Source organism: Agelaius tricolor, unplaced genomic scaffold (genome assembly GCF_023055355.1).
Source record: "Agelaius tricolor isolate 1412-34295 unplaced genomic scaffold, bAgeTri1.0.p SCAF_6, whole genome shotgun sequence".
Classification (NCBI taxonomy): domain Eukaryota; kingdom Metazoa; phylum Chordata; class Aves; order Passeriformes; family Icteridae; genus Agelaius; species Agelaius tricolor.
The window spans coordinates 16,237,959-16,359,854 of record NW_027269266.1 but is presented as its reverse complement, the minus strand read 5'-3'; the positions used below and the strand labels follow the sequence as shown (position 1 = coordinate 16,359,854).

The 121,896-nt window shown below is 37.2% G+C and overlaps 1 protein-coding gene and 1 long non-coding RNA gene across 2 annotated transcripts; both read right to left on the bottom strand.

Annotated features, from left to right (window-relative positions):
- Nucleotides 1-230: 230 nt before the first annotated feature.
- DNAJC1 (DnaJ heat shock protein family (Hsp40) member C1) lies at nucleotides 231-107,522 on the bottom strand. The gene is made up of 12 exons (XM_071428841.1): nucleotides 107,195-107,522; nucleotides 69,503-69,604; nucleotides 68,719-68,765; nucleotides 62,415-62,580; nucleotides 61,453-61,550; nucleotides 60,297-60,390; nucleotides 50,809-50,899; nucleotides 40,840-41,006; nucleotides 15,273-15,392; nucleotides 2,511-2,559; nucleotides 1,579-2,054; nucleotides 231-447 (listed from the first exon to the last, which is right to left on the bottom strand). The coding sequence occupies exons 1-12, from the start codon at nucleotides 107,357-107,359 to the stop codon at nucleotides 379-381; spliced, it is 1,644 nt and encodes a 547-aa protein (XP_071284942.1). The 5' UTR covers nucleotides 107,360-107,522; the 3' UTR covers nucleotides 231-378.
- Nucleotides 107,523-110,699: 3,177 nt separating this feature from the next.
- Nucleotides 110,700-111,401, bottom strand: LOC139591374 (uncharacterized). Its single transcript, XR_011679626.1, has 2 exons — nucleotides 111,313-111,401; nucleotides 110,700-111,190 (listed from the first exon to the last, which is right to left on the bottom strand). It is a non-coding gene; the product is annotated as an uncharacterized lncRNA (long non-coding RNA).
- Between the last annotated feature and the right edge of the window lie 10,495 nt (nucleotides 111,402-121,896).

Sequence of the window (121,896 nt, the reverse complement as noted above, 5' to 3'; positions counted from 1 at the left end):
CAGTGTTTCATTACTCTTGTGCTTGCTTAACAGTTTCAGGTCAATTCTATCTTTCAAAACAAATGCAAGTTATTTGTACATCCACTGGATGCAAACCTACCAGATTCAGTATGTGATTATCAGAGGGGGTTTTCCTGCAGCTCTGCTCACTTTTAGACACTGTGATCACACATCTGCATAAGCAGCTCTTCAATACAAATGCACCTTCATTCTTCAACACACAAACCAGGTAAGATGGTATAAGATTTATTAATATTTTCTTTTACTAAGGCACATGACATATAGAAATACTGAGGTACAAAAATGCGGTTTCCTGCATATGAGATTTAAAACCCCATTTTGACAAAGATGAACTACATCTCTTCTTGCTCTCAACATTCAGCTTTTAGCCATTTTTTTCTTTTGTACCAGTTCAACAAGCAACTTGTATCTTGCTATACACTCCTCCTGAAAGGAAACACAAAAGTGTTATTCAAAGGTTGGTATTTTAGTACTCTTTTAACTCTATACATGCTACTTCATTCTAGAAGAAGAGCTGTGTTCTGGGGGTTGTCTAGGGTTTTTTTTTGCTTGGGTCTGGTTTTGTTTGTGGTTTGTTTTTTTTTTGTTGTGGGGTTTTTGTTGGGTTTTTTCTTGGTTGGTTGGTTGTTTTCTTCTTGTTTTAAAGTTGCATACTGAATTTGAGAAGGGATTAGAAAAATGAACTTGCAATTTACATTTCTTAGTGGCTCATTTATTTGTTTGAAGAGCACACAAACCCAGTACTTCTTGACAGTGACTGCAAGAGCAGTTATGGATCAGCCATATTGCAGTGTCTGCTTTGAACAGTTACTCTGGTGTGAGCCACACTGCAGGCAGGTTAAGCTGAGCCTCCAAGGTCACTAACTCAGCACCTGCTGACAGCAGAAACTGCAGAACAGCTCCCAACCCAGAGACACCCAAATCCTTCCCCAGGCACTGGGGAAGCTCCCTCACTGTGCTTGCCACAAATGCTACAGGGCTCTTCTGCAGCTACAATGGCTAAGCAAGCAAACTAAGCTATCACAACTATTAGGAAATCTAGTACACACCATCTATATCAATGACAATTAATGCTATTTTTAAAAATTATACTTACAAAAAGAATATTAGATAGATTATTGAGCATTTAACACTTGCAGATGGATTACTTATTTTGTTTGTTCATTAAGATGGGTTGAGAAAGGCGTTGTGAACATGTAAGCAAAGCAGTTTATCAATGTTTGGTTACTAACTTTGAATCAAAATTAGTTTTAAAATCTAATTTTGTCCTGCAATTCAAGATCTGAAAGGCAGAGGAGAGGTAGGTATTTTAAATGAAACAGGAGTTATTTCAACATTTTCTGTGTTAGACCAAACAAGCTGACATAAATGAAAAAAACATTTTAAATAAAGCAACAAACGTGACAGTGACACTCTTTAGGTCACCTGAGTCTGGACTGAGACCACATAAAGACCACTGAGACCACATATGGACCCTCATTCTTAAGATAATTATAAATTGGTAGCAAATGTGTTTCCCCTTAGTTTATACTATAGTTCTGTCAAAACAAGTCATACCTTGCTTTTTCCAGGAACGCATTTTGCTATTTTATCCCAGCGATCTGAGGTTCCCTTTGAATACTGCTGCAAGGCCATTTCAAGAAGTTTCTGTTGATTTTGAGTCCACGGTTCTTCTGGTGCACGGCTTTTCTCCCTTCTTCTGCTTTCATCATCACTCTCTCCCTCTTGCTCAGTGTTATCAAAATCTTTCTGGCGTCTCCCTCTGCCCTTCTCTTCCTGTACCTCTTTTGTTGCCAGCAGAGCCATTTCAGGTGCTTTGACAATTTTCCGTCTTCGGTGTCTAGTTTCAATTGCTAGGGTCTCCTTTGGATCTGCCTGGATATCCATTTGCTCTGATGTAAGATTGTAGTTCCCCTCCTCCACCTCCTCCTCCCTCTCTCTCTGGGTGATTATGTGATCTGGCAGATTCATGTTGACTTTGTAATTTTTGGAATTGTGTGCCAGCATTTTAAGCTCCGAGAGCCGAATGATACCTGTTAGAAGCACTGCTGTTACAACTCTGAAAAAGCAAACCAACCCACAAACAAGAAGGAGCTGCCCACAAATTAAAGGTTCTCAGAATAGTGCAGAATGGACAAAAAGCTCTTCTGGACTGACAGCTTAAGGAAAAACTGAGAAATCAAGGCATTCACTTGATCATCAAGGTGATGAACTTTGCCAATTAGGGCTTATCTGATCTACAGGAAGTGCTACTAAATTCCCACACTGATAGAAACAAAGAGAGCAAGCTGAACAAATGACCAAACCCCACAATAAATGGAGTAAGAAAGGAATACATCCAGGAGGATGCAGCTAAAGGGAAATGTTCCCTCAGAATCCCAGCAGTTCATTTTTCTCAAAGCAAGGCAAGGTTGCAAAAATCTCTCTGCAGAGCAGACTCTGAAAGGCACAGCTATCACCCAAACCCAGCCATTTTCAGCAGCACACACCTGGTGTATATGTAACAGAATCCTTCACCTGTTTGGCTTTCAGGGTAACCTGCATGAAAACAACAAAAATGAAGGACTATTAAAAATTTAATATTTGGGCTATTGAAGAATTCATTTTTAGCTTACCACAAAACACCTACATTGAAGACACAATAAATATGGTGAGGCTGTTGCTCTTTAGCTGCCTTTGCTCATATGTGGAGTTCAAACTGGCTTAAAGTAACCTTCCAGATTTTGTTCTAAATCATTCCTGGCTCATTAAAATAAAATAAATAATGCTATACATTTCTATTACTATCACCATAAAACACCACAGTTGATACTTAAATTTTATTTTCTTTCCTTGTTAAACCCTAATTTTCTGGCCTAAAAATACCACAAGGATAGGAGGAAAAGAACCAAATGAGTTATCTTCTATACGTTAGTTTTGCAATACTCAACAGAAGAACAGAATGACCCACACAGGTCCAGACGGTGGAGCACACAAGTGGACAGGCATTCAGTCCCCCAATGAAAGGTAACAGTTTGACTGCCAAAGATCAGCAAAGACACCTCCTAAGTCCTGGTACTGCAGCAAAAGTTATTACTGATAGTCCAGAGGATAGAGAGCTGCTTGATTCAACTTCTCCGTGTATAATGAAATCTCTGTCCTGGGAGAAAAATAACACTCATTTTAGCATTTTTGGATATTTTAGAGTAAAAAGTGATTGTTTCAAATTCTGTTCTGTTTGTAAGCAAACCAACAGCCTTTCTCCCAATCCAGAACAAGGAGCTTCCTCATCCCAAATTTCTAGACTTCAGGTAACAAGCCAGGCATCATTTAAGATTAAGAAAGATTCTTTAATTATTATCTTTGTTATAAAATGACCACAGAATTATAGAATGGCTTGGGTTGAAAGGGACCTTAAGGATCATGTGGTTCCAACTCTCCTGCAATGAAGACACCTTCCACTGGACCAACCAAACCTTGAATACTTCCAGGCATCCATGACTTCTCTGGGGAACCTTTTCCAGTGCCCCACCATGTCACAGAAAAAAATCTCTTCCTAATATCTCATCTAAACCTACTTCCTGTCAGTTTAAAGCCATTGCCCCTTGTCCTATCACTACAGGCACTTGCAAAAAATCCCTCTCCAGCCCTCTTGTAGCTCCTTTTAGGTGGCAGCCTACAGCCCCAAATTCAGGTATCACAAAAAAAAAAAAATCTTAAAATGTAGTACTCAAAGAATTATACAATCTTTTCAATTGCTGAAAATGATTTATAAATACTATATATAAATTCCTTATTTTTCTTTTTGATCGTGGGGACTTTATTAAAAAGCCAGAAATTGAAATCCAGTAGTCTGAGCCACTCAAATGAAACTTAAAATGAGAACAGGCAAGGCAGTGAATCAAACTTGCTACTACATGGGATGGGTTCCCTGTGCTCCCTGCTCTCTGAACCTGGGACCTCAGATGTTAACATCCCTTTAGTATAAGGTGTGTGGCAGTGTGCTGCTCAGACCAAAAATAAAAAATACATAACTTACAAAGTCAGGAATTCCTCTGTGTGGGATTTGTGGGATTTAGCCACAATAGGAATCATTTAGCCACAGCACAGACTTCTGCTGTTTTAGCTACCTAATGTTAACAATAACAATTATTCCCTACTCAGAGCAGCACTAGAGAGCAAACCTGCCAGAGGGTTGTAAAGCCATTTCCTGTGAGAAGAATTAAACATTAAGATTCAGGATTTTTGTTCTATGACAAGATTTATAAGTGAGCACCCCAATAGTTAAAATACCTTGGTACCATCTGCTTCTAGTCTGGTCTGTTTGGTTCCTCCCACCCACCTTTCTGCCCACGAAATTGCAGCAGTTTGCTGTAAAAATAGGCTGGTGCTGGATCTCCTTAAGGAAATGACAGCAAGACTTAACAAGGCAAAGTGGTCTATTTTCCCTACAAATTAAGCCTCATTTTCTGGGATGATTAAGTTCAAATGAAAACTCTGAACAATGAAATCCCAACTCTAATTAACCAAAACCTTTATCCAGAGGCAGACATCTGGCACAGAAAACTCCAGTTTCTACTCTTGCAGTACGATAAAGTTTTAATTGTTCAAAGAAAAATGTCAGAATACTGTAATATGAACAGATAATTTTAAGTGGCACTAACAGTTCTGGGACCTCTGTGATCCCAATTTTGAAAGAATAGAAGGGATCTTGCTTGAAAAATATGATCCATTAACAGAAATTGCCTTCCTTAAAAACATTTGTATTCTAAAAATATCTAAAATAATAAAATTAAAATGTTTGTGTTCCATCTTTAGCAGTGTCTCTACAGTACTAATAATTTAAAAGGCTGAGAGGAGCAGAAACCATTCTTGACTGCTGAACAGAATGGATCCCTAGTGGTGTCCTGCTATGCATCTCTTAAATAGAAACCATGTTATATAAACTGGATTATAATAGATTATTTTCAAAAGAGGGAGAAGAATTTGCCATGCAAACAAGTAGCTTTTAGAGCTTCCTGCAATGATGCAGTAGATTCATTGTAAATATGACAAGGCCCTATCTCTGTGGATTGCAGAAAACTGTCTCTAAACCATTTTGCTATCTTTAAAGTAGGAAAAAGAGAGCAGAAAAGATTTCCTGAATAAAACAGAGCAGAATGAATTGCCAGCAAAGACAAGTACCATGAGCTGCTGCCTCAGTGCCAACTGAGCTCAGTTTTCTCTCTGCTGAACCTCTGATGTTTTCAGAGGTCAGCAATTATCATTTTATCTTTCAAGCTGAGACTACACAAGCAACACAAACTTTGCTTTGGAAGAGGTGCAAATCAACTGAATTTCAGTTTCATTTACAAGACAGGTGTCCCCAGATTCAGTTAGTATATGTATCCCATCACAGATATAAATTTTGCTGCATATTACATCTATTTGGACTGAAATCTAAACCATACCTCTCCATTTGACCAGTGAAGGATTTTGGCTTATTCCCAGATCCCAATTGCATTTAATATTTCCCCTTACATGCAGAAAATTCTGGAGTAAGAGTCTTCCCACAGGTTATCTTATGTTGGCCAACTTCACTCATTACAGCTTGGGGCAACCAAGCATTAAGTTACTCCATTCATCACATCTAATATTTCCAAGACTTTATCTTTTGAAGGCTTTAGAATATTTGTTCATGTTTTGATGGACTTTCAATTTGAACATTCACCAGGTAAGCTGGAAATAACAACTGTGTGCATGCTTTAGATACTGAAAATCTACCATTTCAAACATTGAACAAGCACTTTGAGTTGATGTAAGTTTGACAACTCATCAAGCTTCCCACAGCTTTACTATCATCATTTACAGGTTACAGGGGAAGATTATTTGTCTATTATTATTTTTGTCAGCTTTCTTCTTCACACAGCAGTCCTTTTCCAGGTGCTATGTACAGTTCAGGTTTACTCCATCTCTTTTCACTGAGAGTTCAGGTATCACTTATTTAGCCTTCAGATTTGTGTCCATCAGCCAAAGCTGTCATTGGCATTCCAGATGCTGACACAGGGCAAGAATCGTTAACATGTCAGTATTAAACTGCTGAGGATTATTAGGAATCCAGCCTATGGAACATCTGAAATTGTATTGCAATTTGATCTGTTGGAGTTTAATCATTGTTCTTGCCACTCAAATCTGCAGACTCTTCTGTTGCTCATTCCTCCATGCTTTTTGACATCCTTAATATCAATTTAAATTTCCTCTCCAGGGGTGAATAGTGTTATTTACTAGCTAGTTCCTAGCTGATTCATAAAAACTCACTAAGTTATGCAACATAAGTTGCTCCATTCTTTCTCTGTTTAATTACTTATCATAGCTTGCTTATATGATATTATTGCTTTTTCATTAGTTAACAGATAACACACTTGGAAAAACTCATTCAAAGTATGAAGCAGTTGCAGAATACTCTTGTAGTTATTACTGCTATTTGTTCCTACATAATGCTTTAAAATTACAGTTTTCATGTATAATAAATTATGAGTTTTATCCTGACTGTGAGAAGGTGTGCTTTTAGCCTGCTGTTACTGACAACAGCTTTCACCAGAGTATTAGCCAACCCCCTTAAGAAATCCTGGATCTGGGGACACCTTAAATAATAAGGATCAAGACTGTGAAATTGATTTAAAACAGAAGACAGAAGATCTCATATTCCTGTAAGTATTTGTACTGCTGAACAGACACACTGCATTATTTTATAGGAATCAACTTTAAATGTTGTAGTCCACCAGGGATAACAGAAGTCACAAATAAAGTCAGGTAATATCATGCACAGTGAAACAGATTTCCTTAGACAGATAAAGATGACAAAAAAACTGGATGCAAGCAATCAAATTGCTGGAGTAGAAATCAAACTATCTTACTATGGGACGTACAGAAAGAAACCACAGGAACAATTTGCTTCTGAGAACTCCCTTCTGAACTCAGTTTCAATAGCTCTTCAGCTATAAAAAGATTCTATCAAAAGCAAGTGGGATTAGTGCGACGATTTTACGTGATGAAAGCCAGACAGAGCTGGTTTCCTCCTGTACTGCTAACAATTAGTCCAGATCACAAAGACTAGTTGCTACTTAACAAGACACCTAGCAGTAAAAGCATTCCTCATCATGACCATCCAGATGTTAACTCTCTTATTACCCTGGACACCTGCCACCTCTTTCAGATGGCACAATTGATACTTCAGAGATATATAGGGAAAAAAATCAGAATCAGCTTAAAAAACTCTCAGATGCATAGGCAAAAGCAAATTTTGCTATCACATGAATGAGAGGGTACTTTTCGCCCTGCAGGGAAGGCAGACATAAAAAAAGCACAGAACTATGACACACTTAGAGGGAAAACCATGTAAAGTCAGGTACAGTGATCCTACTGGTGCTAAACAGACACACAGAACCCTTTGGCAGAAGATGAAGAGCAATTCCCCATTCCCACAGCAGCAGCCACTGGCCTACCAGCTCAGCTGAGCCCTCCAGCACCACCCCCAGCCCGGCTCTGCAGGGCACACACCAATGTGCCACTGAACCTTCATCATTCTCTGTCTCCTGGGGATCTCCTGGGCAACAACCTACCTTCTATCCTCCTCTAGGAGAGTATTTTGATTAGGATTGCAGCAGAGACTCACAGAAGTACAAACCTCTTGTGTTCTAATGAGATTTTAAGAAAGTAATGTGGGATTTGTAGAGGGAGAAAATCTACATCACTTGGCTTTCCAAACATATATAAACTTCTTGCAAAGAAGGATGGTGTTATGGTGCTGCTGAACACCAGAGAGGCTGGTAACATTTTTGTTACTCCCAGCATCCTCCTGAGCAGAAGTTCTCTAAGTATTTAGTAAAGATGCAATGGTTTCTTAGCATTAACTAACCAATCTGCACTCCCAGTAGCAGTCTTCTGCACCCAGTTATCTTCCTGCATGCTCCCCATCTAGTTATGTCATGAAAAAAATGCCAAGATTTGTGTAATTATGGAAAAAATTATTGTGGAGACAGCCTGTGAGTACTTGAGGTTAAAGTAGAGCTATAAAGCAGTAAGAAATTTCTTGAATCTTTAAGGCTAATTTGAGTTGTAATCACATTTTTTCTTAACAAGGGAAAGCCAGATACAGAAGGATTTTAATGCCTTCGTGGCTTTGACAAAGTAGTAGGTATTTACAGATCTTCCAGAACCACACAGAGTAACTTGCCAAATTTAAAGTTCTCCTCTTATAACCAAAATACTACCTGCTGTGTGAATTTTCTTCCAGCCTAGACCTAAACAGCTTTTCTCGTACTAGTCACAACTGTATCAAGTACTGTTTGACACAAGTCAGACAACAATAATGACTCATTCTTTTATTTCCATGTGACTCAAAATTTGTTGCTTTATACACTGACTTCCCTTTTAGACACTAAAAGAGCTTCTAAAATGGTCTTTCAGTTTTACCAGATTGTGGAAACTTCAAATCCTGAGACATTGAGCCAAATCATTCTCCATTTTCCAAGTATCCTCATTTGCTACTTATAAGACCACTTGAAATAAGTATTTCAAATCAGATGTACCTTTTTTTTGGCACTGCTTGAGACAGCTTAGTAGGGCGTTCCAAACTTTCCCAAAAGTTGGTAATGCAACTAATCTCTAGCCACTGTGTAGGTTAAATTTCATACTAACACAGCAAATGAGTATTTTAAGGATAACATTCTTGAAAGAACTACAAAACATGCTATGAACTTAAATGAATTTGCTTAGAACCAAGAGTTGCTGCCAGCAACAATGCAATTTTATTATGCTTATGGACTTTGAAGCCATGTGTGATTCTGAACTTTGCCACAGCAACAGAAATACCCAAAACAACCATAAGTTTTATTATGAGGCAGTTAAATATGTGGCCCATGAAAAAGGCAAATTTGACCTAAATCAGCAGATGTAGAACTTTCTCCAGTTTAAGTCCCCAGTTAATTTAAAGCAGCAAAAGAATTGTTCCTTTTTTCAGAACACAAGAGGAAGAACTTTGGAATTAGACTTGTGATAATGCTGGAGACTTTATACTGTGCTTGTTTTTTGTCAGTTAAAATCCATGAGAGAGTCTTTAGCTCAACCCTATGGGCACTCATGCAGGAGAGAAGTTTGACTCAAATTCCCACTGCAACAAGTACTTGGACATCTTATTTTGTTACTGATGATGCAAAATGCATTACCTTTCTTGACTGTCAGAAACTTGAATTCTGCAAAGAAATTCAAACCCAGCTCACTGTGAGCTTTGTGAGACATTACATTAATTTACACCACTCTATAAAAAGCTGCAGCATCACTGGCTTAACCCCTTCACAAACCATCTATTTGGACCAAAATTGCTGTCCCACTGCCTTCTGTAAAAAAACTTTTTCCTTTAAGTGAAAGAATGCTCTGGTCATGCTTTATGAGATGAAAATCCATTTTGTTTATAAGGGACATTGCTCTGCCCAATCTTGTAAAAATGGCAGGGACAACTGTAGGCGTGCACAGAATAAAACTACAGTGAGAATTCTGTGAACAGCAACCACCTTTTCCTGCCTCCAAGTATCAAGAGAATCACTCTGGTGTGTCTGTGGGATTAGCCAGGTGTTTTGAAGACTTCACTCTCAGACTGAGGGGTCTGCATGGCCTATGTATTATCTAAACCCCATCTCAGATATTCATAACCTCTCTTGGACCTCGATCTAGGTCTTTATACTTCAATAAGCAACTGGGAGAACTATTGATTACATAAATATATGCAAACTGCTAAGGGTGAGTGTTTCAGAATATCCACAACTGGATTGCGCTGTAACTGAGTTAACACAGACACAGTACACAAAATGAAATATAAAACAGTCTTAGGAAAACAGTTAATCTCCAGAAGCAAAAGACCTAATAAATTCATGAGCTTTTACATATGGACCACTTCTCATATAGATGTTTTCTTGTTAGCAAAGTAATGAGCTTGCCTTTGTCACAAATAAGAAATCTACTTTACAATGGCATATGAAGTGTAATGAGTATGAACTCTCACAGTCAGACTTACAGGCTGAAACTGTTGCTTGGGCATACAAGAGATATCACAAAATATGCACCCACCCCCCCAAACCTTATGCTTTCAGGTCTCATGGTAATTCAGAATGTCTGCCACCTGGCTATTGTTTTGCTGTCTACCTCAGTGTTCTTCTATACAAGCAGCAAATCCCAATCAGTCTGTTTTTGCAACACAAATGCATGAGATTAGTGACTGCAGGAGCAAACAGAATCAGTTTAAATCCTGTAAGACAACTGAATGATATTACTTCACAAGTATGAAATCTGAGATCTCTTTGCCTTTAATTCAAAAAACCTGTACCTAATAATCACATTAAAGTCTGTTTGGCATGCCAGACAGCTTTTACTTCCTCTATTATTTTTACAATTTGAACGTCCTTTGTAGTTACTGAAATTAATTTATGCCTTTCAGCAAATATTTTTTTTTTAACTTTTTATCTATAAAGGTTGGTATTGTCAAGTACAATATACTTCTATAATTTCACATCTAAGTGCTTTTCCTCAATTTTTAAATTCAGCAAAAGCTGACAATCATTACTACAAATCTTCATAAGGCTTAGCATTTGTCAAATTAAACAATATCATTTTTGCAGAAATAATAGTATTGCAACTCCACTCCATTCATTATTTATACTATGTTGTAGAGTGTTCACAGTGCTTAGGAAATTCAAACATAACTTTTTTATTTTGTTTTAAAAGGTCAATTATTTCCTTAAGTATTGGCAGACAGGAATGAGAACTAACCCTGGGGCAACAAATTCAGCAAGGAAAATGGGTCAAAGAACAGATGTTTGGAGGATGACAGAGAGCAGTGGTACAGGTAACCAGGTCAGCAGGCAGGAATCCTGATTAGAGTTAACTGAACTCCATTTCCCTTTCATAATCAAAATACTTGAAAACCTAATTTACAAGAACAGTCAATTGCAATAAAAATGACTTAAAAAGCTGCAGAAGCTTTCAGTTGTGAAAGCAATAAGATTTCATTATACTAAGCCAGCTGAAAACCATCTTCATAGGAAAAGATTGCTAAATTCCCTATATGCACATACTGAAGTGACAATTAGCAATTTAAATCATTAAACATACTGATAAAGTGAGCACAACTTAACCTCATCTATTTTGGGATGATCATTCACTGGCTGTTAAAAGATGTCTTCCCAAAGAGAGACAAGATAAACATTCACCATGCCAGAAGTGAAGTAGAAACCCTTCCTCCAGTATGTCAGTACCACAGCCTCAAGCCTGCCCTTGCTCTGAGGTGAAAAGCACAGGAATATGCTGCAAAGACATTTATTCTGGTATCACATGAGGCAGCATAAACAGAAACAGGGGAGCTGAATGAGCTCAGGGGCACTACAGCATGGCTGTAGCTGTTTATTGCTGGAGTTTGGCTGGCACTTTCCCAGCAGCCTGCATCACTTGTAGGGTGGATGTACTTGTTTGCACAGGGAATCTGCTAGACATACCCATATAATGGGCCTTACAGTAATCCTTATTTGGGCTGTGCTTTGGGAAATAACAATTAACAAACTAAATGTCTACAAAACACTAACCTGAATAGCAGTAGACAAGAAAAACATTGAAGGAACACTATTAGGAATTCCTGAATTAAGTAAGTCAAGCTAAGGTATATGCAGTGATTACTGGCCAACCTTGGTGACTATCTGGCTTTAATTCTACATTTTTAAAAGCAAATTCACACATGCTTCCAATTGTAGGGAAGGTTTTTTTACTCCCTTTTCCTCCCAGATAGCTTGCACTTGCTAGTGTAATCACAGACCATAGGAAGAGAAGGACCTAACCTCAGGCAGAACCACTGCATTGATGTTGTTTCTTGCAGATGTTTCTGTAACCCACTCTTAAAAGGCCCACAAATATGGAGACTCAACAAATATGGAGCAGCTTATTCCACTGTTTTATCACCTCCATTGTAATTCTTTGTCCTTCAGTGTCTAACTGCAGCCTCTGATTAAATTTGAGGCAAAAACTTGCCCTGTAAGACTACTACAGTGGACAAGACCCTTCCTCATTATGGTTTTCTTTTTATGCAGTTGAATACTTACATTCTCAGTTAATTTTTTTTTTTTTAAGTTCAACAACATGAATTCCTTCACAATCTTCCCTTGTAGATAACATTTTAGGAACATATTATTCTCATCTGGACTCTTGCTATCAAACCACATGTTTAAGTGCAATACTGAAAACTAGACACAAACTAAGGATGCAGTAAGTTAAAGCAACACCATGAAGCTGTAAAGTTCAAAAAAGTCAAGAACACTCTCCTCAAGTCACTGCTTTCCACTGCCTAAAAATTGCTAGTGGAAACACAGTAGGACGTAGTAGGAATTTATTTCTTAAAAAAAAAGGAATAAATTTAAGACAGAATTTATTTGGGGTGATTAGAGGGACTGAATTTCACTGATGCTCTTCCAATATACATGAATGGTTTCAGTTTATTCTTTAAAAAGTTTTGAGATTTTTTTGTAACTTTTTTTTTTCTGAGGAAGAAAGCTTTGAGACAGAAGCAACAATGGAGACAGCATTTTGGACTGGATTACTCTGAGCTATCTTTAGGAATACCTATTTAGCTAATCTACTATTAAATAAGGTCTGAATGCATAAAATCACTCAGAAGCAAGCACACTGTACCTTATCAATCCTTTCTATCATAATTCTCTAACTGTGAAAGGAAAATTGAGCCTTACTGCTCTTGATGCTTTGCAGGAGAAGAAAGAAGCAGACACTAATCTCAAATTCTTACAAAGTATTTCCTGTACTAGAAAATGTTAGAAAACCAAATTCAAATTCATCCTTGAATGTTTTTCAGGACATAGTACTTTTGCTAGCTAATACATACTTCAAACCCTCTCTGGTTGGCTCCTGTTAAACCAGCTGTAAGCAAGGCATCCCCAACCTCTGCTACACAAGCTGTTTCAAAGCAGCACCTTGTACACCAGAACTTATCCCCTTGCCCTGCTCCCAGCAGACACAGGGAGCAGCTGTTTGGGCAGCAGATGCTGCCTGCACGTGCAAGCACCTTTTTACTGCGCACAAAGTTAACAACCCAGAAGTTTCTCCTGCAGCTTTACCATAACATTTTTTATCTAATTATGGTGATGCCCAAACAAAATATGAGTCTTTGCTGTGAATTTAGATTCTATGTAATCTTCAAGAAATATAAAGGATAAGTTCTACTTCTTATTGAATATTGAAATCTTACTGAATAGATATATCTGAAGTAGTTTCCAGTTTCACCATTTCTAGTACTGATGCAGTAACAATCTGAGGCCCAAAGAAGTTCCCATGAAGCTTTTGTTTAAAACATTCATTTTGTAAAATACTCGTTTCTGTTTCCTCATAATACCTAATTGCTGCAATTCTGTGTAATGCAGTGATAAAAGTAGCAGAAACTCTAATAATTAGTTTGTGTCAGGAAAGTGACGTAGCACTAGCAGCAGTTGAAAATTTTTAGAGAAGTAAAAACTTGTGTGGATAATAATTACATTAACCATATAGTTGGAGGTTACTAGAAGTAAAAAGGATTACACTCAGACCTTCCTCCACACATAAAAATCCTGGAAATTCCTTTTTTCATACAAGAAAATGACAGCTCTTAGAACAATCACATGTCCTTCATTTCTCTTTCCTACTCACTGAAACAAAACAGCAAGTTGCTGACGACCTCTCATTTAATGGAAGAAACAAGTTTGATTTTTTCTTTCCAGTACTGGATGTGTCCAAGTACAACGGCCAAATATATTATGCAAAGGATTCTTAATACACCCAAGTCAAGGAATAAAGCAGGCAGTGGATGCAAAAGGCAATCTGAGGATAGTGTTAGTTTTGTGATGGATGTATGAAGAATCATTCCACATGTCTGTACTATCTGTATCAAGATAATCAAATTTTCCAAACCCATCTCAAAAGCTCTTTGCCATGAACACTGTATACTACCAACATATGTGAAATATTTTTGCTGTTAAGATCAGTAACATGTAGCATCTTTTTAATAAATTTCAGTATTAGTAGTATTATGATAAAGTTTATTATTATTATTATTAAAATTTAGTATTATTCAGTTTAGTCAGTTCAGTAGCATGAATACTTCAAGTATGAACACAATAAACCTTAAAGACCCTAATTTAATTTGATTAGCAAGTTGGTTACTTCTTGTTTATGTACACTATTTTGCAAATAATGTATTGTTCTAAAATTAGAATAGTGCAAAAGACTTATTTTTTTAGTATATGTATCAGAACAGTATAGGTGCATTAAAACTTGAAAACTAAGTTCTCAAAATATCTTTTTGTGATTATATTAACAATGAAAAAAAATTAAGAAGTACACAAATTTCCCAGAGGGATATAATATTTCACTGTAGTCAGTGGCTTTGTTTTCCATTATTTAAGATAATTCCTGAAGCATGATAAATAAAGAACATCTAATCTCAAAATGTACATGAACAGATTTAAATGTTATTCTCATTAACCCCTACAGAGCCTATAAAACAGGGTCAGCTGAAAGGGCTTTCAAATGGTCCTAAGTAGACACTACAACATGTTCTAGTGATCTATTGCTTGAAAAGGCAAAGTCTTTTACAGCCTACCCCTAAGGGTTTTAAGATCATAACACTTAAAAAACGTAAGTACAAGCTTTGGTATCTGGTATATACTATAAAATATGGATTAACAAAGACATTATTTTACATAATATAATTTTAAAGCATGCTATAATACTGAAAAAGGCACTGAAATTGTATCATGCATATTACATAGTTTTAAAATTTGTAAAGATATTTCTGCTTAATTAATGGAAACCACCTGTCAAAACACCATTAGCTAATATGCATTTTTTAAGGACTGGCTTGAAACAGAGATGTAATCTTTAACCAAGTCACACAAACATTCACTTGCAGTGAAAGAAGGTTACTACAAAACCTGCAGTTCATTGTTTTTCTGTTATTGGGTTACAGTAGCTGAAGTTTGTAAGCACCAGAATCCCCCATCCAGCTGATCAGTTACAGCTGTTAATTGTGGAGGGTGATACTGGCTGACATCTGCTTCTTGCAAGGTTAGTTAATGGTTCACTTCCAGGTCCTAAAAGGATTGTAGCTTCTCTCAAAAGACAATGTCAGCCCCCATATCTGCCTTCTACACTGCCTGTCTTGTTCTGGTTTGTCATCCTCTACACAATGCAAATCTGAGTGCACTCACATCTGCCACTGATCGACCCAATTCGTGAGCAATCTTTTCCCATCGACCGGGGGTCCCCCCTGGGAACTTAACCATACTTCTTGTCAGCTGGCTCAGGTCCTCCTCTGTCCATTCAGGTGCCTGTAAAACATTTGTAAAACATTCATTACACTGGAATATTGGACATTTATTTGCAAGGTAATATATGGACAAAAAAAAAATCTTTAAACAAATTAATCTAATAAGGTAAAGAAAAAATAAATCTGGGTATCTTCTCTGTGTCTTGTTGCTGAAAATAGATAAAAACAAAAGTAAGTACTGACCAACAGTAAGACACTAAAAATTCTGAACACTCAAAAATTGCACTTTGTCTATTATGTAGAATAACACATTTAATTTCTATTATTTAATACAACATACATAACACTACAAAATGCAGTAAAGATAATACTCAACAATACTTTTATTAGATTATGAGGTTATGCAAAAATTAGATGAGCCCAAGTCCAATAAGAACTTAATCTCACTACTGCCATAAAAGCCAAAAACTGTTTCTGCAAATCCATGAGCAACAAAAGGAGAGCTAAGGAGAATCACCATCTTTTACTAGACATAGGCAGAAACAATGACACAGGATGAGGAAAAGGTTGAGGTACTTCATACTTCCCCTTTGCCTCAGCCTTTAAGGGAAAGATCCACTGGTCTCCATGTACCCAGTCCCTGACCTGGAAGACAGAACACAGTGAAGCCCCCATAATCCAAGGAAAAATGGCCAGTGACCTGACACACACAAGTCCATGGGGCTGGATGGGATCCAACCACAGGAACTGAGGGAGCTGAACAAAGTGCTCACTGAGTCCCTTTCAAATATTTACCAGCAAACCCAGCTGACTGGAGAGGTCTCAGTTCACAACAGCTTTCCAAATGCAACACCCATTGAGAAGAGGAGTTAGAAAGAAGATCCAGGGAAGTACAGGTCTGTCAGTCTGACCTTGGTGCCAGGGAAGGCCATGGAGCAGATCCTCTTGAGTGCCATCATATGTGCAGGACAGCCAGGGGATCAGGCCCAGCCAGCCCAGGTTTGTGAAAGGCAGGTCCTGCTTGCCTGACCTGGTCTCCTTTTCTGTGATAAGATGACCACTTAGTGGATGGGTGAAAGGCTGTGGATGTGCCTACCTGGACTTCAGGAAAGCCTTGGCCACCACTGCCCACAGCATCTCCTGCAGGAACTGGCTGCTCATGGCTTGCCTGGGGCTCCGTTGCATGGGTGTGAAGCTGTTGGCACGGCCGGGCCCAGAGGCTGCTGGTGAATGGAATTGCAGCCAGCAGCGCTGCCCAGGGCTCAGTGCTGGCACAGCTCTGTTCAATGTCTTTATCAATGACCCACATGAGGGGATCCAGGGCACCCTCAGGCAGCCTGCAGACACAGCGAGCTGGGTGGGAGTGTTGAGCTGCTGGAGGGCAGGAAGGCTCTGCAGGGGCATCTGCACAGGCTGCACTGATGGGGAGAGCCCAGAGCTCTGAGGTCCAACAAGGCCGAGTGCCTGGGCCTGCTCCTGCCCTTGCTCACAACAACCCCTGCAGCTACAGCCTGGGGCAGAGTGGCTGCAAAGATGCCTGGAGGGAAAGGTGCTGGGGGTGCTGCTCAACAGCAGCTGAACATGAGCCACAGAGTGCCCAGGTGGCCAAGAGGCCAATGGCATCCTGGCCTGGCTCAGCTATGGAGTGGCAGCAGGACCAGGGCAGAGAACATCCCCCTGATCATCCTCACTCAGCACTGGTGAGGCCACACCTTGAATTCTGGGTTCAGTTCTGTGCCCCTCACTACAAGAAGGACATTGAGGTGCTGGAGAGAGTCCAGAGAAGGGCAATGGAGCTGGGGAAGGGTCTGCAGCACAAGTCTGATGAGGAGCAGCTGAGGGAGCTGGGGATGTTTAGCCTGGAGAAAGGGAGGCTCAGAGGAGATCTTATTGCTCTCTACAGCTCCCTGAGATAGGAAGCTGTGGCGAGGTGGGGACTGATCTCTTTCCCAGCTAATAAGATCTAGGACAAGAGGAAATGGCCTCAAGTAGTGCCAGGGGAGTTTTAGATTACATATCAGGAAAAGTTTCTTCAGCAAAAGTGTTTTTGAGCATTGCAACAGGCTGCCCAGGGAAGTGGTGGAATTGCCATCCCTGCAGGTATTTAAAAGACCGTGTGTGGATGTGACACTTGGTGGGCTTCATAGAGCTGGATTAATGGTTAGAGTCAATGATCTGAACAGCCCTTCCCAACCTAAATGACTCCATGATTAAATCACAGTTTAAGACACAAGATTTTAAACATTTACTTAATTGCCTATCTAATATTTTTTCAGTAAAGACACAAAGAGTATCTCCATTTTGACATATTAAAAAAGCCTCTAAATGAAACAGTCATCTTAGCTTGTCATTGTTACCATCCTGTCTTTTTGCACTCTAGCATGAACCAGGAATGAAATCTGTTGACTCTAATGTTCCATCAAGACGATTAAACAACATCCCTCCCCCTCCCTAAAATGCAGTTATGCCACAAAACCAGACCGGATGCTTCCCCTACTCAATAACCAAAAGATATAAAAATGTTTTACTCTAACTACATGCCAAGCTGTTAACAATGACTGTCTTCATAACGGCCAAATAAAAGTGAACAAAGCAAGGAACACACAATTAGAGCAGTTTAAGGCATGAAATCGCGTTTGCCTCAGAAGGCAAAACGCAGTAACCGTCTTTGACGTTTGCAGCATCTTTGGCAACGACTGCAGAGCCAAATCTTTGTTATCATCAGTGGCTTGCTATTTTATTTAATTTTAAGGAATTCTTTATGACATACCTCTTCTAATCACCATTTCTGATAATGAACAGGCACATATCAAGCGGTTTGCATTACAGAGCCATCAGCACAGAACAACAGTCAGAGGTGAGTGACCCCAGGGACCATCTCCACAACTACAGCAAAGCTTCTCCCTGACACTAATCCTGCCTGTCATTCTCCCACTGTGCTCTAACCACACTGACATCCGCCCGCTGCACTGCAAGCTTAACGGGGCCCTTCCTGACTTTTTACTGTCTCCCCCAATCAATGGTTCAAGCGTGCTCTTTTCACCATGTCCAAATGGCAGCTTCACTCATAATCAAAGTGCATTGCTCCCGTTAAAGGGCTTCCCGAAAGGCTTCACCATTTGCATTCATTTGCAAAGCAAACTACTTTTATTCACTTTGTTCTGCTATCAAGAGTGTTCCCTGAAGCAGATAAATTGGCATAAATACAACCTGCCACTTAAAAGACAGTAAATAATAGCCAATAGTAGCAAGGATTTTATCAATCGTCCTGGTTTGGATCCATGTAGTCCTTTATTCAATGCTGAAAGCCTCAAACATTCATAGTTTTTAATACAAGAATAAAATGAATTATCTCTGATGATTCAAACACAAGACGCTTAAGTAACGTGTGTGTGTGTGTGTGTGTGTGTGTTGTGTGTGTTGTGTGTGTGTGTGTGAGAGAGATCTCACACATACATTGCTTGCATTATACAATTACACCCTAGCCTACAGAAGAAATGACATACATGGAAAAATCTCCACATTACAAAATAGCCTGATTATTTTTACTAGTTTAAACATGTCAATATACTATATACCTTTATTACATTATATTCCATATAGACATTTTAAATTAAAATATTTCTCAGGGATTTTTGTAAAGAAAGATATCTAGTGCTGAATGTTCTACTTATAAAAAATTTTATCACTGTAATCTAAATAATGAATTCTCCTAAGGAGTTCTGGTTAAAAGCCTTTTGTTTAAAAATCAAATTTCATACTTCAAAATTAGGGTTAATATGTGGTTTTACCGTAATTTTCTATTTAATTTGTACTAAAACTTGGTGGTTTGTTTGTTTGTGGTGTATTTATAATAGATTCACAGCTACATTCACAGCTACATTCACAGCTAGTCTCTCTTACCATATCCAAAGCATATCTAAACAATTACACATGGAAATCAAGATGATCTTTTCAGTGATATACAGATGTCGGAAGCTTTCTGCTAAGTTTTATTTTCAGACTTTTCTGTAAGCTTTGATTTGTGCTCACAGTTTTACTAACCACTTGTAAATATGACAGAACTCTTGAGGTTATCTTCCTAAATAATGGACAAAACTACAATCATTTGGCAGATCTGTAGTTAATTACATAGCTAATTCAGGGCACATGAATTCATTAGCTACATTAAAATATCAACTTCTTAATCTTATTTCAAGCTGACAATAATTTTAGAATGTGAAGATCTAAAACATTTATAAATTTGGAAAACCTCTGAAAAAGTTTTTTGTTTTTTTTTTTTAGAAAATCCACTCTCAACAGCAAAAGCTGTAAAGGAGCTTTTGTGAATTTGCAATTCCTCAGCAACAGTTAATTGTGTCTTTAGATGCAACAGCGCCTACTGTGATCCAAGTACTACAAGCAGCTACGAGGGTGGTCATGGTGTGAATGTATTCTCCCTGTTCTAATCTGTAGCCAACTGTAACTGCAAGAGTCAAATGAATGCATAAACATACTGCTTTGTCACCTAAAACCATGTGTGTCCAATATTACTGAAACACTGGGCCAAAATTCATCTCTACAGTAAAGCAATGGAAGACACCACATGGTGAGGGGACAGCTGTTGTTACTACACAAGCATTCAGATTTTGCATCCAAAAAGCCCCATTCTGGGATTAATTCCCCATACTGAATACAAAATTAAAAGTACAGAGTTATGGTCTAAAGTCTTTAAAATGAAAATAAGCTACAAGTGTAGATACAAAAAAATTCATAGCATTCCCATAAATAATAATCCTTTAGCATGATTTATTGTACATAGCTGGCAATATTGAGGGATTAGTTCACCCAAACCGCCATGCACTTTCTATAGAAAAGAAATATGAATGTGGTTTATTGTTCAGCATCACTCTTACATGGGCATCTGCACTTGGCAATTCCATCCCACCTCTTTCAGCATGACAGCTTTAACACTATTAGGATTTTTTAAAATATGAGCAACACTATTTTCAATTACATTAAAAGCAAGTTTTTAGACAACAAAGCATTTCTTGTCAAGATAAGTCTGACTCATTTAATCCTGTTAATAAGTATAAAACTACATATGCTTTTATTGATAAAATGGGGAAGTGGCTGGTATTTGAGAGTTTTAAAGGAAACTTTCAGAGTCATTTACAGTACCTTGACATTGAAATAATTTGATTTTTCTACATGAAATTTTAGCTTTAAATAATTTCTTCCTGTCATCAATATACTGTATATTCTGTATAATTAAAAAAAATATATACACTGTATAATTAAAATCACTGTTGTATGGAAGTTTGGCTAAAGCTTCAATCTACTTAGAACCTTGCGCTACAATTCATTTAATTTTGGTGATTCACTGATTTTGAGCACATCTAGTCCCAGATCTTGCAAATAAAGTGTGTGGCAGCATCTGTTTAAAAATACCTGTACAAATATTTTTAGACCAAGGGTCCTAGTAAAACTGTGGACAATTCTGCAAATCAGAAAACATTTAACCTACAAGACAGTGGTGTTTAGGTTCAGTAACTAAGGAACAGAACGTGAAAGTTTTCAGATTTAATTTTTTGCTCATAATGTCTTATTTTTATTACAATAATCTTCTACATTGTCACAATCTCTTGCTTTACCTACAAGAAGTCTGAAGTCAGTCTTGTTTTATCTAGTCTAATACACATTTGGCATTGTGATCTTGCTGTTGCTGAACACAAAGGGTCTTGCTCCAGTTCTAAAGATCTCTTGTGAAACTCTCAAGATCAGCTAAAGGGTATTAATCATCTGAACTCATCATATTCAAAGCCACATGTTCATATATAACCCTTTGGTCCTTCAAGGCTCTTACTCACATCCAACTTTCACTAGTACTGTTTTTATTAGGTGAGCCAACAAAAACAAAGACAGCTATGCTGTTTCAGAGCAATGGTCAGAGCAGGTCAGTAAGCACATCATTTGTGCTCAGGGAGTGCAGCAGCAAAAAACTTTGTGATAACAAGAAAGATTATGTTTATCATTCATTCTTTTCAGTCCCACCCTGCTCTGAAAAAACATGGACCATATGCACATACAGGAGTTAGATGAAGGCAAGCATATAGGTTACCTTCCATCCCCCTAATATTCTCCCACCTCCAGTTATTTTCATCTCAAGCAACTTCTCTAGCCTGATTTATTTTATCTATTTAGATTTTATTTATCTCAATTAATCTGTTTTTCCATTTTTTCCAGTTACCCATGAACCTATGTAAACTTTCTGGATTTGCAACATCATGTTCATGAGGAGCTGCACATATCTGCTACTCACTATACAAGAATTCAGCTTATTTTGTGTTTGAACCTGGCTCCCATCAGCTTTGATGACATCCGGCTCTTGGCTTTCAGAGAGTCACCTCCAAATAGTCTGCATCTAGTGACTTCCATGTCACTTACAAATTTGTTCAAAACACCCCCCAAGAGTATTTCCCTGTAAGTTTTCTCTTTCTGGCTCAAGAGCTCTGATCTACTCAGCTATAAAGCCATGTTACACATAATAGTTCCCATGATGTGTTTTTCTAAACCACCTGGAATTCCATTGTAACCAACCTCTTTAAAAGAGGTATCAAACTGCACAGAGCAGGATTAATCATAAGTTAACACTGAAATAAGGATTCCTCTGTTTTGCTCTCTATTCTTTTCTTAATAATTTCTAACGATTTGTATGGGTTTTTGGCATGATCCTGAGCTGATATTCTCAATGAAGCCAGCACTGATAACTCCTTAAGGATCAAGGTCAGCTCAGAGCTCATTATCTTGCACATGAAGTTTGGAAGTCATCCCTGTATCAATCTTTGCATCACTTTGTATTTATACACTGGGAAACTTTGCTGCTGCTTTATTGCCCAAGCAGTCAAACTCCTAAGATCACTCTGCAGTTCTTCAGTGTTTGCTCTCATGTTCACTGTTCCACACAATACCACCACTGACAAATTTTCTCACCTCAAGAATCATCTTTTTACCATATTACCATCTTCATCATATGAATACACTGAACAGCAAAATTCCTAGCAGAAATTCAGCCAAACTACAGTGCTAAACTTGCTCTATTGAAAGAGGTATTTATTTCTACCCTCCACTTCCCATCTTTTAATTAATGATTTGTTTGGGAAATAGCCTTTCTCTTATTCCATGACTGTTTTCTTTCCTTAGAAACCTACGAGCCTTGTTAGACCTTTCTGGAAAATCAAGCAGAGACTATCAATCAGATCACCTTCTCCCTGCATATTTGTTAATCTTTCTATGAAGCACAGAGGGTTTAAGGCAGGACTTCCCATTATAGAAGCAATGTTCAGGACTCCCTGCAGGTCATATTTACTTGATGCTCACGAATTCTTCTCTTTCTATCAGTTTTTTGTTAGTTTTCTCTAAAGAGTTGTTGAAAGTACAGGCCTGTAAAAGTCCCTGAATTCCACTGACAACTTAATAAATACGCAGAATGACACATTTGCCATTTCAGTCCCTGGGCATCCACGAATATAAACAGTTACTTGAATTATTTAATCCTTAAGTTTTCTTTGATCTCCGTGTTGCACATCCTCTGGTCTCAGTAACTTAAATAATTTAATCTTAAACAACATACTACAGAGGTTTAAAAGAACATTAATTTTAGAATTTTTCAAAGCAACTACATGTAAACATGAAGATATAAGTAACTGTCTTCCCTTATAAAGTTGTCAAAATAATAACCTAATCATAACCATTTTTTGTTTATACTATTCCTCAAACAAGACTGCCTTTGGCATTAAAAGCATTAAAATATTAAACAATATACATAAGTAGACAACATCTCTTAGAGAAGAGCAAGAATCTAAGAACAGAAGCACAAAGTTTCATCTGCCTCAGTCTCAGGTCTTCTACCACATGCAGAAACAAATGTTTTAGGACAGAGATTCTTTCCTTCCTCACAGCTGTCCCCAACATGGATTAGCGATTTCCTAAGCATGAAGTTGAATCCATTTTGCTAACAAAGCCAATGATGAAGTCGTTCACTTTTGTCATCCCATATTTGCTCTAAACCAACATCATAAGCTGGCTTTCTATATATTCAGTTTCTCACTTCTTACCATACCCTGCTGCCTTTTCATTTCTCTGTCCCATATATTTCTGCTTGAGATATAAGATAGGAGGGAGAAGGAAAAAACCCCTCACATTAAAAAATAAAACCCACCAAAACCCCCACTACGAGGAAGCCATTTACTTTCTAAACCCACAGCTGAAGGGAGTGCATATGAAAAGACAGTACTCCTAGGAGAGATTTTTTAGACCTTGCCTGTTTGAGAATGAGGATTTCACAGACATATTGATCAGTGGTGCCCTGAATAACTCTGTTACCCCTTGCAATTCATTGCACGATAGATAATTTCCAGCACTGAACAGATCTTGCAGATTTATATGAAACTCCTCTAGTGACACTTTGCAATAACAAAAATGTATCTGTTTCCTGTTCTTGACAAGCATTACTCTAAAGATTTTCCTTTCCATCTTAACATTACTTTGTAACTATAAGAAGTCTTGCTGACAGAACCTGTCAAAACCTTTATAAAATCCAAGTGCATTGTAAAGCTCTAACAGTAAGGCATATCTTTTCTTTAAAATCACACTGACTTCTTACTATTATTTTTATATTGGCACTCCTAATAGTACAATTCATTTCATAACTTCAAAAAATTACCTAGTATGGAATTCATGCTAACCAGTCTGTACTTCCCAGAATCCTCAAGCAAGCTCAAAAATTGGTATCCTATTTCTATCTTTCATTTCAAGGCTCATTTAAGTAATTGCTAAAATATTAACAGCAGTATTAAATGGATTTGATATTAGAGTTATTTTCAGGTCAACGAATGGTGAAGACCATTGTTCCAAGCAATTTGTTATTTATCATCCTCAGATGAACACTTCAATCTAAAACATTCCTTTCTCACTTGTCTTCAATACATGATGTCAAAAGTCTCTAAAACTTCCTTGGAGTAAACATGGGGGAAAAGGACTTTTGGCCCTAGCATCTTCTAGAAACTGCTTTATACTTTGATCATCCAATATTTCATCTAAGTCCTTGATAGTGTTCCTTTCTCTGTTTCTTGGGAAAACAAAAAGCTGTAATTTTTTGTTCTTGGGTTTACCTTATTCTGGATTTGCATAAGCCTTTCCCTTTTTGAAGTTCCTCACCACGCTGACTCCCAAAGCAGCTATCTTCACTTTTTAGTCTGAGACCAGAGTAACTTAATTCCAGTAAAATGTATTTGTGATTCCTCCTCTGGCTACCATATTAATTATTCACAATTCTGACAATTTTGTTTTACCTTCAAGCTATATGTTAACCCATCCTAACTGCACGTCAACAGATGATCTGTAAGCACTGAAACAAGCAAAACAAAAAAACCAATCCCCCCCATCCAAAATAAAACAAAACCAAAATTCAACTCTGAGAGTTTAAGCATACTACAAACCAAAATGCAAATATGTCCATAAACACATAATGCCAATACAACAGATCCCATATATTTTTGGGAAAATAAAACCAGTTGCCATCTATTCAGAAACAACAACTAAAGTATTTATTCACAAGTACACTTCACAACTAATGCAGGTCAAAAAGTAATTACTATTCAGCTCTCATTCCTGAGATTTGCCTCTCTCTCTATATATATATCCACATGTATCTTACTTAACCTCAGCAGGAAGCTGTAATGAATAAGAGATTCTCCCACCACCACCTTCAGCGGTATTATTTGGTGCTGCCAGGATATTCCTAGATTTTGAATAAGCCATACCTTAAGACTGAAGAATTTGTTTTCAAAAAGACAGACAAAAATCTGGGGAGGAGGAGGAGAATTAAATTTTTTAAATTTATGACATATTGCAGAAAGTTGCAGATACTTGAAAACCAGTATTAATCCAACATCTTACAAAAAGGTGGCGAACAGACTTGAAAAAGAAGCACAAGATGTGTTGTACACTCAGAAGATGAATGCTATTATTCTACATTCATTCCAACATCTTTGGCTTTCCCTTCTAGTCACTGGCCTTTCTCTGTCTTCCGCCCAGACCAAGCAAACCTTTAATAACAAGTATTTTCTCCCATAAAGGTCTCTCTCCAAGTATCAGTAGACACCATTTCCAACCTTTCAGTAATTCCTAGATTTTCTTTACATCTATTTTACACCTTTTTTTTAATGTAAATCTCTAAATGACAAAAAACCATTCAGAGCTGATTTTCCTTCCCCTTTCCTACTCATTATTTATTCCTATTTCAAGAATTCAGAGCCAAGAGGAGTTTTTAATACTGACTTTAAAAATGCTCCAGTTCTTCATCAATAATCTGTAGAGGAAGGCCCAGCTAAGCAGTAATTCTTAGGTTTTGCAGAACAAGAATACCTCAAAAACTACTTTATATTACTTTAATAAAAATATTTCTTGTCAATAGAGCTGAAAGTGCTCAAAAACAACGACTTGTTAATGCCTATTTATTGATATGAAGTAATCTGGTTAAAGCTACATCACCTTGGAAAAACAGGAAGTAAAAGAATGAAAATACTTTGTATTTCATTGCAAAAATCTTTAGAAATATGACAGAAAAATTGAGACCTTTTTATCAGTTGACTGTGGGCAGAATTTTGGTAGTTGAGGCAGCATTTCTGAACGGAGGTGAGCAGTGGGTCTGTGTTGGGGCACTGCAGACCCACTGCAGGACAGAGCTGAGCTCATGAGCCAAACTGGTGGCACCTCTGGCAACATCTGGTGGCACCACATTCAGGAATGGGCAAAGTGCTGCCCAGCAGAGTGAGGGGAAGGGTGAGGAACAGCCCTCCAGGCACCAAGGTCAGAGGAGAGCAGAGAGTCCCTGGCAGCCTGTGGAATACACCATGCTGCTGACTGTGGAGGACCCACACTTGAGCAGGAAAAAGTGGGAGAAGGAAGGAGTGACAGTGAGGAACTGCTACAGACTGACCAAATGCTCCCTACCCCAACTCTCTGGGCCACTGGGAGCAGGGAGGAGGGAGAAAAATTGGGAAAGGAGTGAAGTTGAGACACTGACTTCAAGGGAAGTGGGAGAAAGGTGTTCTAGGTTTTGTCTTGATTTCTCACAATCCAACTCTGGCGATAAGTTGAATTTTTCCCAAGTCTATTTTGTCCGTGGCACCAATGGATTACTTGATCTCCATACCTTTACCTCAACCCATGAACTTTTTCATCTTATTTTCTCAGCCAGTTGTGTTGAGAATAAGGAGTAAAAGAGTGGCTGGGTAAGGACCTGGCAGCAGCCTCAGAACACCCACTAAAGAATTATGAAGTACCAAAATAAATGGTTTGTATCTAGGAGAAGTTCTGGGGAAGAAGGTTTTGGTGATATCCCCTGAAAACTACAGGAGATTACTAGCATCTACAATTGCTGCTGTTAGTAGCAACAGAACAAACACCAGATTTTAAAGTAAATCTCTCCTAGCAATAAAACTACCTCTGCAAGAAATAAATATAAAAAAATTATTAGTTATTGATATAGCCTAACAAACTGGTTGAATTTCCTATACCAACTAATGATATTTTTAATAAAAAGTTAATTCCTCAGTGATTTAGGTGCTTCTGAAAAAAAATTATCTACATTTTTCTCTTTTTTTTTTTTTTTTACTACCTTATAAAAAAGGAAAATCTCCCATGGATGTCTATATCCTAAAAATGTTATTGTCACCCCTTTTAAGTGGTAGAACATACTAATTGACTTCACTTCAATGCTGAAGCCCTTGCATGATCACAAAGGTTCAAAGAAATTACAGATAAAAATTACAATTCTATAAAACGCAGATAAAATGAGCACACATGACAAGGACACACAACCAAAAAAGAAGTTGCTAGACTATAAATGTCTTAATTTAGAGAACAATTACTCCCTACACAGTCCTCAAATAGTGTCAGAAGCCTAAACGAACTAATGAACTTTCTACCCCTGGTTTTCTTTAACTAGAGGTGTTTGGAAGAATCACTTCTATTTCAGTTTTACTTGATCAGGAAGATACAAGACATCACTTATATCTGATGAATAAGATGTTTCTCTCTAAATACTTTCTTACAGTCAATTAAAACTGGCATCACCCTGGAAGTGTTTGAGACTAGGATTAAAATCCATGAGTAAATACACATCACTTAATACAGTACAGAACAGCAAAGCAGCTGAGGTTGGAAGGCACCTCTGGAGGTCATCAGGTCCAACACTTGCCTCAAGCAGGTCCACTAGAGCCAGCTGCAATGGATCATGACCAGACAGTTTTTTAATATCTGTCTCCAAGGAGGGAGACTCCACAACCTCTCTGGGCCACCTGTGCCAGTGGTCTGCCACTCTCACAATAAGAGAGCATTCCTGATGTTCAGAAAGACACTCACATTTGCAACCACTCTTGTATCCTGAGCCACAAAGCCCTTAGAACAGCTGAATTTGGGTGAAGGTGCAAGTTATTTATTAGGAAATTGTTAAGAAAAATAAAATATTTTTCAAAGTTATACTTAAAATTCAACACAGTTTTCTTACATTGTACTCTTTCTCCTTTCTAAAGCAGATCCACCAGTCATGATGACACTGCTGTTTGAAGACACTAAGTTATGAGGTTGGGACTGGAACTCAAAGACTGTTCTGGTTCTGGCTAGAACAGGGTTAATTTTTGCAGGCTTTGGGTTTAGACTTAACACAAAGCTTCCTCTAACCTATAGCTGTTAACATGACCAAGTACATGCATGGATGTTTCAAATACCCATCTATATTACCATAAAGCAATCCGAGTATTCCTTCTATTATATAGATAGTTTTTAAAAACATGAAAATAATTTTGAATTCCAACATATTTTTATGGCTTTTGAAATTAAATTGTTCCATCATATTTACACAATGCCCAGGTAATTCTGTCTTCTTCTTTTTGTCATTACAGCAACCATGAGGGGGAAAAGGTTACTTCTTTCCACATTCTCAAAATCAGATCTACTTTTGCATCATGCATGCCAGAGGAAAAATGTCACAATTAAATGGTTCATAAGTATAACACTAAAATTACTATTTAAGTCAATGTAATTGAACAGAAATTAAAATGTAGTTTTTAATTGCATATTACAACTTAAATGGTAGCACTTAGCAGAAAGTGTTAACTCATTTATTTTTTAATTGTTAGCTGCTTCAAGGCAATTGTTTTAATGCAGAAAAAAGTGAGAAGCTCTTCAGTAAATTTGATTGTAGGACACTCAGGCATGTAGATCAAATAAAATATAGGTTGAATAGGTAATTAGGTTTGGCCTGTGATACATTAATGTGGAGACAAATTCCAAAAGAAAGGGAATGAATGTTTTTCATTTCATTCTCTCTCAAACACCACTCTATTTGGATTCTTAAATGCAGTTTGAAAAGTATTTCCATTTGATAGAAAACATGAAATTGAAAATCTTCTATAGTACATAGGTCAATAAATTCTTCAGGAGAATTTTGCAAATTTCATAAACTTCAATAAGTTCATAGGGTAATAAGTCTCAACAGATCACATGTGGCAACTTATTTCATAGTTACTTGACACATTAAAAGTCTTTAGCCATGCTAAATTCACTGGAGAAGACAAGCCCAAGGGGATGCACATATATATTAAAGCATATGATTAGTACTTACTAATAAGGACTGTTTTTCCTTGCAAGGTTATTATCTGACTCACAAAAGTGTCAAATATTTTACAGCATCAGGCTGTATACTCTTATTTTATCAACTTCAGTACAACATGGCATGTTATGGGTACTCTGAAAACATTACCATATGGTATTTAAATACCATTCAATACACTAAACTGTCCTGGGATGGTCATAATGAACAAGATACTATTACACAGCTAATCCTGCTGACTGCTCTGTAGTGCTGTCCTCTTCTCCTTCTTCTATCCTTTGTCCAGCTTTTCTGTCAGGCTTCCTGGCACAATTTACCAAAAGATAAAGATCTTACTTCAATAACATTTGGATGTTTGTTTTCTGGGTTTTTTTACATTGGTCTGTTGCTGGCAACATATTTCTCCTACCTTCATTCATCTTAAATAGCTTATCCAAAATCAGGGGGGTTTTGTGTCCCTTGACTTCCTTCAAATATAGTTTTAACTGTCTCCCTCTGAAGTATTTCACTACCACAGATAATGTCTAAATAATGTTCTTCCTTTCACATAAAATGCAACTAAATTCTTTTACTAGCAGTGCTATCTTGCTGTAATGCCCTAAGCAGCCTGAATATTCTGATCTCTTTAACTTAAATGCACGAGGTACTTGCATCCCCGAAGTGTGTAGACATACTGTGGAATCCAGTACTATATAAGTATGACTCAAGTCTATTGGTATCCTAAAACCCAAAGGAAAAATTCAGCACCCTTCTACAAACAGACAAGATATCCAAAGATCTTTGATAATAACCTCAAGCAGAGCACTTCCAAAAACCTCCCAAAATTCAAAATTGTTAATTGTCATGAAATACATGTAATTGAGAATAAGGGAAACACTAGTAAAACTAGTTAAAACATGTAAACAGTGAACCTGCCTGTCAAATTCCCAAATATAACCACAAAGTTTGGGCTAATTAAAAATCAAAGGTAGCCTTTTTTCATATGGATAGATTTTCCTTCCCATAATTTGTGGCCACTTGAAAACGTACCATTAACGTCATTCTCATTCTTCCTGCACTCACTTTCCCATTACCAGGCAAGTTTTCCACCCAAGGACAATAAAAAAAGGTCCAAGGCAGTGATACATTGCAGGTACTGGTATATATCCAGTCATTGAGACCAGCATCATTAAAAAAACCTCAAACACACTCATACACTACAAGTTACAAACTTAGATCCTCTACTGATATATTTTCTTTCTAGACCTACTCCAAACCACATTTCCAATGTGAATTACAAATATCACTGAGTAAATAGTAAAAATGGAAGTATTATGTTTTAAATGTTCTTGTTTGTATGTTTCTTAAAAAAAAACCAAACCCAGGCACACAGTTAACTTTATGCTTAGAAAGAAGACCACTAAGAGAACTTTGGATGGTCAGACTGCTGATGTTCCCTAGAGAGGTTTGTGTAAAAAAATCTGATGCTATACAACACATCAGGTAAATGCACATTGTAAATGCATGCTTACTTTGGGAAAGTTTGAGGACTGCAAAAAACCACAAGCTTTCCATAGTAATCAACTGCAAATGATGCAAGAACATCACTCCTTCACAATTTGCATCTCAAGTCACTGTATGAAAAAAAATCTGCATTTTGGAAATGACAGAAAATGCCATCAATATAATAACCTAACCTCACTACAGTGTACCATTTCTCATACTGTGCCAAGTTTAAAAGTGCTCTCCTCTTCTGCAGGTTTGGGGAAGTAATATATTATGCAGTAGCATTTTAGAAGAATGGTTATGAACACAACTCCCATTCCTTTAAATGGAATGCAATTGCATGCTCAAGTGTGCTGAACTGAGAGTCTGAAGACTAAAGGTGATCTTTTCAAGACTGCATCCTGTCTGACAAAACCCATACAGAAAATGGCTAATTAACTGGATTGAGATTCTCTGAAAATTCTGAAGTGACAAAAAGCTTATGTCAGAAGCATTAAATTGCTCCTTAGCAAGGCAGGATTACATATTTATCTTTACAACAACAACAAAAGCCAAATCTCTCCCACTGTTCAGTTTATTTTTAGTAATTGGAGTTTACCATAGATTATAGTTTCTAGGTAATTTCTATAAATAAATTTGACCAAACCTCATTATAGTCATGGCCCCAGGAAGAAAAGGAAAGGAAAGCAGCAGCCTATACACTGTGAAAGAAGGTAAGATACTGAATCAAATCAGATTTTAATTGGTTTGTCTGGAAAATATTATATAGAAACATCACTATGGATTTATTTGAAGCTAACTTCCTTCTCCAACTTAAAGATAGCTAAAATCACATGAAGAAAAGTAAGTAAGCATTTTGCAACAGTTTGCACTTTTCAAATTCATGTTAAAAAGCCAAAAAGAGCAGCAGTGAATTGAACTACAGAAGTCAGTGCTATAAAAACTGCAAATTCTTTCTGATCTCTAAGTTGTGGTTCCTGTGAAATCCCATTTCAGGGATATTTAACATCCTTGCTTCTCATTTGTTGCCAAAATTGTGAGGATACTGGGATTGTTGAATTGTTCTCTCCTTTCTCTTGGATGGGCAGGCAAATGGGGCAAGGTTACAGTGATTAACCAGCTTTCACATCTTTTTCCAGCTCCTACCCCTGATATGTGCAGTTACTCCTTTCTGCTTCTTTACTCTTCCTTTTGCAGTTGAGATAGGAGTGGCTTTGTTTTGGGAAGTAGTGAGGGAACTCTACCTAGGAAACTAGGATGCCCAGCACCCCCTGACTCCAACTGGGCTAAATCAGAGCAATCCCATCAGATGTTTTTCTACATCTCTCCCAGGCTGAGAGGAAAACAAAAAAGTATTCATTACAAAACCACCGCACAATTGCTTGCAAATGTATGTAAAATGGATATGACCTTCAGGACAGAAGAGACACCGACAGTGACTAAAGTCAGATCTTCAAGAATTGACTGGGCAAGATCAATTTCCAGTTTCTCCTCACAGGAATAAGGTTTCTCTTGTGCCAATTACCATGTTTTTCTGTGATAGAAAACTACCATATCAATTTCAGAAGTGCAACAGGATTCAAGACCTGAGGCAGATTAATAAGTTCAACCAGAGCTAAAAAAGTTAATGTAAAAAGCTATACAGCCCTAACCTCACCCAGGCAGGTGCCTGAACTGAGATTATAGTACTGCCCAGTGCAGAAACAGAGTTGCATTTTAAAAACACTGTGTGTTTTTCCCCCACAGGTTAATACTTTGCACAATTAACTGGAGCTCTTTGGTAGTTTTCAACTGACACACTCAAAAAACTGAGGACTACATACGGAAAGTACACGTGTGAAACTAGTCAGATTGAATTATGGCAGCAAGTCACATCAATCACTTCTTCTGGAACAGAGATTCAGTTGGAAAACTACTGAAAGCTAAAATTTGACACCACAACATCTATAGCATGGTGTTGAAATCAGTGTATTACTCTTCTTGTCTGTACAAGACAAGAACCCATGCTACTATATTTAATTAGAAGGAAAGTTTAAAAACTCAATCAAAATCAGGAAATATCAGGCAAATGTCAACTGTATGGCCTTAATTCAACACATATGCATGGCTGATTTATGTTTTAACTAGTGCATAAGTGTTTATATAACACATTGTTACTATCTTTAGGAAATGTCCTTAGGGAAATATATATTTTGGCTCTTTGTTTCCTTTGCAATCTAGACTGAATTTTGGTTGTGCTGTGAAACATATCATTTCCAAACCTCCTTCTTTTTTCTGGCTGTCATACAAAAGAATTTCTCTATATAATTTAGATAAATTTTAATATTATCTTTAAATGTTCATAGTATGACTTTCTTGCTTGCAGTTCCAGCTAGCCTGAGCATGGTATATTTGAAAGCAGGATATTATTGAATTATGTACAGTCTAACAACACACCATTACTTTCTATACATACAAGAATAAATAAAGAAATAAAGATTCCTGTGCTTTGTTAACCTAACCTAACTAAAGGTCAAAGAGAGAAAGGCAAAAAAAGACAATACATAAATTACACATACTTACACAGCAGCTATTCAGTTTGTGTTTATTCATAGTCTTTACATATTCATGACCTATTTCAGGCAAAACTCTGTAACTCTTGGTATAATGCTTACTACTTGTCGCATTTGTCTCAGTCATAAAAAATATTTTCTCTGAATCCAATGCTAGGAGAAATTAATTACTTCATTATTTCTTTACAAATATAATTTGTTCTTTGATGTATATTTGCCATAACATTGACATCACCAACTTGAGATGCTAGTTAAAGAATATATCATCCTATCATGTTAATCTTCCTTAAGAAAACCTGAAGACTAAAAAGCCTTGAATATTTAATACTGCAGATTAAATTAGATTCCTGACCCTAATGATTTGATATTCACAGCTCAAAAGCAGACAAGCCTTATTCTAGATTTAAATATATGGGTCATCCTCTCCAAGGAAAGCTCAATAATTAAAAATTATATTTTTTTTAGAATCACACTTATTCTCTCCTTAAAGCTCCTCATGTCCAAAGTAAAGTACTTAGAGGCTTAAATACTCAAGATAGAAGCCTGAAAAGAAGGTTAGTGTCCCATTTAAGGAAAGATGACTCGAGGAGTACATAAAAGTACAAAAATTTATTGTTTCTAAACAAAAAAAACTACACCAACTGCATAGAAATATGCTAAATACACTAATTTCCTAGAAATAGACTGCTCTGGTTCAACAGTCACATAAAGGAACAAACAAATTACCCAGAAAACCAACAACAACTTGGCTGGCAGTTATAATGCTTGAAAAATTGAAAAAATCTTTCTGGTTGTTTTCTTCTGTTCATTAGGCTGACTGAGTTGGAGGCTAGCAAAGAGGAAAAGAAAGAGGAATAGAATCACTAATATGTAATTACATAAACATTTTAGAATAACCAAGGTGTCAAGCTATTTTATTGGTATATCCTGTTCTCTATATCACCAACATAAAGTGTAACAAAAGGATGCCTTCTCCACACTCTCCCTGGGTGTCAGGGAAGGTCATGGAGCAGATCCTCTTGAGTGCCATCATATGTGCAGGACAACCAGGGGATCAGGCCCAGCCAGCCCAGGTTTGTGAAAGGCAGGTGCTGCTTGCCTGACCTGGTCTCCTTTTCTGTGATAAGATGACCACTTAGTGGATGGGTGAAAGGCTGTGGATGTGCCTACCTGGACTTCAGGAAAGCCTTGGCCACCACTGCCCACAGCATCTCCTGTAGGAACTGGCTGCTCATGGCTTGGCTGGGGCTCCGTTGCATGGGTGTGAAGCTGTTGGCACGGCCGGGCCCAGAGGCTGCTGGTGAATGGAATTGCAGCCAGCAGCGCTGCCCAGGGCTCAGTGCTGGCACAGCTCTGTTCAATGTCTTTATCAATGACCCACATGAGGGGATCCAGGGCACCCTCAGGCAGCCTGCAGACACAGCGAGCTGGGTGGGAGTGTTGAGCTGCTGGAGGGCAGGAAGGCTCTGCAGGGGCATCTGCACAGGCTGCACTGATGGGGAGAGCCCAGAGCTCTGAGGTCCAACAAGGCCGAGTGCCTGGGCCTGCTCCTGCCCTTGCTCACAACAACCCCTGCAGCTACAGCCTGGGGCAGAGTGGCTGCAAAGATGCCTGGAGGGAAAGGTGCTGGGGGTGCTGCTCAACAGCAGCTGAACATGAGCCACAGAGTGCCCAGGTGGCCAAGAGGCCAATGGCATCCTGGCCTGGCTCAGCAATGGAGTGGCAGCAGGACCAGGGCAGAGATCATCCCCCTGATCATCCTCACTCAGCACTGGTGAGGCCACACCTTGAATTCTGGGTTCAATTCTGTGCCCCTTAATTCCAAAATGACATTGAGGTGCTGGAGAGAGTCCAGAGAAGGGCAATGGAGCTGGAGAAGGGTCTGAAGCGCAAGTCTGATGAGAAACAGTTGAGGGAGCTGGGGATGTTTAGCTTGGTAGAAAGGAGGCTCAGGGTAGATGAGATAACAAGCACTAGGACAAGAGAAAATGGCCTCAAATTGCACCAGGAGAGTTTTAGATTGGATACTAGGAAAACTTTCTTCACTAAAAGAGTGGTCAAGTATTGCATCAGGCTACCCAGGAAAGCAGTGTAATCACTGTTCTTGAAAGTTTTCTAAAGACTCACAGATGTGGCACTTAGACGTGGCTTAGTGGTGAACATGGTGGTGCTGACATGGACTTGATGATCTTGAGAGGTCTTTTCAAACTTAAATGATTCTATCATCCTAACTTATCAATATTTCATCACTAGTTTTCTGTTGCACAGAAGAAAAATACATTGATCCATACCTGTCCACTGACCTGGATAGGTCAAAGAGCCAAAGGAAAACAGGTAGATTTAAACAAGTATTTTTAAAAGCATGTGTACAATTTTTCATTAATAGTAATAATGCTAATGTAAATATGCCAGCTGCAGGAGTATCCCATGTAACAAACTGGAGAGTTTTTTTAACATGCAAACCCCAATATTCTGCTCAGGCTGAGTCTGCAATATTTGCAGTGACACTAAGCATAAAAAACCCCAGGAAAGTCTGAACTCTTAACACTTTCAGTAACACTCTAATGCAGATTTTATTTTTTTTTAAATGAAGCACTTTTTCAGTAACACTACATTTTTAAGAGTTTGGTAATAGAATACTGAGATGTTCACCTCAAGGTGACTAAATTCAATATGGCCCAGATCAATAGCAACTCAAAGTCATCACCATTTGATGAGAATTTGGAGCTCAGGTTAAAATGTATTATGAACTTAGACTACTCCAGTGAATAGCTTCATAACTGACACTAACATGTATGGTTGCTGGCAGTCTCAACACAGAGCCTTAAATTCACTGGGAACACAGAGAGATTTACTTTCTGGACCTACAGCAATCCTTCTGAGGCAGGATTAAGGCCCAGTAGCTCGCACTCTGAGGAATTTCAGACTGTTAGCTGCTTATTTGTACCTGTCCCAAGAATAAAAGAACATTGGAACCCAGACACGCTTTTCAAGTAGCATATTTGCTTCACTGCTTAGAAAGAGAAAATGAATTATTTCAAAACTAGATGACCTCAGGCTGCACACCAGAACAGAATAACCCTTCCCCTCAAAGACCAATTTATTAAAACATCTGGTTTACACAGCACCTTAATCCTGCTAAGATACAACTGCTTGCTTAAGAAATTAACATTTTTTAAAAGCCTGGAAACTGTATTCAGGTAATCTGTCATATGACATCTGATTAGAACAAGAACCACATTATTTGCTACTAATGAAAAAGCATACTCAAATTTCAAAGCAGCACAGATGTGGGAAGATCCAAGGCAGAAGAGAGCAGGTGGCAGGCTAGCTGGCAATTACAAAATGTACAAGGTTATAAAATGACTAAGACTTAATTGTCAAATCCATACGTTTTAGATATTAATTAATATTAATTTAGTATTTGTATAGAATTTTGCCTTTTAATGTTAGGAAGCAGAGAGATCTCTTCTGTGCATTTAAAGTTATATCACTGTTCCACAGCCAACTTTCAAATAAAACCTTCATGATTAAAAAGCTCACTCAGTTATCAATACCCTATATCTGAAACACAGTGCTTTGATGGCCCAGGCTGAGAAAAACAAAAGCACAAAATGCATTTTAACCAGAAAGGAGCTCAGCACCAGAATGATCAGAGTCTACAGTACAACAATTAAGAAAAAATGGTAGCTACCATGTTTCCAGCATCTACAATAACCTGTGTAAAAACAATGGTTATGTATAAAAGTATACTTATACAAAAGTATACTTAATAAAAGTATATTTATGTATACTTTTATTTCACAGTATTTTTAATAATCTTAATTTAAAGGTTAACAGTATATCAAATGCAAGTGTTGTATGCTCTGTGCACAAAAAGTTTTTACTACTCCTGCTTTAGTAAAATCAAGCCAGGTGCTCCTGCAGTATCAAAAACACCCAAATGCCAAGAAGTGCTGCAGATAACATGAAAAACAAAAATAATGAGAAACATCATTTTCTATCCATACATCTGGTCCAGCTGGAAGGGATCAGGCACTGTCTTTCTCCACCTTTATCTCCTCTTAACAGAGCAAGCAAATATCAAAAGGTCAAAAGTATTCACCAGTCATTGAGACAGAACTTGGAACTCTATCTTCACAGATGAATGAGTGAAATAATGATATGAAATGGAGATTCCAGTGGAGACTATGAGGAATCTGTAAACTAAGAGGAATTATAATCCTCGTCCCACTGAAGACAATGATAAATCTCCCAATGATTTCTTAAGGGCCAAGATTTTCATGCAACAACAATATTCTTCACATAAGCAATGAACTCTCATGAAAACAACATGTGTTATGAATCACATAAAATCAAATCAGAACAAAGTATGAGGGAAATCCCACTGAGAGAAATGATTCATCAATAGCATGATTCCAAAAACAGTGAAGACATATATTCTTGCAGGAATGACTGAATAAGATCAGATGTAATGAAATATTGTCCTCTAAGAAGTTCCTTTTCTTTCTTCCAGCTCCACATAATAGGTTGTTCAACAGGGAAGTAAAGGGTTAAATGGTTACTAACTAGTGGCTTAACAACTTATTCAGGCTACAAAATAGTACATCTCAAAGGAAGTCCATTCCCTCTAAATTTCCCTTAATTACTAATAAGAATATATAGAACAAGTTTTCCAGTCACCTTTTAGTGAGATACAGGAAAAAAAAATCAGAAACTTTTGCTAAGTGAGCTAAGATCTCAACAACCTGTCAGATCTTGCAGATCTCCTTCTCAGAAACAGAGCACCAACATTCAGTCACAAAATAAAAAGAATCTTAGAAATAAACTTCACTTGTTTTGCTTTGAAGAGTTTTGTTGATCAGCATGAGAAGAGCTTTTAGCAATTCCTCCCAGGTTCTTAGTCATATGCAGTTTGCATGAATAGTATAGCCAGCATTATATGAATATGCAATTTAGTCCTAGACAAGTATATGATTTCCTATATAGCAAAAAAAAATCCTCTCTAGAGCCCCATTACTTCATTTCCATGCTCTCAAATACAACTGAGTCAGCTCCCACTATTTCCAACAGATTGAGTTCAAGAACAGGATAGATGGAAAGGTTTCATAAATAATATAGGTAACATGCTCTTGGCATATGCCTCCACCTACATGTGTTCCCAAATCAGCCAGAATTTAAGCATCCTGGCTGCAAAGCAAATTGAGTATTTCTTTCTCTCTGAATTTATGAAAGGTAGTAGGTCGCAGTAAATTATTATAATTTTACCTAAAACAAAACTAGAATGGACTGGAAAAGCATTGTATCCCATTATTCCCACAGAGCCCCCCTTTTCTGTGATCTAAAATTCCAACTATTTAACCTTCCCTCATATTTATGATTTTCTAAATTTATTTTTACTGTTAACCTAGTCTTTCTGTTAAGTATTCTTTTTTTTAAAGTATAATTAAAACCATACAAAAAAGTTACTAAAGGTGGATGGATCACTGCTACACAGAAATACAGAAAAACTACCTCTATGTTCTGCAATACTGATATTATCTATCTCTCAATAGCTTGCTTTCTTTTATTATTTCATTTAATTTTCGTTTCTAACTAAAGAGTAACAACATGGCAAGATTAGCTCCTTATGGACATAAGCTCAGTGCATTCTGAAATTTGGGCAGAAGAATAACTTTACAATGCTATAAGCATGTCTTCATCCAGCTATGTAACCTTATGGAAAAAAAAGGAAAACATTTCTCTTTCTCCTTCCCTTGGTAGATCATTTTACAATGGCTAAGAAGGAAGCTGTTCTTCTCTATAGCCTTTTCTTTATTTACTTCAATACTTAATATTCTATGGAAGCAGTAACCAAAAAGAATAAATCACAAAGAAAAAAAGAACTCAAAGTATTCAAAAAGAATAAATCAATCTAAAAACTGAACATAATCCAATCTTTCTACCAAATTAGGCACTTTGCCTAGTACAGCATTTCCAAAACACTAGTTCATGGATTATAGGCACCTCTAAAGTACAAATATCAACAGTGCAGAGCAGTTGATGAGCAATATGAAATTACTGCAATTGTCTACATTTGGGATGCCAAAAGCAGGGAAAGCAATTCCACTCCTTACTCCTGGAAGGATGACGAAGTAATGTACTACTTTATCAAGCTACTTTGATATTGTCTGGTACACAGTCCACATCCCTGAGCTACCACAGAAGACAAGGGAAAAAAGAAGCTAATGGGCTTCCTTATGAGTGAAGAATGACACAAGAAAAGGTCTGATAGCAAAATGATTTATGACAGAGTAACTTTCTTAAAGCAAGCAGAACTGAGAGGGGGACATTACAGACCACTTGGTTTCACATCCATGCTAGAGGAAGAAAAGGGATGCTGACCCAGTTCACATCCATGATGTGATGAACAATATGTATTTCTGAAATGGAAAATGTGTCAAATGACAGTTAGGAACAATTCACTTGTGGTACAATCATTTTCCCAGTGAGCTTATTACAAATCATATGACACAGCCCTTCTCCTGTTAGATACAAATGGCTCCTATAGGCTTCTGGAGCCAGTGACTTATATTCTCCATTTCTTTTTGCAGTTTATAAATCTGTTTTCCTCCACAACTGTATTAAATGTTGATGTTGCATTGTGATAACATATTAGCTGTCAAGCAAAGGAAGCAGAACTCATCACAGTTGTTCAGGTCAAACACTTACCCAGACAGCATACCTACAAACTGCCTGCTTGTCCCTAAAAGGTTAACCCCTTTTGTAACAGAATGCTTTAAAAAAGACACTCATTTATCAAAGCAATAAGATGCAATACTGCATATCCAGATTATAGTGTAGAAAACCAAGTTAGTTTTGTAGAAGACATCTGGAAGGACCTACAACCAGTTCTCCTAGCAGTGTCTCTGAAGACACAACTTCTATATATTTTGTGAGGAAGTACAAATTTATAGACAGAACAGGCCCAGTCTTATTCAATTTCTGCATTTTCATGGAAATTCAAAGACAGACTCAGTTTCTGTCAGAGGAGAAACTGGGGGATGAGTCTGGGGATCTAGATGATCAAGCATGTAACCAACCCAACTGTGCTTCAAACACACCCTTCTCACCTGTTTTCCAAGGAAGGCAGACTTTCAAGACAGCAGACTAATTTACAACATTTATTCTCAGTTCCAACGTGAAGATTATACATTTTCAAGCTAGTATGATTCAATAAAATTTACCAGAACACAATTATACTAACTGCCACTAAGAACCCTTATCTCTGAGTAGAAAGACCCTTAACAATAGGCCTAAATTGAATTGTTAGAACTGTTCCATGCATCAGATAAAATGCACAAAGTACACAATCAGTTCTACAATCAAAAGACAATACATCTGCATATTACAAAGAGAAGGTTTCCTCTTTTTCCTTTGCTTTTCTTTTAACAGAGAAAAATCTATTCTTGCAAGCAAAATGTTATTAACTGCAATTAAGAGAAAGAACCAAGACTCATGCAACTTGACAGCATTATGTTCTACTAATTTCTAGTGAACAAGAATAGTATTTATATTAGAAACCATAGAGAGCTTTCATATGGCTTAATCAACGACATCTTATTATAACAACATTTCCAGTATCATTACACAAATTGCACTGAACATTAATATAATTTTTTCTGTTATATCTCTGTCAGACAATTAATACCTCTCTACACTGTAATGGTATATGAATATTGTGGTGGTATACACACAATATTCTGTTTTCCTGAGAGGAAAGCAAATGAATCAACTTTTAAGATATATAACAACATGAAAGATTTTGAACCTACCTTCTTTTTCTGGGTTCTGTTTCTGCCTCCCAACCAATCATCCATCTGCTCCTCAATCTCTTCAATTGAAGCTCCATGATCATAAGATGGTATATACCCACTTGATTCCAGGGCTGTGTATACAGGGAATTCCAATTTTGGTTTCTTGACTTTAGGCTTCTTCTCTTCTATACAAAAGTAAAAAATAAGAAAAAGTAATGCTACTAGTACTGCAGGCATGCATAATTCAGAAGCAGGTTTAGCTCCCCATTTCTTAATCCTATCTTAAAATTTCCACTGAGGAAGTGCCTTCAATTTCTTTGTTAAAAAGAGAATCAGAGTTTTGCATAATAATTTTATTTTTATTAGAAGTAAATGGCAATGCACCCACTTAGTTGCTCTTCCATCTGAACTATGCTGGAAAGGGCCAGATGAGTTAGCTCTCGTTACTGCTACACCACTTGGCAAAGAAGATTAGTACAAGCAAAAGCACAGGAGCTGTTAAAAGATTCTGAAGTCCAGCCAGCTTCAGAGAAATTGGCAGAGTTAGAAAGGTGAATTTTAGACAATTCTGTACTACTTTATGGTCAGCTATGCTAAGTAGAAGCTTCTGAGTCAACAGATGGCTTCTCTATTCTCAGATTTCTCAAACCACAAATAGCTCTGTTCTAGCACTTACACATTTAAGAAGATTTAAATGTTGGACCTCATTTCTAACACTGATTATTACTGTTTTCTGCTCTCTCTGCCCTTCAAATGGTATTAAATGGGAGCAGCAAACTCATGGGAAAGAAAGGAAGGAAGGACCACAATAACCTAAACCCAGCACCTAAAAATGCCTCCACTATGTAAGATGATCTCAAAAGTAAGATTTAAAATGGACAATTGACAGAACTTTAGGAAAAACAAGATGAGGAGCAGAAAGATGCTTGTACACTCAGAAAGTGTCCAGAAACCTTAGGTGTACCCAGTGGGACTCTTCTGGTTTTTCCTCTTGTTTTCAAAATATGCTGTATTCACAATGACTGAATGTTCCTAAACTGAAAGAGCTGATCTAATACTCCACTGCAACCAAGAAGGAAGTTCTACACTTGATTCCACCTTTTCACTCTCCACTGCATAACTTTGTGCTCCTCTCCCTCCTACTGTGTTTCTACAATCACCCAATCACTCAGCAAGCTACTTCAATTTACTAAGCAAGTAGAAAACTGCTCTTAATACTCAAACAAATAGAAAAAGGTCCACGTCATTTAAAGGTGGTGAGTAAGGAAAAGAAGAACCACACTTGTCTGATCAGCTTATCTGCCTTTTTAACCATGCCCTAATTCTTCAGAGGAGAAAAATCTGTTTTTCATGGAAACCTTTAAAAAATTCCTAAAGAGGATAGAGGACCCTGCAGACTCTGAAGCAGAATTTCTTTTCCTAATAGTATATATGTGCAGAAACAGTACAGTGAAAAGACTCCACAGATTTGACAAACCCTAGGAACTGAGTATTTAAGAAAACAACAAAGGGATAGAGATCTGTTCCAAGCCCAAAATGAACAGAAAAGTCATACAGATCTTGCAAGTTAACAGGATGACGAATGAGCTTTTCAACTTTTCACTGTTCAGAGTTTCCCTGTACATTCTTCAGAGACCTGTTTTTCTACAGAATCTTTAACTTTGCCTGTCAAATTTCAGTAAATGAAATATTAAGTTAAAATTTGGATTTGGATTTTTTTAGCATCCTTCTGTAGGGATGTGTAGAAAATATAATGAAATGACAGATACTCCTCAAAATTAAGTGAAAACCCAAAAGTGTAATAGCAGCATTTGTCTCACTATGCAGATATTAGTAAAGACAACACATGTACAATTTTTTTGTTTATTTCAAAAGGTAAATTTTATAATCAAATCACATATATTAAATATTATCTCATTTTAATCCAATATACTCTCATTTTACTTAAAAGATTCTAGAATCTGTTAAGATTTGTATGGATAAGTAACAATAGCTTTACCATCTCTTCATTGCAAACACTGATACCAGCAAAAGTACTCTAGGAAGTTAACTTCAATGACAATTTTCACCACTTTATTTCAATCCCTCAAAATAATCAAGCACACTCTCTGTGTTCACTTGGAATTACTTAACAGTGGAGACACCCCATGACAGTTGGCTTTTCCTGAATCTTGCACCCCATCACCTATTGCTTATTAATTTTCCCCATCAAAATATGCAAATAGTTAAAGCCTGAAATCTTCTGACCAACATTTAAAAATGAAGAGCATAGCCTGGAATAGGTCATCTACGCTCTTGCTGTAGTTTTGGAAGTAATTCTGTAACTATTTCCAGAGAACACTGTGCTCCACTTTAAAATGAGGTATCAAAGACAGTATCTAGGCTTTCTTCAGGCTGTTAAGTGACAGAGGAAGACCTAACATAGATAAGACACCCTGCTGTTTGCTGACTATCAAAAGAACGAGAAATCCCACCTAGGGAAGATGGCTGTACAACCTCAAACAAGCACTCAACCAGAATTAAAAAAATCTTATCTCTACTGTCTCCCATGCATATACAAAAAGATGAAGGAGTTCAGCATATCTCTTGATACCACAATGGCTGTCATATTGAATTTAAAAAATAAATAAATAAAAATGAAGTCACAGCACCTTTGACACAGGGCTTCCAATAACCTACCAAGAACAGTTTCACCTCAGAATTTTCAAAGCCCCTTTTTAGAACATGAAAGCACATAAAAGCAGTTTAATGGTAATATCTTAAAGTATTTTAGACAGAGGAATTTCAGAAGTTATGTTTAGCGGTATGAAGCCTCAAATTAAGGCAGCCAAGCCCTGACGCTCCTTCAGGTGAATACTGAGAAAGCAAGACAGACCACTGGAACTATTTCAGCCAAACACAGGAGATACTCAGGAAGAAAACCTCCTTCCTTCATGTTATCTCTTCACTATCAGCAATTCAGTTGGCAGCCTAAAAGACACTTCTGACCTGACCAGGCACTTTGCCCTGAAGAGAATATGGATCAGGTTTTCCAAATACTGGATGATGCCTAGACAGCTGAATCCTGTATCTGCTGAGGCTTGACAGACAGCCAGGAAGTTGGTGCAGCTGCCCACCACCAGGACCTAAAGTAAGGATGTGTTTGATCGTGCTGACAGCAGTGACAACTGCAGCTGTGATTCAGAGTTTTGAAATACAAGTGTTCCCTTAATATTTAGTGTCATTTTCTAATGCTGCTGGTTTTAGGCCATCTACTATAACAGAACAGGCTTTAAAAAGACATTTTTCTCCTCTGCTCTCAAATATTGTTTTAATATTGTTAGACACAAACCTAACCAAAATGCAGGAGAAACATACAGTAAAGATTTCCTAGAATGGAGATTCCTCTCAGTTCTGTGACAGCGAGCTCAGTATCTGCTGGATACACAGTCGGACCACAGCGGGCACCAATATCCAGCAAATCTTCACTATAACCAGAGTTACTGGCACTCATATAAGTAAACAAACGGGAGAGAAAACAATCTTGGTAAAACAGAGTCTGACTTCAACAGGGTAAATTAAAAACTTACTCTCATTACTATTTTTGGGAAGATAATGTACTTTAATTGCCAAATTACAGTGTAGTAACTTTTTTAGTCTATTAAATAGAATTTAAAAAACAAATGGAATTTGGTTTTTGTGCATATGGAATCCAAGATCCTAAACACACTGGAAATTGTTTGATAGCTACCAGTCCAATGTCAATTGATCAGTATTTTACATGACTCATAACTTTTACAGAGTTCTTGTCTTTTTTAGCAGAAGGGATTTTGTTTTATAATTTCCTGAATTCATACTGCAAAAAGTCTAATTTTCTACAAGTATTTTCCACCTTTAGAACTATCAAGTTCTTTATCAGAAGAATAAAATCGAATGTGTAGTTGTTAACTAAGTGTTAAAAAAAGAGAGATGAAGTTACATCCCCCATGTTTGAACAGCATATAAACAGACCTATCACTGGGATGCCCAGACATTGCAGATAACAATTAGTTAACTCCCCTAAAGTACAACATTATATGTTTCTAAAGGCCTCCAATACTATTCTTCTAATGGCTCTACATTTTACTAGTTTATGGTGCCATGATCAGAGTTTTGAAGTCTAATGAATCACTTGCACATAATCAGACACTTCCTCATTAGTTCTTCTACCTTGTTACTACATCAATTTTATCACTAGCAGAATTAATAGTATCTAGCTAATGGTTATTTGCTTTAAGATACATCATGCATTAAGATACTGTCAGATAAGGAATCTGCTAGACTTTATGGATCAAGTGCCATGTAGTAAAACAGTGATGCTTTTTCCATAACGAGTATCAGAGGTCCTGCACTTTGAAGTTTTCAGAAAAATTATATTGATTTTACATGTTAGCTGATCTTAAAATAAAGAACTCAGAGAATTTTTCCACAAAAAAAAAAGCAACTGCTTCACAGAGGAAGAAATAAAACCAAAACTAAGCACTGAACTTCTGCAAAGAAATTTTGACACATCAAGTTGTAGCTCTCTCTCTCTCTGCAAGGTTTCTAAGCTTTAAGCATGAGAAAGACTTCACAGAAAATACAGTCAAAAAAAGACAGTGATATCTTGAAAATTAAAGGGACAAACTGCCTGATATCTCATGCATTAGTAAGCAAGAAATATGACCACACAAAAAGGCAGACAGCAAACATCTTTTGGGCAAATCAGTAAGATACTGCACTGAGATCTCTTTTTTCAACACAGTTCACTTACCTATGCAACTATGAAAGACAACCAAAGCATTTGTAGCACTAAAATTTGTTGAAAACATGACAAGAGAAAAATTCACTTACACATACAGTAACACAGTCAGACAGAACACAAAGAACCCAGAAGTCTGGAAAAAAATTGTACTAAGGTTTTGACAGTCTACTGAGAAAATGGAGCAAATTATGTTCAATATCAATGCAAATACAGGGCAAACACACATATGCTTAAAAAAAGGTACACATTTCTATACTCAAAGTCAATGGGATTACATGAACATATCAAGAATTACAGACAGATACACACATCTTCTGTACTGGGACATACAAGCTAGTTTATTTTTGAGCAAACTGACTGAAGACATGTTCAGGGATGAATGCATCCTCAGCTACAAAAAACTCACAAGCTACAGCTTTTGATGACTTTCATCTTTTTTTCTGAAGATCTACCCTTCCCAAAACTTCCAATTCCCCCAAAATATAAAAGGATTAGAAACAAGGCTCCAATATTTGAGCATTAGTTTGCCATCCAACAAACATATAATGAAGCATGCATGCCTCTCTCAAATGAGCCTCATGCACTGTATGGAAAATATTCTGCAAAAATAAAGTCTAAAGCAAGTTTTGTGGGGAGACGTATCACACAAGCCTAGCTGAAACAACTGGGAGAAATACACAAGCTTGAAAGTTCAAAATTCTTTCAGCAGGCCTGCCAAAACAATCAGTGAAATGGATGATACATAGTTTGCCATAATTAGGCTTCAGAGGTAACAATTAAGTGATCAGAAAACATTCACACCCACACCAACCAAAAAAGCGTGCATTGCATAAATTAATTTTCTCTGAACCTGCGTGTCAGCAAATCATTACTCAGCAGCCATGTCAACACTGCATTTTGGCAGAGATTAATACTAAACACAATTATCCAATATATTTATCAATTATTTGGAAGGAGAGTAACCTTCAGCAAAGTGCTAGATTCTACAAATTTATTCCAAATGGTTCACAGTGAAGAGGAAAGCACAAGAAGAAGTAGGAACATGCACTGGCTGGTAGTCTGGGACCAATCAAATCAAAAGTGTTTTTGAAAATTACACAGTTGAGGGCCTTATGCCACATCTGCACTTAGAAGGGACTTAGGGGTCAAGGAACCTTTGATATCAGGGCTTGCAGTTATGATGGACAAGCAATCCAAAATGAGCTATCAGAGCAACGGGAACTAATATAACCTGTGATTCTGTAATAACCACAGAAGAAACATGATTTTATAATCAGAAGATAACAAACTTTAGAACATTATATACAAACCCAAGGCCCAATACTTCTAGATACATTGCAAAACTAAATCAAGTACAGAAGATCCACAGAAATTAAGGGATCCAGAAAGGCTCTATGTTAAGAAAACTGCAGATAAATAGATTTTTTTTTAGGCACAGACATGCTAATAATGAACAACTGAAAGCCAAATCTGGAGAAATCCATACTGAAATTAGGATATAACTATACAGTAGCAAAATTAATTATCTGAACAAACCATGAAGAACAGAAGGCATCTCAAGGTTTATTGATCAGTGTTGTATCTTAACAAGGAAGTGCAATGCTGAAGTGCACCACTGTTACAAGTCAAGTAAGACAAGTCAGGAGAATCAGTATTTTCCACTGATTTTCACCTGTAAGAGTCTGAAATAGACCCATTGTACTAAATGACCTAATGATGTTTCCTATCCCTAGGTTTCATGAAACAATACAAAAAGCTATGCAAGCAGCATGCTGTATTCCAAGCTGTGAGGAAAGGGTGACCAACCAAGCCTAACCAAACCTGATCAAATGCATTAAAGGTTTCATTACAGCTCTGGATGTTTGGTGGCAGGCACTTGGGTAAGAGTGCTGTAAGACCCTGTGAAGAGACTACCACATCATAAAAGCCTGACACAGAAAGGCAGCTCATCAAGCAGCCATAGGGCTTGTAATTTCCTACTTGAGTTAAAGCTTGACAGATGGGGGTAAGGAAAAAGCAGAAAACCCCACATACTATTCAACATTGTTTATAACTAGAAAAAAAACCCCAGTTTCCTGCCATAGATTGTTCCAGATGCCTTGTACATCATGGCAAGAATTCTGGATTTACAATGCAAGTATATTTCCTAACTGGGATGCCAGTGAAGAGTTCACCTGCAATACTTAGCAGGCACCTTTTTTTTTAAAAAAGACATATTTTAAAAACAAATTTAAGTTTTCCTGCTGAATGTCAGGGAAAACAAAATCAGAGGAATGGAAATTAAGAGAACTGCCAATGCTTAGTATAAAGCAAGAAAAATAGATGTGTTTCCCCCAAAATGGACATAATTGAAAGAAGTACTCCATGCAAAAACAGCTTGAGAGCTGCTAGAATTTGTCCTGATAACTACTCAAACCTTGCAATTTAAATTTAAAAACTGAGTGATCTATCCAGATTGTATGCCTGTATCATCTCAGTTTAATAATGCCTATTCAGTGCAGCTAACACCTACTGTACTTTGCATCCCATGACTATGAGGAACAGGGCTATTCATTGGGAAAGAACCACTCCCTGATGTGGGGATCACACATGTGACATGACAGAAGACGGAGAAGTTGGAAGAAAGTTTATTAATTAAAGCACTTCCATTTAAAAATAAAACTTTGTGTTCTTACGTCTAAATGTGAAAAATGCATCAGAAAATGTAATGCAAACCATTTCTACTTTTGTGCCAAAAATACACAGCTCCTTTTAATTCCTACAAAACCCTATTTCCTAGAAAACTAAGATTGTATTATAAATTGCTCTATTTTTGTAAGGTAAACTTGCTATATTTTATTAAGGTAGTAATGACAATTTTGGATGGATTGAGAAGTGATAAGAAACACTGCAAAAATGCCAGAAAAATAAATCAAAAGTGCATAATATTAACTTACCTAGAAATTATTTCTTCACACTCCTTCCCAAAAATAGAACTTTAATGACATCTCAATACTGTCCTCTCTTTCCTGTTCAGCAAACTACATTTTCCTCCTTCAGTACCTTACTCTGGTTTTAGTTCAAGCTGCCTACAGAATACTGCACAGTTTCAGCAGGAAAGCAGACAGACAAGGGGGCAAACCAGCAGTCAGGGCATGAAAAAAAACCAAGCACTGTAAAACAGCTATTGCTAATCAGCATGAGATATATGTTTACTCAATTAAATAGACAGAACCTTTATTATGACCTTGCATCCCAGAGATAGTGTCTAAAATTAAGAAGAATGGGGACAAACAAACAAAATGCACATTTGGTGATTTATAACCTTTCTATGCTAATTGTGATATGACAATGCAGAGCAACATAATGAAATAAGCAAATTTAGCAGATGCTTTGCATGCAAGCTTCAGTTAAAAATGATATAATTTTTTTTTGCCTACAGTAACATGGATGCATCTCTTGTTTCTCTCTTGGGAGTCTTACTTATTAGAAAAAAAGGTAACTGACAGCTCATTCTGCTGCCCAGCTATAGCACTGCTATGGCTGACCAAATAATTCCATGCCAAATCTCAAACTCTGCTAATTACAGGTGGTGATTCTCAATCCTGCCTGCTCCCTGCCAGCAAGCCTACGAGGGAAGGGCAGGATGCCAGTGAGCCTGGTAAGGCCTGGCCCCTGCTCACACGAGTGACACTGGGTCACCTGGACATGGCAGTCACACGAGTGACACTGGGTCACCTGGACATGGCAGTCACACGAGTGACACTGGGTCACCTGGCAGACAGGGCAGTCACACCGTGGGGCACCCAGCAGCGTGACAGGGGACAGGGTGGTGCTTCTAGGAGAGGTCAGGGGTGACTTGGAAGGCCAAACTTGCACCTCTCAGGGATGGGCACTGCTAATGGAGGTAACAATAAAAAAAGTGACTCTCACAATACACCTGGCAGCAGGGAAATACTTAAAACTTCACATGTGGCCTTTCAGTGACACACAGGAACGTGCACAATATGATGTTAATAACTTCACACTTTCATTTGCACTTCTTTTTTCAAAAACTAGTCCTTTTTAAACTCACAGTAGTTCACAGGTTTCAATGAGGAATGCATGCCAGCTATTTTGAACAATGGTAATACATTACTATCTGACAATTTAACAAGTTTTTAATAACCCGAGTCAAGACCCTTTTCAAGGACCCATTTTGTGGTAGGTATCTCAAACATAATGGCAGGCCTTCCTAACAAGCATTATATGCACTATTTTGCTAGATTTGGCCTGGGTCCATGATGCTCACTGAGATGCTGAATGTTATCCATTTTCCCAAAATAGATTCAGCTAGTGATAGTGATAAGTCGGGAATTATTGCTGGAACTGGATCTCTTTGCTGATTTTACAAAATTTAGCTACTTTGTAAATATAAATAATGTAGCTGTATTTTAAGTACCTAAAGGCTGATGCTTACTCCAAGCTACTAAATTATCACAAAGCACTCAATGCACTTGTCAGAATAAAGGAACTTAAAAGCATGCACATAATACTTAAAACAAATACTTAAGTACAGTAAATAAAGCAAGCATGCACATACAAACACAGACAAAAAACTGTTAAAACTGTCTTCAGAAGAGGGTAGGTTTAATCATTGTCAAAAGCAAATAACTGAAAGAAGGAAAGGAAAAGCCACCTATAATTATACTGAATGCTTTATTAAAGGAAATGTTAATTGCCTTCTCTGGTCTTTTATTTTATAAGAGTATAAAAAAACTTTAAATATTTATTTGAACAACAGCACAAATCCACCTCTGAAGTCTGCATCCATCCTTTTGGAAATTCAAATAATTGTCACTTTCTATCACAAAAATCAACTCAAAATGAACAAAAGAATTATTAAACACATTATTAAAAAAAATTACAAACAATGAGAATACAAAAATGCTCAAAAACCCAAGAGGCCACTTCTGAAAATGTACAGTACATTTGAGATCTTCCCCTCCCATAAAGCAACATTTCTAGCAAGATATGTTCTTCTTGCTCTAATCTAACTGATCACCTGAGTTGTATGTTTCTATAGGAGCAAACCAGCAGCCTACTGCAAAATTAGCCACAAAATTAAAAGCTTATTTAAATTTAACAGCAGTAGAGAAATATATAAAGCATGTATTTTAGAAGGTTAGAAAAGTGTTCATATACATCCAATGTAGAAGGAATATTGTATTACATCTTTGTTTATTAAGACAGTGGTAAAAACTCACTCTGAAGTGTTTCAAGTTCAGCCTTAGCCAGGGCATCTTCTTTCTCCTTCATTTTTGTTTCTTTATATTCTACATATAATTGTCTGGCATCCTTTAAGAAAACGTTGCAATGGCATTAGCATCCTTATACAAACAAGTAATTGCAATGGCTCTGTTTTAAGTTCTCACTTAACCTCACAAAAAAAATAATTAAGATATATTTGTTTCCTTGAGTTACAGCAATTTTCAGTCTAAAACATAGAATTTGTGTAATAAAGACTCAAATGTAATAGCGTTGATATTATAGACTCTGATGCGCATTGACAACCTGAAAAGCAAAATGGTTGGAGAAACTACCTCAGCTTTGCAGAGAGCGTGCACCCACTTTGCTCAAATCAGCAATCTGGAAGTTCAAGGGAGAAAAAGATGTTTTTAATTAGAGTAGTGTGTGCAGGGACAAACAAAGGCAAGTGCTAGGCAGCAATCACCTCAATGTGAACTCATTAAGGTAACACTAACTGCATGTGCCAGCTTGTTCCCCCCCCCTTTTTTTTTTTAAACCAACTTCTACATTGCTATTAAAGTGTTGAAAATACACTTTTTTTTTTCTCCAAGGATTAGATTCTAATCTGAGATCTATAAAGCAAATGTACACATAAAACTAGAAGTCCTGTCACACATACACCACAATAATGTACACCCTTCCAAAATCTGATGAATGAGTTATTATAGATTTCTGTTGAAAGCTTCCCAATATGAACAACCAGATTGCTGAAAAGTTTCCTTAGTCTCACCAGTTTAAGAGATTTCTATAGTCATTCAAAAACAAGGAATCCATACTACAAACGCTGAAATAGAGAAATTGTTATTTATCTTTATCAAGCACGCAGAATGTCTATTGTATTACACAAAAATTAATTATAGTATTTGATAGAGCTAATCTTAGATCTTCCTACCCAAAAATAATTTTTGGTATTATTACACTAACAGTACCACTTTTTACAGATAAAGGGTAACTTAAATTTGAATGCAGAATGTATTGTAGAATGGTAGTAAATATTTTTTATAATTTCAGTTATTTTTAAACAAAACCTGGTATCATCAACATGAAACAAGACACCTTAAGAAATTTTGAAAAGAAAAATCTGAGCTAAGCAGTCATTATCACTGACCCTAATGGTAGAAATCATCCCACTCTCCCTGCAAAGTTGTTCTTCATGTTACACTTGCATCTACCCTTTCAAAGCTACTTGAAGGAGGCTGGAGAGCACATGACAGGAATCATGACCAAGCTCTGAGCAGAACTTTGTAGTGGTTTGGAGACATCTCATTGATAAAGTCAGGATGCTTGAAGAACAACTCTGACAAATTCCCACAAAAGATCAGTAAAGTTCCACCTCCTTCCAAAACACCACTTACTCTTTTTTTCTTTTTTTTTTTTTTTTTTCTGGGTACAGGAAATAGCAAGTTTTGGGGAGTTTTTTGCCAGTTTTATGTAGGAAATCTCTGCACACAAAAGTAATTTCAAAGGGTTTACATAACTTTTTTCTTCTGGAACATAACAGAAGAGACTGTTTCACATGCTAGTACTTCTAGGATTGGGAAAAAGGGTTTTTTTAAAGTAGAGCTGTGGCTAAAAAAAGTGTAGTTAAAGCAGGACTAGCATTAACAGCAGATATGTAGGCTTTGAGGAGACATATTTGAATCACAAAATTAGAATCAGCACTGGTTCTCTTTTTGGTTTACCTGAAATAAGAATTCCCTACCACACTGGAAACTTTCCTTATACTCTCGAGGTTTGGCCTACTTGAAAAATTAAGAAACAGAAACAGCCATAAATGCAATAGTTCATTTCTGCTGAGTTTGAGACGTTTGGGTGCGTGGCATACACAGGACTCAGACTTATGGATATCCAAAAACCACTTCTGTTTAAGGCTATGATTTCAAAATGGCTACAATTAACTGGCATTTGAATTTAACCCATTTGACACTGAAAGCCAATATTTGATGCTAAATTCTGGTGTAAAATCCATTATTGCTTGTGGGATCTCCAGACAGCAGGCACTAGGGGGTAACTGTCAATCTCTCCAGCATGTCAATCACAGAACAATTGGAAATGTGGCTCAGATGAAAATGAGACACAATAGCTGAACAACAAAGAAAACTAGTCAGAAGCACGTAAATGAAATATGGTAGAATTGTTGCTTTATAGATATAGAATGGATTATCACTAGAAATGGAGTAATATGCAGGTAACAAAGGCAGCATCAGTCTTTTATCTTATCAGTAAGATTATTATGGCTGTGACCATAATAACAAAAAAAGGGGAAACGACACACTTTGAAGCATACACAAATGTATACATATAAAGAAAAGCAAAGAAAAAAAATAACAAAAAGCTTAACACCAAATGGATTTTGAACATTTTAAAATCAAATCCATCTCATAAACAAATAAGAATGGCTCTACAGGTTGTAAAGAAAAATTAAAAGGCATACCTGAGTAAAGACTTTAATCACAGACACAAATTTTATGTGAATTAGACCTTATAGGTCAAAATGAAAAACCACTGGAAAAACATTTAACATAGGAAGTTCTTTGAAGAAAAGTTCTGCCTTAATGTAAATAAGCCCCTTTCAATTCATTCTTCATTAGCTTTCAATCAGTCTAAACAGGAATTTTCATTTTCAAGAATATTCTGTTTTGGTAGTGTAAGTATTTAAAAATAGATTTATGCTCAGATTTTTTACTATTCCAAAGTGATACATTTAAGCAGTCATTTTGTCTCAATACAAGTATTTTAGGGCCCTAAAGACACTGACAAGACAGATACAGTCTCTTCCAATCTAAGGTTCCTTCCCCATGATTCAGTAACAATTTTATATCTCAAAACATCAACATTCTATGCCTAATGTATACTTCACCTTCAAGACATAATACAGGTAAGAAAAGTAATATTTTCATACCTCTGGGTGGAAAGATACAGAGAAAAGAGAAACAAATACAAAGCTTTGAACAGTTCTAACTAACTCCACCTCACCTAATCAGAAATATGTTCTCATTTGCAGGAGTTTAAGACATTTTCAAAAAAAACACCAAAACAAATATATTATTTCTTCTCACCACTAAAGCAGTATAACATGTAATTAGTTAAGCATGAAGAATAAAGAAAAGGGCTGATATATGCTGATTTATTATAAGTTCAGATATATACTTTCCAAAAAGGAACAGAATGGAAAAAAAGAATGTATTTGAAATGCAAAATTCTGCTATTTATATTTAAACTGTTATATATAGGAAAATCCTGTGATTAGCGTTATATCTAATCACAAATAAGAATGAAGAATACTGAAAAATTCTTGAAAATATAGTTTCTCTCTTTATATCAGTATCATCTCATGTTATTAAATTGAGATTGTCTAAAGCTGAGCCTGAGTTATGCAGAAATACAGAAATCCCTGATACTGAACATTCAAGGGTTTCTTTCATTTGTTTGTTTTAGGGTTTGAGGTCTTGGTTGGGGTTTTAGGTGTTTTTTTGTTTGTTGTTTTTAAATCAAGAGATACAGTGTTTATTCAAACTGTACTAATTCTATAAATAAAAACTTCCATTCTGAGTAAGATTCAGTCATTTTGGTTTCTCCTTGATTTTTGGGGAGGGTGATGAGGCTTTGCTGTTTGTTTGCTTTGTGGTTTTTGGGTTTTCGTTCTTTGGGTATTTTCCCCTCCAGTAAATATTAAGTCCTCCTGGCTTTCTGGTCTACCTCAAAAGAAACTGGAGATTAGGAAAAAGAAAGCAAACAACTTGAAACAATTTGCTGTATGAGAATCTTAATTTCAGGTTTTGTGATAGAAATAGTTCACATTTTAGTTCTTTGGATATGAGACTGATACAAACAAAACGCACACTTAATTGAAAAAAATTTCTCACAAGCATACTTAAAGTCAGTATACTGAAATAATTTTCTTTGGACTAATTTTTATTACATAAAAATACTTTCATGGAGCTATTGAACCAAATTTTTTTTGTCTTTTTGAGCACAGTATTATTATAAGCAATTTGTATTGAAAAGAGAGAAAAAAAGAGTTAAATTAAATTTACTCCACCAGCCCTCCTTCAATTTGCTATTTCTAAGCAATAAAAATTCCAGCCATTACACCAAAGCAAAAATACTCTTTGGATAGGATTCTGTACTAGTGATATCAACGTGTTATGGTAAGAAATAATGTTTTAAAAAGAGTTGAACATTATGATTTATACTTTTCTTTGGCATTTTTACCTTTTTGCCCAAAGGCAATCTAATAAACAAATAGGAATTGCATGACTTCCTCCTTTATAATCAAAAAATCATGCTTTGCCTGTAGAACAATCCCAGGTGTGGGGAGGCTCTTCAGCTGTGTACAGCCGTGGGCAGTTGTGGTGTGGTTCCCAACCCTGCACTGTGTGACCAGCAGCTGGCTGTGCCACTGCAGGCTCTGCTGGGAATTCCATGTGCCCAGTGGGGAGACAAAGGCAGCCAGAAGGAGAAACAGAGGTCAGTGCTGCAAGGCCTCTCTGGGACCCATTTCACACCCCATGAAGCCTCATACCACAGCAGACCAGCAGCAATAATTGAGAGCCAGTATTGCCTCCTACACCAGCTACTCACGATCATGTGGTAGGATATGTAGACTTACAGTGATACAAAGAAGCTGCCACAGCACAGCAAGCAATTAAAAGCAAATTTCTTCACTCTCTTACATTTATTTAAAACTTTTAGTATTTTTGCAGCAAATTCTTCCTCCAGAGCCTCAAGCAGTACCCTGTTAGACACAAATTATTTTTGCTCACTTGCATACATCCAGAATACTTGTTTCATCATCCACTCTCCTCTGACCTGCTTCTAAGCTTCTAATTGACCTCAGGGTCAAGAGCTTCATCCTTACTTTGGTTCTCCCAACAGCTGTGAAATAGCAAGAAACAGAGCAAATGGGCAATCACTCGTGCCACACATCCGGCAATTGCTTGCTCCCCACAAATTATACCAACATTGGTACTCTACAGTAAATTGGAACATGTCAAAACCCTCAAAACCCTGTAAAGCTGGGAAATAGAGAGATATTTAACCTTACCGACTTGAGTAATTCTTTTTTTTTTAAGGCATATGTTATTAAATGCAATAAATTTTGTTTTAATCTCACACAATTTCATATAAAGTCACATGTGAAGACAGAAACAACTCACAAATACATTTGCTGACCTAATCAAATCTTGCTTGGAAGCTAACTTGCCAAAGGAGATGCCCTGCTGGCAAAGCTTCTTGAGTTTAATGACACACTGCCAATCCATTTAAGGCCAAAGCTGAACCATCTCTAAACAGGTGTTGAATTGTGATCATGGATTAAAAGAAAACCTGAGGAAAAAATGCCAAGAAATTAAACACCTCTGGGTCACTAGTTTGAATCTATTCCAGACTACTAAATCTGCTACAGTAATTACCATCTGGTAGTCTACATAAAAATAAATTACTGGCTTTTTTGTTTTAATTCACTTTGTGCTACACAAAGGTCTTTATAAACACAAGTTTCAATTGTAATTGAAAGCTTTGTTGATAATCTCACTAGGTTATAATATCCAGTGCAACTATGTACTGAGCTCAAACTGGCTTCTCATTACTGGTGAGCCACCAGTTCTCCCAACAGCTCACTGTGAGGGTGTGTGCTCTACACCTACAGGATTACAATAGAAGAAGGAAACTTTATTTTCTTAACAAGAAACCATTTCTGTTGAAACAAACAAAAATGCTTTCTGCTCCATTACCCTCAGGACAACAGCAGGCTCACAATTCAGTCGGTGTAAAAATAAAGACATTCACTGCTAAACTTCACCACATCAGTGTGGAGGTAAAGTTGACAGGACCACTAAGAAACATGCCTATCTTCTGATTTCTGAAGGAAAAATTTTGTGAAGAATAATTAAAAACATTTTTCAAAAAGACCACTTTTCTTAAGTCATATGTCCAGAAATCCAAAAAAACCACCCTCTAATCAGCTGCTTTTGGAATAAACTGCAATTTACTTATGGCAGCTCTCCCTCAAAATATAAGTACACTTAACACAACTGTATTACATACACAATTTGAACTGAAATTCTTGCACACCACATGTAGCTGGTTTATTTCGTTCTAAGAAGAAATTTCTGTTTCAACAAGCATTTTAATTGAGTTTTTGGAGGTTTTTGATCTCCTTTTTTTTAAAATACATTGTCTTTTTCCAGGTCGTTCTCATGAAAGCATTAGCTAAAATGGCCTTAGAAACAATTTTCATTCTTTTTCTATTTTTTTCTTATCCTACATTATAAGAATTAAACTTGGTAATAGGCAATGTAATTTACACTCCACTTAATGTTTCCCTCACAGCACACATATTTGATTTATGATACATTTTATGCATTTTTCTCCCTTTGGTTCTTCAAACAAACTTTAAAATGCTGTTTTCACTCCTAAATGTAACTAAACTCAGTGTGTGGATATAAAAATCTATGTAGTTTCTCTCAAAATACATTTGTCAACAGTTTAAAAAACCTGCTCTTTTCTTAGTTTCTCTCATCCTCCCCTCACACATTTTTCTTCCAATTTCTTGACATAAAATGCAGGCTACAATAAAATGGCATAGGCCATCACAAGGGCATGCAAACAAAGCATTTTTCTTTAGTGAAGGCCCACCTTAATTATTTTAAGTGCCTCCTTCTGAAATCTGACATTTTGAAGGAGGAAGGGAAGTAGGAGAAAGACACTCAATTGGATAAATGAGAGCCAGGCATGAGCAGAAGCTCAGCAACCTGAATTCTCAGACACAGCTGTTGCAAGAAGAATATTCACATTAACTAATAGGGGGAGAGATGGATGCTAGGTAAAAAAAAAAAAATCAATACAAGAAGGGCTAAAAAGTTTAATTTGTTGCTATTGTTGTTATGCTGTTATGTTTGATTAGTTTTGGGATTTTTTTAATAAAGTCTCCTCTGAGGAAGAACTTGTGTCTGTTACAAGCATGTGCTTCTGTTTTGTTAGTTTGAGGGAACAGTTCAACTGTTTTACTGGCAGGGCTTTGAAAAACTCAGTGGCAGAGCAACATTCACCTAAAAGCACTGCTAAATTTTCCCCTTTCCTGTCCCAATCGTGGTTCCTTTAAACATGGATGCATTTCCAGAAGTTCACCTACAATTGGATTAGTTGCAACTGAACAACAGATTTTGAAAATGATTTGTTGGCTCTTAAATGCCTGGAGAAATAATTTAAATTAAAACAAATAAACAACTAAAATCTGTGGCATCCATCCTGATGTCAACCACTTGCAATATGACACGTGACACTACTCAGTATCTGTAGGATCCTTCATCTTCTGCCTTAGTGATTTCACTTTTATTAAAAGCATTAAGTATCCTGAAATCTCAAGCCTGTGCATTACTGAAGAAAAAAGCATTCAGATTTAAAACAGGACCTCTGTACCAGGGTATAATCATACAAGTACAGATAACTTTTTGCTCCATGTTGGTCATTAAGGCAGATCTTGCCAAAATGTTAAATATACATCAAAATCAAAAAGAACCCAGAGGTCTCTCTGTCAAGGTAGTTACAACACACCAGGTATCTTTTCAACTGTCATTTCAGAACACAGCTCCAACTGCTCTTATGCTCTTCAGAAGGGGTGATACTTCTTTAAGTATTGTTAACTAATTAATAAATAATAAGCCAGAATAATTTATTTTAGTCACCTGAAGTCCTGAATAGTTTTAACATTGGAGATTATTTATAGTTTGGTACATTTTAACTCATATAACTAGCAGGTCACAATAAACAACAACAAAACAAACCCTGCAGGTTAAGCAGTAGTGTCATTTCTATATGGGCCAATTTATTCTAGAATCCCTGTCTCTTTCCTTCCTCTTTGCTTCAAAGCCTTCCTGCTCTGAATTCCACCACAACATGCTTCCCCTGCCACCAAACCCCTGGTTGATGGTCTCCAATATTCCAGGAGTTACTGGACAGGTCTTTTTCCACTACTATTAATTTAATGGAATAGGAATCCAAACAAGGGCTAAGTTCAACAAAGCATGAAACATCATTATTTTGTAATTTTTTTTCTGCCAATTCTGACAGGCATAGGAGCCGCTTTTTGAACAACAAACCTGAAACCTCCCATACTGACATAACACTATTTTAATATCATAAAAATTATAAGAAGCCATAAGAAGTCCAAATTTTCAATTATTCGCTAATCTTACTATATTGTGTGATTTAAAAAATTTTGCAATGAAAGCAAAATGGAAAGTACTATAATTAGAAATTAAGTTTCAAAAATGCAGCAAAAAAAGTTTGCTGATCCTAATTATTTTCTATCTGACTCCCCTTGATGAGGAATGAACATCAAAGCTTAATTTGGCCACAACAGTTGATTAAGCATAATCAACTTGCTTTACAAACTTGTAAAAATAAAGGTTTTTTTAATAAAACAGCCCCAATGTTCTGATGAAAATTTTAAGAGAGAGAGAGAGAGAGAGAGAGAGATTAACTTTGGCTCTGTTTGTAGGAAAAGTTAAAAGCTATAAAAATGGATGCTGGAAAACCAGGCATTATTGTATTTATAACTTTTACAAGGGTTTAAATAAGAGAGTAGGAATTATAACTATAGTCTTTTTCTAGCTTGAACAGAGACAAACCACAAATACTGATGCCATTTTACTACTTATACTTTTAAAAGAATACTCAATATTTCTGTAAATCAAAGAAAAATTCATCTCACATTGCCAGATCCATATTACCAGTGACCAAGGTATTAAAAACAAAATACTGTATTTAAGGAAGATGCCAAGAACGAGCAGATGATATTAAAGAAGTTATTCTGGTAACTAATCTGACAATACTTCCATTGGTTGAATGCCAGCTAGATTTTACTGTTGATAGTATTTGATTAAAACACAATAACCATGAGCAAGGCTGCCACATTGATGTTTCTAAATTACAACCATACCTTTGTTATTTTACTTCAGCAATTTCAGGTATCAATTTGTATCATTATCCAATGAATTAAAGAAAGAAACTCCATTTAAAAAAGTAATTTCACTGCTATCCCAAATTTAAATGGCATATTAAAATTTGCTCTGAAAGTATAGCATTTGCTGATTTGAGATTAAAGTACTTTTGTTAAAATCACTTAAACATTGGTATTCCTAATTAGATGGATATACATCCATCTTCCCCTCAACCCTCTCCCATCATTTATTCTGTAGTTTTGCCTAACAGAAACTGCTTCCCTAGCTCGTTAAGATTAATATGCATTTAAAATACATTCATATTTCCATGAACTTTTGATATCAAATTTGCCTCCAAAGAGTAATTTCTTTATATATATATATATATGCTATGTGTTTGAGCCAAAAAATTAACTAAGAACAAGCGTTACACATCTGATTATGCATAATAACACCGTCAAGAAAAATTAAGTAACACAATTTAACATCATTACTGTTACCTGGAATAACTGAGGTAAAGCTTTCACTGTGAGACAGAACCATATTCCCAGCTTGCACGGAAGTAAGTCATGCCATTGTGGTTTGTCCAGTACCCTGCAGTCAAATGAAATGGTAGGTTTTTCATTATTGCCACACAATCTCAAAGCCAGAACTTTCCCATTATCCTTTAAGATGATTAGCACTTGTCAACTCCCATAAAAATGTCTGACTACATAATAATAAAGATACATTTTAAACATTTAATTCAAAATATCTAACAGCTAACTTCGAATCATTTCTGTATTTTGATCTTCTAAAAGGACTTTTCTTCAAGAAAATAAATTCATAAGCCACATAATCACTTTAGTTTAAATAAAAAACCAAACCAAAAAACCACTCAAGCTTCAACCAAGTGTTCACGAGTGCTGACAACCAGATATGAAGACTGTAGCATAAACAAAACAATACATAAAAATTAATGTCATTTGCAGTTCACTGGAGCATTACTCACTGATGTCATCAAGAAAGACGACAGGCAGAATGGTCTCTGATCTCCATCCCTCATTGATCCAGTTCATGCCCCTGCTGTGTGAACTATTTAAACCCTTTATTTCTTTCTATGAATCAATAGAAGAAATAGTGGTATCTTTTGGAGTGTCCTGAAAGTCACTATTTCCTTATGTATTCCTCGACAAACAATGTGTTAGAAGCCTTCACCAACACACTCATATTTAAGTTAATCAGATAAAAAGCATTTAATCAGACAAGCATTAAAACCCCATAAGAACTCCTTGCTTGGAAGAGGAATAAATTGAAGCTCAAATAAATTGAAATTTGTTAACTGTAATCAAAGGCAAAAACCCTTAAAGAGGGAAAAAGTTCTAAAATCTCCTAAAATCAACTTGTAAAAATGATATCCTTTTATAAGACAGAAGCCTTTAATTCAGCCTTAATCTTTCAATGATTATTGATCTGCTGAATAAACACCACGTGTTTATTTACAAATCCAAACCTGAAAACACACACTGGCACACTTTATATCAGCAACGGCTGTTACTACAAATACAGTTGTTCTTCTCACAGAATATTTCAAAGATGCAAAAAGAAAACGAGAGAACTGAATCAGTAGCTGACAGAATGTTTTAAAATGCACAAAACAAGAGAGTTCTTTCCCACCTTTCATTTTTGTCTAGAGCAGCAAGTTTGGCTTCCTCTGTACTCCTGCTGCCTGTTTTTTTCTTCTTTTCCCTCTTTTTTCTGCTAAGCAGTTCATCCTTGATGTAGAAAGAACTACGGTTACAGGTTATCATTAGCATGTAAACCACAAATGTTACTGGGACTCTACTGTGAAGGGTAAACACTAGAGTAGCATTTATGCAAATGTATCTGGGGTCCTACATGATTAAGTAAAATGATCTATCTTAACAATAACTGTTGCCATGGTATCCAGTCTTTAAACACACATGAAGTCCAGTTCTGTCACTCATGTGTATCTCCATAGCAATCAAAGTTTTCTAAGAGGAGAAAGCATTCAACTTGCCTCCTTTCTCATTCATCAACTTCAATAATGCAGTGGGAAATAAAAAAGTAAATAGATGCTAATGTATGAATATTTTTCAAGTTATGGTTAGTTTTTTTTCTTAGTCTACTAAGTGCAACAGACTTGTATAAAATTATCAAAAAATAATGTGATTTATACTGCTTACCAATTCCCACCCCGTTAAAAAAAAAAAACAAAACAAAAAAGCATTTAGCTTAGAACAAAGGCAAATCAAGTATCACTTTTAAACAAATAAAACCTGTTTATTTTTAAACCTTAGATATGCCTACAGTAGCATATGATTCTTCATCAACAAATGATAGACTTTTTCTCTTCTTCCTTCCAGATAAAAACCCAGGACCAGCTCTTGCAATTTATTACCAATTCTAGAAAAATTAAGTCATTGTTAGATTACCATTTCTGAGATGCTGAACATCTCCTTCTGTAATTATCATCATTTTAAATATAATATTTTTAAAATATGAAAAGTCCAAATTCAAACCAGGGGCAGAGGTATCTATCTATCTATATACGCAAACTTCTACAGGAAATTCAGTACTAATAATTGAAGCAAGTTTGATTTATTACCAATACTTACCAGCTGTTTTTCCAGGTAGATTGACCAAACCACAGCATAATGACCTACTGTGAGTATAATGAACAAGAGTAATGCCAGCTCAGCATTGCTCATTTTTCTCACCCGCCTGTAGTAGAACACAGGCTGTCGCCAATCTGGTAGTCCATTGATCAGAATATCATCATACCTACAGTAGCAAACATAACAGGCTTTCATGGAGAGCTAAAAATGAAATAAGCCAAACCATCCAATTATAAAACAAAAGATAATCCACAGAGTGCTTGAATAATACACACACAAAAGATCATTTAGTAATTTTTTTTTTTTAGAGAGTAATGCCTTGTTTTGTCAGCAGATAGGCTTGCATGTGGAAACAAACAGGCTCCAATCACTGGGGCACAGGGGAAAAAAAAATTCAAATGTTCCTGCAACCCTTGCCCCCCTCCCCTCCCAAGTTCATTCACTTCTGAAGTAAGAGACTTCCAGAAATGTGTTCTACGTGCTCCATAATCAGTGGGCAGGTCTCCGTGATCAAAGTAAGTAACAACCCACGAAGAACTAAATATGTAGCCAAGAACAAATGTCTCAAACACTAGAAACCCTTTTTTCTTTTACAAATTAAATGCACAAGTGCTGGGGGGAGGGGAGAAGCATCTCTGCTTTTTGTTTTTGTCCTTCAGTACCACAAAATCCATTAGGTAAAAACATGCCAGACTTATCATACCTTCTTTGTAAGATAAGAGCTTAAATTAGAGGCTTGATATTGATGTTTGAAAATGAAGTTCACCAGTTTTTGATTTTCTATTTGAAACACTGTCTTGAAAATCAATCTATTTTAAAACTTTTTAATTACTAACCCTACCAACTGCACAGAAACTATTTTATGACAATCCCTTTTCCTTCACACAAATGTCTTGAAGGATCTTAAAATGTCTGAGGTCTTTTATTTACAGTATTTTAATAATTTAAAAATAAACAAACCACAAACATGCAAACCAAATTTTTTTAAAATAACTCTTCAGAGTAAAGTTTCAAACAAAAAATCTCTACAGTAAACTCATAAATCTGTATGTTCAAGATGCACAACCTGTTAATCTTAAATTGAACACAACTCATTACATATTCTAATCACACCATTTCCAGAATTAAATCTGCACTGAAAGGCCTAATTTGGTGCAACACATTGACCAAAATATTTTAATTAAAAATATTCTGAGTTAGTCGCAGGCCTAATTACAGGAATAGAAATAGGGCCTATATTGTCATGCAGGTCAGTAGAACTCAGTAGTAGGTTTTTCTCAAGTAAATTGACCAATCCAGGAATAATAGCGCAGCTGCTAAACTGCCAGTCTTGACATGTAAATCAATTTAAATGCAACAACTGCACTAGCTACTTTGATAGTTATTAAATTGATACCTTGGAGATGTACTAAAAAATTTATTTCCAGAAGCAAATTCATTTTAAGCAGAAAAAGAAGCAGTGGTTTTCAATTAAAAAAATATACCTTACTATAGTGCATATCTGAAAAGCTAACTTCTGATAAAACATTTGTTCAAGTTGGCACCATTATGTCTGCATAAAAGATTTAACACCTCAGGATTCTGTTGTGTTCTGAATGATACCAGAAGTAAAATTCATATTACAAAATTCTATCTTCCATTAAAACTATGAGAATACTAAAGTTAAGATCTATTATTGTAAAATTTGAACTAATAACTTCTTCCCTTTCCCAGTAAGTCAAAACAAATTAACTACTGACACCTTAATACAAACTCTGTTCAGAAAATTTGCTTATGATGTTATTTTAAAATTAAAATTTCTACTTAATTTTGTTTAAGAAATAAGGAGATGTTTTAGCCTTTAAAAATATTACAACATTTACAAGATTTTAGTGATAATAGAAGAGAATATTTTAGAAACAGAACCATCTTTAAAACAAATTAGGTTGATAACAAGGTTTTACATAAGATGCTCTTCCTGTGAAATCTTCAGAGAAATACACGTACAACCTAATTTAATATACATTTATTAAGCAGTTGCCTTCTTATATACTAAGGGTTGTTAATTGATGCGCTGAAAAAGTGGCTACCGATTAAATAAAGTCCATATATACTGATGGTAACAATGCAGTAATATGTAAACCAAGGCTTCAAACTAACATTTGGCAACCACATTCTATTATAAATTATCTGTTAAGAAAAAAATAAATGAAGACAGCAGAGCCTCTTGCATTAAGTGCTTTAAACAGCCCTGGGTATTTACCAGGCTACGTCGCTGCTCTGAACAACAGCCCCCACGGATTAAGGCTCGGAATCAATGCTCTATTGATTTTACTATCAATGAGCATTATGGCTCACACGACTGGCCATTTTAAGGAAAGATCACTTCTATTATAACCCACTTTTTAGAATATATACTGTTAAAAGATAAATCACTGCTTTCAATAGTAATTAAGCTCTGTATTTGAAAAATAAAGATATCAATGATTTTTAGGTTTTCAACTGGAAAATGATCCTACTGAAAATCAGTAGCTCCCATAATTTTAAATCTTAATTTTCAAATTTCAAATGTGATTCAATTAAAGGTAAGTTTCTCATAAAAGATTTCCTGTATAGACACTTATATTAACTATGAAAGACAGTTAATCTGTGTGCATCAAGAACTACATTTGGAATTTAATTACAAAGCATTCTTTTGGCAACCTATATTAATTGTAACTCTATGTAGGAAAAAAAAAAACAAGCTGAAAAGAAAAGATACATTTGCAGGATTTCTTCCACAAACATATGCGCACAGAATACAGCAAATTTTTCACGTATGAGTATGCCTACCAGTTGTCTCTGAAATGTAGCAGTCAACAAGCTACAAAAACCCCAAAGCTCCGGTACAGAAATAGAAAGCCAAAACCATTCCCCATTTAAAACCATGCTGAGTATTTATTTTAAAACTCAGCAGTCTATAAAAGACTTGGTAGTCCTGTACTAAAAGTAACAAATTGCAAGATTATTAACATTTCTTTTTTTTCTATTTTATTTCATAAAATACTTTTTAGAGTGTTCTTTGTGAATCAATTACATTGCAAGTAAAAAAATCCATTAACTGTAGTAACTAATTACAGTATCATCCATCTTAATATAATTATAATTTACTTTTTCCTTTAAGAGGCCACTGCATTTCATATTTCAAATAATTTCAGAGATCTGATATAGTTTATATACTATAACCTTGAATTAATGAGGACTATTCTGAACTATAGAAAGATTGCCCTGGTGGTTTTTATTTTGGGAGGCCTATTTTCCTCAAGCTGTCAAAGACATCCAGCACAACATCAGCCAGAACAATTATACTACAAATACAGATATTTAATTATTAATGAGAACTAAGATAGACACCTTTCTTACTCTACACAAGTGTATTTTGATCCCTGTGCAAATGTTTTGTTTCCTGTAATCAAGCCAACATTGTTACAGAGGATAGGCCTGGTAGGTAAAAAAAGCTCCTTACAAAGGTAACAAACAATGAAATTAAGACCTACGATTTCTTTTATGTCTAATTACAATTAACCAAAGTGCATAAAATTATTTTTCATAAACTGAGATAATCAAAGGCTAATAAAATTTATCACTGTCAAATTGATTTACCAACAAATGCCCTAAAGGTGAAGTGTATGGCAGGAAATGCACCCATCTCTACATAACCTAAAGAGAAAATTTTCTGTAGAATTTCACACTGGAGAGTGTATACAAAACATAAAATATTGTGTTCTGCTGCATATATGTTTAATTTAATAATGTTTAATTTGATAATTTAATGTTAAACAGTGCTACATTAAATGATGCTGCATGTATGTTTATTGTCAGAATATCTGAATGCTTTGATCATGTTTCACTCCAAAGTGTGTAGGAGAGAAGTCCTAACATGGTAGTAACTACCATATTCTGCAGTACTACTAATGATACTGGTATACTTCATGAACAACTATATGACTTTCTCAAAAATGAAAATCATGTTTTAAAGCCCAGTTGTATCACTGTCAGTAGAGTAACTGTAATATTTTAACAAAGGCTTCTGCCATCAGATAAAGTAAAAATTCACTGATAAATAAGAAAATGCAAAGGCTTTAGAAAAATAATTACATGTAGCTGGCCAACAGATCTGCCTTTTTAAACACTGTTTCTGTACTCACACAAACGAACAACACCTCTGACACTCACCAAGAATGACATTCACAGGGAAGGGATTTTATTGTTTCAAAATGAGTTCATCACTCTCTCGTACAGTGCAGGACCTTATTCCTGCTCTTGCTGGCTCCACTCTCTGTACACATACCAGGAATGATTACATCACTTTTGAGAGGAACAGTAAGAGCCAGGTACAGCTGCCTTCACTGCACAGAGCAGGATGCTGCAGCTCGCTCTCCTCTCAGTGGTACAAACCCTGCCCCAAAGCATTCAGGTGCTGGGAAGGGATTCCCACCCAACTGCCAGCAGGAGGCTGCAGTGGTTTCTGCCCAGTGCAGGGGCACTGAGTCAGCTTTGAGCTTATTTTACTCTGTCCCTTGCCACACGCAATTCAAACCAAATATCAACATGTAAAGTAGAAAGATTCCAAAAAGCAGTAACTCCCACCCTTTCCTTTGCTGTGCAGCTGCAAGTAAGGCTCGAGTTACCTAACAACAGAAGCAATAGAACAGGGAGAGCAGCTCCTATCACACTTACTGAAGACCTGTATTAGAAACGTGCTACAACAACGCCTTGCAGGCCACCCTCCATTTACGAGCTCAGCTGAGAGATTATCATTACAGTGTGCAATAAACCTGATCAATACAGGGCTTTGCAAGCAATGAGACCATACAGCTCTGCTCTACAGGTTATTTCTAAACTCTGCATATTATTTCCAGAAAATCCTCCGAAAATAAACACTGTTTAATCCACCACATTTCTATTAATTCAACTATAAAATCAGTATCAAACATACATCCACATTGTGCAAGAAAAATATGACATTGCCTATGTAAAAAATAAGTTAGTGACAATTAAATCACTAATCTAAGATAGAACAATCTGCTCCTGCTTTAGCTTCTCATTGAATCACTGATGCAGTAATTAACAATATTGGAGTAAGTTAGTCACCTTTGTAATGTATGCAAGGCTTAAACCACAGTTTTTGCAAGCTACTGTATCACAGTTTCGTGCAAAAAACTTCTATTACAGCTGCAAGGAAATTCCTACAAGTTCCACGATGGAACTAAGTTTCAGAAAAACAACACTCTGAAGTGCATGCAAGCAATGCTACTAAAAAAAAGTTGGGAAGATCTGGGGGATAATTCACTTTAAGTGGCCTGAAATCATTTAGCTAACATTTTTTAAACTTTTGTTAAGTGTAACTTCACAATTAAATTCTCTTTAGAAGGATGAAATAAAAAACCCCACAAATTTCCAAAAGTGCTTCCATGAAGTACATTTTCATGACACTTGAAAAGGGGATTATCAAAAAAGTAGATAATCTGTACTATAAACCCTGGACTCCTGCCAAGACATCTACAAAGCCAAAATCCCTTCAAGAAATGTCTCATAAAACCCCGTTTAAAGACTTGTAAGCTGAAAGATGATCTACTAAAACACCAACCCAAAAGCAAAAGTCTTTCAGTGTCTCAGTTTTTCTGATAATCATTGGTTGAAACTCCTATTTGTTTAAAAACAGGAAAAAAAGTTCAAAATAATCTTCCAGAAAGTAAATTAGCCCCAGGTTTCCAGTTCCTTATCCTACCCTTCAGGTACTGCTGGAACAGCTCCTGAACCAGCAAGGACAACTAGCATTTATTAAAAAATATTTAAAAGCTTCCACTATTACATCTGAAAGAAAAAAAAAAAACCCTATGAACTAAGCAACAGAAAACAATGCTGAAGACAGCATTCAAAGGAAATAATCCCTAAATATCATGCAACAAGCCTTTTACTGATACAGGGAGGTATTACTGGCATTTGAATAAATGGCCAATATTTTTTAATCGCAGTTTTTAAAAATTGACAACTGAGCAAAAAAGCTGATATAGCTGTTAAGTATTTTTTAAAATTGCTTGAAATAACAGCTAGTTTTCAAAGTTTTCAAGTACTAATTTTAAAGGAGAAAAAACAGTATGTCATGCAAAAACACCACTTTGCCATTTAAGCCATATACAATCTTTAATTAAACAATTACATAGATTTTACTAACTGAAATTATGCAAAAGAATAATGTGAAGTGTTACAATTAAGTCAAATAGAGCTTGAATATAGCACTGGTATGAATGCTTTATTTAAAAACCTGTGCAATTTAACTCACCTCTGCCTCCTTTCTTCATCCTTTAAAACCTCATAGATGGCCACCAACTAAAACAAATAAACAAAACACCAAAAAAAAACACAGAAAAATTTTACTTTATGACTGAATTTATAAATTTTGAACAGTAGTATCATTTTTACATTTGCCAACAAATGACCTTTGCTAGTTTTTACTTTTCCCTACACCACTAAGAGGCAAACCCAGTGTGCAAAAGAAACAGTAATATATTAATATACAAATGTCATCAGACAGAAACAAGCAACTCTTATACAAGACTTTCTTCCCATCCTCACATCTGTCAAACCAAATCTTGTCTCAGGTAGAAAATCCTGAAGATCTTACTAAAATCAAGTAAGCTGAGGTCAGCCCGAGGTATATTTTTAAAGGTAGAGCTAATTACAAAGTCATGTTATTTCACTCTACAAATATTCAAAAATAACTAAAATGAATTATTTTCATTAAATTATGCCTATCTAGGACTTGTGTTGAGAACTGATCAAAAATTTTCCCCACTGCTTTTGCAAGTGGAAAACATATTTACCTCCTAAGTGTATAAGCACTGTGTTCAAATTATTTTTAATATACAGGTAAATATGAAATACAAGTTATTGAAAAAAGTAATTCCAAAAAAGTGTACTTGGTTTTAGTCTAGCCACATCAGCAAAACTGTAACTCAATGTTTAACTTACTAATTTCAAAGGTGTACCACTGTTCTTACTAAAACAACATCGACATAAAAATTCTGTTTTCCCCTAAAAGTTTTATTGCCACACATTTTACTTACTTGCCTAAACTGTATTTCTGCATTTTCATCTTTATTCTTGTCTGGGTGTAGAACCAGAGAAAGCTTTCGATATGCTTTCCGAATGTCTGCAGATGAAGCATCCTGAAAAAGAGGAAAACAAAGCAAATCGTGAGAAACCATTCCCTGAACTTTTTGAAGATCTGTAGGCAGCCAACCAAGTGTAGGAACTAAGGCAATGTAATCTGAGACATCTAACAACCAAACCTGCAACCAGCCCAGCCTAAATGACTTAACAGCCATTCAGTCCAATTCATCTTTCATCTTAACTCTTTCATTACCATACATCCATTACAATGACATTTGCCAATACTTGCAAACACTTTCTTGCTTAAAACCTAGCCCAGGCACCTTCTGCACCATTTAAAAGTTCAACTGAAAACTGAAAATTATTGCATCTGCATATCTTCAAGACAGACATAATTTCAGCAAATTATCATGCTCAATTTCCCAAACTCAGGACTTGCTAGGAACTCTTCCCTTATTAATATTTACATGCAATTCACTCCTAATAGGACTTCCATTCAACTTCAGCTTCACCATGTCTAAAGAATTGTATTTTTCTAAAGTAGCTTTAAATTGCAGTCTTGGAGCTATACTGTAGCACTGACATCAATCTATACCTTAACCATTACAAGAATTGCACGCATTTTGGAAGAAAAAATAAAATTAAACACAAAATTATGTACCAACTAAGCTGCACAAATGCAAATTTCTGAATAATGACTGCTATTTAGTACATGCTGCAAAGATATCCAGAAATGAAGATACCAAGAGCTGTATTCTGTCATATAGGTGTAATCCCCACCAGAAGATACACAAAGCACAACATTTAAACAGAACTACTTGCATTTTACTGCTAACATGTCCAAGGCAACACTTTAGAAATCAACTGCTTATCTGACAATTTTTATTTCTTGATTTTATATATACTATTCCTTAGTATCTCTCTTACTCCTAAGTAGATTCTTTCTCTCAAAATTACAGTATAAACAGGGATTAAAAACCCAGACCTGAATTAGGTATATAACAAAGTGAAATAAGATAATAATTAATTCAATACTGTAATTAGTCTACTAGGCTTTTTATTATATATCATTACTTTAATTTTGGTTTTATAACATAAGGCTATTAAAATGCTGTGTACAAGTTTGGGCCCAGAGTGAATAATAGAAGACGACTGAACTAGGGGAGGGAGAAAAGTAGGGGAAATGCAGAATTTGTGAAAATACAGCATGGAAACTATCTTTAAGGAAGTTCGTATTTTCCCCTAATAAAAGACCAAAGTTTCCGTAGTCTCTTCTCTGTCAAAGGAAAATGTTTTTACTACTGAAAGAAGATTTCTCCTGAAAATACCACACATCCATTTTTAAATTTTTCCATTTTCAAAGGCTACTTCTAAGGCATGTGCACACCAAAGCAGAATTCCTCTGCTCAAACAGCAACTTGCTTCCAGCTTGATTACTGCCAATGAGTTGCTTCATATTACCATTGTTTCACAGGTTTATTTTTAACTCTCAGCTAAAGGGAAGGAAGAGACAGTGACTAAATATCTATTCTAAGCTCAAAGAAATATTAAATCCTTGAGATATGGACTTATAGAATTATATGAAATACATGTGAAAATGAGATGTAAAAATATCTTTTAAAAATTAGGGATTGAGTCTATGATAACCTTGACAAATGAGTACCTCTAGATTTGTATTTTGGATAAACTACAACTTATTCCTTCTCTACCACACATTTAGATATGCTGGGTATTACTTTTGGAGCACCCATGATTAACAGCTCATGATTATGCTTTATCAGTTAAAAACCTAATAAAACATATTAAAGGCTGTTCTGCAATATTCTTCCAATTATTTCAAACAACAAACAAGCAAAAAAGAAGTTACAGTGTTTTCAGTTGTATCTGAAGAATTGAAATTTTAGTTTTATTTGGGAGCAATAGGATTGTTTGTGTAAGAGATCAAGATAAAAGGTATTTTATCTGTTCAATGCTTAAGCAAGGCAAAAGATCCCAAGACAACTCTGAAATGATAAAGTTGCTTAAATATTTATGTTGTTTCACCTTGAGAAGTTGAAATAAATGTATAAACTTACAAATTTAGAAACTTGCAAAACCAGATGGTTCATCTTAGTTACCAGAAATAATGTAGAGATTGTTTTGTTTCCCCTCATCTACCAACCCAGTCAGCCACTTCATAAACAACATGGGCTTGTCTTCAAACAAAATATAATTATTTAAACACTACTATAGCAAATAAAAAACAGGCAATATTTTACTGGCCATGGTTTTATCTAAACCATGAAAGTGATCTTTATCAACATATCAGCTTATTGTAATTAAGCCTCTAAAAGGTTGAAGAGCGTATTATAATATCAACAAAAAATTAAATAATGGGATATTATTGTCAATTATTTCATTACACCTGGCACATATTAATTTCTAAAGCAGTAAGCCTGCCTGCTAACCCATTCTCCACAATACTCCCAAACACAACACAGAGGACCATTGTATATTTGAAATATTTTGCCAATTAATGCTACCTATAGGTACTGTTAGGCATCTTCAGGCAGCGTTCCAGATCCTCTAGAACCCGCCCTGAACAGAAGTCATTGGTTTCTAAGGCAAGACTCTCATCTCTGCAGAAGTTCCTTCCTACCAGTGTGTGACTCTAAATAAGCTATAAAGAATGATTCTTTCCAACCAATAAACACCCCCCACATTGATGTCAGCTGCTCTGAGAGACCTAACTCTGCTGGCCATCTTCAGTAACATTTCCATAAAAGCTAACGCTTTTAAACAAAGAGTTAAGAGTTGGTGTTTTCTGCAGACTAAGACATTATTTTACATATTACAACACAAGTCTAGAGACTAGAGAAAGCCATGACCACACTAAGGTTTTGCTTGTTTAAAAGAAACAACATGTTAGGTTGCTTTGTTTACTAGCAAAATCTCAATCTCAGTTACATCTAAGGAGGGAAAAGTAAAACCTGTAGAGGCACCTCAGTTAATAGCAGAAGGAGCTGGTAATGTCACAGACAGCAAGTGCTGCTGATTCACTGATTTCTCCAACACTGCTTCAGGTTTGCAAGTTTTGCCACCAATTGTTGCAAAGAAGCCTGTCACACTGTCACCCTCAGGTGGATACAAACATCATGAGTACCACCTTATTTCCTGATAAATATCTTTTCAAAGCAATATTGTCCCATCATAGTTCCAAGGTTGATCATCTCTTTGTTTTGTGCTAGAATTGGTTCTCAGAAATACAAAACCGCAAGTCTACACTTAGGTAGGCCATAGTCTGGCTTCTTATGCATGGAAATATGCAAGTGTTCATTTTTTAATGCCCAACACTTCATCAAACAGAATATCCACATGCCTAGTTACATGACCTCTAGGCAGAACTTAAAAGTTAAATCTTGTACATTTTTTTTTATAATCCCTTATATTTCAAACAAGTATGTTAGCATAGAAACAAAATTAACATTTAAATAAATCAACAGAATGTCAAAAGTCAAACACATTTCTTAAGGTTTCTGCTGGACTTTCACATTTTTGTCTAAAGGGCAATACATGTCAGATTCAAAGAGTTGGACAGAAGAAGAAACATTCTTCTTCCTGTTTATGATGTACTTTTGGCAACTTGTTGAATTCTGACAATGAAAAACACATTACTAAATTTCAGTTTACTCAGCATCATGTCCAAATTCACTAGTATTACCAAGGAAAGTTCTCTCATATACAAATATATAAGTAGGAACACAGAAAGGAATTTTTCACAACAAAAAAATAAATAAAATATATAAATGCACATTTGCCTTCCATTCTTTTAAAATTAAATTCCTGTTCAAGATGCACCAAGTTTTAAATCTGGTCTCCTCCTCTGCCTATACAAATTCAGAGTCCCACAGAGTTCATGGCCACCTTTACAATAAATCAAACAACTGGCGCAGTACACAGTACAAGCATATTACTCCATTGCTTTCCATTCCTAATGTAACTATGATTACTAATGAAGCTAAAAAAAAAAGCCTCATTGTGTTCCCAAGACAATTCTTGGTGAACACATGACATATCAGATATTGCCATAGGCAAACAGTGATTAGGTCAAGGGGAAAAAATAATCAATGTCTACATAGTTTTCACTTACCAACATACACAATTCAAAACCTAAATTGTTCCCTTGAGTGCAATGCAGTTATACAACAAGACTTAGTTACTCACAATTTAGCAACTGCTTCTAACGCAGTAAATGTGCTCAATTCATCTTGGGTTTTAAATATGTCTGCCAATGTCTTCAAATAGGTGGCAGTATCTTTATTAGCAATGGAAGGCACATGGTCCCAGAACCAACTATGCAGATAGAAATCACATTTCTATTCACTTGCAGTTTGTCCAATCACTAGTTAATGGGTGAAAGGAAAATGACATCAGTATATCTATTTCATTGCACTGCTGCTGAATGACTGTGTAGAATTTTCCACAGCCATGTTACTGAAGCTATATGGCAAAAAGTGACAACTGTATAGAGCACCAGCTGACTGTATTTCAAGTCTGAACTTGTTAGCAACATCAGTGCAGGCAAGCTTTCATGAGGCCTTTTTCAGCCTTCCCAAACTATAAATCAAACCTATGAGGCTTTGGTGTTTGGATTTTCTAATTTTCCTTTTTTTTTTTAATTCTAGAGTAATTCAAATGTATTGGGTTTCTTTGATAAAAATATTTCATTCAGTACTTCTGTGTAGAAGAGAGGGTATAAGTCACTACTTTCCTTGCGGTGAGCATCAGCCATACAAGCTGAAGCAGAATAGTAGGAAACAAAGTACGCTTTGTAAATTTACAATCATCTGTTTTTCAGCTATGATTTCAAACTGCAGGATGTACAGCCTGTCCCACAAAACTCACAAACAAGCAGGCATAGATAACTGGACAGAAGCTACCACCATCTATTAAACGTTGTGTCAACACTGATACTATCTATTTGTTCGTCTTGGTGTGAAGTCCATAGAAAACGAGTATCCCTAAGTGTCAGAGAACAAACAAACGTGACTGCAGGTCAACGATTAAATATCCACTGTCCTCATTCCTTAAGCAGCATCAAGGAACTCGGGATGGGTGATTGCCTCCTTAGTGCCTCATTAACATATGGAGACAGAACAGTGACAGCTGAGACTCCACAACCCCTCGCTAGGTAACTCATAGGATGGAAACCACATAGCTAAGACCCTTTTTCCTTATTCTTTACCCCCTCTTTGCTTTAGCACAGGCTGACACAGACCCTCAATACCACTCCCAGATTTACTTCACACATACTTACTGCAACCTGGTCTTAATTTAAGCTCCCGTGACCAGATTAGTTCCAAGAAGTACACCTGAATTTGCCAAGTCTGCATGTGGAAAAACATTTATGAGGGAAATAGAATCTTGTAGAAAATTCCAGAGGTGGGAAGGACCTGCTGGCAATCCTGAAGAATATAACTCTAGGAAAGGAAAACAAGTGTCTCCCAGAAGACCAAGCATTATCTGTGAACTTTCATAGTTAATAGATACCAGCTGAGTTTTGACTTAAATTTCTCACTGCATAACCTTTGTTCAATTACCCTTTATTTTTACTGAACTTCTTTCTAAGACACTCATCTTTTCCAAGGATGCAAAATGAGTAAAACTCAAATTTGCTGCTTGTCTACAGATGAATACTCGGAGCATACGCAGGGAGGAGGAGAGATGTGCTCTGCTGCAAACTCAGCCATGTGTCTCACAACATTCCATTGATTTAAACTGAATGACAGCACAGCAGGGAAATACATAGGAACTAAAAATAATGCTAAAAAGGTGTTTTAATGCTTTTTTATTCTGCTAAGTTTTAAAGCCATTCATGAAATGAAAATGAATACAAACCAGCACAATGTATTCCTGTAAGCTTCTGATAACTGGCACAATCCCTTCACTGGCATGTTTGTTTCCAGGGGAGTGTGTCAAATGAAAGAAGACTCTGTTTTCAGCCTAGCATGCCAAATGAATGAAAATTCTGCTGCCTCATGCTTGAGAAACCAAAAAAAGTGCTCTCCTCAGCATATGTGCACAATTGTATGGGCTTAGGTTTTCTTCACCTACTAGAACAACAGCATTTATATATAATTCTTTTCTTCCTTTCAACTATTTTACCTTCGGCATTTTTTCAGAAACTGATTACTTAGAAAAAATTACACTGTCCAAGAGAACAGTGTCATGTACAACCATAAGTATATATTTTAATACAGACTTTGTCTCTGAGATGCAGAGAACACTCATCAACTCTCCACAGCTTTAGAATTATTCTTCAAATTCACAATGGATAGAGGCTACCAAACAACAACTGAGGAAAACTCAAGCCAGTATTAACTAATAAAAAATTCTTCCTACTGCTGTATTTTATTTCCGTTTAGTTTTCTATTCTGATAGCTCAAAATGAAGGAATTCGTAGATAATCTTTATTTCACATGCTTTTCCAGGAACACTATTATGTATTTATTTTTATTCTATTTGATACATGAAATTATTGTTTACACAGTTACATGTGTTACATATTTTTATAATATAGATAGTTGTAAATATTTATATATATGTGTGTGCACATACCTTATAGTCTAAATGAAGTTGTTTCTAGTGAGTTGTCTTAAAAATCTGCCTATTACATCTGAGATTTCCAGCCTACAGCTCTCACATAAAAACATTACCTACAAAATTCCTGCTCCTGCAACACTTTCAGAGGAACTAAGTTGCTACAAAGAAAGACTATTGCTTTTGCAGCCCAGGTTGGCAGGGAAAGCAAAATGTGGTGTCTCCTGCAGTGCATTTCATGCTCAATGCCTTTGCTCTCAGATAGCACAGCCCCTTGATTGACAAGAGGTGACACTGGACCCAAGGACAGCTGCACACAGTCCACATTCACCACTGTGGAGCATGAGCAAAGATTTTAGGGTGTTGCATCTGACAAGTTCCAACCCTTCCCATGATGTAATGCCAAAAATATGCTGCTATTTGACTGTTTATATAGTCCTCTTGGTACATTTCTGCTTCAGAACGTTTCCAGCTTCTTTTCTTAGGGTAAGGAATTAAAGAAAATTAGAAAATCAGCAAGGCTACATCCATACCACACCTTTACCTCTTCCTCCTTTTGCTATTCCTGTTCTCATGACACCCTTCCACCAGAACTGACCCATACACTTGACACACCTAGACATCTTTCCAAAAAAACTCTTCCCTGATTTCAGTTCAAGGGTAGTTTTTTGCAGGGAGATTTCTAACAACTACAGACTAAGATCTTAATGACAACTAAATACCTATTTAAAAAATAAATAATAACCCCCCCTGAAATTGTTTAAGCTTCTAATTACTGAATTCCTGTGTCACCTAAACAGTTACTGTCACTTCTGTGTCTACAACTTCAATTGCTGAAACTTTTCATATTTTTATGAAAGGTGTTTATTACCCTCCTTCTGATGGCCAAAAAATGAAGAAAGAGCATTTGAGGGACAGGATATAGGAGGTATGAATGAAAAGATAAAGCCATACAAGAAGCAAACAAATCACAATTACCTTCAACACGGAAGTTTTCAAAAATATACCCATTATCTTATGCATCAACAACACTTACAAGGTGAATAATCCCCGCAGGCAATAATTTATAGAATAAACATTAACTATTTATTGGCAACTTCTTCAGCTTATCAGCAGTGAAGGACAACAATTTATATGCCCATACACCCAGATACATCCATCATATATATTTTCACATATATACACATACTAGTTTAAAAACAAAGGTGTAAAAACCTTACATCCCCAGCAGCCCTTAATGTTTACACAATGCTCTAATTTATATTGTAATTGCTGCTCAACTTCATGAAGCATTTTAAAACAGAGTTAAATAAGTTTGGAAAGAATAGTGTGACCATTTCTCTACACTGACTTTAATAATGCTTTTAATGTACAACCTTATTTTAAACAAAAACATGGGTATCATACAGCTTCTCTTGCAAGTGCAAAACAAAATGGAAAGAAAATAAAAATAAATCATACCTTAAATATTCAAAGGCCCTAACAGTAAAAAATGAAAAGGTGTATCAAAAAGGATTTTATGAAGCCTGTGTCCCAAGCTCACAGTCAGTATTTTAACTGGTAGGTGAATTACAGAATCATGATTAATCAGGTAGTTAACACTAACCCAAAAAACCTACACGATGCAGTCAAAGAGAACTAGAGTTTTAAAAGATCTGGACAAATTGGAGAATCGCTGTTAAAAAATATGACATTATTTCCTGAATGAAAGACTAATGGTCTACATCTGGACGGAATTCATCAACGACAAAAACATAGGATAGAAAAAAGCAGTTAGGCAGAAACGATCAGTAAATCACAAGCTGAGGGTGAGTCAGAGGCACGATGCTGCCTTTCTGTGCCGCACAGCACTGTGACACGAGCAGTATGGCAACAAGCAGCCGTGCCGTGTCACACAGCAATTGTAAGACCTCAGCAGATTGCTGCACCCAGTTCAAACAATACAATTAAAGACAGCCAGGAACATGTTCAGATGATAAACAAAGAAATCTTACTAACAAGAGGTCTAGAAGAATAGAACAGTGACTTGTTCAGAGAAACAAAAAGAACAAGAGTGACTTAAGCTTACAGAAAAGGCAGCTGACACAAGAAAATAACATATTTAAATATGCAAAAGGTAGCTTTAAAGGAAAACTTTAATTATTGCTTTGTCTGATCTACCCGGGGCTAAGCACTATCAGTCAGCTGGCAGCACAGGAAGATTCAAGTCAGGTACCAGGAAAACATCTCATAAGCAACACCAGCATATCACTGGAACAGACTGCTGAAGTCTCCTTCACAAGCAAGTCTTGCATACATTTATCAGGCGGGACTTCGATTTAACCAGCTCTGTCACAGCAGGGTACAGTAAGTCACTAACAGTCTTCTATTTTAGCATTTAAATACCCTTTTGATGATCAATTTAATAATTACTCTGAAAATATTCCAACTGGTTTTACTGCATCTGTTTATGTAGTTTAAAAGGCCCTAGCTGAAAGACAATATTCTTGTCACACTGAAGATGACAGATGTTCATGCCGGAAGAGTCCATGAAATTTCACAGAACCTAAAAGGGCTTCGAAAGGAGTGGCAAATAAAAAGGGGTGGCAGGAAACACTTCTTTGCTATGAAAACCCATGGGACCCCACTCCATGATTTGCACCACTAGGCATTAGGCTTATTTGTCCTGTTACACAGCAGCTGCTCCAAACTAAGAAAGTCATCCTGTAGCAGATGATCACAAGTAAGGCATCCATATAATTTGAGTTTAGAATACTTTTCCATCCATTACCAGCTTTAACCTTGAAAGATGGTAATAGAGAACAGATATGATAAGCAAGATTGCTTGACAATGTCAGATGAAAATAAGGACTAAGCTGAACAAGAAAAACAAGCAGAAATTTCCACAAGTAAAACTTTAAAAAAAATTAATTTAACTGTTCCTTTAAAAATGTTCTGTATCTGGTTTATTATAAATACATCCTTAAATGCTGCAACAAAAACACATAAATTAGGATAGGGTAGAGCTGCTGTAGTAAACCACATCCATGCAGACCAGGCATAATTTATTCATTTAAGACAGAAAGCAGGAGCACCTCTCTTCCAATATTATATATATTATATATATTATGTATAATATATATATATATGATATATATTATATTATATATATATAAAAATACATACTATATTATATATAGTATATATAATATATATTATATACATATAATATATATTATATACATATATTATATATTTTTATATATATATATGTTTACAATATATACTTTTTTTTTACTTAATACATTTCCTATTTGCTTCCACCCTACTTTTCCTATAATATTACTGAAGGGCTCAGTAATAGGTTAAGGACACTTAGCAATAGGTCTGTCCACTGAACCTGAGCTGTGAGATCCAGGTGTACCTGAGTCCACAGTCTTTCATCTGTTTGTCTATCCTCCTAGAGTCTGAAAGAAGACATGAAGCATTTACTGAGATCGAGTAGTTTTTCATCTCATGGCTGCAAAATCCACATTGTCCAGTTTGAATAAATTCTTAGCACATTTTTCCAGAAAATAACCATTGTTAAATGAAAAAAATAGAAGATACCACTTCATGTGTGAGGTGATTATATTGTCCATGAATAAAACCATATTTGGGGAATGCCACTCACCTACCACAAGGCAAAATTGTTTCACTCTTTATTTTTGGCATATAAAATAGAAAATGTCTACAAATCCTGAGCTATGGGCCATTTATTTAAGAGTTGGACTTGATCCTTGAAGGTCCCTTCCAACTCAGAATATTCTGTGATCTTAAAAAAACATCAAATGTAAGCAGTCATAAGCTAAAATAATTTTTCTCTTTTTTTTTAACTTCAAACCCAACTGATCAGAAGTGGCAAAATGCTGTGTATTTTTAATCAAAGATGCTTCAGTACACTGTGTTAAGGTAACTTAGAGATTATACAGGATACTAATACCTCTAAAGCCCTAAAATACATTCCTAAAAAGGGATTAATTTATTAAAATTTTATTTCTATGTATATTTTTCTCAAAAACATGTTTTAAATAGCTAGGTTTATAAAGAACTACCAGCAGCATTTGTCAAATTCTTTCCTTCTTTATTCAGAATACTTTCTACTGAGCTAGTTAGGATTTAGCCCTACTCGTCGTGTAGGAGATCGTATAATGATCCCTTTATACTCATTAACTACCATTTTAATGAGCTATTACTACCTCGGGACTCAGAAGACCTCAGGGAGGTTGTAACATGCCACTACCTATATAGTAATTCACTGCTGAGTTAGTACATAGCCTCCTTGAAAGAATATAGGAATGCCCTCCATCACTGTCTTTCATTCAGATGCCAGCATCAGCAAGATTTTTGCATGTAAGACACATCCCATCCTAAAACTTTAAAAGCATCTCAGTTAAACTCCAATAAGTTTAACAGATTACTGTAAGTGTAGCCCCACCACGTTGCTAAATGTTTTCACCCTCCTAATGAAAGGAGCTGAAATCATGAGCATTGTCTGAACACTTCAGCTCACAGTTTGGTGGCATAAAATATTGCAAATCTGATCAAGGGCCAGGGTAGGAGGAAGGGGAAACAACCATCGCAAAGGGCTATTGGCAAAATCTGCCAGAATCTCTATGAGCCATAAATTAGGCAGCCGATGTCCAAAGGTACACAGATAAAGAAATCAAGTTCAGCATTAGAAATCATCAATTAAAATTCACACAGAAGTTTAATTTATAAGCAACTGAAGCCTAAATAATGTTAAAATTTAAAAATTGCGGACATATGTGAAAAGCCACATAAATGCAACGACTTACGACGGGACTGACTTGAAGACAGCCTTTCCCATTCAGTAGCAATTTTGTAAGGAAAACTGGTATTATGGTCTCTAAAAATGCTTATCTGACGTTATTTCTAGCAAGAATGAGGCAAATAATCCTAAAGGAAGATAATTACCTCTCAAGATTTATGGCAGCTGTGGGCAGATACTGTTACACACAGTGGCACGCTGTTCCCTGAATTGCCCTCTGTGTTTTTCAAATCAAAATGTTTTAACTGAACCACACAGGTCCAAGCAAGGGGCAGAAAGATCCCCTCCCTGCTTTTCATAAAGCCACTCACTGCAAGCAGTTATTGCTCTTGTCTTCCAGTACTTTGGAGGCATTTCTGCATCAGGGAAGGAGGGGGGTAATTCATGCTGATTCATAAACTGCCTCCTCTTTTGGTCTGCAAGAGCCAAAGCAGACACTGAAACAGAGATAAGACAACAGACAGAGCACAGGTCTGCACAGGGAAGAGAAGCAGAGAAGATAAGTGAAGGAAACACTTCTGATCTGCTTCAAGTGTTCTTCAGTCAGCTGAGTGCAACACCCAACAGCCTCACCACTACAAAAGGCAGTGGGTATCAACCACATGGACGTGCCTGTTTCTCTCCTTATGCACAAAAATAATTCAGCAAAAACAAGCCTTTTGTACCGATAAACTGGATAGTTCATCACCACCCTCAGAGCACTGAGAAAGGCACAGTAACAGCCCATACTCAATACTGGCCCTGAAGTCATGACTGAAACAGATTGGGAAATGCTCCCTGCTTCCTGAGAGAAAAACAAGTAAAGGAGCTAATGTAAGGTCAGTTTTTCAGCCACTGATATTCACAGGTGGCAGCTGTGTGGATTGTATTTGCCTCCCATCATGGGTCATCCACCCATAGAGACCTGTCCTCAAATCACAAAAGCAGAGTTGAAACTAACCTACTAAAGAAATCTCTTGCTTCCTCCATTTTCGTTTCCCTGCCATCATAAACAGAAGTAACAGATAGGAGGAATTTTCTTCTGACACCTGTATTTCAAGGATACCTCCTCAAACTGGAAGGATTACAGAGCAGGAAAGAGAGCCAACTGCAGGATCTACAAAGTTGGGTGAGCAGAGCTGGCAGCAAGACAAACAGTGCAAAAGGCAAAAAAGAACAAAATAAAGAGGAAAAGTATGCCTTCTTCTATGCCTGTGGAAAAGAAGAATCAGCAGTTGAGTGAGCAGCAATAAAAACTTGGCAGAGGTTGCATCCCATTAACTGTGCTACCAGAAATCTGTTTCAGCCAACTGACTGCAGAAGATAGTGGCTACTACCAATTCATTACTTGCCTCTCAACATGGGATTACAGGATTATCAGCATCAAAGATAACAGTGAAAGTTGGGAGATAAAACTGTGGTCCTGCTGCCTCAAGTAGAAACACTGGGAAATGTAGAATATTTCAAATGCATAAGATAAGGTTTAAATGAAGCAAGGATAAATCTTAATATAGGTTCTCATCCAAGTTTTCAAGTAATGAAGTCAAGACTAAAAGAAAAATCATCATACAAGTAAAAATATAATTAGTAGGTAACTTTTCACACAGGGGAGGGGAAAGGACTGCAAGTACACAGCTCCTACACAGAAATAAGCATTCTGTTACTGACAATCCTGCAAGTAACAATAATACACCCAAGCTGCATTTCCCTCCGCATCATAATACCAGCCATGGAATCTAATACATGGAGAGTTTTTTTCCCAACAGATGCAATTTCTTCTTCTCATAACTTGTCTTTTTAGGAAGGAAGAAAACCCAAGCACAAAACAGTGGTGGCAGAAATACTGCAAAACTAGCTCTGAAAAAATCTATCCCAGTAAGTACCACTCGACAACATAACAGAAATATTTACTTCAAAGTGAAGAAACCAGGAAGAAGGAAGAAAGTACTAAAATTAATCTGTTTCCTCATCTAGCTCCCCTCTTCCAATCAGTACCACACAGACCCTGAGCCAACTTGAAGCAGATGCCAGCAGTGGAAGCTGAGTACCCTGTGGCAATGTCGACAAAGAGCAAATAGACCTAAAAGATAAAAATATTTGGTCAAATTCTGTTTTTGTTCTTTGAATCAAGAGAAAGGATGAAACTTTATAAGTAGCAAGAGAATGTATGGTTAAGAAAATGATGAGACTGCCAAAAGATAAGAGGTTAATTTGAATTTAATTCCATCTAAAATGTAAACTTACCATTTAAAAATTAGTAGATAACAGAAATATGATAAAGATAATACATGCTACAAACAATAATGAATATTCCGAACAAGTAAAGGGGATTTGGGAAGAACTCCGTGATTCCCTGAAAAGGAACTACAATCTGTTGTTACTCCTGCCACTCTGTCTTTATGCCACACGCAGAAGATGAGTGCTTACCCAGCGAGCAGCTATTCAGGGTTTTTCTCCACACATTTATTCATGTGTGGCCTCATCTGCTCATAGCTGCATGCTGTTCAGACATGTTTGGAAGCTGTGGCTATTTGTTTTGAAGCCCATCTTGATGGCATCACAGTTCATCAATACTATTCACCACTGTAGTCTCTTAAGAGACAAGTGGACATTACTTACCTTTTTTAATATATCATAAAATGAGGCACAGATTAAGGTAAAATCATCAGTAATCTCAGGTGCTAATTTTATCTCAGATATGATTTTTCCAAGTGCTTGGTATCAAACAACATTTCATACATTCAGGGCACAGACTTTAATCGACTTCAGCTGCAGCTGCAAACCCTCAGCATTTCTGCATATAAGGCCCTAGTACCTCAAATTATGCAACCAGAATTGCAGAGCACTCAAATCAATTAGTCACCACTTGGGAAAAGTTTCGTTTAAACGACTTGCCGAGCATCACATAGGAATTCTGTGGCAGAGAGAGGAACAGAATTCAATCCTCAAGGGCACTTTTCGTCTGACTAGCTTACCCATGAAACCATTTCCCCCCGCAATCTTCTCCCCCACTCTCTACATACCCTCAACATCTACAGGTTAAACAGTTTTTACAGACAACAGTCTCTTTCAATACATAAGCCTGAAGCTGCACTGGGGCCAGATCTCTCCCTGAGCCTGAATAAGTAAAGACCCTGTAGAATATAATGTAGTGAATTAAAAATCATCACAATGAACAAGCACAAAGAAACCAAATTAAGATTTGAAACATTCTGAAAACTGACATTCCCTAATTTTAGAGCATGCAGCCCCAGAAATTTGTTCCTAGTTCTTTTAAAAGTGATATTAAGGTACATGGCTGCAGTACAAAAAGACAGAGAAACAAGCAGATTCAGAAAGGAATAAAAATTTGCATATCCAATGCAGACTTGCTTTATAATACTAACTCACAAGCAGTGTTTTCCCCCCTCCCTTCAAATAAACCCCAGCTCTCTGAAGCATCATTTTGATTCTAACAGGCTCCACTAAACTGCAGAACAATCTGGCTAGTTAACAACTTGCCTATTTCAAATTACAGATCTTAACACAAATAGAACATAAATGGATTTTTCCTTTTAAGTGTAACATTTCTGTGAGATGTACAGTAGTACTGGTGTCTTCACAGACACAGAATATCACTGTAAAAGGGTTTGGAGAAATTGATAAAGCAAGTGCATCAATTAGGGAAGGAAAGGAGACTGCATGTATTTAAAGCAGATGAGCCTGGGTGCAGACGGACAGGTCTGAAACACAGTGTCCATGCAACTGATGATTCTCTTACAGGAAAATGTACTTTTTGTCTCAAAAGACTCAGAAGTATTTACCAAGCACTTTCTGCAAGGCTTATGTATTTTTATCACCTATGACAAAGCAGCCCAAGTCCCAGCACCTTCCAAAATCTCTCAAGTATAATGAAAGTAATGAGATTCTAAAAATAATGGCAGCCACATGAGAAAGTGGTAAAGTGTTTTAATTACTAATTCTCTTATGGTACAACAAAGTTCCTCCTTAATAATTCAAGAGAAGTTCCCTACATGAGAGGGTACTCAGAAAAACAAATGGAGATGTCTACTTTTAGATCACAAATAACTGCAACAATTTTTTAACCAAATTATTTGGAATCTTACTGAAATATAATTTGTGAGGCACATTTTCAGAAGTTATAAATAATCCAGAACCATTTTACTTATGTGAATGGCATTGTTAGCATGTATCAATACTTGCAATACTTTATATCACTTCTATATTTATCACATTAAACACAAAACATTTGACTAAGAGTTGAAAAGCTTTATATACCCTGGAAGACAAATTCCATTAAGCTGAATAAACATGACTAATCCAAGCCTTTCCTTAAAAAAGCCACAGGACTCTAAGTATTGTAGTAATATTTTTGACCTGTATTTTATAATTGATGCAGTTTCCCTGCACTATATAAAAGAATAACTTAAAATATAGAACCATACTATTCCCACATGGGGCAATCAAAACTTGTATGCAATTAAACCAACATTGTTTTAAATACTGAAATTCCACCTACACAAGTTTTCAGGAATACTAGGACTCATGCATATACTTACATGGGAGTTAAATGCTACTGCTGCCTAAATACTGATGGAATTATAATCCCAAACTGACAAGCATGCTAAACTTTAATTGGATAATATTTACAGATCTCCAGTCAGACTCACATCTGTAAACTGAAAAATTTTGCTTTATGAAATGAGCCTACAGAAATCTTTAGCTGAGTCTGAAATATAAGTGAGTATTGAATAAGGGCACACAAACAAAAAACTTGCTGTTCACCACATAAATAAATTGCAACAGAAGTTCAAATTCTGAAAGGCTCTCTTATGGCAAAATAAAACATAAAGTTAATTATATGAGCAATTTTCAATTCTTCATATTTATTCTGTTCTCACTAAACACTTCAATAAATGTTAATCATTACACAGTTTTCTATAACCAGTTTTATAATTTTTTCTATTATTCTACAATTATAACAAAGAATTGTTACTGAATTCTGTAATTGTTAATATAAATTATAATTGTTTAGAAGGTCTCTTCATTGAAGGGAAACTTCTGATTATTTTCAGTAATTCAGTAGCTTTGAATAGTGAATCTCCTCTATCACTATTAAAAAGCAAGTAAATGTGAAAATGAACTTCACAATAGTATTCAGTTCTGGTAAGGCATTTTTATTTCTAAATTACAAAGTGAAGTATTGCCTACATAAAGGGCATTCTTTGTTCAAAATACACATCAGAGTAAACATAGGAGTATTCAAGGCTATTAACTCCAGATACTGGTTGGTAATTTGTTCCATTTTATGCCTTTTCCAAGAACTGACTTGTTCCTTCTGCCCACACAGGAAGTGACCATTTGGGATTTGCTCAGCAGTCAAGGATAAATAAAAATGCCATCAACAAACCTCAAAGTTTTAATGATAAAGTTAATATAAAGATATAACCAAGAGACAGTTTCAGGGCAAAAATTATCCCAAGTGTTAGCACAGTAAAAGAAAAAGGCCAGAGGATTTTAAAAAGATCAATATGAATTTGCTGACTTCCACAGAGATAAAACCTAGAAATTGAGACCTTTACTATTATTGGCAACTCTTTACCAGATAAGGAGAAATAAAAGTAACACATTGCTTCTGGGGACTTGCTACTACTGCACTGATTAATATAGAAACTATTTAGCACAAACTAGTTACCCTCTAGGAAGCACGAGAGTTGCATTATACTCACAGCCTTTTTTCCCCCTTTTATAAAATGTGATTTCTCCCACACAATATTTAACAATTGTATGCAGTCATATAACATGCACCCCTGAATAAGTTGCCCATCAGCTAGATAAGTTTATCTCTAGGACAAAAAAACCCCAAACCAACCAACCAGATTTTTCTTATAAGTTACATTTGCTAAAATTCTTAACAATCACCTAGAAATATAAAATTTATTTTGCACAAATAGATGTATTCTTCCCATATCTGACTTTTAGCATTTATGCTGTTCATCCTGGCAAGCAAAACACAGTAAGGTTAACATTAACTTCTTGAAACAGATTTGATGTCTCAAATGCTGCTATAATTTTCTTGTATCTTTCAAATTTCAGATTCCCCCAAATTGAACAGTAGCAGCTAGAAAAGCTTGCACCACCTTATCATAAAATTGTATTGCACCACAGTAGCTAAGATTTTCCAATGACATTAAATAGATGCAGCCGTACCATGTAATGGAGTAAAATTACATTGTTTTCTAACAAATCTTACTGAAAACAGCATTGAGAAGAAACCCATTCCAACACCATTTTATGCCACACAACAAACTAATGCCAGAGATGAAATGCTACAGTCTCACAAGGGCATTTCCAGCAAATGAGTCTCCCCTGACTAAAACCATCATTCTAAATACTCACTAACTTTGACTCCATCTTCTAACCTTTTCTTTCCACCACTTGACAGAATTTTTATTTGGTATTTATTTGATAAAATAAACTGGAATTTTCCCCAGTAAGTCTGCTCTGGCTGCCATTACACTTAAGCAGCATAGCAGTCCATCAATTTCAATTGCTAACATTAATATGAGGAATAACATTAATATGAGGAATAATACTAATTATGAAGAATAACATGCTTTAAAGCCTTTTAAAAATAAGAATGGCATCTGAAACCAAAATAAACATTTGATAGCTCTGGCAATTTTAACTTATTTTTAACTCTGAGTTTATATAATACTATTAGAGAACTAGAATAATGCTGATAATGATTAAAATATTTGATAATTATGCAAATTTAGAGTTTGCTTTTTGACATTCTCTTAAATTAGTAACAGGCTGCTCACATAGAAAACTTAACAAACCAAGTTCTTTACTTATCATCCAATCAAAAATATAACTGCAAAATATTAGCTATGCGTATTTAACAAAAAAGTTCAGTCAGGTTGCATCTGCATGGATGTTTTTGATACTCATTCAAAATTACTTACACGTCAAAGACACTGCATGAAATTGAAACCTTTACTAATGCCAAGGTTTGACCCAGGATCCAAAATAAATCTGCGTGTACAGACCCTTGTACCTACACAAAGCACCAATTACTTCAAATAAGGTTTTGTCTGTGGACTAGAGTCCACCCATGTGGAGCCAATTACTACAGCAGGGCCATTATATGGTTCATTTCCCCATACCAGCTTGGCAAGAGGTGTACATGGGTGTAGGAAGTGCAAAAGAACCTTCACTAATAAAGAGCCTCAAACACACATCCGTGCATTATAATATTTAATGTTACAACAAACACCTCTTCAATGGACTAGACCATGCACAACAGTAAATACTGCAGGGCAGTTTCCAGTGAACAGTATTTTTCAAGTTTCTCTTTTTGGTTACCAGTGAAATCCAACTACCTTCTTTTTAAAAAATCTTGAATAATTATGTTGATCCTTAATCTGTTTAACAAAACACGTTTCTAACAATACCTGGGAATTATTAAGAATCTTGAGAAGTTGTAGGATTTGAACAGAAGGTGTGAGAAAAATTCCAGAATTGCATGTTCTTCAAGTAGCATGCTTATAACAGCAGAAGCACTGACATTACTTATTGATAACGTCTGGTATCATTCCAGGTCTAAATGGAAAAGTTGTTGTTAGAAACAATTATTATAAATAGGAGGAAGCCACTTGAGTATAGAAATCTCTCCCCCATTGAAAGTACTGAAGCTCCATCTAGAGGCTTTTCTCCATCTACTGTCATTTGTGGTATATGTAATATCACCTAGAAATGTGAACAATATTAAATGTCAGAGGCTTCCTTTGTACCTCCTCTTTTGTTATTCATAATGGTTCTTGCCCTGAACCTTTGCCCGGCAACACTAGCTCCTTCACTGCCATCAAGTGGTAAGAAACCCAAACTGAACTTAAAAATGTAAAATCTCAATCATCAGATTAAATGATCAGTATGGTAGAGAGATAACTATAATTACTGAATACTGACAATCTTTATGGTTCTTCTCATTGAAGTTCTGGTATATCTACTGCAGAGCACTATAGTGCCTCACACAATAAATTCAGCAATGGTTTCAGATCTCTTTTTGTAAGCTTTATTTTTACTTCAAATTGCACAGAATAAAAATCTAAATCCATATTCCCCAACACTCGATTTTGAAAAAGAAAGGCATCACAATAAAAGAATTTATTTCTTTAAAAGGAATAATATACGTAATGCTTGACACTAATAATATTTAATTTGGCAGTTAGGAAGAATTTCATAACATAATTAGCAGGAACAGCACAAATATCTCCTCAGACTTTGTGTTGCCTATTGGCAGTATCTCAAAAGAAAGAGTGAAACAGCAGCTCATCTCTCCAGCAGTGTCTAATGCAGCAAGTATGCAGCTATGTCAGTCTCTTTGTGCTCCACAGCTGTAATCAACTGTGGACATATGTTATGTCAGGAGAAGATTATGTAATGCTCTACAATCACAAGTGACCTACTGGGAGACAAGCACACAACACACCAAAAAACTGGGAGGGTTTGTCTAGATCAAATAAATAGGAAAAAGAACTAACAAAGTAACAGCAGAATGGACCCAGGCTGCAAGACTTTGATTATTTCAATTTCAACCCTCAGTGAGTTATGGTACAACTACTCCCATGGCTGCCCATCACTTCCACATAGAGTGCTCTGAGTTACAGAAAGCCCACAAGGTCTCCACCATGGCCTTGGTGGAATACCAAGGAATAGCACTGCAATAAACCTCCCAGTGCACATCCAGTGTCACTGCACTAAGAGTTTCTATGTGCTCCTGCAGGCACACAATCTTATTTCACTACATTTTCTTTTCAGCAGTCATTCCAATTGGGTATTTTGCCCACAGCATAATATAAAGTACAAAGACTTCTTGGTGTTGTCCTGTTAGACAGAATAGTGACCAGCACATGCAATGGAGCTTAGGAATTCAACTTCTGTCACAGAAATCTAAAAACAGAAAGAGGAATAATGAACAGGAAAAAAACCCCAAAACCAACAACAGTTTTGATAGCAGAGATATTCTATGCCTTATCATTACTTCACTGGTAAAGAAAGAACTATTGATTTACTTCTACCAAATCCTCTGTCCAGCAGTCCACAGTTTCAACCTGATCTGTGTAAGTACTGGGTGGCCACTTACCTACCTCTAACTGAGCAGAGCGAGCTCTGCTGAAAAGAAGGCTCACACAAGGCAGTCTGATAAATCTGTGCCATTTAAAAAGCAACCTCCAGACAGTCAAACTTTCCAGCTGGAAGAGGTCAGTCTGAAAGATCTGACTTCTGTGTTTGCTTGTCCCTGGAACCCAGCCTGCTCATCCAAAGACATTTCATTTCTAGACCAGAAATTTTCAAACATAGTTGTAAAAAATCCTCCTTCAGAATAATAATTGGTATAACACCTACATATTGAAATTTAGAACACATCAAGTATTTATTTGAGAATAACTTTTAAAAGCCACAAATAATAAAAGTATATACTGGGAAACTTAAGACAATTATTTCTTCTACAGTGTTGGAAATGGAGGGCTAGAACTGATTCTGGCAGGCAGAAGTAAAAACGGATCTTCAGGAATTACATGAATAAGAAGAGACTAAAAAACTGAACAGAAATCAGTGAACTGACAAAGACAAAAACCAAATAAATAAAAAAGCACTACCAACAATGCCAAACTATGTAAGGATTAAAATAGAAATGGGAATATACAGGGCAACTGTAAAGTGCAGCCCAAAGCCACATGTAGCTTTAATATCAAGGCAACACTAAGTGCCTGTTGCTTGGCAATTCATCTCCAGGTCCAACTGAAAAGCCAAACCCAATTTTAGACAGTCAGTTACAGAAAGCATAGGGATTAGACAAAGAGGGTGTTCCTGAAGTAATTGAAATGTAAGTTAACCAGGGTGCATGCAACCACTTTAGCTCCCAAGCTGAAAGGGCAGACTGAATTTATGATGAGCAGTGAAAGCCACAGTAAAATCTGATAGCAGCAGGAATACATTTAAAAACAAACCAACCAAACACACAGTAAAGAAAATAGATGACCTTTAAGATTAGGAGTGACAAAGAGAAGACATTGGTCATTAACAAGAAATTTTAAAACCCTTAGTTTTTCCTCCCAAACATGATTACATGTAGTTTGAACTGACTGCAGACATCTCAGAAGAATCAAACACATTGATAAGAAAAGTAACCAGAGAAAGGGTGCTTTAAAAGTTACAGATATGCCTGTAAAGTATCCCTGATTGATAATTCTAGTTCTTAATGAGAGGACAAATAAAAAGGGAAAAGAACTCAGAAGGCAAAGTACAGTATAACCCAAGCAGAACAGAGAGGACTCAGACTGCTCATTCTTGCAGCCACTAAAAATTAGAGCGAAAGAAAACCAAAAAACAACTAGAAGAGAAGCCATGGAAAATGCCCTCAAAGAATAGAGAGCAATTATTGGCTCCAGAACTGCATTGCAGAAGGTTCCTGGGATGCACTCACAAAGCTGTAACAGCACTGGAGCATCAGAACAGCACAGCAGTTCTCAGCTGCGGCCACCAGGGACCCCGGACACCGCCCTCATTAATGAAACCCTCAGTACTGGCTGGGTGAAAAACAGCTTTAGGCATACCAAAGAACAAGAAACCATTTACTTAACTGTCTCATACTTCATCATTATTCTAGGACTAACAGTTTGAAGAAGGGGATTTCATTTGGGGGGAAAATGACAAAAAAGAGGATAAAATCAAAACAACAAAACCACCAGGAAGTCCAGCAAGCTAATGGCAGCAAAAACTGTAAACCCGTTGCCAAATATTAATCTAGCACATCAAGTCCTTGTAGGCAGATCTGTTACGATGTCTAGAGAGAAATGAAGAGACTGATGAAATGAAAAATTATAAGTGTAGGTAATTTTGAAGTTTTGTTTGCATCTCTTCTGGGTTAATAACATAACAAAGCTGAACTAAAACAAAACACACAGGAAGTCTACAAGGAAGCATCTTCTTCCTTTCTGGGGCTACAGGTGTTATCCTAGTGGTAGCAGAAGAAAACTTGCCTTTGCTCTTCTCTGTCAAGATGCTACTATCATTGGGACTCTAGAAGAAAGGCTGTGGCCTAGAAATTTAAAATCAACTCATCCAAAATATCATCTGCACCAAGCTTTGTCAGAACATGGGATAGGTGTCCACACTTTATCCAAATAAAACCACCAAGGTCCAACTTAAACAGAAAACAAAGGACAGCATAATAAGCAAGATGCAACTTCAAGATGTCATCAAAAGATTATCTCCTCTCCTTGGGCTATATTAGAAACTGCAGCACTTTTCCTGATGCTTGAAAAGAAACACAATATTAGAGCACATGCAATAATTCTTGCTAAAATCACCAATTAGGTAATTATCTTAAAAACTGAATACAGAAGGCCTCAAGCCTGTTAAGCAGCCAACAAGACTGAGCATAAGAAACTTCCCTGGAGTAGCTTGCTATTCCAAGCACATGCTGGCTCACACTATTCTTCTGCTCTCCTTCCTCTTGCCAGAGCATTGGGCCTCAGCAAAGTGCCACCCTGCACTGTGCATCAGGGTAACTGACAGATTTTACACTAGTACAGCTCATCTAGAGCATTATTTCACCTCTTGCAATTATGTTTTTCCTTAACCAAGTCATTGCAAGACAGAATCTTTGGGAAAACTAATCCTATTTCCAAGGTACCTACTGCCAATATATGAATCTGTTACTACCAAAATCCCAGAGCACACACCTTGGGCTGAGAGTCAGAACAGCCTTTTCTAGATTGAAAAATTACCTGCATTACACTTACCATAGCCTAGCACACAAGCTAATGCCTTTTGTATTAATTGTCATGCTCACAAAAAAAAAAAAAAAAAAAACCACACCAAAAAAAACCCCAACAGTTAAGCAGGGAAGGAGGGGGAAAGATCTGTTAATTTCTGCATTTCATTGGATTTTTCCATATTTTTAGAGTATCTGAGAGATCAATGTCCTTCATGGAGTCTTAATTTTTCTTTTTACCACCACTTCATACCATCTCATCTTTAACTGGCATTACAGGTTTCACTATTTAACTGGACAAACAATAGATTTTTATCATGACAGTTTGTTATTTTTCAGCTCTGCCAACTCATACGAGACTCCATCTTTTTAGGCATTCTCACCTTCATGCCTAAATCCACTAATAGATTGGGGAGGGGAGGAGCATGTCAGAGGGAACAGTGCTAGTTTTTTTATATGTGAATCTTTTTATCCATCCACCCTTTGCCAATGCCAATGGAGAGTCCAAGAGGAACCTCTGGCTCAGCAAGCTACCCCTTAAGAACAGAAAAAAAAATCTTACTAAACTATGCTGTGACTCTCATACTGAGGCGAAGCATGGCAATGACTACAATATATGCACTCCTTTCAGCCTTGCAGCCAAACACTGAGGCTGCACAAGCAACCCCGGCGTAAATTGGGGGTGGGGTGGGTGTTCGGTTGTACGACAAGTTCTACACTTGTAACTGGAATGGGAAATAGTTTGTATATTTGTCTTAGCTGAATTGCAAAATATTGAATACTTGATCAAGATACAATTCTATCTTGACGGAGAAATCAATTTCAGAAAGCAACCTAGTCCAGTACTGTCGTTCCTGGCCATAGTATCAATCCAATCACGTCTAACCAGCTGTCATGTAAGGCTCTCATATCTCATGACAGCAGACAGGATAACCAATACCCTGATAATAATGGGATACCATTAATTCAATGACAGTGTCTTTGAGTTAATCTGTTAGAAAAGACCCCAGAAGCTACAGGAACGCATCTTACATATTCCAGAAGTGAAGACACATTTTACAGCCTTCTGCTTCCTTTCGGTCAGAAATTTAAGGATATATGCCCCTGCTAACAGTTGTCTAAATACCAGTCATATTTTCTTTTCAAAACAAAGGTTTTTTGTGTTAAAAATCTGAACTTTGAGGAAGTCAAACACACAGAAGGCAAATGAAAGAATGTTTCTTAGAAAGAAAACGTGGATATCCATATTCAATGTTAAGCAGCATTTATTTTCACAAATACATTACAAGGGAAGTCAACATTCTGCAATGCACAATGGCAACCTATGCAAGAGCACTTTTTAAACAGGTGTCCCAATTTACTTTTTATACTTCAGATATTATGAAATGAATGCTAACAAAGGTTTTGTACTGAAAACTTTAAAACAACAAGATTTAAAATAGGAAATATCAAGATTAAAGTACTTTATTGTTAGGGCATGATTTTCAATTCAAATGTATTTCTCTCCAACTCTATCCCTTTTTATTGGAGAATATAGTATTACCTAAACATTTTGGATGTAAAAACAGTCCACTCAAACATACACCTTCAGAGACTGAGAGAATTAAATATTAGTTTTACCTAAAAATCAAGATAAAGCTAACTATACATTGCAATTTGCTGTCACACTAAGACAAACTTCAGCCTTAAAGAGCCAATCCCAAATGGAATTTAAAACAGGAAGTATTTACCACCAACACCTCTGCTACAAAATCTCCATCTAAACTCTGCACCCAGTACATTGTACCTACAAAACCACTGTTCCCAGAAAACAGTCTGATTTCATCTTTCATTACCCCACACTTCTTTCTAGATACTGTTTCCTTGTGTTTCAAATTTGACTTCTCAATGTACCACATCAGACATGCAGATGCTAGCAAACAGCACAGTCTACCATAAATTCTCATTTCTTGATGATAGTGAAGGTGCATGCACAGCATGGAAGCAATGCACAGGATTAGAGACAGAGTTTAATTCCTTTAAATAGGACCTAGAACTATGACTTTATTATGTCCCTGAACAATAAACAGATCAACTCTATTTAGAAGAATAAGAAAATTGATTATACAATAAAGAACTGTACTGAAAACTTGAAATTCAATACTCTTTATCTGATACAACTTTTAGCTTTAGTATGTTCAATTAAAGCCCCTCTATTTCAAACAAGTTCCCTGCTGCAAAAGTTATTTCAGCAAGTCTCTACCTTTTAAAAACTTCTGGAAGTGAGGGTATTTCATAAAATCCTGTCATGTTTCTCCTCACAATGCCAACACCTGACAGAAAACACAAAATTGAAGTCTTCACTGTGATTTATGCAATACCAAAATCTTGCATAAACCAGTAGGAATAAGCAAAGACATAGCAAGTAAGTGGTACCATCAGAATTACAATAACTGGATTAAAATATTCTTATTGTTTCCAAAACAATATACTTAAGTACATCACAGTAAGAACTTTGCTGCAGAAATAATAAATTCACAGATTTACTATGGTATAAAGGAACAGTGAGTCAAAAAGGAGGGAGGGGAGGGATGACAGGACACAAACCAACTCTGCTCAAGTCTTAACTCAAGTAGTAATACAAGCCCAAACCCTCTGTCTTGCTGCCTGAAAAGAGAACTACTGTCCATGACTGATGTTACAGAGTTGAGACCAGTAACCAAAGCAAAGGGACCAGAAGCAGATTATATGTTCCTGAACTCCCTATGGATATCTCAGTTAAAAGCCTGGGTTCCTATGAAAATGTGCTCAATCATTCATGTGGAGCAGTTAATCAAACAGGAAAAATGGCATAACAGCAGCTATTCTTCCTTCTAACAATAAACAACCACAACAGCAGCGTGGTGGATTTTTGTGCCAGTTCCATTAGAATTCATGGAATGCATAGCTAAGAAAATGCATTGCTACTTCTTTCCAGCATGTTACTGAGGACTTTTGTACTTGTTCAAGCAAACTAGAGTGTCAATTTATTTTATTTTCAAAACCCTTTTATTTCTTCAGATGTAATCAAAATCAAAATGTTAGAGACCGCTTGATGAAAAATATGAAAAGTTTCATTTAGGAACAAAGCTACAGACAGACAAGTAATTTCATAATTTACTTAATGAATCTTCTCTGTTGGAGATGTTCAAGAGATTCTCACACCAATTGTGTTCCTTGCAGGTCAAGAGAAGAGAATTCAACTTGAAATATGTATTAGACATATTACCCCAAAAAGGCAAACTACATACTAATAAGTCAGGACCATAACTATCACCTGAGACTGTTGAAATAAATGTATATAAAAAACTGCACACCTTCAGGTGAGGAAGATAAGCCAGTGCTGCAAAGAAAATGCCACCAGGGACCTGACAATTTTTAAAAAGCTTTTGACAAGGTTCCATACCAAAGGCTATTAAAGTGACTAACTTAACACAAGATGGGAGGAAAAAGTCTTACAAAAAGAAAATTAATGAACAGGGTACAAAAAGCAAGGTCTAGTGGCCAGTCTTCAGGGCAGAGAAAAGGCAGCTGAAAGGTCTCCTGCTGGGGGATTGGTGCTGAGACTGGCTTCATTCAGCATTTTCAAAGACAACCTGAAGAGCCAAGCATGCAGTGATGCTAAATGTTTTGGGTAGGTACCAGACACAAGCAAGGGACTACCAAACCAAGTGATCTAGCAAAAAAGCGAGAGGTAAGATTTAGTGTAGCTAAGACTGTTGCCTTAAACTACACCTTTCCTCACAAAGCAGAGCTTGCAGCTAGCAAGCATAAATCACTAAGTTACCCAAGACATTGCTGACAGTTCTACAAATCCACTGTACAGCACCAGACTGAAAGGTACCACCAGGAATGCACCTCTGAACATTGTTAATCAAAAACTGTGGCAGCTGAAAGGTACGGGGGGAAAATGGATTGCAAAACATGGTTATGTTCACATGTGCTCCCCAGTGACACCATCTATTGCCACTGGTTTCATTGCTTTTATTAAAGAAAGAAGTGCAAGGATAATACAGAAGTGCATAAACAATAAGAAACAAGAGTAGAAACAGACAGTACATTGACAGCATTCCTTCAAGGTATCCAAGGAGCTTATGGATGACATGGAGGGATACCCTAACTGGTGACAAACACCCATACTATGCAATGGAAGCAGGCCCTCACTGACCATCAGGATGCATTGCTCAAGACAATTCCAGACTATTGCCAGATAAGGCAAGGGTGTTTAGTACTCTCAAGTGCACTAAAAATCACATTATTTTTTTTAACTGATACAGCAGCTATTGTCCTTTAATCTAAGGTCATTAAACAGAGGTCTGCAATTCCTCCAGAAAATTAAGGTGTCTACAGATCATATCTGTTTGTAGGTAAGAGAGGTAAGTGTATAAAAGGCCTAACTCATCATGATTGATGAAATTCTTAAGTCAGTAATAAGTTAAGTCTCTATCTCTCCAGCAGACAATTAGTTTAATTTTTATTTCCTTTAAAACAAAACCAAAAACTCACACAACTGCTTTCTAATTAAGCACCTAGTATTACTCAACCAGAAAACACAAAGACCAAAAATATTGACTACATGGAGTAATAGTGCCCTCCAGCATGGGAACTCTGTACCATGTAAGTGAGAATAAATATAAGTCAGCTATAAATAATTTCCAAATACAGTACACAATTTATATACAGAAGAAGTTTGTTCTTTCACCATCGTAAGCTGCAAAAAACAACTGATTGGCTGATCCCCTCAATCTGTACTTCAACTATGAAAACTCCATTCTCAACAGACACAAGCCAACATTTGAATTTTTTGCTTTGTTTTGAATGTTGCTGACTTAGCTTGGAGTGTGGAAAGGCTTCTAAAGAAGAAATAGAAAATTCTGAAGTAGAATAGAAACTGCAAGGCTACTAAAGAAGAAATAGAAAATTCTGAAGTAGAACAGAAACTGCAAGGCTACTAAAGAAGAAATAGAAAATTCTGAAGTAGAACAGAAACTGCAAGCCACACGAGTTACATCATGACAGAAGAAATACTTTTTATTCAATAGATAGGTAGACTCAGACTGGAAAACACATCTATTTCAAGTTTTAAATCAATTCAAAGAAATGCATGAATTGAATAAGATTTTTATTAAATCTTAATAGGAAATGGGAAGAGGCTTCCATGTAGGATTAAATTTTACAGACTTTTTTGTAGTATAACATTTTGGCAGCCACTGCTAGACATCCAGTAAAGCAATTCATAATATGACTTAGACTGTCACAAAGTTAAATGGCATACAAACTCTTTTACGCTCCCATCACAGCATTTATATCCCACAGAAGAACACTACAGAAATCACTGAGTTTGAAATGGTGATTACTGAATATAAAAGCTAGCCTAAATCAGTTTGATAAAACCAATTTAGGCTAAATAAATAAATAAAACGTAATAAAGCATTGATCAATCACACGCAAAAAAAAATCATTTGCAATAGTTTTATGGGTAGGTATAAACAATCATTGTCCCTTAAAGGAGAAGCTATTCGACCCAAATCAGTGCAATAAGGCTATTTCACAGCTTTCTCATGTTCTCATCAGTACTGAATGCTTCCTTCAACAAGTGAAAGTACTTTACAGTATTGGAGACAGCAGCATTTCATAATTACAGCCCATGTGGCAAGACCCCTTTAGTTTTTCCTTCTCTCTGCAGTCATACAAACATTGCCAAGCAAATTTATTTCAACAGCTCCTATGCATCGTCTGGTTTCTTCCACAAATTTTCCAGATTAACACTGATAAGGATGAGTTTCAGATCTATCAGGGACTGCAAATGAACCTTCTTCACTTCTCACCCCACTGTTCATTTGACATCAGTAAGAACAGTTTGCAAGGCCTGCAACTAGGTCATTTAGGAAATCTGCACTTAAGCAAATCCTCAGATGAGAGCCCAGGAATACACAATCCCACTTTAAACTGTTACTGTTTGCATAGCTATAACATATACCATGTGTACAACACATTATCAGGTATGTGAGACTGTTTACAAATCACTTTTACACAGAGTTAGTAACATCCAAACAAGACTGACATACAAACAATAAACAAAAGAAACCCAGAAACCCCAAATCTCCTCATAATTTAGCGAAACCCAACAATTTTACACTGCAAGGGAAAAAAAACCAAAAGAGAAGCAAACTTCTAACCTGCACAGCAGCTAGCTAAGGAAAAGCACAAAGACTAAGCAGCAAATCAAAAGCAAACCTGCAGATTTTCATATGCTGCATGAATTTTGTTAGCCCACTAGGATTCTGTGGAAAACCAAAACATTTCAGATATTAAAATGAATAAAAGGAGGAAATTAATGTGTATCAGACCCATTCTTAGAGACAAAATAAACCCCTCTGTTATCACTTACACTCTCATTCTCACCGGCTCAGCTGTGCAACAGCACCACAGACTCTTTGTTGCCGGCTCTGCTAAGAGCACAAGAAGCACCAAACCAATTAAGGAACATCTTATATGCTGAATTCTCATTTTATTTTTTAAATTTTACCCCATACCTAAAGTTAAAATAGCACCACAGATACCTCCAAATATCTCCCTTGAAGCTACAGTTTTCTCTAGATCTGATTAGAAAACCTTGTTTATCTTAATTGTAAAATGACTGTAGATGGAGCATAAAAGCTTTATCATTCAACAGAATGAAATTAGGGCTGCCTCTACGATTTATTTTTTTTTTACACAGCTTTACAGACAAATATGATGACTACAGTCATCATATCCACATCAATCCACAGCAGTCAAGTAGTAAAAGGCCCACTGGGAAGTTGTTTACAAAATCCCATGTTAGATCAATTACGTAGCTGTGTCAGATACCACCATGGGCACATACCTAGAACTTCAGCAAAGGAGATGAATTTTGAGCCACCATAAAATGTAGAGCTTTTGTAAGCACCAAAGGCCACCAGCACAGGTTACCTACTCTTCTACACTAAGAAATTGGTCAATCCTTTCAATGAATTACAGATCAAACACAGAACTACTTGGGAAAAAAAAACAACCAAAACCATTTTTTACTTCTGCAATTTGAAGATCAAACTATTATGGATACATCCTTTAAAGAATTAGTGACACAAGAAGTATAGAGAGAAAGAGCTGAAGCATTATTGCTGCTGCAGACAGAAAAAAACCCAAAACCAAACCAACTCAAGACTGCTTGTTTTATCCTTTTTACTGCACTTTGAGTACTGTCAGCTCCCTTGGGTTCCCAAACATAATAATTTCCTACTGCTGTATGTTCTTCTAAACAGCAAGAAAGAAGAAAAAGATAACCTGAAAGAAATCAGGAAAGTACTACATGAATGAATTGTCAGGGAAAGTTAAGAGTAAGTGTCTTTAAAACTACTTAAATTGGTAGATTCCAAAGCACTTTTGTGTCTTGAAAAAAGGAGACAACATTGAAAGAAAAAAAATTCTTGGACAACATCCAAGTAGAAATTTAATAGGCAACAATGCAGAAAACCCATTTTTATGGAAAATACAAGCTTTACATGTCTAGATGTCTCAATCATTTTTATATGCAACAACACTGAACAAAAAGATAAAGGCAGGGCATTTACAGAATAGAATACATTACCAGCAGTTTACCTCTAAATTCAGCAATTTAAAAAAAATCCCAAAACACACAGAAACCTGTGCCCTGCACCATCCCCAGCTACAAATGCTGCAGTTTATCATTAGCACTTCTCTATGGTGACTCTTACAAGCCATTAAACTACTCAAAACCGAAACAACTTTGTTCTACAGGATCCAAGTGAATAATATCAATGATGACTTCACACAACCTTAATAATTTACATCTTCTGGGACAAGCAGAGTTTCCAGAGCTGCTGAAAATCTCAGTTCTATGTGTAACTTACAAGTAACGTATTCAGAAAGGAAGTTTTTAACCATAAAGGGATGCAAAGCTGTGTCCCAGTAACATACTAAGAAAAACCACACAATTATTTTTATGGAATGAACTGACATTACAGCTAAATCCACCAGAAACAAAACTGGACTTTCTGATGATATTTTTGTTTGAACCAGTGCAATGGACTATTACTATTATGCCTCAATGCTGACAGCACATTCATGGCCTTAAAAGAAATACAATTTCAGAAATTACTAAAATCCCTCAATATTCAAATAAAGGTCTGCTACTACTATCACCCAGTTGTGTATTATGGAAGTTAATTATTTTTGAAAGCTTGGAGCAAGAAAATGGAAACATTTCATCTAACTGAGAATTCTGATGTTGCAATTGACAGTGCATTTCAATCTGATGCCTTCCAATTTAGATCTCCTTAACACATACTTTGAACAAGAAGCAGAAAGCAATCTCAGAACAGGCTGAGACCATTAGACATGATGTTTAATCACCAGCTAAACAACTTTTCTTTGTCAGAAATGAGTGAGACACCAAGGTGCTACACGGCTCCATGTCATTTCACAGTACACTTTTGAAGGTCACAGTGAATATCTTGTCATGCAAGATAAAAAAATCTTACAAAACAAAGCAAGAATAGCTTACAGCTCATAGTTTTGACAAAATTATCTGAAGAAATGATGTTATAATCACATGCAAATGAAGTTTTGTCTTACTTGATCAAATACTTCCAAAGCTTGGAAGACTGAACTACTAGATTTTTGCTAAATCGTTTGCAGATGATGCACACTCCATGATTTTAGCAACACTGCACCCACATACTCTAACCTCAAAAAGCAGCAGGGAGGAAAACAGCCTGAAGTGGTAGAAGAGCAACCAAAATACATCTATGGAGAGCGTTCCAGCTTGTCATTGGGAAGAACAAACAGACTGCTGACTTTCTGGGCTACCCCTCCTTATTTCCCTCCTTCCTTGCTCTAGCTATGTGCACCTTGCCTGCCAAGAAAGACAGAACTGCATGGGTACAGGTAGGCTGCTCTTGATGAGGACTTAAGAGTATTCCTTGGACAGACACACATGAGAGAGAGCTGTCTCTTCCCACTCAGAAGGGACCAATCTACGTACTCAAAGCTCCCCAGAAGTTCTATAAAAAAATAGTTTAATGTAGATTTTTTTTCTGGACAATAACCCATTCAAAGCCAGAACTACAGCAGGATCAGACAAAACAACACTGGTAACTTCCAGATCACCATTATTTCTGAAAAATACTAAATCTATGTCCAAGAACTTTATTTATATAACATACAAATTCACAACTTTTGAACTGTGGTGATGTATGCATTGCACGCCTCAGTCAATGCATTTGCATAAAACAGACCACGTAGAAAGCTTACTGAGAGTTTTCTTCCATCTCCAGTAACACTTGATAATACCATAAAAGCCACACAGTTTGCTGTGGTGTTCATTCATTTTCTTACAGAGCAATGCCAAGAGGTGCAATTCAGTGTCAGCAATTTACTAGAAACTACAGTCTTAAAGGTGCAGCTACCTCACACTTTTAGTGCAGCCCAGGAGTGTGCATGTAAATCAAACTGCTTTATTGTACCTACTGACTGCATATCATGAAGCAGTCCTGGAGTGGATGAATAGGATTCCTTTCAGAGAGAACTGAACCACAAGGTGTGAAACCAAGAGTGCAAACAGCATGCTTCAACACAAACAGGCATTGAGTCCATGCAGCCAGCCTGGAGTTAGTTCAACAACAAGGAAAAAAAAATCCCCAAAATGCAAACAGTACGGACATCAGTTCCACAGTACCAAACATTGCAAACATTGCATTCTACAGACATAACCCTGTCAGATCCTGCTACTCGACACAGTACACAACAGCTCATCTGTTCCAGCATTCTTGAAAGAAGCCTATTAGCCCAACACATCCAGCTCATCTGGAGAGGTTGTGGTTTCCCACAGCCATAGATATCCAACTCCTTGGTTTTCATGTCATGCATTTTCTTGGAGTTGCTAACATACCAATGTCTCATAGGCTTCAGACCAAAATCAGGCTCTGTACCCACAGTTCTGACTTTATGCTACAGCATCATCTACCAGACCCATCATCTTGCAGTGGATATAACACTCTTAGTTCTCTGCAGTAAAGGCACACAAACACATTAGAGCCTGGTTCAATACGAAGCTCGTGTGCCATAAGAAAGGCATAAGCCAATACTGAAGAAAATATCCCTCTCAGCATTTTTCAGGTTACATATTTATCCACCATGCTGGCCAGCAAGTCCTACTTGTTAACTCTCCCCAAGAACCTGAGCTCCCAGGGCCTCTTCCACTACTCCAAAGAGCACTCAGAGTGTTTGTTTCCCTGCAATGCACAGGCCTAGCAGAACTTCCATCCCCACCCCTTCCCTTATGTAACCAGCAGTGGAAGCCAAAGCCTCATGCAGCCCTTCCTTGTCCTGACATACAACACACAGCTCAATTCCAGCAATACAGCTGGAATGCATTCTAATACATCTTCACAAATAACTGTTACCTAAAACTTTTTTTATCAGATCCTTTGTATCCAAGAACTGTATCACAAATTTCAAAAGACATACAGAGGCTTGCAGTGCATTCCTGGCTGCAAGTCAAAAAAAGTGGAGGAACAAATAATTCCTTTGAAGCCATATTAACAAGCTATAATCAAAAGCATATTTTGGGAAGAAGAGCCACAGGTTCAACTGATGCAAAGTTGATTTATCCAAAGCATATCACATTCATGAAGGTATCAACTATTAAAATCTGTAAGAGATGATAACATTAACTTGACCCATTCATTTGTCCACCACACAAGCTTGTAGCTTCTCAGATCTTCCTGGAATTTTTCCAAGATGTTAACATCACATTTCTATGTTCTCATTCTCGGGTAACTGGTCATCATATTACTGAGTCTGCATAGCCTCTGATTTAATTCTGCTGCTTCATCTGAGTTTTTAGATGAATACTATTTGGTCCTGATTCCTTTGTTGGTTTGAAACTGGCTGTATTGTAGTGATTAATGAAATTATTATTACATCAGATTTGTCAAGAGGTTATGATTCTATTTTCTTCAGTAACCACTTGGGGACAGGGAAATGCAACCTTTTCTCAAGCCCAAGATTACATCCCCATTCTGCTAGGTCCAACTTCTTGAAACCAGCAATGTTTTATATGAATCATTTAAGTTAGTTACATCATCAATTTAAGAACCACCAAAGAAAGGGAAGGTAGAGCAATTCCAACCTTGGTCAGAACAGCAATAGTAACAACATAACAGTGCAAGACCTCCTCATGCTATGGTACTATTAGATCTGATAAAAACCAAAATAGATAGATTGTGTCCTTGTATAAAAATCAGATACTTCTTAATCTAGGTGCTCACCCCTAACACTTGGGGGTTGGACAAGAAGGGACCTTCCAACCTCAACCATTCCATGAGCACTTGAAGATTGCTCAGCCATCCCTCTTTGAAATCAGGAACAAAGGTCAGTTATTTAACAGCCAAGACAGTCACAATCTTACTCTTACTTTGTCGTTCCACATTCAGAACCACAACAATCACTTTGTTTAGATCACCCTCTATCTTTGCCATTGATATCAGAAAACTGCAGCAGCTCAAACTTAACACCTTACCAGAGCTGGATGAGTTACCTGACAATGCCAGGAGGCTTCCACAAGGCCCTCAAAATGACAAAACACAAACCCCATATTCCTGCAAGTATAGAACAGCAACAAAACCCTAATAATTTCTCTCCAATTTGAGTGAAAAAATCCACACAGCGGAGGCTTCACCAAAGCATGTTTGAGAGCTACAGCACTTCCCACAATGCCTTCTGCATCTTGTCAGTTGAGGTCAGCATCAGCTTCTGACATCATGTATGAGTTCAACAATCAGTGCCACAATTCTCCCATCAAAACCTAAGCTGCTCTAATGCCTTAAGGAAGCATTAGAGCCATTCCCTATATTTTTTCAAAACACAAGATGACATGTTTAGAAGAAATCTGGCAGCCCTGATACAGTACTGTTAACAAACACAGCTGAGCATCCATATCTCAGATGTAGAAGTTACATCCTGCATAATGGAGAAGTACTCCCTCTCCCAGAAGTTCATGAAGGAAGAAGGGATTATCAGGACATGATACAAGGCAATGAAATAAGAATGGGTGGCAGGAAAAGCAAGCCTTAATGAATGAAAGATAATTAAAGAGTTCAAAGGAGTGGCCATAAAGGCTATTGTCACACACACAGTCAACTCTTGTTGACAAGAAAACCACCTGAACTCGGGGGAGGAAACCTCTAGTACCAGAACTACAAAAAGTGAAATTACAGCACTATAGTCAAAAGCATCCCAACTAACCCAATAATGACATACAAAACAAATAAGCTCCATTAAAAGTATTAAAAAATAGCAGAAGACCTGAAGAAATGTGCAAACATCACACTGAGATATTATGGTAAAAGACAGCTTTGTGTTGAGACATCCAGGGTAGGATACAGCACACCTGGAATTTGTGCACTTCCCCTGATCCTGTCACAAGACCCATTACCCTTCTCATAAGGTAATTTGAACAGCAGCAGCTGCCGAGCAAGGCACTGCAGGACAACATCCCTTCAGGATGACACAAGGATCCTGTTGGGAGTTTCAGATACAGAGCTGGAGAAGCAAGCAGCAGGAACAAAGGATACAGTGTGAAACAACCTGTAAATCCACACAGCATTTTCCAATCTTACAGATTCCTATTGAAGCTCAACTCCCAACACTGCATACTCCATTATTCCACTCACAGGTTTATTCTGCTGCATGTGTACATTTCCAGTCTTGGCTATAATGACAAGATGAGTGACCTCTTTAAAGAAAAAGTACACTTTAAACAAAAAACCCAAAAAAAAACCTCTGTTTCATTTGTGTTGCACTTCCATCAACTTTTTCCTTGCTCCCACACTGCAAGTGATGCAAATTTGCCATTATGACTAAGAGTAGAAATGTGAACTAGAAGAATATTTGCTAAACATTTTGCTAAGCATACAGGCTAAGGTAGAGATTTGGCCCTAGAAGAAAGGACTGTGGAAGATGTTAACAAAGAGTTGCACATCAGACCTGAACATCACTAACAGAAACTAAGTTTTGCATACCTACATTATCTAACACTAAAGTTTTCTTTGAGAATTAACACTTAGATTTTTAGGGTCTTGAAAATGAAACATGAATAGCAGTGCTTGCTGGGTTGTATAGTTGATGGTATTCCATAGTATTTAACACTGGATGCTTAAGAAGGACTGAAGGAAAGAAAGAGATGAAACAGAGTCAGAGCAACCACAGCCAGTAGTTCCCAAAACTGGACACTTATACATTGCAGACATCTTCCCTCTCTTTTTAGACATGGCCTTAGTGAAATGCACCTGAAAATACAGTCATTACTCTCAAAATCTACAAGAACTACATCAGAATAAACTTCAAGGTTGGCAGGGAAGCCATTTAAATAGGATCAATGCCCAGAATATAGCACTGGAAAAAGAAGGCATTAGGGGTACAGAATGCACTAGGAGACAGAGAAAGAGCAAAATGTCTTTTAGAGATTCTGGGTGAAGTAGCAGCATATAAAGAATTGCGTATTTCATTATTGAGGAGAAGAACGCTGATTGGAAGAAAGTAAAAAAAGTGGTTAAGATGCATGTAGAGACACCGAGTAGGGTCACACATAGAGCAAACCATCTAGAGAAAAGAAAGGGCATCATAAGGGAGCCCAGACAAGTGATACAAGCTGAAGATGCCAAGCAGCAATGAAACCAGCAACCACATCCAAAATGTACACACAAACCATGGGATAAAAGCGTTCCTAACAGGAGTTCCTGTCTTGACCACACTGGCATGAAAAATTAACTGAAGGTGCATAACAAATTCTTTAAGATAATATTAGGTGTTACTGATCAGAGAGAGGTGAAAACCACACACGATGACCAAGGTACATGGAAAGTAAACAAATATAACCATCTACAAGCCATTAACACAGCAAAGGGTCACAGTCTACCACACGGCATGGGTGAGAGAAATATGAGCCGCAACACATGGTGATTCACAATCTTAAGATAAGGACATAGCAGCTATGCAGAAGGAGGGAAAGGTGAGAAACTGCCATGCCAACGATATGAATGGGAAGTGTGAAAACCCCAGAAGCTACTTTTGTCTGGCTGTAGATGCATTTGGAGAAAATGAGATATGTTCAGAAAAGCAACAGGCAGTAGGAGCACACAAAGGTGTGGGAGAGAGAGGGCTGATTTCTGGTGGGGCAGGAAGGAGAAGCAACAGAGCAGTACCTGAAGCAGAGCAGAGCCCCCGCAGCGGGAGGGGAGAGGCTGGGAAGGGACAGGCGCGTTGCCCGGGGGGCCAGGGCAGAGGAGGGTGACAGCGCCAGGCGAGGGCCGAGGGCCGGCGGGGGGAGCCGGGCAGCTGCCCTGGGCTCAGGGGCACCGGTGACCGGCGGGAACGGGGAACGGGCTAGGGCAGGGGGGCGGCGGCGGGCGGGCTCGGTCCCTCGCTCACCTGCTGCACCCCCAGGAAGTCGTAGAAGTTCCGCGGCACCTCCTCCACCAGGTCGAAGAGCTCCAGGTCGCCGCTGTCCCAGGCGCGGGCGCGGGGCGCAAGCAGCGCCAGCAGCGCCAGGAGCGGCAGCAGCCGAGGGCGCGGCGTGGGCCGCAGGCGGGCCATGACCCCCGCCTGCGGTGGCGGCACCGGAGCGCGGGCGGAGCGGGGACGTGCCCAGGGGGCTCCGGGGAGGCCGCGCTCGCCGCGGCGGCCGCTCCGCTCTGAGGGGACGCGCGAGGCCCGGGCCGACCCCGGCAGCGGCGGTCCCACGGCGGGGGAGGGGTGAGGGGGGGGGGGTGCTCCCCGCCCGGCCAATCGCCGCCTCCGCGGCTCGTGACGTCACTCGCCCCGGTAACCGCCGGCGCTCGCGCAATGGAGAGGCCGGAGGGGGAAGGGCGCGAGCGGCTCCTGGCGCGAGCTCTGTGCGCGTGGACGCCCCGCCCCGCCCCGCCCTTCCCTTCCCTTCCCCCGTCCCGCCCTTCCCCCGTCCCGCCGGGAACAGCGAGGACGGACACGGACACGGACACGGGGACAGGGACACACACGGGGACCCAGGAACACACACGGGGACACAGGGACACACACGGGGAGGGCTCCGGTCCCTCGCGGCTGCCGCCGTGGCCGTAGAGCCCCGGTGTTTGTGGAGCCAGCGGTGCCCGCGAGGCCCCTGCGCGCTAAATCTTGTTTCGATTTCCTCTCTTCATTAACTCCTTAAGGGCGTGTGTGATTCCTGTAACCTACTGCACCCTAAAATCGCTCCGCCCTGCTGTTAGTATCAACCCGATTTTTAAGGTGTTGTCCCCGAACCTTTCGTTCTTTCCTAGCTTAAATGAATGTGAAATGTTCCACCTGGGACGCTAGATGAGAAATTAGATGGGAACTTAATGGCCGAACAATACAAATTATCAGCATTAAATCACTTTTCTCTGGCACGGGCAGACTCCTCGGCACACCCCATCTGTTTCGTCTCTCTCGAAACCAGGCCTGGTTAATAACTCACTCTGGGAATCTTTTTAAGAAAAGAGAGATTCACTCATCTGAAAAATATTCATGAACTAAATTTTAAAAAATAGGGTTTGCAATTTAAGAAAAAAAAATCCCAAATACCAATCTTATCTGCACCTGAATTCACCTATGCTACCATTTACAGAACCACTGTACAGTAGAGTGCTTCCTTGGATGCTCCATGGGAATACCAGGATGTGGCTTTATAATACACTGCTCAGTTCTGAGTAAGGAGCTGAACCAACACAACCATTATCAATTTTCCAACTCATAAAGTATAGAGTAGTCTTAGGTATTCTCTACTATTGAAACTGTTCCCTTTTGTATAAACTATTTAAATATTAATTAGATTGATATTTAAACTCATGTTTCCATATCCCATATGTATGCCCACTGGGCTTTTAGGATCACAATTCTGCCTCCGGCTCTGCTTTCTGAAGAGTCCTAAACCCATTTGCCAGGAAATGATAATTTAGCCAACAGTGCCTTATATAGACCCTTTTAACTTACCCTTCATGAAAAGGTGCATTTATCTGTTCATTCTTATAATCTTTAAAAAGGTTTCTCCCACTTGATCGCAAAGCCAAAAAAAAGTTCTTTTTTAGAGAATGACAAAGTAAAGTCATTGGTTTGTTAATTTATCAGCTGCTTTGTTTGGCTGGAGCAACTGAACCTGGTATAGAAAAATTTCTTCCCATGTCCTTATTTGTTAATCTGTTCTGTTTTGCCTGTCAGTATCCACAGTATAAATTTGTTGCCCTGTATATTTACATTATCCTTCCTTTCAAGTCTCAAGCTTAATTGCACGAAAATACCACCTTTGGATTCAAAACATTACCTACTCATAAGGTTGTAGAACAAAGTTTAAAAATGCAAAGTATCCTCAGAAACCAGGGGCAAATAAAGAGTTCAATAAGGTAGCATTATTTCCATACCAGGTGGAAGATTTTTTAAAATGTGAGATTAATGATATTTCATTCCCCTTAACAGATACTTCCAAATTCTCCTTTCCTTCTGACTTGTTCTGTATTTTTCATATCTACTTGCTCTTGCCTCATTAGCTTCTAAACCTCCTTCAGTTGATGTAGTGCGATGATGAACCTTGAAGAGAAGCATTTGTTATTTTGATCTTATGTTTTGGCATTTGGAATGTGTTATGAAAAATCACTCCTTTCAAAACCCACCTCTGGCTGCTCTTGCTGAAACTGTTAAAAAAGCCTTCAAAAAACCTGATAAAAACAAGTCACTTATTCCATACTACTGAGACTAGGGAAACCTCTCCGAACACTGATCACAAATTGCAGGTGGCTTCTGGCACCAGTGCTTCTGAGAACACAGCAGATAATGCATATTTTGAAAGAAATACCTGAGAATTCTTCAGATAATTTATGGCTTTTTTAGTCAAGAGGAATGTGAATTTGGAAAGAATAATAGGGAAAAAATGTGCTAATGTTAATGGGATTATGATTATCTAAAATACATATTTAAGAGATCTCTTAATTTAAGTTAGCACAGTTAAATTATTCCAATTGGTTTTAACAATGGGAGAAATTTGAAACTCATTTTTATTCTGCTCCTTAAACCATTGGAACAGAAGGCCTAATCCTGCACAGAACATTTCCAAAAGGGATTTTTAAGAAACTCTACACTATGAGATTAGTTTAAATGTTTCCATTAAAATGGTTCTGTACTCCAAGCATAAATACTGAAATTTTGGGAAGAAAATGCTGAAAATACTATTAAAATGCTAGAAGTGCTTCCATAATAATGAAATCTCCCTCACTTTTCTTCTTTAAAGTCATAAGAGTAATGAAAAGTACTTCCCCCTTCTCCAGCACTTCAATTAAAGTCACATTAGGCCTCCCCCCCCAAAAAAAAACCAGATAAATACAAGTCAGTTCTCTCTCTTGCCTTCAGAGAAATATTTAAAATATAAAACAAACAAAATAAAATTCAGCAATGCTTGGCCTCTCTATGAGCCTGCAACTACATGTGAGACATCACAGGCAGTTGAGTTGGGAGACTGGTGAAGAAGATTTAAATCTCACTATTTCAAACTCTTACACAAAGGTAGAGGGGAAAGGAAAAGATTACACATGGCTTTTTCATCATTGTCTAAAATGACTCCTGTTGGGAAGCATTAGTAATTTTTTTTTCCTGTGACTCAGCCGTGACATTTAAATTGCTAGAAGATCAGAGAAGAGTTTTTAATCCTGTATGTAGGCTCTGCAGCTGGGCAGCTCCTTTCACTGAAGGATACAGAGAGCTATGAAGGCAAGGATAGCATTTCCTTTCTGTGCCCCAAATTTGCCTGCACATGCAGACAGGTGTCACTGAAACAGGTCCACTTGGTCATGAAGCTCTACTTTACAAAGCATAAGGGAAAGAAGCATTTACAGAAATAATTTGTTTAAATAAGTCTCTGTTCTGACACTAATTGACAGCAGCACCCAAGGCCCAAGGCGTGAACAAGTTATTATTAGCGTTTTTAATAGCACTGAAAGACCAACATGCCTCATGAGCCCAGTAGGATTCACACGATCATATTGCGAATAGCTAAAGAGCCTGCGATCTCGGTGTCCCAAGTGAATAGCAGACGTCCAGGGGAAAGAGCTTATTAAGGGACCACCCCTTTTCTTCCTGAAGATAAAGCCTTATCTCCAGCAATTGGACAGCCTGACTGCTCTGCGGTCTGTTCCAGTTCTCTCTTCCGGCTGGTTAGTGTAGGTGCTCGGCGTGGTTTTGTGCATGGTTTTGTGCATGGTTTTGTGCAGTCCCAGGGCACAGGGAGCCTCTCTCTGCTCACAAAGCTGGCTCAAGGGTTCCCTGCGCCCTCCCCCCGGCCCAGGCGCTGCTTCCCACCTCTGCGCCTCTGCTCGCTGCCTCCTCAGCCGCGCTCATTCAACTCGTGTGGGCCACGTTAGAAGTCAAATGGGTGAGATGATCCAGCTTTAAAAAAAAAAAAAAAAAAAAAAAAAAAACCAAAACAAAAAAACCCAAAAAACAAACGATCAAATGAACAAAAAGCCCCCAAAACCACAACACAAAACTGCTCGCGCACACGTACGTACACACGCACAGAAAGACTCAGATGTTTCACTGATCCAATTCACAGCCCAACCCACGAACAGCTGCACTCGCACGATCACGGGGACAGCGAGCCCCGACGAGGGAGCCAGAACGAGAGGGCAGAGCAGGCAGCAAAAAAGCCCCGCTTAAAGTGGCTTTTCCACTGGCCAAAACCCCGCAGCACAACTGGAGCCGGAGCAGCTCCCCCGGCAGCAGGGCAGGGCAGGGCAGGGCAGAGCGCAGGCAGGAATTGTCACATCCCAGCTGCAGGAATTGTCACATCCCAGCTGGCAGGAACGCCGCAGGACTCGCCCCGGAAGGGAAGAGGCTGTGCTGCCGCAGCGGCGGGGCAGCAGCAGCCGCAGCCCTGCTCCGAGCGGTGCCGCAGCGCTCCGTCCCCATAGGCGACTGGCCTGGCTATTGCCTTTTTAAGGATTTTTTTTTCTGAAGTCAGAGCATTTTGCAGATGCAGTTTAGCGTTTAGCCACGCGATCAGGCGAATGGAACGGAGACGGAGAGAAGATGACATCCAGAGTGGCAGTGGGAAAAGAAGGACAGTGGGGACGGGACCACTTTATAGCAACCCTGCCCACGGAAAGATTTGTAAGGAGTATGCTCTTTGTGTACACCAGCTGATACCTTAGGTCAGACGTAAGTCAAAGTAATGAGAAAGAAATGTGGAAACGGGAAGAGAAGCAAAAGCAACAGAGCTAAAAACAGAAAGCTATTGCAGTCCATCTGACGTGAAAGAATATTATTTAGGAAATAGCCCATAATGCCTGGTCTGGGCAGCTCAGCTGTCTCTTTAAGCTACGTTACTCTTAGTTTTTTTTCTTTTTCTTCATGTTACATCATTAGTGCCAAAACCCAATAGTGCCTGCTGGGCATGCCATACCTTTGATGCTATTTTCCAAACTCAAAAATTACCTGAAGCCACATTACCATCACATAAGATATGGTAATATACTCAGATCATCTTCGTAGGAGCCATATCCTAATAGTGTAAAGCCAAGATATGAAAGCCCTGATCATTATAAATGGCCTTTTCCCAGCATAAATGTATAATGTTTTGCTGCGTGACATGACAATAGTCTGTCATTAAATTTTAATATATATTTTTCTGAAGAAGAACATCAACATGGGGAAGCACTCTCAAAGAGAAGTTTTGGAGACACAATAATTAAAAGACAGAACAAAATCAGTGATTAGATGGCTAATGGCATATTTTTAAACAATGTATTCTTGACACCTTTCAAAATTATCTGCGGCTAAAATTGCAAATGGGTGACTACCAATGTTAATTTTGTTATTACTATTCCAAGAATGACATGCTGGTAGTCTATTCACATATGGAGATGCTCAGCATATGCAAGCTGAAAACCTCTAGACAACTTTGAGAAATATGTAACACTATTTAAAAAGTTTTATTCAGGGAATGTTATTCTAGTGGCACAGAATGGGAACTCTCAATGTATGGGCAACATACAGAGAGGGGCAATGTAAAGATGCTGTTTGGATGAATATAATTTCCATTGTTCATTTCCAGTAAGAATGGTGGAAATAAGGTATTTTCAAGACTACATTACATTCCTAAGACGTTTATGTTAGCCAACCCCCCGCCCCCCAAAAAAGTAAAGACATGATTTTAAAGTATTGAAGGTTTCATGCAGTTTTCAAACTATTTTAAATCTATTCTGCAGTGACTATCAAAGATTGATGGAGCTTGCTCATAATAGGATTTTTTCTAATTATGTTTAACACATTAAGTGTTGCTTAGCAGTGTATTATTACCTGTATTCAATGAAGCAATTAGCATTTATTTTTCATTTCAAGTAAATTTTCCTAAAAGTGTTTTGTAATATTTTTCAAAATTAATTCACCACCAGGGGGCAAAGAACTATTTCGCTGGAGGGAACGTTTTTATATTGGTTTTATAGATGCGTGACCCTTACTTCACAGTAATTGCAGAAGTGATTAAAAACAAAAAAGTATGCAGACCTAAAAATACATGAGAGGGACATCTTTACCATTTTTGCCAACTTTGAGTGCTCTAAGGTTAAGATAATTGTTGGGAGAGAGAGCAAGCTGGAAGGCCAGAAGAGGTGCTACAAGATGGCTGTGATGTGAGCGCTGCTCTGTGCACATTCTGTGCCTCTGTCAGGAACACGTGGTGCTGTGTCTTGTGCAGAAAGAAATGTCAACCATGTAGGCATTAAACCAGGTAACAAACAACTCAGCATTGTACACAGTATCGTAACACTTATCACAGAATCACAGAATCATTCAATTTTAGCTGATTTTAATTCCCTGCTCAATTCTGTCAATGCTGTTTTGTTTCTGCTTGGTCCCTCTTATTTGTTACTTTGCCAGAGATGAGCTGATGTTAGGAATAATTAAAAATGTAATTTGATTTTGCAAATGGAAAAACCATTTTAAATCACCTGGAAATTCTCTGTGAAGATCACACAATGCCATTTGTCAGTACATAAGACTCATTTTCCATTTATTAATGTGGTAGGTATGTATGTTAGTGACATTTCCTTAGGAACCCTCCAAAGAAAGGAGATAGCACCATAAAATATTGGAGAAAAGAAAGAGAATCAGGTAAATCCAAACCCAAAACCACCATAAAATTAACTAGTATGACCATGCATAGAGAGACTGTGCAACCAACAGCACAACATGCCAAGAGTGTAACAGAAGAGCCTGTTACAGCAAACTCATGTAGGAATTAATCATGGACAGCATTTGGTTTGTGGGATATCTTTTCAATAAAATGATTGAGTCCATTTGGAGAGGAAACTGAAAGCTGTGATGGATGAACATAGAATACACTATTTACTCAAAACTGCTCTTTCCCTGCCATAGGGATTTTTAGGTGGTAGATTGCTGTCCTGTTCAAAATTGCAGATGATACTTTGAAATTTGTTCAGGATGTTCAAAATATTTTCTTCATAAAATAAAGTTAAATTTCAAGTTAAGATAGTTTTCACACTTCAGGATTGCATTAACAAAGTAGTCATACTCTAATCACACAGTGCAAAACCAGCAGAACTAACTAAATATAGGAAGACCATTAATATGATGCATGTGTACAAGTGTCTTTCTAAGAAAAAGCCTATTAAAATTCTTCAAATTCTCCTTTAAATTTAACAATGCACTTAATTATGACTAAAAAAAAATCTACTGAATTCTCATCCTCAAAATTCCAGTATATACAGATACAGAAAAGTAATTCCTAGGAAGACCAGTCTGGATTGAATAATCTCAACTGTACAGCAAAAAAAGTACATTGGTAGAAACCAATATAAAGAAATGAGGTTTGATTATTCCATGGTTATATTTACCAAAGGGCAGCTTTGAAATCTGGCCCACAGCTACAAATGCAAACACATATCTGCTAAAATAAGGCATTATAATGTCTGGTACAGCTTTTCTTACATTTGTATCACGTCAAGTAAAGATATATTTATTTCATGATTCACTTGCTTTTACTAAATTAAAAGTTCAATGTTAAACATGTCACAGTATCTTGCTGGTGGTGGATTATATTTGTGATTTCTTCAAATCACATAAATGGCCAAAATCCTTCCTCTGCCTGCACAGTTGTGATTTCCATTTGCTCTCAAGGAATACATTTCAGAAAATAGAGCCGGGCATGTTACTCTTATTACAAAACATTATTTTCAGAAAAACAAATTACTGTCCAAAGCACTTTCTTTGCCAAAATTCTACAATGTAATTTCTCACAAAATCCCATTAGCAAATACAATTTCTCTAGTAAGTAGTCTCTAACAGAGTTTTAACAGCTCTCACCCACATGGGGATTTTGTTGTCCTTGTTGTGACTAGATTTTGCTGTGGTATGAGTTTTATTCACAACATCGCAGACTAAAACAATAGAAAAGTAAAAATAAAGATTTCTCATACCAAGAACCTGTCATTGAAGATAAAAGGTGCCCTAAATGTGGAGAACCCAGATGGTCCAGATCTGATGAGAAGTGGCTCATTTCTGGAGCTCTCTTGAAGCAACACATTTTTAGATAAAGCAGGACTGCTGTTAATAGTCATTTACAATCTCCTTAAACATTATTTTTTTTCTCAAAATTTTTTGACTTTTAAATTCTAAAACCTAAATAACTGAGCTTCTCTTGCCATTTACTTTTTTCAGAATCACTTCAGTCATGTAGAAATATTTCATGCTCTGTCTGTGCCCTTAAATCACTTTTTCTTCCTCCTCTATTTGCATTCTCTCTCATCTCCCCTGTATCTACTGTATTGTGCTAGCAAATAAATATTAAATACGTTGTACTCATTTAGGTCTTAACTAGGCATTCAACTCACATAACAAATACTTCTGTGGGCAAATATTAAACAAGGAATATGTAATATAGAGTGTTATTTAGCAAAATATATTTAATGAATTCTATCAAGTGAGAGGTATAAATATTGACTTCTCCTCCATGTGGCATGTACAGGAAGAAATCACTTAGTGGATGCTCTTGGTACATATTCCTGGTCACTGGTAGGATGAGGAGGTGGCTTGCAGAGCACAGAGTAGGAACATACACAATGGTATTATCTGGATCCACTTTTATGTAAGTAGTACTAATGAGTTACACCTTCAACACAAAGTATCAAAAAGCTAGTTTTTGATAAAAAGACAAAAAAAACCCCTATTTAGCAGCTTGCCAATAGTATGGCAATCCTCCCAACATCAAATCTATGAAAACTGGGAAAAGCAACCATCCTTAAAAGCTGTGCTAATGGAAGTGGTTAAATTACAGATCCACTAGTTTGTTTCTATTGTGTTGCAGAGGCCAAAGACTCTCTCCTTTCTTGGCCCATAATGCAAGCTTCAAAACTCTCTTCTATCCTGCAAATAAAAAGGAATTTGATGTCCCTTGCACGCATGTAGGATATCCTTGAATATAAATATTAATGTCAAAGAACAGCACACTTGTCCTTATTCCACTTATCCCTGATTTGCTTTTATAGTCAAATTATATTTTTCATCTTTTCTTTTGTTGCAAAATATTTTTTTAAAACAGTAAACAAAGACCAGGCTAGTGGAATTTTAATCAGTGCTAGATCCAAGTGCTGTTACCTCTGTCTGCAGGCCAGCCAAGAGCTCCATTATATCACTTAAGCACCATTTAAGCTGAATCAGTGATTTTTTCTTGCAGCACGTTAGAGGAAAAGGCAGAAGGAATTCTCCCTGCAGGACCAACTTGCATCACATGTCAGTGACAGATCATTTTTGCCACCAGGCATCAGTGACTGCAGTCCTATGGAGCCCAGGGCTGGAGATGGTCAGGGTGAAGCAGGAGGGTCCAGCTGACAGCAGTGCATGTGCACACTCTGTGCAGGCACAGCAAATCAAACACATGGCAGGAGAAGCCAGAAACTGAGCTGCAGTGCTGGGGGCATCATACAAGATGCAGAAATTTTAATGCTGGATGCTCCGTGTTCCAAGGGATGTCTGTCAGTCCTGGCTAAGGAAAGGCATGGCACCTGCCCTTCCCTGCACTGTGTGCTGTGAGGTTTGTCTGCAGGGAGCTCCTGAGGGAGCCATTCTGCCTCTCCTTCAGCCTTAGGAACCACCAGCAGCTCCCTGGAGCCATGCAGTGCTTTGTCCAGCCCACTCTCTCCCACTCCCACCCACACCAGACTCTCTGTGCTCCCCTGCTGCTGCTGCTCCAGCCTCTGCTCCAGCATCCCTGCCAGCCTCAGCCTTGGCTATGGACAAAGGACCTGAGCACATCTGTCCTTCACTGGCACATGCACCTGCAGAGCAACACCCAGAGCTGGGGCCCCTCTCCTGCCTGCTCCTGTAATGTGCAAACAGCCACTCCTGCTGACCTTTCCAGGAGAAAAAAAAAACAAACTGATTTAGACCATGCAGCTTGGGAACAACTTCCAGGTAGCTTTCCAAAGGCTAGTCATAATGGATGAGTTCTAGCCAAGAGTCATACATTCCAACTTTCCCAACTTTCCTTTGACAAGTTACCTTTTTCTTTAAAGGACTTTGGGGCAAACTCAGCCTATTCTGTCAGCAGATCCAACTGAGAAGGGATCAAGTACTCTGGACAGCAAAAAGAAGCCGAAACAGGTCAGTGGAGCAGGAGATGCACCTGTGATCATCTGCCCTCTGGAGACCTGACAGGCAATGAAGAGCCCTCTGGATGCTGTAGCTGCTGGCAGGAAAAGGAAGAAACCAGTCCTTGTATTTTTCTGAAATTTAACATTGAAGAATGCAGTACATTGAAACACAAAAGGTAAAAAATAATTAGGTTTTCTGTTTAAAAAGATTAAATGTGCGGGTTGTCATCTCTGTTTTGATTTTGAATAATTTTTACTTACCCCTTTGGGTACAAATGTGGTTGTTAGTGTTGTCTGGTTTCCCAGGAGTATTAAAAATGTAACATAGGCCTTTCTGCAATTCCAAGCAAGTGAACTTGCCTCAGCTGTGTGCCATGTTCGGGCCCAGTAGCAAACTCTGCCCCCACTCTCCACACTGCTTTTCCTGTTCCCACTGGGCACAGGACTAAAATTCACCAAAATGACAGTACCTCCATAACTACAGTACTTCCTGCTGTGCCAAAATCCCATCATCTCTGCAGTCATTTTAAAGTACAGGAATATTGAAAACAAAACCAATCAGAAAGAGGCACAAATGCAGCAATAGGTCCCTCCTGATCTGGAATTTCTTTGTGTCTTTATAGAAAATGTTAAATACTGTTGTAATCAGAAACCTACTGCTGTTGTTGCTCCATAGTTCACTGTTGAAGATAACAGCCTGTTAATTAACATTAAAAAACATATTTGTCTTATGGAAAAGAATATTCAGTGAACATTAACAATAGTGTGTACAGCCACAGCCATATACAGCCATATACAGCCACACCATATCCTCCATTTTAATGACTGTACAAAATAGCAATGGCAGTCAAAGTCAGCTGTGAAATGGTGGTCATGATGCTCTCCTGGTTATTGTTTAATTATGCCTCAGTTATTGTGTGGTTGATTCTATCACTCTTTTACCCATATTTTTGAAGGCTGTCTCCTGAAACTGCACCCCACTCCAGAAAATCCTGGATACACCATCAATCTGCATGCCTGTTAATAGAGTGATCTCAGCCTAAAAGGAAAAGAATCAGACTGGTCAGTTTAAATGTCTAAATTGCCTTTAGCCATCAGCTCTCTCAGCCAGAGAGCTGTAATTACCATGAAACACCCAGGGAGGCACTTACCATTGTTGCTTTCTTTTTGTACTAGTCTGTTACATTTGGAGTTATGACAGATTATACTACAGTTACCATAAAGTAGTATTTCCCAAGTGAAAAGTCTCTTCACAAACTATTGTCTTTCTTTCTGTTTTCAGTTTTGCCAGTAAGAGACAAAAACATTTGTTAGAAGGAGAAAGAAGCAGCATAAAGATTTATTTTGGAAAGCAGATTTTGTAGCTGTGGAATAAGCAAATTGGATCTTACTGTTTTCTGGTTACATTTTGCCTTTTCACAGTAAGTAAAACAAAATGGTGGTTTCTCAGCTATTATGATTTTAGAAATACAGTATTTAATTAAATCTTTTTATAGTAATGTTTTTTACCTGCACTCTTTGTGTTTCTTGTAGATCTGAGGCTTGCCAAGTTTCACTCAATTAGAAAGAGATCAGTCATTCCAGAACTGAAAGCAGTTTTCTGGAATATCTCCATGAAAAACAACATTTAATAACTTAACTAGATGTAAGAACTTCTAAATAGTAAGGCATTACAAGCCAATTTTTAATCTTGGTCTTTTATAAATATACCATTTCATTCCTTCCTCATTTAACTTCAGAGACAGTCTTAAGTACATAACACCTCTGAACATTAAATAACACTCACAGTAAAAGGCACTTTAAGAAGAATTTTGGTCTGAATTAGCTTTTCCTACACTCAGTCAGTGCTGAGCACCTGATGGAGTGAAACATTGGGATCTTTCCCCAGCATTAGTTTCTCTTTAGTTATGATAATGATTTATGGTACCTCTGAGTCCTGATTTGGAGCTCATAGAGAGTAAAGGATATCTTAGAGAAACCAGTAAAAACTGCACTATGCATCTGACTTTACAGAAAAAACCTAGAGTACTGAGCAAAGCAGGACAATTTTTTTCTATTCCTGAGAAGATTAAAAAGTGGCCTAAAACATCCTAGGGCTCAGATGCACCAGATTAGACCAATAGCCTATATGCAGGTGAGAAAGAGCAAGACAGCTGTTACACAGCACTAAATAAATGAAGAGTTTTCTTCAGTTACAGAAAGGTAAAGCTGCAGAAGGATTGGTTTACTCTAAGAAATCAAAAAGGAGATGTGTGATGCTTTATAAGTATTAAACTGTAAATCCATAAAGAGATGCAATTGTGAAACAAAACTGAAGGCTCTATAGAGAAGTCCACAAAATACAGTCAGTAGATTTGCAAGAAGTCCCAGAGAAGACTGCACAAAGGCTTGAAATAAAATATAGACCCAAGCAGCCCCTGGGCAAATCCATTATATTTAATTTTATTTTGTATAGTAAAACAATTCTGCAAAAGTCTGTGGACAACAGCTGCAGAAAGACAAAGAAGAGCTAGAAAGAATCAATTGTAGCAGAAACTTTGCAAGAGCAAAGACTGGATTATCACTTTGAAAAGACTACATATGATTTACATTTGGACACCATACTCCAGCTATACTATATTTGAAGTCCCAGAAATACTTCTGAAATGAAATTCTAATTATATTGAGTACAAACAAGCAAAGCTCATCTCACAGGAGTTGTGCTGTGGGAAATGTGAACTGCAAGCCTAGGCAAGGCAAAATTTAGAAAATCTAATACTTGCAGTGGCTTCAAAAATGAAACACAGTATCTTTTTTAGGACTGGAAATGTCAGATACTAGATGATAATGCAAATTATGAAGAAAAACACAAGTCCAGAAAGCAAAAAAACATAAAGTGAAAGCAGAACATAATGAAATGGAATAGAGAAGTAACATAGGAGAGGTAGCTTATCTGTATCCTTGTCTTTGAGATGCGGTTGAATGTCACTCATACCAAGCAGAGTTAGTCAGATAAATTATGTCTTGGTGCAAGAGACATAGTATCAAAGGTATGCCAGCCAGCTCCATCCTGGGATCATGCAGCTTGGGAACAGCTGATGGAAGTCACTCTCCCATCCAGGAGAGAATGCTGACACTGCTTGGGAAGGTGTTTAGGATGAGTGTAAAGCACAAACTCTAAAAGATGCCCATGCCTGTCTGTTAATAAAGGCTACCATCTCTTTTTACCCTCCTGACTGAAATAACCGTGAGGTTGATTTCACTGAGAAACGAAGAATGGAGAAAGATTTGGAAGGTGTACTACCAAATACATGAAAACCATCTCACCTGGCAAGGAGGACCAAGACCTGATGGGAAGAAATTTTGTGGAGTTCCAAGAGCATTCAGCAAATCCAAGTGGAAAATCCTTCACTTGTCAACATAACGTGGGTATGCCAATGAGGGCAATTTCAAACCAGCTGATCAAAACATCCTGTCCTATAAATCATCATCACACATCAGCACACTTACTGCATGTGCCTGCTGGAATCTCCACTGTTGTTTATCAGGGTATCACTGACCAGAATAAACAGGTAAGCCATAATCCAGAGAGCCATTGCCTGCTGCTGACTAAAGGCAAGCTCAGCACTAGGAGGCCGTGGCACTGAAGCCAGGTCAGGTGTAGCAGAGAAATGGGAGAGTAGGCCATGGAAGAATAACCACAGTGGTATATTGTCTTACCTACTGGATGACTACAGTCATGAAGGAAACTTCTGTGAACAAATACTCCTCTAAATGACAAATCAAGAAGCTAACAAGAACTGTAGAGATGAACGAGCTCCAGGGCAGAAAGACTGATTCTTGCAGTGCATATTGAAGGCATAGGAGACAATCGCTGGCATGTGGCAGAGGATATTCACCAAGTTGATTCAGTGGGCATCTTTAAAAGATACAATTTATCATTATGTATCAAAGAAAGACCTATAAATTAATGATAGACTGAGGGGACATGGTGTACACAAGGAACAAGTCAATTTTAAGTCCATACAAAACCCTCTGACCATGTTAGGGCAGAGGAGTAATGTGATAACAAAGCTCTCTCATCATTAAAATGAGTGAGACACTTCAGTGTGCTCTTCTGTCTCAAAGAGCACAGAGGAAGAAAAATTGTTTCAAAAGGACAGGTCAGTGTTTAAGAAACCTGTGATCTTTGCTTTGTGCTCTTACTTATGGAGTTGGGAGTTTCTCCAGAAATATCTAACAAAACATTGGAAAGCCCTCTTGCCTTCCAGGGGAGACATGAACAGATTACAAGTCTGACTGAGTCTTCTGATTTCTCTTCTGCAGTGAAAAGGAAGTTATAAGGTAAAGGTAAATGCTGTTGAATCAATGACCAAGTCTCATAATAATATAAAGGAAAACCTCAGGACACAAACAGAAGCTATTTGAAGAAAGAGTCAGTATCCAAGACCTATCTGTGAATGGCCCTGGAAGGAGCAGAGTATCTATGAATGACCCTGGAAGGAG

What these genes read in the sequence shown, in the direction of transcription:
- DNAJC1 (XM_071428841.1), bottom strand. Translation starts at nt 107,359, where the DNA reads ATGGCCCGCCTGCGGCCCACGCCGCGCCCTCGGCTGCTGCCGCTCCTG. An exon ending in ACTTCCTGGGGGTGCAGCAG is followed by an intron (nt 69,605 to 107,194) that starts GTGAGCGAGGGA and finishes CCTCTTTTTCAG; the next exon opens with GATGCTTCATCTGCAGACAT. An exon ending in TGGGTCGATCAGTGGCAGAT is followed by an intron (nt 2,560 to 15,272) that starts GTGAGTGCACTC and finishes GTTTTCATGCAG; the next exon opens with GTTACCCTGAAAGCCAAACA.